Here is a 121896-nt window from a genome sequence, read left to right on the forward strand (position 1 = left end):
TTGCCATACCTGACGACTGTATATCAGTATTTGACGTCAATATGACGTTGGCTTAAGACGTTGGCTCGACGTTGGATTTTGGTTAGTTAATGCCACAACCTAAAAACAACGTCAAATGATGTTAGAATCTGACGTTGTGTGGACGTTACCATTATGACGTCTAGCCGACGTTGGGTTTTGGTTGCCATACCTGACCACTGTATATCAGTATTTGACGTCAATATGACGTTGGCTTTAGACGTTGGCTTTAGACGTTGGCTCGACGTTGGATTTTGGTTAGTTAATGCCACAACCTAAAAACAACGTCAAATGATGTTAGAATCTGACGTTGTGTGGACGTTACCATTATGACGTCTAGGCCACGTTGGGTTTTGGTTGCCATACCCGACGACTGTATATCAGTATTTGACGTCAATATGACGTTGGCTTAAGACGTTGGCTCGACGTTGGATTTTGGTTAGTTAATGCCACAACCTAAAAACAACGTCAAATGATGTTAGAATCTGAAGTTGTGTGGACGTTACCATTATGACGTCTAGGCGACGTTGGGTTTTGGTTGCCATACCCGACGACTGTATATCAGTATTTGACGTCAATATGACGTTGGCTTTAGATGTTGGCTCGACGTTGGATTTTGGTTAGTTAATGCCACAACCTAAAAACAACGTCAAATGATGTTAGAATCTGACGTTGTGTGGACGTTACCATTATGACGTCTAGACGACGTTGGGATTTGGTTGCCATACCCGACGACTGTATATCAGTATTTGACGTCAATATGACGTTGGCTTTAGACATTGGCTCGACGTTGGATTTTGGTTGCCATACCTGACGACTGTATATCAGTATTTGACGTCAATATGACGTTGGCTTAAGACGTTGGCTCGACGTTGGATTTTGGTTAGTTAATGCCACAACCTAAAAACAACGTCAAATGATGTTAGAATCTGACGTTGTGTGGACGTTACCATTATGACGTCTAGCCGACGTTGGGTTTTGGTTGCCATACCTGACCACTGTATATCAGTATTTGACGTCAATATGACGTTGGCTTTAGACGTTGGCTTTAGACGTTGGCTCGACGTTGGATTTTGGTTAGTTAATGCCACAACCTAAAAACAACGTCAAATGATGTTAGAATCTGACGTTGTGTGGACGTTACCATTATGACGTCAAGTGACGTTGGGTTTTGGTTGCCATATTCGACGACTGTATATCAGTATTTGACGTCAATATGACGTTGGCTTAAGACGTTGGGTCGACGTTGGATTTTGGTTAGTTAATGCCACAACCTAAAAACAACGTCAAATGATGTTAGAATCTGAAGTTGTGTGGACGTTACCATTATGACGTCTAGGCGACGTTGGGTTTTGGTTGCCATACCCGACGACTGTATATCAGTATTTGACGTCAATATGACGTTGGCTTTAGACGTTGGTTCGACGTTGGATTTTGGTTAGTTAATGCCACAACCTAAAAACAACGTCAAATGATGTTAGAATCTGACGTTGTGTGGACGTTACCATTATGACGTCTAGGCGACGTTGGGTTTTGGTTGCCATACCCGACGACTGTATATCAGTATTGGACGTCAATATGACGTTGGCTTAAGACGTTGGCTCGACGTTGGATTTTGGGTAGTTAATGCCACAACCTAAAAACAACGTCAAATGATGTTAGAATCTGACGTTGTGTGGACGTTACCATTATGACGTCTAGGCGACGTTGGGTTTTGGTTGCCATACCCGACGACTGTATATCAGTATTTGACGTCAATATGACGTTGGCTTTAGACGTTGGCTCGACGTTGGATTTTGGTTAGTTAATGCCACAACCTAAAAACAACGTCAAATGATGTTAGAATCTGACGTTGTGTGGACGTTACCATTATGACGTCTAGGCGACGTTGGGTTTTGGTTGCCATACCCGACGACTGTATATCAGTATTGGACGTCAATATGACGTTGGCTTAAGACGTTGGTTCGACGTTGGATTTTGGTTAGTTAATGCCACAACCTAAAAACAACGTCAAATGATGTTAGAATCTGACGTTGTGTGGACGTTACCATTATGACGTCTAGGCGACGTTGGGTTTTGGTTGCCATACCCGACGACTGTATATCAGTATTTGACGTCAATATGACGTTGGCTTTAGACGTTGGCTCGACGTTGGATTTTGGTTAGTTAATGCCACAACCTAAAAACAACGTCAAATGATGTTAGAATCTGACGTTGTGTGGAGGTTACCATTATGACGTCAGGCGACGTTGGGTTTTGGTTGCCATATTCGACGACTGTATATCAGTATTTGACGTCAATATGACGTTGGCTTTAGACGTTGGCTCGACGTTGGATTTTGGTTAGTTAATGCCACAACCTAAAAACAACGTCAAATGATGTTAGAATCTGACGTTGTGTGGACGTTACCATTATGACGTCTAGGCGACGTTGGGTTTTGGTTGCCATACCCGACGACTGTATATCAGTATTTGACGTCAATATGACGTTGGCTTTAGACGTTGGCTCGACGTTGGATTTTGGTTAGTTAATGCCACAACCTAAAAACAACGTCAAATGATGTTAGAATCTGACGTTGTGTGGACGTTACCATTATGACGTCTAGGCGACGTTGGGTTTTGGTTGCCATACCCGACGACTGTATATCAGTATTGGACGTCAATATGACGTTGGCTTAAGACGTTGGCTCGACGTTGGATTTTGGTTAGTTAATGCCACAACCTAAAAACAACGTCAAATGATGTTAGAATCTGACGTTGTGTGGCCGTTACCATTATGACGTCTAGGCGACGTTGGGTTTTGGTTGCCATACCCGACGACTGTATATCAGTATTTGACGTCAATATGACGTTGGCTTTAGACGTTGGCTCGACGTTGGATTTTGGTTAGTTAATGCCACAACCTAAAAACAACGTCAAATGATGTTAGAATCTGACGTTGTGTGGACGTTACCATTATGACGTCTAGGCGACGTTGGGTTTTGGTTGCCATACCCGACGACTGTATATCAGTATTTGACGTCAATATGACGTTGGCTTTAGACGTTGGCTCGACGTTGGATTTTGGTTAGTTAATGCCACAACCTAAAAACAACGTCAAATGATGTTAGAATCTGACGTTGTGTGGACGTTACCATTATGACGTCTAGGCGACGTTGGGTTTTGGTTGCCATACCCGACGACTGTATATCAGTATTGGACGTCAATATGACGTTGGCTTAAGACGTTGGCTCGACGTTGGATTTTGGTTAGTTAATGCCACAACCTAAAAACAACGTCAAATGATGTTAGAATCTGACGTTGTGTGGACGTTACCATTATGACGTCTAGGCGACGTTGGGTTTTGGTTGCCATACCCGACGACTGTATATCAGTATTTGACGTCAATATGACGTTGGCTTTAGACGTTGGTTCGACGTTGGATTTTGGTTAGTTAATGCCACAACCTAAAAACAACGTCAAATGATGTTAGAATCTGACGTTGTGTGGACGTTACCATTATGACGTCTAGGCGACGTTGGGTTTTGGTTGCCATACCCGACGACTGTATATCAGTATTTGACGTCAATATGACGTTGGCTTTAGACGTTGGCTCGACGTTGGATTTTGGTTACTTCCCAACACAACCTGAAAACAACTAAATATCAACGTCAATTGACGTCGGTCTTGGACGTCAAATCAACGTTGTCATTAGACGTTGGCTTGACATTGAATTTTGGTCACCTGACGTCGCGACCTAAATCCAACCTAATATTAACGTCATATGACGTTGTGTGCCTGCTGGGTTTCTTCTGCTCTACTGCTAGTACAGGTTACCTTCTAAGTACATAAGTATCTATGTTTAACCTGTTCTCCCCATCTAGCACAATGACTAAAAATAGGCTTCATGCATACCTTAAGCAATCAGGAGTGATATAATCAAGGTATAAAAATGAGGTTCCATCCAAAGTCACAAAAAATTCAGTGCTAGTAAAGCTTTGAAGCTTTTAAACTGAATTACACGTTCAGAAATGTAACAGAAATCATGAGTCATTTTATAATTTACTCAACTGATTTTTTATTTTTTTTTAAACACATTCATTTAGGAATGAATAAGCAAATAAGTTACAGTCTTAGTTGCAGCGAATTTAAACATTGTATACTGAAACCACTCTGAAATACTACAGTATCATTGTGCTGTTTTTCCACAATATAATCTCTATTTATACATGCTATCAAAAAGCCCTTATTATGTTTTGAAGGTGTCTGCTGGCCTGTATGTGTTATTTGGGCTATTCTAATTGCTTGTTTGTTTCGAGTCCTCTGTTAAATTAGGTCTCTTCCTTTATGTTTTTCACTCTGCAAGAGCAAGAGCAAGAGCATTTGATTTTTATATCAGTATGCACCCAGAATTTCGTTTCAGCATAAGTATGAAGGTAGTTAGTAGAAGCCATAAAGTGGGCAGGAAAGAAACAGCGGCAAGCCTCTACATTTTTTTTCATTCTATATCTGATTTCTGAAGCTCTTCTCTTCTGCATTTGTGGCTGGGGAGTAGAATTTCAGAGGAATTGTCAGATGCAACTGCACATGCTCATATATAAATAACACATTGTCTTTGTGGGGGGAGACAGATAAACAACCAATGTAGCCTACATGAAACACTTTAAAGTGTGTACAGAGGCAACACATCAGAGCAATTACGTCTATTTTGTGATTCCAGTAATATTATTATTTATTAGGTAGCATATCCGCTTCATAACCAATAATGATAAGAAAACTGATAGATGAGTTTGTTTCTTCGTCAGAAAAGATTTGAGGAAATTTAGCATTACATCACTTCCTTACAGATGGATCCTCTTAAGTAAATGTTGTAGTACAACTAATCAATTTCAAATGATTGCTTCTGACTAAATTGCATATCCATAATATTGCTTTCTTTAGTGAAAAAGTCATCTTGTCTGAATCAGGAGAGAAATATGCACAGATCAAGCATTGTTTATGAGCAAAAACTCTCCAAAATAGTTCTAAACAAATATGTCACTGGATTTTAATGTGGGACAGAGGACAGACCTTTTGAGAAAGCATAATTGTAATTGGATAATTGGTGCTGATATATCTATAACATGTAACTGTACATTTTTTATTAGAAAAAAGTGCTTATTTTATGTGTAATAATTTGTGGAAAAAATTGCTTTATTCATTCAAGGTACGTCTTTTTAAAAGTTCTTTCTGAACCATCTTTTAACCCTCTAAAGAAACCTGTCTTTGTCTGTATGAATGCACATTCATCTTCGTTAAAGTTGGAATTGTTCTGCTGTTTGTGGGTGGCTGCACCCTATGAACATACACTTTTAAAAGCCATCTTTCAAAAACAAAGAGCAGAGAGTATGTGTCCATGACAACGAGGACCTGAGTCTGTTCCTTGTGAAACACAAGTACAAATGGCAATGGCTGAAAAAAATAAAGTAGTGGGTAATGACTGTTTATGCTCGACAGGAAGCTGAACTAACAGTTGACTCCAGACCAAATCAATTAACAGTCTGAAAACTTCAGCCACGGGAAATGGTATATTCTTTTTCTTTACACTTTGAATTGAGGTATTTTTACGTATTAAGCATTTCTTATTCCATTGATACAATATTCTTTGTTTTACACTTTTAAGCAAAAAAGAAAAGAAAAGGAAAAAGAAAGAAACACATAAGTCAAACCCAGACACATTTTGTTAGATTTATGGGATAAGAAAAATCATCTAAATACAAGATATTCAAAAAAACAAGTCTTGAAACTTTACATTTTGGATGTTGAGGAATATTTTTTCACTCAAAGGAGACTCAAATTTAAATTTAAGAGAAATCTGGTATAAAAAAGTGAAACAAATCAACAGAGATTGGTCTACTTGCACCAAGAGCAAAACGAATATTCACTGGACAGAACAAAATGCAACGCTATCTTACGGCCAATTCATATGTATTTTACGAGGTGGCTAAATTGTAAAAATTTGTACGACCTCATTTAATTTCCTACGAATCTACCACCTTGTAAAATATGTAAAATGTTTCACAAATTATATGAATTCGTATGAGTGAGGTTTAGCCAAAGTTAAGTCATTTGCATTTTTTTGTTGAATTTACTCCGTCAGCAGCAAAGGCTTTGATAAATAATTTATGAGATTAAGTAGTACAAAAAAAAATACTTCAAATCCAATCCAAAAAAAAAAAAAGCTGTCAAACACAGATTATACTTTTTTTATAATCATAGATTATGCTTGGATATTTTCCCCTTTTTATTACATTAAAAACAGGAATAACTTTTAGGACGACTTTGGCTTGTGCCTTTATCAAATATATACATCTTTTGCTTTCATTATTGATGCTTTAAGTGATTTAATCTGTTTACATTCATATTAACCTTGGTTTCAGATTTGTCAGACTAAAGAACTGTCAGCTGTGAAATTATAGCTGAGAAAACATAAGCACTCTCTTTACTGATTCACACAAATGAACTTTATACTAGCAAACTTTTGCATTAGCCTGTAGCATTTGATGAGGACACCTCACCTTAACCTGAAACACATCAGTGCCAGAGCCTGGACCAATAAATCTCGCTGGAGTTTGAGAGTCCATCAACAAGACCACTGTCCTCCAGTGCTTCTTTTGGCTGAGAGAACCAACAGCTATATCGTGTACAAAAACTCTTGCCAAATTCAGCAAACATTGCCTTTCAGATGTAAACCTTGTTACTGGTGGTGAATCAGTTGGTGATTCACTGCTTCTCTGATTGATCATAATAGCCTAGAAGAGATTTTATTAGATTTGCCTTGAGGTAAAAATGAGTCTCCTAACAAGCAAGAACCCAACATGCTACTTAAGCATATTCAAGCAATTAGATTAATATCCATATGATGAGAAGTTGATATCTCGTAAGTATATGTCCTCGAGGTAAGATGAGGAATTTGAAATCATCCAATAGGGAAACAACAACAGTGCTTCAAGTTTTATTGCTAGTGTGTGAAGAAAACAATGAGGTGCTCAAAGCTGCTATGATGTCCCGAGGCCTTCTCTGCTGTTTGTCTTGTAGCGTAGGCTCAATGGATGATGTTTCTAATCCTTCTCAGAGCTATAGACTGCAAAATGCGCAACTGCCTGTGTGTGTGCAACAAGCAGAGCCTGAATCATCCATGTTTTAGGTCTGTGCACCCTCAAAAACTTACTGTTCAGAGTAGAAAATTAGTAAAATTTTAAATGCGAATGCTCCAAATGACACCTTTAGAGCTAACCGAGGACTGTCTTGGGTGGCATTTTTGCTTGGTCAGCATTGTAGATAGCATAGGGCCCCGAGTTCATTTGATTTCACACAATGACAGCGAGAGATGAGCATCATATTTTATTATTTCTATGGAGACAGAATGAGGAGCATATTAAAAAAATGTAAATAGGAGACTAACACACCACGACTGGAATACTGCAGGATTTATTCCCTTTTAAGAATAGATGGATGGAGAATTAATAATAAAAAATAAGCCTGATATGAGAAGTTAATATACAAGATAAATAATGATTATAATACCTTTTTAAAAATGAGACTCCTTCATGAATAAAATCGGTTAATTAATTTAGTCTGCCTCAGTGAATATATGAAAATGAGATTATGCAAGACGAATATATAGTGACTTTCTGTGGCTGCCTTTGTTTGTGTTCACTATTGTTCGTTTTTTGTACACCGTAGGTTTTATATTTCTTATCACCCTATAAATTAATACAATTTAAATAATAATAAAAAAACAATTAAACAGTACATGTAAGAAAATTCTGTCAGGATTTATAAGGAATAGTTAACCTCAAAAAAATGAAAATTTTATAGATGAGTTTCTTTCTTTATTTGAGCAGTTTTAGCTAAATGTAGCATTGCATCACTTGCTCACAGTGGATCCTCTGCAGTGAATGGGTGCCGTCAGAATGAGAGTCTAAACAGCTGATAAAAACATCACAGTGTAGCACAATTAATCAGTTAAGATCAAGACATTTTTAACTTCAAATCATTGCTTCTGACTAAATTGTCTATCCATAATATTGCTTGCTCTAGTGAAAAAGTAATCTTGTCTGAATCAGGAGAGAAATATGAACATATCAAGCAATGTTTACAAGCAAAAACAGTTCAAAGTAGTTCTAAACAAATATGTCAGTGAATTTTGATGTGGGAGGACAACAGGGGATTGACTTTTTGAGAAAGCATAGGGACTCTGTTTATTGCAAACGCACATCTTTTCAATCCACAACATGCTAACTAATGGACTGGAGTCGTGTGGATTACTTGTGGATTATTTTGATGTTTTTAGCTTCTGTTTGGACTCTCATTCTGACGGCACCCATTCACTGCAGAGGATCCATTGGTGAGCAAGTGATAAAATGCTAGATTTGTCTGAATTTGTTCTGATGAAGAAACAAACTCACCTACTTATTGGATGGCCATCTTGTATCGCAAGTTTTCATGTTTGGGTGAACTATAGTATTCCATTAATATGAGGAAATCTGTAGCAATGCACATATGTTAATAAGAAATAATGACTAATTTTCTGTCTATGAAATGTGGTCCTGCTGAGAGTAATAACACATGCACTGCGCTTACTTCATAAAGCAATAGTCCAGAAACCTGTAATGGTGACGGTATAGCACCAACGCTGGTTTACTCGTTATAAGACGTTCTCTGTGACATATGTAATAATTTGTGAAAAATTGTTTCATCCATTCAAGGTACTTCTTTTAAAAACATTAATTCTGAACCATCATTTAACAATTTTTCTGAATAAACAAAGGCTCAAAGTTACAACAAGGACACAATGGCATGTGAAGGATGCCAAAAAAAAGAAAAATGAAACAGAAATATATATTATGATGCGATTGTCATGGTTTCTATCAACACCATTAATCTTAAATTTTTGAGCTTAGTAAAATTTGCTTCTAAAATTTTCAATTAATTCAGGCTTAATGATTAACCTTTTTTAAGCCAATTACATAATGAAATGTACATAATAAAGAAGTTTTAATGATGAAGAATCAGGGTTATTACAATCACTTAAGTTAACTTTGACTATAGAACATTAAATAGAACAATAATTAACATAGTATTACATTACAATAATATTCAAGTGAGCTGTGTTTATTTACTAAATTACTGGAGTGCAGGGTACTTTCTACATGGAATTATACTCAACAAAATGCTGTATTTTGTTATAAACAAAACGTATGTTCCATATTAATGCACATGTATATGCATCATAATGATTAAATAACTATGCACATGTTTATGAGCGGAAGTGATTAATCAGAATAATAATAGAGAAAGGCATATAAAGAGAGAGAAGAAATCTGTCCGCAGGGCACAGAGATGCTCCAGCACTGCCACCAGGCTTGGCTCTCTATGAAAAGCAATTTTGCAGCAGATGATTCAGCCTCCGATAGCTGTTTACTATCTGGGCAGCAGCAAAAATCTAGAGGATAGTAAAAAAAGAAAGGGGAAGGGGGGTCCTGCTGGAGTGGCATTAAGAGAGAGGTTCTACAAAGACCCATTTTCTTATATTTGGAGCAAGCGATACTACAGACTACCAAGACTGTAATTGTGCTCTATCAGTGTTATGCCCAGGAGTAAGGCACTTAACCTGAGGTTACTGCTTTATGACTATCTCTGCAAGTCGTTTACTATAATGGTCTTTTCACACTTAAAATATTGTTAACCTAGTGCCATTCTAAACCCTGGGTACCCAGAGTTAAAAGTGACCATAACCCTGGCCTAGATTTAAAAAGACGTTAACCCAAGGTTAAGTGCAGTGTGAAAAGCCTTGAAGCCACTCTGAATGAAAAGTGTCTGCTAAATGCTGGTAAATAATTTAATCAACATGGCTGATGCATTTGAATAATGTCGTTTTGTTTTTTTGTTTTTTTTTTAAATGAATGAAATAGACAATTCTAAAAATATTAATCTCTTATGCCATCAAGATCAAAATATAGTGCTTGTTGCCCTGGCATTTACTGTCCAACGCTGATGCTTTTATTGCCTCCGTTAATCATATCCACCTATTTATTATTTTTATAGCTCCTCTATAACACTTAACATTCAGGGTCAGCCTAAAAGGAGACTATTAAAAGTCTATCAGCTGTATTTACTGTTTCTCCAAATGCTGCTTTGCACTTGCTCTTGTGGAAATATTAAAACTTTATGGCATCTTGTAAAAGATAATCAAAACAGATTTGTTCTGAAGTTGACCATGTCATAAAATTCTTTAGAAGTTGTCTGTGGGATATCACGTTTCTAAATCTGGATGACCCCAGATTCATAGTGACCCGATCCGTCCCCCTCACTGTCTCTACGAAAGGCGACATCGGTAAACAGAGGATTAATCACGCGCGGATTAAAAACTGCGCCACGCAAATTTTAGAATAAACAGACAGTTAGTGCTGGCTGATGTGGAAACAAATATAGCTATCGTTAAAGTTATATTTATTGTTCTTGTTGTGAATGAACCTTTAGAATAATTATTAAAACTTTAGTTGCAATTATCATTATAGTTATCGACCATAGTGTTAACGACCCTTCATTGTTATATCTTAAGATATGTAGATATCGTCTAAGCAAGGAGTCTCCTCTGCTGAACACACAATTTAAAAGGCATGATCCTTATGACATTTCATATATTTCATTATTTTCTGTGTCTCAACAGCATACAGGAGAAACAGACTCATTATATTTAATACAGCCACTGACTCCTACACCCTTAGATGCTCACTTGCCCTGGTCACAAATTCATTATGGCTCTTTTTTGCATTTTTATCTTTCTGCATAAATTCTTTATGAATGTTCTGCACTGGAAGGAAGTCTTTGAAAAGACTGTGTGCCAGCAAAGACCGGTTTTGGATGCAAAGGCGCCAGACAACTCCTGATATTCCCATTGCTAGTTCTGTGTGTTTGTATTCTGCACAAACTGCACTCAAACAAATGCATGCCAGCATGGTACATATGTTAGTCTGAGATACATGATGCAAATGTACATGAACAAAAGCATGGTAATTTACAAGCACTGCTCTGCAAATGCATTACAGCCACAGAAGCAGCTAACATTGTTAGATACTTTACACAAATTGCTTAATAGGCAAACAGGTACGGGCAGCGTCATTTAACATAAGCTATAGGTCTAGCGTCCCTCTACTGCATGCACACATCCCAGCCTCAAAGATTGACAATAGGCAAGAGAGTAAATCAATACAACCTCCCTCATGTCTTCATTACAGCACTGCTCTGTGTTACTCAAGGCGACAGGCTACTGAAATTTTAAATAGCCATGAACAAGGAGCAATGCAGGAGCGCTGCCAGATGGAGAGGATGTGTCGATGGTGAAGCCACCTACCCGAACGAACACACACACACTTTCTCATGCTCTGCTCCACGAAAAGTGTGTGTGTGATGCTACTAGAGGGGAGCAGAAGGATCTTTCACGTTAACGGTCAGGGAAGGAGTTGGAGTGGTTTTCTGAAGTGTGGAGTGAAATGAGGTTTTAATGGGACTAATATCCATTATTAATAGGGGAGACGTATGTAAATGTAGATTACGGATGGAAATCGCCAACTTTTTTACGAGAGCTGGGCAAAGGCTAGTCAGGCCGAGACCCTGGAGTATGCTCGCTCTCAACTCATATTGACTCTTTTTCTCTTGCAAATGAACTCTTTCCTTTCGCGTGACTGCATCCCCATTTGGTAGCTTAAAGTCACATTTACAAATCTCCCACACACTTTTTTTTTTCTTTTTCATTTTCTCTCACTTCCTTGATCATGTTTGCTACCCACTCCAATGGAAAACTGAATGTTGCCCTTTTATTGCTCAGAACACTTCTCAGTTTTACATTTTTCATAAATTCTTCGCAACTTTACACAAATATGAAAATTCTGATATTATTTACTTACCCTCATGTCTTGCCAATCTTGTCAGTAAAATTACTGACAAAGGAGGTCTTTTTTTACATCAACATTATCCAAGACAATAACCTACATAAAGACGTGAACAATGATATAAAAAATGTTTTTTGAAGGATTCACGTATCACAGAAGAAAGCAAATAGCCAAAACGTCTGCTTTGCATGTACTGTTGCATCATGAAAAATTAGAAGAAAATGGATTGTGAATCTTTTTGGTTTTGTTAAATAGGCCAACATGTCAGTACATAAAATTAAAGGGTTAGTTCAGCCCAAAATGGAAATTCTGTCATTAATTACTCACCGTCATGTTGTTCCAAACCCGTAAGACCTTTGTCCATCTTCAGAACACAAATTAAGATATTTTTGATGAAATCGGAGAGCTTTCTGACACTCCATAGACAGGAACACAACTGAAATGTTCATATCATGTGACAACAGCGGCTCAATTTTGTGACGTTACGAGAATACTTTTTTTTTGCGCAAAGAAAACAATAACAACCATTCTTCTCCTTTGATTTACGTCTTACGGGTTTGGAACGACATGAGTAATTAATGACAATTTTCATTTTGGGGTGAACTAACCCTTTAATGATCTGATTTCACATTTCTAACTAAAAATGTTGCACTAAAATGATGCCATTTTACTAAGTACAAATGACTCAAATAAATTAATATTACAAAATACTGTAATATTAAAAAGTGTACTTGACTTTATGGTGTTTTCTTCAAAAGACAAAAACTATGAATAAAACATTGAAAGTTTTGTAAACATCAATACTGCTATGATGTTCTTTCTTGTGCAGAACGCAAAATTAAATATTTTAATGCTACTTTCCATGCCATTAAAATTTGTCAGCACATCCACTGGACACGTAAAGTATGTAAATAAGAGATAAAAACCAAGGAGCTTCCCAAACACATTCTTGTGTGTGGAACTAAGCCAAGGATTCATGATCAACTGTTCAAAGGATGTAAAATTCCTTTTAAATTATTCCAGTAACAAGGACAGCACGATACCGGAAGCGTCAAGTTCAATGCGGCCCACCAGTTCAAAACAATTAATTATACAGTGGCGCAGTGGGTTGATATTGAGTCACTTACATTTTAAACACAGTATTCCACAACCCAGGCTCATTCGAAATACGTGCCTCTAAATACATTTCTGCAGTGCTGTTATTACTTAGCCTACCTTACTGCACATTTTGCAGCAGTTTCAAAGTGAAACGTCCAGTGGGTGGCGCTAAAACACGGGTTCAATACGTGATCCTGGTACGTTTTTGCTACGTTGATATAGGTTTGTTTCAGGTACGTATTGCGGTGGTTCATAATTCAAATATCCGAGGAGTGTTGCTAAAAGGTAATGCTCTATCATGTTGAAATTTGGAAATACCCCTATGATATGTGATGCTAGCCTTCAAATAAATCAGTTTTCAAATGTCGCAGAATGTTCAAATTGTTTTGAATTCATAACATAATATTCCTCATGTAAATATGTGAAAATTAGGCTTTATTAATAAAACTGCATGTGGACCTGCAAATCATACTTTGTCTGAAAAGGAAGAACAGTTGTGGGAGTTTTACTGCCTCTAGTGTTCATTTCAACTGGAAACTGCAGTGATTCGTATGTATATGTACGGTTTTTGAGTTTTGCAGAAACGTATGTAGAGGCACTTCCAATGTTGGTTTTCCAAGTTGTTTCACTCATTTTTTGTTCCACACACATGAAAATAGTTCTCAGCTTGTTTCAATGCAGCTGATTTCTCTTTCCTAAATGATTACTCAAGTTTTATCCTGAATGAATCGGTTGAATTAACGATTCAGTAACTCAAACAGTCTGCACTTGTCACCACCTATTGGTCGACTAAAATCCCCACCACCATGACACAGACTGTCAGTGATATTTAAAATCCAACACTAGGACTTTTTACTAGGAATATTTTCTGATAATATTATACTCTAATCTTAATTTGTCTCTGTGGCATTGGTAGTTTTAGCATGTTTTTCAGTGAGATCAAGTAGAAAACGCTGAGGAGACCCAAGTGAGATGCAGTCTGTTTCTCAAAAAGAAAAGTCTGAGAAGGAGAAGATTTAAGCAGAATTCTTAATTTGCTCTTCATTTCATCTCATAGCTGTCCAAGATAAGCAATTGAGATATTAAAAAGATCTCATTTGCTATTTTTATTTCCTATGAGATGCTGTCTTCTTTTTCACTCTCCCCTTTTCTACTATCCCCTTTCCGAACCTCCCAGCTCCTCTCTTCGTCAAGTGCAGATGGATGTTATCATTTCATTTCCTGCCTGCTTTCCCTTGGGGGCAGCTCAGGGAGAATCTGCTGGAAAAGACCGGGAAAGAGCCAGTGCTCAATTATTCTCAGTAAACAGGGATGATGAGCCTTAGTCCTCGTTCCCTCTGTCATTTGTTGGAGAAGGATAACAAGTCAATGATAAAGATCAGGCCCAGTCCAACAAATAAGGCTGGGACTGAGCTCTGTGCTTAACAGTCTTGCCAAAGGCCATGAGTGAAACGGACCAAAGTTATCAGTTTGCTGTCATGCAGGATCTATCTCGGACTAGTGAGTTTGAGGTCTGGCTTTACTGTAGGCAAGATGAGGTCTGGCTGCATATGAAGAGCAAAAGCCTGAGGATGATCTTAAACAGATGCTACAGCATGTAGACTGTCAGCATGGGAGGAATTGTCTTGGATTTTGGATGGACAGCCATTGGTTAGACTCTTGTGTATCATGGGCTAATGTTCTCTCTTTCTGCCCTCTATCAAGTCTTTCATGACTAATACTGTATACTTCAAGTCTTTCGGCTGCACATAAATGGAATTAACTGTACACTTAACTGTAGGGGGCTCCAAAGTCTCAAAACACGCAAAACGACATACAATTGCTTGACCCAAAAAAAGAAAATTCTGTCATCATTTGTTCCAAACCTGTATGAGTTTCTTTATTATGTTGAGTACAAAAGTAGATATTTTGAAGAATGTTGGTAACCAAACAGTTGACGGAAATCATTGGCTTCTATAGTATGGGAAAAAATTATATGGAAGTCAATGGCTTTTTTCAGCTGCTTGGTTATGACAGAATTTTCATTTTTGGTTGAATTAACTGTAAAATGCTATTGCTTCATTCCAAAAAACCTAATGCCATATGGCAGGGAAGCAGTTCTTAGGATAAACCGAGAAATGTGCTCCGCTACTAAGGAGTGTTATTTGTATGACGCATTGATTTTGCACAATAAATCATTCATCTATGACATAGGCACTAGTGAGGCAGCTTACTAGGTTTCGGAACGGAGCTCATGTCTTTGCAGATGCACTGAATGTTATTCACATCCTCCCTACACGGTAACCATCACTGCGTGCTGCCCACAGGGCATCGCAGAGGCATTGTGCAGAATACAGAAAGTCCTGTGGTCGGTCACCAAGCATGAAATACTAATCAATTTGGCATTCCGGTAGGGCCGGTAGAGTTTGGCTGTGGGAGCAGACTGCACACAGGCAACAGGTGCGAACTGACACCTGTTCTGTGTTTATGATGACAAGCCTCAGCAGGAGGGAGGGGTGAAATACTTGTATTTTCCTGTATAGCCTTCCTTTCCCTCGCTTTCTCACTTTTATCATTTCCCAGAAGGTGTGCGGATGAAAAGGAACGAGATGTGCCATGTGGCCAGTGCAGCCAAATCCATCCTGTTTTCATCTTTCAGTCACGTACACATCTTGAGTGGCTAGATTTGAGCACTTTTAGTCATTTCTAACTAAGCGTTTGGCAAAAACGGCTTGATGGCATTACACACAGGGGTTTGTGCAAACAGCAGTGCTGCAGCTCCTGTCGTGTTGTTGTGAGTGCAGTACTAGTCGTCTCACCGAACAGAACTGCAGTAGTGTAATAGATGCAGGTGTCACGCAGACCATTCTGGTGCTTTCCTCCTGCGCTCGTTCTAGCTGGAGGAGACTTAGCAGAGGGAGGAGGGGGTGGACTGAAAAATGGGGATAATTGTCCTCATGCTGCGTGGGTTCTGAATTGCGGCCATTGCTCTCCGCACAATGCCTTTCTTTTTTTTCTCCTCTTGCTTTTTTCCTTTCTTTCTGTCACGCAGCCAGTGGCACTCGACGTTGACCTGTCAGTCTGCAGAACTCTCACAATGCCGTTGGCCACAGAAGTTAATGCTAGAGCGTATGTGTGTTCATATGTGAGTGAGCGGTAAAGTGTTTTGAGTCCGGTTGGCGTGTTGTGTAAGGAATGGGGGATTTAGCAGCGTGGCCCAGTGGCCCTCACAGTCAACATTCGCACAGGGTCTAGGTTCGATAGCCTTATTGCATTTGATCTTTTGTTAAATTATTTGTAGGCACAAATGGCAGATTTTGTTTAACAGAGTCAGTGTATTAATGCAGTAGATGATACAGGCTATAAATGTCATTCAACAACCTAAATATAAAAATAACCACTGACATATTTACATGTGACTTTGTATCTATTTTTACATGATGAGACGACCAATTTGTGGTCATTAAAACATGCTTTCCATAGAATGTCACTGAAGGTCTTTCCAAAAGATCAGCACATCAATTATCAAACTTTTATTTTTATAGCTTATGTTGTACTGCATTAGTTATAAAGGGATTATGTACAGCTGGTTATACTGCAAAATAAACCTAGACAGGGAAACGAGGTCCCCATTGTGAAGCAGGTCTTGGTTTATTTTGAGATAATGACTGACTGTCTGACTGAAAATTAGCCTGCCTATTAGACAGCGACTTGTCAAATAAATAAATACATGGACATGAGAAATTGATTTGATCTTATACTTGTTAATTGTCTTAATGTTTCAAAAAATAAACTCGAGAAAAATAGTAGGTTGCTACATTTAAAACTACGATCCCAGCAAGCAACAAGACAAATGGAACAATATTAATCTGTTAGCTCATCTGCATTCCAAGTTAAGTTTTAAGATCTCTGTCATCAAGTTCTTTCATTTCTCGTACCGTTTTGTTTTCGTTTTCTTGCTATAACTGGAGACTCCTGAGCTTCTGTCTAACTATTAAAGGTGTTATACTCTATTAAAAATTATACTGTGGTTAAAAGAATATTTTTGTTTCAGTCAGATTTGGGTTTCTTCTGGTTTTATGAAGGCAAATTTAAGCCTTTTTAAAGACATTTTGAAGCCTTATGTCTCACATGGTACAAAGAGGATTGTTAATTTATGTTACACACAAACATACAAAGCAACTTATAGCTGTGAAAATAACTACTTATGAAAATAATTTTTACTTTAAAGGTACAAAACACCTTTGTACCTTATTTGCCCCTGAAGGTGTATATATACCTTAAGAACATAATTAGCCTAGAAGTCTTGTTTACTGTGAAAAGTTCACTCTTAAAAATAAAGGTGCTTAAAAGGTTCTTCACAGCGAGACCATAGAAGAACCATTCAGTCAAAGGTTCTTTATAGAACCATCTCTTTCTTACCTTTTTATAATCTGAAGAACCCATTTTTTGGGATATTGTGAAGAGAAAGTTGAGAGACGCAAGACCCAACACTCTGGATGAGCTTAAGGCCGCTATCGAAGCATCCTGGGCCTCCATAACACCTCAGCAGTGCCACAGGCTGATTGCCTCCATGCCACGCCGCATTGAAGCAGTCATTTCTGCAAAAGGATTCCCGACCAAGTATTGAGTGCATAACTGAACATAATTATTTGAAGGTTGACTTTTTTTGTATTAAAAACACTTTTCTTTTATTGGTCGGATGAAATATGCTAATTTTTTGAGATAGGAATTTTGGGTTTTCATGAGCTGTATGCCAAAATCATCAATATTAAAACAATAAAAGGCTTGAACTACTTCAGTTGTGTTGTAATGAATCTAAAATATATGAAAGTCTAATGTTTATCAGTACATTACAGAAAATAATGAACTTTATCACAATATGCTAATTTTTTGAGAAGGACCTGTATTTTTAAGAGTGTTGTACCAACGTTTTGGGTCACAAGATGGCACTAATCAGCTATAACAGCTTGCACTGATCTGAAAAGACAGACCAAAGTAGTAGAAAATAGTTGCTATAGCGGCCATTATAAAAACATTTGATTGCTCAATGATTGACCAGTGTTTGAAATCTGGGTGGCAATTGTGCTGTATTCTGTTCAGTTTATTACGTAGGTGTTACATAGGTGTTGCCAATTTTAATACATACTGATGTGTGCATAAGCTGGCATATGCATTCATTTTGTCGGTAGGCCTACACACACACACTGTAGGTCTGCACTCTGTGTTCATTTCCTGCTATTCACCTCTGCACAGCTGTTAATCATATGGGCAGGTCTAGCAAGTGTAGTCTTGTTCAGTATGTTTATTTGGCCTTAGATGTAATTTAAATAAAGCTGATTGGCTTGGCAACACCAATTCCTCTCTGTGACCTCACATTAGACTCTATAAACACACAAGAACATGTGATTTTTCCTAACAGTATATCATTCCAGCTGAGCTAATTAAGAGGTGAAATGTTATCTCAGATGTAGGCTGTTATAACTCTAATCACCATATATAACCTCAAAGATTGCACAGAGCAAGATAATCTACTGTTGGCTGTCGTCCAGTTTTGATATGGTATTCATGTCTTGACTGTGAGTCAAGTACTGCAAGAACTAGATCATGTTCATTTGAAGAGATTAAAAAATATATTCAATCCCAGCATCATATCATAAAGTACAGTCAGTGCAGTGCACTTTATTCAAAAAATATATATATGCAAATGCGTCCGATTCATCTTTAAAGTGACAGTGACCCCTACTTTGCTGTCATCCCGCATGACACGCAGTGCGGAGGGTAGAAGTGATTTGGTGAAATGCCTTTAAATGCCATACATTAAGCTGTCAGAACAGCATTGCTCCATTCCGGGGTGTTGGAAAAGAAATTCTTTCCATTTTCCGATGTCACTGCACCAGCCGATGCGAGAGTCTGATTGAAATAGAGAAACGGACACGTTGTTATGAACGTGCAGAGGAGTCAAAAACAATGGATTCTTCAGTCATCTCACTCATGGAAAAAAGAAAACACTCAGGGTCTTGACAATCCCACCGTGTGCATAGGAATCTTTATACTGGCATTAGTGTAATCAATAGTGATGAATTGGAATTTAAAAGGCGTTGCTCCTGGATATGAAACGACTGTTAAGTTTGGCCCGTTCTATTAGGTAGTTGCTTATCATTAGAAAGTGCCACTGGTAAATTGGATCCACTGGAGCCAATTAACCACTCGAAGACACTGAACGCTGCGCATCCTCATGTATTTATTGATCAGACACAATTGCTTCTCGCTTTTCAAAAACACATGTACTAAACATGTTACGTGCTTAATTACACTAAGAGTTTGTACTTGCACTGGGAAAAAAACTAGCTCTTATTTGCATCTGGGAAGCAGTTTATTATTCCAGATAGATATTTTCCATTTTAGCAGATGCTTTCATGTAGAGTGGCTTACAGTGCACTAATTGAGCACAATATGCCTGTGGGATAATCTGGGGTGAAGTGTTGGCTCAAGGGCACAATAATAATTGAGCAAGACAGTAAACTCAGTACTTCAACACTTCACTGACTGGGACTGAACATGCAACCTTTATTTTAGCTTCAATGGTTACTTTCACTAGCATGCTTGAGCACATCGTCATCAATTTTGATTATTCTATTTGATTTCCCCCATGGCACACCAGTGGGTTACAAAGACACTAAAATATATTTTAGTTGAGTTTTTACTATTAATATCCAGGTATTGTAGATCTTATTGTACAGTGTCATATGGTGCCAGTGTTGTATCACTTTACATCTAAAAAAAAATCTGTCAGTAATGTTGATTTTCGGAGTTTCCACATTAGACTCGCGTTGCCTTAGTGTCAAGTCTGGTTCAAAGAAATCGTGGGCATGAAACATAACTTGGCATGAGGCTCATGATATCCACCTAAAATAAGCTTGCAGCACTCTTATTTATTCAGTAAAGGAACACTAGGCACATTTCAGTTACATTTCAGTTGATTTTTTTCCCATTAATAATTTCAAGCATACCACTGAATACTCCAAGTCGATTTCTGTGTAACAATAAGAGAGAAAATATTTTTATTAACAAAAAATCAACACCCCTGAAGCTTTGGAGTCTCTCACGACGCACACCATGACTCCAACCACGCAGTGTTTTGGCTCCCTACTGAGGAGAAACAGTGCCCCCTGCTGTTCAACAACCTATTTTACACAACAAGGAACTAGGCCGTGCTTAGCAAAGCTTTCATCTTTTTCAGCATTTATGCAGAGCTCGTCTCACACCAGATTCCCAAGGCTGGAATAAGTGCATCAGTGTGAACTGTAATGACGTCTTAAGTCTGTACCAGTTTACTCCGTTAATGAGTTGCAAAACTATGCTAAAATGTTCCAGTAGCAGATTGCCACCACATCTCTCTTCAGTCTGATGAAAGCAGATAGCTTTAAATTGCCCTCACGTATGCTTTGAACTATATCCAGTCCAATTACAACGATAACAATATGCTGTGTGCATTTAAAACATGGTCAATGTACAGTAAAATACATCAAAAACCATTCACATCATGTGCGATGCAGTTCATATTTCTGGAATGCTCTGAAAGAGGAAAGACACTGAATTGATAAGAGCTATAAAGTGTTTTTAGACTTTTAAAAGTCTCAAGACTGTGTGGGACTCGTGAACCGTGGCAGGCAGGGAGCCCAGCAGCATCCTAACAGTGCCCCAGTTTCCCTCTGCAAGTCAAGTTATTATTATTCATGTGTTCCTCAAAATAGGAAGCCTGTGAGAGGGAAAGTCAGAGTCTGGCCTGAATAGTACGATGACACGTGGCGGAACTCCCTTGTCCATCATTAGCAAGCAGAGGATTAGGTGATGGGCGCCATCCATTTTGGGAGAGATCTGCAAGATTTTAATTACCTGTGTGAGCTCTCATCACAGTCCCGTAGACCTGAGACCAGAAAAAGACAGAGAAGAAGGGCTATTAGAGCCCCGCGTTCAACCGAAGCTAAATTACTCTTTGATTTACAACCAGATAAAATCAACTTTTCCTTTGTAGATAGTGAAGGTCATAGTAGATACACTCGTGTGCTATTAGGACACTTAATGGGGAATTCACTAAGAATGCACTGTGCCTGCTGATAGCGCTGTTTTAGCAGTTGTGGTTATGCAAATTAGTTAACAATGCAAACACGTCCACAGAATTTGTGCTAAACACAAATGCAGATCTTAAGGGTTGGTTCTAAGCACTGCTATTCTGCTATACTTCACAGATTCAGACACCTCAATTGTTTCTTTAAAATGCAAAAGTTTTGTGAATAAAATGTTATCTATAATGAACCTAATTTACATAGTAAGGAGACGTGAATTTAAAAAAAGAATATTCACTACTTTAGTGCAATTAGTGACTGCTAAACTGGTTAAATAATACAATCTTAACTGCACTGGCAAATTTGTTTAAAAGGTACAGTCTATAATGAACCTAAATGACGTAAAATTCGTTTTTTTTTTTTTTTTAATTGACTGCGCATTGCTATTTTAGCACATTTAGCTACTTGTTAAATTGGATTGCAGGTGATCGTCAAAAAGCCAAAAGTGGGCTTGTCTTAATAAATACAATTTGATGAATAAATATTCACGATTACTATAACTCGAAGATAATCGTAATGACAAACAGCGATACAAGTTGTGAATACGGTGCAGTCTAATTTACATAAAAAGAGATGTGTTTGCACATCACATGAATAATATTCTGTGCATCGTTACTGCATTTAGCTACTGGTTTAACTGAATTGTGGGTGCTCATTAAAAAACTAAAAGTGTGAATAAATGCCCAGTTGTTTCACACTTTACCAACTTTTGACAAATGTATGTTCACGATCAATACAGCACAACATTAAATGCTCCGACAAATAACTTTGCCTGTCGTGAATAAATTGCAATCTACAATGAGCCTAATTTACATATAAAGATTTAAACATTCACAGGACCGCACAATTTTATTATATTACATAAACTGGTTTGTGGGTGGTTGTGTTTTCGCCAAAAGTGACACAGCTGTTTAGCATCGCTACTTTAGCGCATTTAGCTAGAGGTTTGCCAAGAGTGGCCTCATCTAAATAAATAAAACTTTATGAATAAATAATCCTGATAAATATAATGTGACGATAATTTCAATGGCAAATAGCGATGCAAGTTGAGAACAAGGTGCAGTCTATAATGAGCCTAATTTACATTAAAAGAGGCACTTTAAAACATAACATTCACTACTTTTACATATTTAATTATTGGTTTAGTTTAGTTTAGTTTGTACTGGTTCAACTGGACTACAGGTGTTCTTTAAAAATCCAAAAGTGTGCGCTATATAAATAAAGTTTTTACAAATAATTGTTCACCCGATCAACATAGTGCAATGTTAATTACGCTGGGAAATAGCAATGCATGTTGTGAATTAGGTGTTGCCTATAATTAGCCTAATTAACACAAAAAGAGGAGTGTTTGCACTTAATATTCACTGCGTATGGCTATTTTAGTGCATTTAGATGATTATGGACTATGGGTGCACTTAAACAGCCAAAATTGTGCTCGTTTGAATAAATGGTGATTATTTCACACTTTAACATCGTTTGAAGAATTAACATTGATAACATGATCAATATAGCGCAATGTTAATAACACTACAAATAATAATGCATGTTCTAAAACATACATAAAAAGTGTGTCTGTGATTCAAATAATGACAATTTAAACATTCACATAACAGTGTAATTTTAGCGCATTTGGTTAAAGTTAGGCTACAGTGATTCACCCCCAGAGAGGAACTGAACTGTTAATCATATTGACCAACATGATATGTGTTGCAGATCACATCTTTTTAAAGAACAGTAAAGCATTCTGATGACTATTATCCATATTATGCATATTAATTGATTAAATATTTAATTAATTAATTTGCACGCTCACTTATATTTAACCTCATTGTCCTCTTTAGATTCTGAAGCAGTCTTTAGTTATTCTTTTGCATTCCTTTCACCATAATGTTATCATATGGTGAACTGTCCTCTTCCTCACTGTCCCTCTGCTTTGAAAGCAAGGCCCTCCTGGGAGGTTTAGGAACCGCGTAGTCGTCGGCAGAAGCGTTGTAAGGGTACTCATGACCACTCGGATCCATTACTGTGCCCAACAGCTTCCAAGCATGACCTTTGACCTCCTCCGGTTCATCATAGAGCGATGAAGGCACACTTGGGGCCACACCACAACCCTCTGGTTCGTCATAAATGTGCTCCACTCTTTTGTGAGAATGTGTTTTTCTGTTTGAGAAACGGGTTCTGATTGCACTTTCATCTATTATGTCATAAAGTGGTTCTGTGTTTTCTAAATTGACTTTTTTGTCATTTTCACAACTGGGTTCTACAAACATGGGTGGAGGGTTTGATGCGGACAAAATGTCTCCCATAACGTTCTTGGCAATGGTGTCAAAGGGCAGCGAGTAGTCAGAGTCCTCAGGGTTGGAGCATGTGGATCGTCTGTCTTTTGTTTCTCTCTTCTCCCCTGGACTTCCCCGATCTGGATCAGGGGCCATGGCCCGGGAATACATCTCATCCTCACTGTTGACCAAAGGACAGCTGCGGAAGTTCTTGACCTGGCTCTTTCGCGGTGGAGGCCTGGTGTCCAGGGTCAGGCTCTTGACTCCGGTAAGAAGTTTCTCTACAGGGGCTTCAAGTCTGGTTTGCTGAGGCTTCTGGGGTTGTTTGGGTCCATCTCTGATCACTCCCTCAGTCACCATACTGTAGATACCTGCATCCTCTGCCACAGCTCTCATTCGAGGTGAAGAGGGCATGGTATCTCGCTCCCCACTTGATAACTGCTTCTGAGGTAAATTGACTCTGTGTAGATTGATGGCGGCCTCTACAGATTGGAAGATACTGTTTCCTTGCTTTGTGTCGAATTCAAAGTTGCCTTCCCCCGAGTCGCATCTTCGCCCAGCCTCAAAGGAGAATGTTGCCTGTTTGTTGAGAAATTATAAATTTAATTAGTAGTTAGTAGTAAAAAGATGCGAAGACACAATTTAAATTTAATCTTCAAAAACAATGCATGTACAATACCATCCAAAAGTTTCGGGTCAGTACGATTTTTTTAAATGATTTAGAAAAATGTCTCTTATCCTCACCAAGGCTGAATTTATTTGATTGAAAACACGTTAAAACAGTAGCTAAGCCTCACCCTGTTTGTCTGCACATTTTGAAGGATCGCATCAGAAACAAGTGATGGAAATGCATAAAAACTCTTTTTCAAAAAAAATAATGGCAGATGGAAATGCATTTGCCGAATACATTCTGACGTAGCGAACATTAAAGCCATGTAACTAATCATCTGTTTCCACTGATGGTGCCTTTCCGTTTTTTTATTTACTGTTAATTACTAGGTTACCAATACCACTGTCAACTGCTCAAACAACTTAAAAGGAAATGCACCTTTTTTCTCCTTTCAGCTAGTAATAATGAGAATTAGTATTACAATTACAAAAAAAAATTCTATTTAATATATTTTAAAATGTAATTTGTGACCCTGGACCACAAAACAAGTCATAAGGGTAAATTTATGGTAAGTATTTAGGGTAAATTGATATTTATACAAGCTGAATAAGTAATCTTTCCATTTATGTATGGTTTGTTATGATAAGACAATATTTGGCCAAGATACAACTATTTGAAAATCTGGAATCTAAGAGTGCAAAAATATCAAAATACTGAAAAAATCGCCTTTAAAGTTGTCCAAATGAAGTCCTTAGCAATGCACATTACTAATCAAAAATTACGTTTTGATATATTTATTGCAGGACATTTACAAAATAACTTCATGGAACATGATCTTTACTTAATATCCTAATGATTTTTTGCATAAAAGAAAAATGTATAATTTTGACCCATAAAATGTATTGTTGGCTATTGCTACATATACCCGTGCTACTTCTGACTGGTTCTGTGGTCAAGGGTCACATTTATCTCTGTGATGGCAAAGCTGCATTACTCCAGTTTTAAATGCCACATGATCCTTTAGAAATAAATGTATATCATCAATGTTGAAAACAGGTGTAATATTTAACTTTTATGTGAAAATCATGATACGTTTTTGCACGATTCAAAAGGAACAGCATTTATTTAAGATACAAATCTTTTACAACAGTCTGAACACAATAAAAGTGCCTGCCAGGACAAAACCTGGCTGGGAGACCAGCAAACTAGCTTATGCTGGTTTAAATCCCCCCTCCCCCCACTTTTATAGAGTAAAATGTTTTCATATGTATTTATGAGTGCAAAGTCCTAACAAAATTATTTACTGCTGATACTGATAACTTTGGCATTCCTAAAGCTTTGGTAGCAACATTATTTCTGACATTTTTTTTTTTTACAAGGGAGTCTGGATATTACAATAACTAATTCAAATGACAATGTCTGTTTACAGTTCAATATCCCCATTACTCTACTGGGCATTATGAATGACAGAGAGCACACACCTCACTAGCATTAACTGAATGACTGCAGATCACTGGCAAAGCCATACCTTGTCTCTACCGAACCTGCGGAGGAAGCGATAGGGCCAGGAGTAGCGAACCTCTCCTGTCTTTGGTTCCTTCAGAAGGAGGCTATCAAAATCAGTCCGTAACAGCACTGTTCCTTTCAGGCCGCATCTCTCAGAAGCCTCTGTACGCCTCACCGTCACCTTAAAATCTTTCATTGCTGAAGATAACAGAAAGGAAAAGCTTTACATAAACAATGTGCCAAAAGTACACAACATATATCAACCACTTGACACTTTTTCAGATGAAAAATAACTTGTGGCCTTCTGAAGGCTTATGAGTGTCTTGGCGATTGTAACTTTCAAAATATTTTTAAAAACAGTAGTAAATCATATAATATTTAAAGGCTTTTCTCTGTGAATGACTATAGGCCTACTGATTCCACCCATTTCAACTCTTTTTGGAAGCAGATGGTACGTATCAGAGGTCATTCTCACATATGTACAATAATTCAAAGCAGATTTCTTTTGATGCGACATGTACGGTACGCAATATAATTGTTTTTTCACACAAGTGTACAGATTTAGCGCATGCACTGCTGAGAAACAAGCATCTTATTAGATGTTCTCGGTTAAGAAAGGTCAACACCCCATTCGTAACTGCTGAACTGCAAGGTGAACTGTGTGGCGCAGGATTCTGCTGCTGCTCCAGAGGGATTGTCTATTAAAGCGCTCACCATGCAGATGTTTTTCTGCATGAAGCAGACATGGGTGATGAAACTCTATTAATTTCCTGAGGTGAAGTGTCAGAAAGAGATTTTTCTGCACATGCCATTCAGTCCAAAAACAGTCGACCCATAACAGTGGGCTATTAATTCAGCCTCTACATAAATTTAATGCAAATGAGGATGTTTCTCAAAGTATTTAATAGCAGTAGTTAAAATTACTTTTACTATTCCTTTAAAATTAAAAAATAAACAAATAAAATAAACAATATTTGAGTGTTTAATTTTTGGACATTTCAGACATTTTCTGTGGAAATTACCATTTTTACACGAAATAGTGGACTCACAATGTTTTGTATCCAAAATACAATTAAATAAATATTAAAAGATTTATTCATACATTTAAAAATGTATGCATTTATTTTGATTTACCATAACAGTTTGATTTTGAATTATGCACAATAAAATATTGTCACTGCAATATTTAAATACAATTTTTTACTAAATATTTTATTTTTATTTCATATGTTTGTTTAGATGATTATCTAAATGTAATGCTGAATTTTTTTCATATATTTTCCACAAAAAAAATGAATGAAAAAAAATAATAATAATAAAATAAAATTGAAAGTCTTAGTCTGGAACAAGGATAAACAATAAAATCTATAAATATTGTTAAAAGCATGCAGCAAGAATTTACCAAAAACATACGCTGAAGGCATGATTTAAAAAAAAAAAAGGTTTACAAAAAAGCTGTAAGAAAAAAACTAAGAAACAAGCAGTGTTTTAATATTAGTTAGATACTATAAATATATGAATATATATATTATTTATTTTTTAGTTTAGGTTTTTCATCTAATATTAATATTTTATTTTATTTCAGCTCTATTTCAACTAACAAAAATGTCTTTAACAGTTTTAGTTTATAATAATTCATTCCTGTTACTGTATATTACTCTATTTTTGGCTTTTCATTGAATAGGACAGTAAAAACAAGAGAGGAAACAACACTGAGAAGAGAGAGGGGAAGAGGATCAGCAGAGGACCTGGAGCTGGGACTTGACCTCAGGTCGCGAGGTGCAGCTGTGCATGTCATTGCTTCAGGCCATGCATTGGCATAGTTATATATATATATATATATATATATATAGATGCCAATAATCATACTAGAAAGTGAAAGAGAGAGAGAAAGACAAAGGCTGCAATGTGGTTTGGAGGTATCGTTTTTCCGTTTGAAACGTGGCTCCTCCATGCAGCCACAGTCAGACTTCATTGAGAGGAAGTGTGTCTTTGCAGAGACAATGCTAGCTTCTGTTTGCAGCTGTCAGAACAGAAGCAACCACTCCACACCTATCAGCAAATGAAAAAATGGCACTTCCTGCAAAAGAACAAAAAAGCCACACTATATACAGACTAGTGTAAAAATGATACTCATTTCCACATTTACATCCTGTTGTCACTGAGCAACAAGTGGCAAGATTCATATGCAAGATTCTCTCTCTCTATTGCTCTACATTTTGGCAATGCACCAAATTCACAGCAACTGTTTTGTGGTTGTAACCCCCCATTTCCACTTGCTTTCCACATGACCTCATTTGCATAACACACTCTCATACGTTATCTCTTTCTCGCTCCAGGTGTGTGTTGTGTTCAGGAAGTTGTAAAATCGTAAAAGGTACATTTGATGCAAACGGTGCATTTCATGTAGACATAAGTCTGAGAGCTCTTTCACTGTAAGATGCACAACCCTGGCTCTGCCGCGTTATGTCATAAACAGAGGATTTGGCTTCCAGGAGGTCACTATCCACCGGTTACTGGTCAAGCATAAGGTTACCATCAGCCAGAGAAACCCTTATCTCTTCCAAATATAGTGTTTTAGTCACAAAATAGTCACTTAATTCATTGAGGCAAAGCTTTTACATTATTTTGAGTGCAAAGTAATTATTTGTGACACTGACTGATATTTTTTAGACAACAAATGATAGTCTTATTGGTTTGAGGACAGTATTTTTTTAAATAATTTATTCCTTTATTAAGGATACATTAAATTAATTAAAAATGACAGACATTTTTATTTTTACCGAATATTTCTATTTCAAATAAAGATTTAAAAAAAAAAATGTTTTCAAGACTGATAATACTAAGAAATGTTTCCTGAGCCGCAAATCAGCATATTCGAATGATTTCTGAAGAATCATGTGACACTGAAGACTGGAGTAATGACTGCTGAAAATAAATTAAATTAAACAAATAGTTATTTTATATTGTAATAATGTTTTACAATATTTGACTGTATTTTTGTTCAAATAAAAGCAGCCTTGGTGACCATAATAGACTTTCAAAAACATTCAAATCTTAAAATCGCAAACTTTTTTAAATGAAGTGTAATTTTATGCTGTCCAGCGATAAGTTTTGATTTTACTAAGTGGCGAATCTGGCATCAGAAATAAACTAGCGGAGTCAAGATGAGTGACCTCCTAACACTATTGTTTTTGAATCTGGCATGTGGTTTCATATACTATGTGATCTGCTGCTATTTGATGTGGTTTACAGCTTTTTAGTATCACTAATTTCGCCATAAGGTTTGATTCATTGACAAATTTTGTGTTTGTTGTGAAAACTGTGCATCCTATTGTAACTATCTGTGTGTGCTGTAAATAAGCAGTAGTTTTACAGCCTTACAGTTTCCCTCTCGCACCCTGTTACCCTGCTGTCGCTTGACAGAACAAGGCCTTGTGATATTTAAATTGAAACAGATGGATTTGAGAAACCGTCTGAATGTGAAACTCCCCCAAGCCCGACACATTCCAGAGAGGAAAGAAAGCAACAGAATGCTGAAGCTCACACAGACATATGGGCCAACTTTTTGCGGACTGAAATAAGTAAATTAGTTGTAATGAGATCGTTTAAATGGCATTTCTGAATGCGGGCAAATATAGGAACATAATCACCCATGATTAAACAGTCAGGGTTTTGTTCAAATGCCCGGTGACGTTAGACTGGCTAGGGCAGATTGCCTGGCACCTGTGCTGCATCGGTGATACTTCCACTTCTCTTGACTGTCATCTTGCTGAAAGCCACCATGTGAAACGTCCACTGAGGACTTCTATCTGTCTTTTCCATCTTTGGGGACGTGTTTTTGTTATTTTGTGTTTGCGCATTTGTTTGATAGTCTGTTCACCTCTTTTTCAATTTGCTCAATGTAAATGAACAGATGGAAGAAGAAACAAGTACCAAGACTGAAGAAAACGCAGTGTTCAATGGATTCATCCTAAACGGATTCATGCAAAAACTACTTAAACTAAAGCATTTTATAGCATTAACATTAATTCAAGGTTGAAAGGTTGAAATCATTAAAATGCTTATAATTTACATATGAAAATATCATTGCAAAGAATAATATAAAATAAAAAATAATAATAAAAAATGTTAACTTTCTATATACGTATGTATGTATACACACAGAGAGAGAATAAAATTAATATTTTTATTTAGAAGGATGCATTAATTGATTAAAACACATATAAATGTTTTTTAACATTACAAATGTTTTATCTAAATAAATGTTGTTCTTATGATCTTTGTATTCATTAAAGAATGCCGAAAAAATGCATCATGGTGTCCACAAAAAAATATTAATGAGCAAAACTGTTTTTAACATTGAAAAATAAATAAATAAATAATAGGTTAGCAGCATATACAGCATGATACACAGTGTATTGCAAAAGTATTCATACCCCTTCATTTTTATCCACGTTTTATGTTGCTGCCTGATGTTAAATTGCTTTAAATTACTATTTTCCACATCATTCTACACTCCATACACTATAATGGTAAAGATGGTAAAAAATAATAAAAAAGGTTTTAACATCTTTGCAAATTTATTAAAAATAAAAAACATAAATGATTCCATTGCATAAGTACTCGTACCCTTATCTAGGACAGTTGGAATTTAGCTCAGGAGCATTCATATTGCTTGTAGGTGTTTCTAGACTTTGAGTGACGGTAACCTGGGTCAAATTCAATTGAATGGGTATGATTTGGAAAGGAACACACTCTAGTTGAGCTCCATGATCATATATGCAGATTGGAGAAACTTACAGAAGGACAAACATCACTGCAGCACTCCACCGATCTGGGCTTTTTGGCAGTGTGGCCAAACTCAATCCTCTCCTCAGTGTATGAAGTGTAGATTGATGTGGAAAAAAGTAATTTAAAGCAGTTTAACATAAGGCAGCAACATAAAACGTGGAAAAATAAGGGGTATGAATACATTCACAAGGCATATATATGTATATATATGCCTTGCGATGAATATATGTATATACATAATATATATCATACATAATTATGAATATACTGTATGTATGATTTATTATATATACTGTATATATATATATATATATATATATATAGTGAGAGAGTGCCCTCCATAAGTATTGGAACAGTAAAGACAAAATTGCTCTGTTGGCTGTGGAGTCAAGACATTTGCAAATATGATTAAAAGATGAATATGAGACAAAAATATAGAATGTCACTGTAGTAGTGAGTGGGGCGGGGCCGAGAGCCGTGGGAGCAGAACGAGGCCGGTGGAGTGAATGATAATGAGCGACACCTGCGCCACTCTCCGGTCTCGAGTCCCACGGAGGAGCTCCAGAAGGATAAAAGGAGGAGTGATGACAGTGGAAGACGAGAGAGGACCAGGCCTGGATTTTATTTTGTGTGCGGCAGTCGTCCGTGAGGGGCTGCCGCTGTACTTTTACGTTTGTTATTTTGATTATTAAATTCTTGAATGTTTGCCGGTTCCCGCCTCCTCCTTCCCGACCTACGAACTTTGTTACAGTCACATTTTATTATTAGCCAGTTCAACACATATGTTTTACCAAATAAAAAGAACAGCACTTTTAGAGTTCATCCCACTCATTGATGTGAGCATAAGTATTGGGACAGTTGAACATAAGGCAGATATAAAAGATTAAAAGCTATTATTTAGCAGATCCCTTGCGCACAATCACAGCAGTGAGTCTGTGACCCATAGACATCACCAGACTCTTGGTCTCATCCTTTGAAATACTTTTCCCAGCCTTTAATGCAGCCAATTCCAATTGTTGCTTGTTTTGGGGAGTTTCTGCCTTTACTCTCCTCTTCAGCTGCTGAAATTCATGTTCAATCGGATTTAAATCTGGAGATTGACTTGGGCAATCTAAGACTCTCCATTTCTTTGCCCTTATAAATTCCTTGACTGAACTGGCAGGGTGTTTTGGATCATTGTCCTGATACAATATGAAGCACTTCCCAATGAATCTGGTGGCATTTTCTTGAATATTGGTAGGTAAGATGGTTTTGTACTCTTCCAAATTCATTCTGCTACTATCATCATACATTAAGTCATCAGTAAAGTTGAGAGGGCCTGTTTCAGAGGCAGCCATGCATGCCCATGCCATGACACCACCTCCACCATGCTTTACAGTTGAGGCTATATTCTTGGCATCATTGCAGTTCCCTTTTTTTCTCCACATTTTTGCTTTCCCATCACTTAGATAAAGGTTCATCTTTGTCTCATCGGTCCATAAACACAGTTCCAAAACTCTTCTGGCTCACCTTTGTGCTTTTTTGCAAACTCTAATCTTGCCTTTCTATTTTTGGTGCTGGTCAGAGGTTTGCATCTTGCTGTGTAGCATCTGTAATTCTGTGTCAAAGTCTCCTGAGGACAGTAGATTGTCAGAGCATCACCCCAGCTTTCTGGAAGTTGTTGGTGATTTTACAGACACATCTTTTAGGGTTAATTTTCACAGCTTTTATGATTTGTCTGTCATCAACTACTGTTGTTTTCTCAGCCGATCAGGTCGTTGTTGGTTGCTGGTGGTTTCCAAACTCTTGATTTCTCCATGCCCTTTGTTTTTGCTAGAGCTCTAACTGACTTCCTCTTTTCTTTTAGCATCCAAATTGCTTGCTTTTCTCTCAAAATCAGCTCCCTCGTCTTCATCCTGGTTTGTGTGTGTCATCATCGAATGCACGATTCAGAATGCAGAAGTAATGGATATAACTGATACGACACATTCCCTGCTTTTACAGTTTTTTCAATCATTTTTGCACTAATAACAGAACCAACTTAACATTAAAGTATTACTATTTCAAAATACAACTCGCACATTACATCTGAATTGAGTGTTTATTCATTTCATTGCAATGATCTAACCATCAGTTGATACAGCTGCTCATAGTGCTATGTAACTGTTGCATTACTCTTATGGAAAATTATGAACAACATTACGAAAGTGAAGCAACTGAGGACTGAGTATGTTCAGGTATGATCAGTTTCAAGATGCCTGTTGTTGGGAGAAAAGAAATCCCAAAAAATCTATATCATTGTTATCAGTATTTATTTTTCCTACAGTCTTTTTAGAGGTTGATAGAGCTGGAAGCTGATGAAAACCATTCATATTTTTGGATGAGGCAGGCCATGACATGGATGAAAGGTTGAGAGCCCAGTGGTTGAGAGGGGCCCAGAACGATGTTCGCTGGGGGCCTAACCACCCCACACTGAATGTGATTTTGAGGGGACCCAAAGCAAAATCAGTGCAATGGGCCCAGAATTCCTAGCGACGGCACTGAGAGCAATCATGGTTTCAGGCCCATCCATAGTTTATCACCTTGTATTTACCCCATATTCCCCTTTCCTTACTGTAACCCGACTGAGGAGTTTCTCTCCACATGGAGGTCGAAGGTTCACAATAGACCTCACAAACAAGTCCCTCTTCTCCAAGCCAAAGATGATATGTGCAATGATATCAAAGGAGACCGATGTCAGGCCTGTATTTGCCATACCAGAAGTTTTTTTCTATGTTTAACTAATGAAAATTAAACATTATGATGTGGATGAGAACCTGTGGCCAAACTCACAAGACAGGGTTGATAAAAACATAGAAGTGCAGTGAGGGACTGAGGGATTTTACTGTAGGCCTAAAGTAGTTTTTTCTTATTGAAAGTTTTTTGAAAAACCTGTTGTACTGATTATTTCATCAATAATTTTAACATTTTAATGATTCCAGTATCTGTACTTTTCTCAATGATGTATGAATGTGTAGAACCATAATGAAAGTTGCATCATGTGTTTTGAACAACTATATTTAATGATTGTACTAACAACTAAACAGTGAAACTATGGATATCTTGTGTGTGGGTGATCTAAAGTAATGTTCTTATGATATTTCATAATAAATTATTATTTTGAACCAATGCTTCTGCAAATGCAAGGTTTCTTCTTTAAAGATATGAATGCAACATGCAAAGTTTTGGATAGCCTGTGTTACAAATAATGACTGTTTTGAGTTTTGTGTCTAGAGTTTTGAAAAATGACATGAAGGTTCTATTATTAGTGCAAGAATGATAGTAAAAAACTGTAATGTCTGAAGAATTAATGCAACAGGAAACAGCTGATCACTTAGAAAGACCTGTGAGGCAACTTCTTAGCTGGTAAAACATCTATGAGTTGAATCACCCAATAATAAAATGTGACATTCTGTAGTTTTGTCTCATATTCATCTTTAAGAATTAATGCAACAGGAAACAGCTGATCACTTAGAAAGACCTGTGAGGCAACTTCTTAGCTGGTAAAACATCTATGAGTTGAATCACCCAATAATAAAATGTGACATTCTGTAGTTTTGTCTCATATTCATCTTTTAATCATATTTATAAATGTCTTGACTCCACAGCCAACAGAGCAATTTTGTCTTTACTGTTCCAATACTTTTGGAGGGCAATATATATATATATATATATATATATATATATATATATATATATATATACACACACACACACACACCGGTATATGCAAATGGAAATCAGTTATTTCATATTATAATATATCACAATATTAATATTTTTGATCAAATAAATAGGTGAGAATAAGAACATAAAAACTTTCAAAAACATTAAAAAATTAACTAAACTCTTGAATGTGTGTGTGTGTGTGTGTGTGTGTGTGTGTGTGTGTGTGTGTGTGTGTGTGTGTGTGTGTAACCCCAGAATCCAATGCAGAGTTATCTGTATTAACTGGACATGTTTACATACTCAAATACCTATTTTTAAAATAGGTCAGAATTTGATTGATGACATCAGATACGGTTTTGATGTACAAGAACGTCTGCATGAGAAAATATGTGTGTGGTCTGTTATGAAATACAGTATTCAATATTTCACATAATTGCAAAAGAGCCAAACTACACTCCCAAAATAATGTTCTCAAATACTGCAACATTTGATTAAATGAAATGAAATGAAAGAAACCAGTGTTACAAAGAACAGTACGCTATACCAACCATCAAGCAAACAACAACTACCCAGCATGATGAATAATGCATAATTAAGACATCACTGGACCCTTACCGGACCCCCTGCAGTTTGCCTACAGAGCAAACAGGTCTGTGGATGGTGCAGTCAACATGAGACTGCACTTCATCCTGCAGCATCTGGACAGTCCAGGGACTTATGTGAGGATCCTGTTTGTGGATTTCAGCTCCGCTTTTAACACCATTATCACAGAATCCCTTCAAAATAAACTAACCCAGCTCTTCGTCCCCACCTCTGTCTGTCAGTGGATCAACAGCTTCCTGACAGACAGACAGCAGTTAGTAAAGCTTGGTAAATTCACATCCAGCACTCGAACCATCAGCACTGGAGCTCCTCAGAGCTGCGTACTCTCCCCACTGCTCTTCTCCCTCTACACCAACGACTGCACATCTAAAGACCCCTCTGTCAAGCTCCTGAAGTTTGCAGACGACACCACACTGATCGGCCTCATCCAGGACGGTGACGAGTCTGCTTACAGACAGGAGGTTAAGGAGCTGGCTGTCTGGTGCAGTCTCAACAACCTGGAGCTTAATACGCTCAAAACTGTGGAGATGATCGTGGACTTCAGGAGAAACCCCCCTGCTCTCCCCCCACTCACCATCATGAACAGCACTGTGACTGCAGTGGAGTCATTCAGATTCCTGGGCACCACCATCTCTCAGGACCTGAAGTGGGATATTCACATTGACTCCATTGTCAGAAAGGCCCAGCAGAGGTTGTACTTTCTTCGCCAGCTGAGGAAGTTCAACCTGCCACAGGAGCTGCTGAAACAGTTCTACTCCGCCATCATCGAATCCATCCGCTGCACCTCAATAACTGTCTGGTTCAGCTCAGCTACCAAATCTGACCTCAGAAGACTACAGAGGGTAGTCTGGACTGCTGAGCGAATCATTGGTACAACCCTCCCCACTCTCCAAGAACTGTACTTATCCAGAGTGAGCAAAAGGGCTGGTAAAATCACTCTGGACCCCTCACATCCAGCACACAACCTCTTTGAACTGTTACCGTCTGGTCGACGCTACAGAGCTCTGAGCACCAGAACGACCAGACACAGGAACAGTTTCTTCCCTCAGTCAATACACCTCATGAACACTCAATAAATAAACGTGGAACACACAACTAATACATTATCCATTCACCACACTCACTTATTTTATTTTTTATTTTTCTCATTTCTAATTTGCACATACTTGACCTGTACATACATAGTTGCCTATATTATATATTATATATTGTGTTTTTTTTTTTTTTTTTGCTGCTTTGTACATTGGTTATTGGCTATTTCTTGTTATTTTATTTTATTATCTGTGTCCTGTCCTGTTACTGTCTTTCTGTTGTACTGTGGAGCTTCTGTCACTACAAAAAATTCCTTGTATGTGTAAACATACTTGGCCAATAAAGCTCATTCTGATTCTGATTCTGATACATAAAAATAAAAATAAAAACGGATGAAAAGGAAGTCGAACAGGGCACTGAACAATCTTTGAGAACAGCAGGATATTGCGCATTTACACAGATAGTGGTCAATCTGCAAACAAGGCGGACACTTGTGTGATATTTTTTTCCACCACAAGAGAACAAAGATGAGCCACAACTTTCCACTGCGTAACAGAGGAATGAAGAAGTTAGCTGTTGGTTTCCAATATTCACAGCACAAAATTAACAAGAGGTGTCAGACTAGTGAACAAGCCTATCTCAGCGAAAGCGTGTCTGCTTTGTAGAGATGGTGTACCAAACTGGTTAGTATCTACTGTACCTCTACTCCTGTCATGAGTTCTATTTTTTGTATATCTTTCACAGAAACTGGCAGTGTGACGTTCATAAGGTACTTCACCAGATCTCTGAAACCAGCTCATCCATCAGAACAGCTCCACAAGCAACTCTGCATGCATACATATTAGTGGTTTTGGAATGATTTTGTTGTAATTTTGTACACACTGTACACGTCCTCACCAGTATCTCTGCTGCAGTAGAGACTGTTGTCTGCCATCGTGACGTCATCAGATTCACCATGTAAACTGTTTCCTCTCACTGCTCCTCTCTCTGTCCAGCTCATCTACAATGAACAAAAACATACAGCAGTTTATAACACACAACACAAACTTTAAAAATGTAGTTTTGGTTTACCATGTTGATTCACTAAGCCTATAATAACCATACAGCTAAAATAAATAAATAAATCATATTATTAATAAATACATAAATAAATAAATAAATAATGGCCAAAATATGTTGGTAAATTATATTTACATATATGTTTTAAATACATTTTTTAAATACAAATTCATTAAATATATACTGTATATATTTGTTATAACAATTTGTCCTTCATTTTTTACATTCATGTCTGTAAACACATGATGTCGACAAATTTCTATATGCTTTTATGAATATATTTTATGTCTATTTGTATTTTGGTGTACAATGACAAATTAGCTCTATTTTTGCTATTGTTAACAACAACTTTAACAAAACATTTTTCTTTATTTAAATAAAGTTAAATAAAATACAAATAACAGATAAAAACGTAAACTAAACAATTTGCTCAAATTTACTAAAACTAAACAATTTACAAAAATAACTAACTAAAAAATTAAACTACAATATAAATGAACTAAAACTCTATAAATAAAAAAACTAATATGAAAGGTCAAACACATTTTCAAACTTTCAAAAGAAAACTGAAAATAGACATATAAAAGCTATTTTAAAATATTAATAATATCTACAATAGTATATAAATAATACTAAACTATATATATATATATACGTACACACACACACACATATATATACGTTTCAGCATACTAAAATAACACTGATCCACTCTGAAATGGTGATCACAGGCAACCACGGGTAAAGTACACCTCAAACCAGTAGATTCACCTACACGCATAATTTGAGATACATAGTCTTAAAACACTCACAACACAAAACGCTCACTGCAGTTACAACACAATTACAGTTACAACAGCAAAACATACTGAGCAAAATATAGTCTTTCAGTCCTCTGTCAGCAAGTGTCATTTTCAGTGGTATGTGTGATGGAAATTCTCTTTGCACTTTATTTTTTGCACCAGACAAATGGCCTTTGTTGAGGAACCACATTCTGAGCTAACAAACAATCTCCAAAACTGAGCCAAAGTGATCATATTATGTTGCACAACAGAAACTTTCTCAGGATAAAGCTGTATTCATTTCCCCCAGTGCATCACATCTAGCTCTTCCATTCCACAGCGTTCCTCATTCAACAGCCACAACACTTCTACTGTTGGCTTTCTGTAGCACCACTTCAGTTTCAAATTCTCAAAGACAGCAGCCTTTTTTAGGCAAAAGCTCAAAAGCTGGAGGAACCTGAGACATCATACGTGATCTCAACAATTTCATTGGTCTATACCAATATATTCAAATCCATAGCTGAATGATTAAATTCCATATCTGGCAAGCATCACTCTTGCTGTTTCTCATTCTAAGGTGTGGGGATTTGAACGAACCTCTAAGCCCAAGTTTTAAAGCTCTGTGTGTAACTCGTCTCACATTGTTTGTGCTGCAGACATGATTGATAGATTTCCAATCAAAGAGAAGCCAATTTCTCATCTGGCAGACAGAGCTGGGCAAAATTCTGACCGGAGATGATTTGGGGTATGAATTAAATGTGTCATGCGCCATATGATGTTGAATTGAAATTTACATTAAAATTAAGGGAAAGGGAATCTATCTATCTATCTATCTATCTATCTATCTATCTGTAGAATCTAACTACAGTATCTATGTATCTGTCTGTATATCTATCCATACATCATCTATCAATCCATCCATTCATTTATTTATCTATCTATCTGTCTGTCTCTCCATCTATAGTATCTAAATACAATATCTATCTATGCATCCATCCATCCATCCATCCATCCATCCATTTGTTAATTTTCCTATCCGGCTGTCTTTCAATCAGTCTTTCTCTCTTAATTGTTTTTTTTTTTTTCAATTCCATTTAATAATTTAATAACCGTTACATTTTAATTTAATGTCCTTACATTCAGATTTGAATTGCAGTTTTGCATTCTGTTTTCTACCTTAATTCAAATGCAGTAATTGAATTGGAGTTTTACAGGCAATCTCAATTCAATTCTGAAAGGTGCACAATTCTTGCTGGCAGGCAATATCATCTGGGAAAATTCCACAGGAGGAAACCAAGCTATATCTGGGGACCAAACCACTTGGGAACCACTCGCATTTACTTCCGAAGGTGTTAAAATGTAGTTCATGTGGATATGAAACTAAAGAGAAGAATTTAATAAAATAGTGTACGCTCTATCAAAGGAGTGAGGTCAAACCACTATAGTGCTGGAGTGTTAAAATTACAACTTATAATTAGAGAAGCTTTCATAAGGTCGACCCTTTGGGTACAGGGCCCTTTACTCAGAACATACTTCTTAGCCCAGGTAATGTCACAAAGCATTTACTTTAACCCATGGCTAGAATAGAGCAAGAGTGAAGCTCTACATGTTGCAACTGTCCACAGAGAGCTTACGTACCTCTAACATCCATTAGTCAATGTTACTTGGCAGTTACTTCCTTTATTTGAACTATAACTGTTACTCACAACACAATATATACGGTGCAATGAGATATAATGAAAACAACTTCCCTTCTTTAAAGATAGAAAAAAAAAAACACACATTCAAAGGAAACAGAAGCTATTCTTTGCACAACTAGAGCAGCATGAGAAGCTCCATGAGTCACACGAGCAAGTTTCTGATCAACTTTGAAGGGCTTTTACATCTGCTGAGATGACAAAAAACCTTGGCAAGCTGCTGCAATTTGAATCCTCACGTATGCAGAAATTTTTGCATAAGGAGCTAACAAGCTTTCAGCAAAGACAATCTCTACAGTCTTAGCTGATGGCAGAAGTAAACATAAATGTCTGTTAAACTGGCATGCAACAGGAGCTTCAAAAACCCAACTGCGGTTACAAAGCCTGGAACAAAAAACAGGACCAAACCTGGAAACTTTGATATAACCGCTATACACTTTTGCAATCAGGTGTCAAGTGAGGTTTTGCACCACAATACTCCAAAACAGAAAAAAGGCAAACACAGTGTTAAATACTGGAAAGAGACAGTCAATCGCACAATTTAAAAGCAGTGTTAAATACCGGAAAGGCGATTTCACACAGTTTCTGGATCCAGTCCTCCAGTTCAACTGTCTCAACGGCGAAAACAAATGTCTTTTCAGTTGTCTCCACCAAAAAAGGTCCACAATCCCGTGGACAGCCTTCAACATCAGCCTCCGAAACACGAATGCAGTCATTCATTTTTATCACCTGTAATAAAAAAACAACAACATAAAACTCAAAAATTGAGATTTTAAAAAATGTAAACCTTTAAAAAAGCTTTTTTTTTTTCATTTGCTTTGAAATGTTTGCCAACAAGTGGAACAACACATCAGCATTTAAATATTCTCCAAGATGTCCAGATTTGCAAATTGTGTGGGTAGTATGATGCATAAACGTTTTTGTTTTCCTTTCCACATCTAATCATTCTCCATATGCATTAATTTCAGAAGATAGCTTTTTTGTGAAAATCCTACTTTTGTACGGAAGAGGGGATTTTTGTTTGTCATATTTCATAACAGAAATGGGAACAGATTTAATGGCACTTCCTGCAAATGATTTGTACATGTCCGCCCACACATAAACCATGTGCATGACCCCCCACCAAGTTTGATTGTTCATGTACCATGGCACATCAAGGATCTACATCACTCTCCTCAGATATGCCACATCTTATTTGTTATGTTCGCAGTACATGGAAAATCTGAGCTCCACGGTTTGTTGCTCACCTTTTTGTTGTCCTGTTTGCGGTTGGCTTTCTCCAGCGTGTTTCCAGCTCCATCTTTAAACTCAAAAAACTCAAGGCGAGAGATGGAGCAGGAGCTCTCTCGGTACAGCACGGACCAGACCTTACGCCATTTCTGAAACAGAGAGAAGATAAATGGGTGAACGTGATGTAATCTGTCACACTTTTTTATTTGGGTTGTCCTCTAGGCATGCACAAAAATGAGATATAAAACTAATGGACCTTATTATATTTTAAAATTTCTAATATAAAACGACATTAGAAGAAAGCACCTAACATCTGTAAAACATACTAGAGCCATAAAATATCATCTTCGGACAAAACCTGACTCATATATTGATGGGTAGGGTGAATCACTGGGTTGTCTGATTTACATTTCAATGTAAAAAAACATATTACTCATGCACAATCCTGTTTTAAAATCTCATTTTTATGAACAATATTCATATAATCATGTTTATTTGTAAACATGCGACATGCAAAAACAGTTTCTTAAACTTACTCACATGCATCTATAAGTCACATACGATGATCGCTTCAGGTTATTTGACAAAAAGCTTGAGACATCTTACCCACAGACAAACTTTACCCCACTCTTCCCCATAGTAAAACAAAGTTTTCATAATGTCAGCGATATTACCAACAATTTTGCACTTTACTAACACTTTTGTGCTTGTCTTCGACCTTAAAATGGGAAGTGGTTAATGTAAAAATAGCCAGAGTACATCTTCCCATGATGATTTTTAAACTAAAAGTCACTAAACGGTGCAATGGGAAAATGTGTACACTTCAATAAGAAACACACATAGAATGCCAATTAAGATAATGAGAACTTATTCCATTGGCTCAAGTGCCTAAGGATGGTTGGATCATGTGAGCATCAATTGATAGCATTTAAAGTGTCCTCAGTCAGGAAATACTCGTAATAAGACGAAGAGTTTAAAGAATCTCGGTGGTACGGACATTACCTACCATTTCAGAGAAATTCATGGCCTCAAACAGCACACAGTCTATTACAGATGCAACACACGCCTTGTGGTTTTCTAAAGAGACAGCCCTGATCCTATTGCCAACATTAGCTCACTTTAATGGACTCCAGCAGCCCATAAGTCCTCTAAATTATGCCAACAGGCTATTCCACTACTGCAGTCCCATATGGTGGAACCAACAATATTATCAGTGGCATCAATCAAAATGAAGTGAAAATGGTTTTAAATGAGAATACGGACAAGTTAAAGTGGATCACGTTCATAGTTCAGGAAGTTGTTCATGACACTGCCAGTGAGCTTAATATGATTCATGAATTTCTCTCTTATTGTAATAGCTCAATAGATATGGAGTATTTGGCGACAAACGTATGGTTCAAATTAGGAAAAGTGAAGGCTGCTAATTGAAATTCATAAACCCAGCAAGCTGCACACAAATTTATAATGCAGAAGTCATTTTTCCCAATTATATTTATCTTTTTCATTCACTTGTGAGTTTAAATATCACGTCTGTCGCACTAACATGCATAAAACATACTTTTACATGCTTATAAAAACACGAACCTTCAATCTGATCCCCAGATCTCTATTGGTATTTTATATTTTAATGCAAGTGGGTAAAACTAATTGAACTAATTAAGTTCCCCACACTGTAAAAATGTTGTACTTTTAATGGCAAAAAAACTGTAAAAATGCTACGCTAAAAACCTGTTAATTATTTAACAATAAGTTATTGCATTATGATTTTAATGTTAAAATGATGGTGTTTTATATTTGTGTGCATGACACTGTGTGCACCTTCAATATTTTAATATACTTCATCTTGTGGGAAAGCTCATTGCTATCAGCTGTGATTCTACGGTACATGTGGCTTTTTTCATGACCACCTGCTTTTTTTTGGTGGTTGCCATGAAGGTTCAAAATTTTTAATACTTCAGTTGGCTGTTATTTTAACATTATATCAGTTAATGAAATAATTTTTTCTTTTTTTACTGTAAATTACTGAAAACCTAAACTGATGCTACATATTTTTTTACGGTAAAGTTGTCAGGTTTTTTTATGGTGAATTTCGGTTTGGTTTTTGGTTTTTTACAGTGCATATTAAAGAGAAAGAACTGAAGTGATACATGCTTGGAGTACTGCTCAACATCATGGGTACATTAGTGATTCCTTTCCATTAGGCCTTAATGTTTGGACTGATACCAAACAAACAAATTTGCAGACTTCTTAACTGTCAAATTAAACTAAATAAAATAAAATTATATGATCTATCTGTCTGAAATACGAACAGCTGCTCTGCAATATTACAGACAAATGCACTCTAAATTATAGGTGTTATACAGGAACTAAAGAAGGGCCAACTGTCTGGTAGTATTTTGCAACAGAACATTTTGCAATTATAGACAACATTCATCAAAAGTGTTTTTTACAGTATTCATGGATTTCACTATTTTGAGTTAATTTACGTAACGGAGCAGCTACAACCTAGTCAGGCCAAATGAGTCTTTTTAGTACAGCCTTCATTTTGTTCTATGACAGTAGTTACAGACCATTACCGTAAAAGAACACGATTGTTCTTTGATATAAGCCCCCTGGTGAGTAAAGCACGTTCTGTCTTACCTTCCCAAACCGCTGCTGTTGTATATACAGCATCCCCTTCTTTCTAATATCCTCCTCCATTTCTCTCGGTCTTTTCTCTGACCCAGCTCCTTAAGACTGTCTCATCTAATGTATCATACTGCTTCTGCTAAACCTGCTTGTGACGCAATTAGCATCTCCAAGTTCCGCAATATATACTTCCTGTATAGCCCAAAAGAGTTTACACTTCTTTGCAGAGCTTTGCAAGAGCCTCTGTAAGAGCCAAAGCCACAATTATTACTCAAGATCATGAGTTTCCTCATGTTATTTTACACGCAAATGAGAGCAAACAGCATTGAATGAATGAATGAATGAATGAATGATGCATTTATATAGTGCTTTATTGTGTATTGCTGTGCACCCAAAGCGCTTTACAATCATGAGGGGGGGTCTCTCCTCAACCACCACCAGTGTGCAGCATCCACTTGAATGATTGCATTGTATTGTACATTTAAAAACATCACAAACTGTTTAAACCCAGGAAATTAGGCAAATGATATTAATTGTACATTTTTTGCATCATTACATGAGGCCTGAGTGTTTCCATATTATTGTCTCATAATATTTTGTTGAGAATTTAATCAGTAAATTGTTAATGATTTTTTAAAAATATTAAACAAGAAGGTAATTTAAGTAACGTCACTGATTTATATTTGTCACATACGATCTATTTTAAGACCTGAGGTCTTATTTTTCAGCATCTGTGGTCAACTACAGACTTCCTGCTCTATGGTATGTCAAGTTTCCATCACACGCACACATACACAAACCAACTTACCAACCAGACAACGAGGGGTGCTTTACTGACCTGCGTCTCTCTAGCTGTTTTAGGATAGACAAAAGCTATTAATTAATCATTGTCTACACAAGTTAAGCATTGTCTTGCATATTAAATAATTGAATGATCATAATACCAGTAATAGTCTTACTGTGCAACTAGATAATGTTTGCCATGTGTATATTTATTATAATGGACATGTGCCAGAGGACAGTGCTCTCCTGTGATGAGTTTCTCAAAAGCTGCTTTAAAGCAATATAAGAAAAAAATGTGTTTATATGCATTTGTATAATACAATTTGTAAAGGCCTGTGATTTAAAGTATATTTTAATACATTTATTTAATCATCATGTAATAATGGCCCAATGCCAGTTCTATATTTGCCTCTGCCTTTTGGATTGCAGCATTAATGCAGCACAGCTGTCAGACCTATAAACAAACAAACCTCTTTTTCCAAAGGAAGTCTGCATTTAGTTGACCAGAATCAAACAAAATGCTGTCTCAAGAAAACAAAAATTTCCTCCACCATGATACAATGTTGTGGGTGTTTACCAGGGCGTTGCTACAGTGTTTTTCTGAAGTGTTTTTAAAAAACCGTACTATACAGTTATTAGGATTTTCTGGTGGTTGCTTACTAGTCCAAATGAAATTATCCCATCCTAAGTCTCTATAAAATGCATATCTCTTCGTTAATTCAAGTTTAACTCGCTTATCATTCAATGGCAAAAATAAGCCATTTCCCTCTAAAATAACAGCTCACCTCTGCTCACCACGCTCCGTAACTTGAGGTGTCATTTTTGCATATTTTATAAACAGTGAGGGAAGAAATCTATGTCGAAGTTTAATGCTTAAGGGTTCGTTTATACCTCAAATCAAAAATATGAACAGCAATAAAAAATGTTTTAAAAAAGACTACATGCTTCTAAGTAGTATCTTCTCACTGCCCTCTAGGGCCTCAAAGCAGTACTGCACGCGATCTGTCATCACACCGCACACACTTCATGAAAGATCGCTCTCTGTCTGACATACATAAATATAGATAAATATGTTTGACAGCGTATATCATCACACATTTCTGAAAAGTCTCATTTAACTAAGAACAATGAGATGGTTAAATTGTAAAAGAGTACAATGAAAATAATAAACAACTGGCAAACAAGGCAGAAAATAGAAAGAAAGAAAGAAAGAAAGAAAGAAAGAAAGAAAGAAAGAAAGAAAGAAAGAAAGAAAGAAAGAAAGAAAGACTTGTATGACATTTGTTTGTTTGCCATTAGCTATTACCCCTTCTGGTGTTGTTTTGCAACTTTCTGTTAGCACTTCAACTTATATTGCATCTAATGGAACACTTAACCTCTAATGACTGTAGAAACTGCCAGCGTTGTATTTCTGCCTCATAAGTTCATCTGACTTATTATTTGTAGTTTTACTGTTGCACATGAAATTGCTCAGTCATGAACATGAACTCTTCCTGTTGTCTTCCATGCTCATTTTATTGATTACAATAAATCCACTCAGAAGACTTTCACACAGCACATGGATCTCATTTTCTACAAAACTGGAAGGAAAACAAAAGCATGGAAGTGACTTTAAGAGTCTGGAACATCTTTTGTTTATTTAAATCAGAAAGAGGCAGCTCTTTTGGGGAGCAGAGAGGCCTTTTTTAAGTGGCTAACGTGGTTTAGCATTAGCCATTCAATGAATGCTGCGGTGACTGTGTGTCTGTGGTGACTGTGCTTGATGGAGACCAAAAAGAGAAAAATGAACCATAATCATTTTTGTTATTTTTGTTCTTCGCCTTTACCAACCAGCAATAACTAAATCTGGTAAGCTATATGAATTCATCTGCATGTTTTTTTGGTTCATGTTTCATTTCCTAAAGCTGTTTGTTTGAATTTCAAGCCTTTTATTCGGCTTCCATCTCTGTGCCAGTAATGTCTTTTCATGACACAGGATATTAGCGGATTCTTGGGCAGACAAGGGAAGCCCCTCACTGCTCTGGAAGTTCACACGATCCCTTGAATATTTCTACAGTTTTCCATAGAATTTGGGGGAAAGAAAAATAACTGGTGGCAATGAAACAGAAACCAACAACTCTCTCAAACTACTGGAAACTAGATTGTTGTCTTGGGAACTGTCATTCTGACAAAAATCACAAAGCATCACGACGTAAAGACTTAAAGGAATAGTTCACCCAAAATTGAACATTTGTTGAAAATGTACTCGTCCTCATGCCATCCAAGATGTAGATGAGTTTGTTTCTTCATCATAATAGATTTAGCGAACTTAAACATTACATCACTTACTCAACAATTAATCATGTGCAGTGAATGGGTGCCGTCAGAATGAGAGTCCAAACAGCTGATAAAAACATCACAATAATCCACATGACTCAATAGGTTAACATCTTGTGAAGTGAAAATCTGTGTTTGTAATTATCAAATCCATCATTAAGGCATCTGAGCTTTAAATTCAAATCTTGGATGGCCTGAGAGTGAGTAAACAAGAGAGTGCGTTACAAGAGGGGCCCATGGAGATCCTATACGATATTTCCTACCCATAAATTCAAAAACTTTAGCACGTCTATAGAGGTGTTTTGAGTTTTCAGAGTGTTTGGTTGTTTAAGGCAAGAGGAAACGGCTCTGTCCCAGGGAAGTGATTTAGACCTTACTTCAGACTAATTGCTTTAACAGTTGACTGCTGGGTGGAAGTCAGACAAATGGACCCTTAAACCACATGTTGTTACATTCGGTTTATTACGCACACTGTTTCCCTACATTAGTATTTTTACAGTAGAACTACTGTACAGTAGAATCCATTCGTGTAAAATACCATCAAAAGTTCTCCAATCCTCTGATTAGAGGTTTGAAACAACATAGTGTCAAAATGTGAATCTTTTACACATTTTAAATAATGTAGCATCAAAAATGTAACCTAAAATTACATACAGAGCTGTTATCATAATTATTAATTATTAGTTAAAGGCACCAGAGAACATCATGAGAGGGCAGAAGAGAGAATGGGGTTAAAAAACTGCTATCCACGGCCGTTCTGTTAAATACAGGTCTCTGTTCCACTAAAAGGTGAAATTAGAGGGTTAAGAGATGTTTACTGTATATCAATAAGTAGCCTGATGGTGTTTGTTGTATTTTCATCAAAAGAAGTCCTACCTGTATGCACATGTACCAAAGAATAGAAACCCTGTTTTTTTGTGTCCTAAGACAGGAGATCATAAAGATATATTAAAGCCAGCTGTGTGCTCAACTGCCTCATCCAGATCTGACACACACACACACACACTCAAAGGAAAGGCTGGTAAAAGAGGGATGCCACATGTGGAAACATACATAAACTCAGCGGCTGATACACATTCTGCTTTGAGTAGAAACGGATGGGTTGTGAAGAACAGAGTTTGCACAAAAGTCAAGCACAGACACCAGCAAGTTCTCAAACAACTTAGCCTTTCAGAAAAGATAAGGCTGTCAGTCTATGCATTTTAGTAGTGGGGGCTTTTCAGTGACTCTGTCTTACATTGCTATGCCAGGAAGTGAATGTCTTGAAACGATTCATTCAGAAATGAAAATTGCATACTCTATTCCTTTTGAACAAGTAATCACTTTGCAACTATTAAAAAAATCTATATAGTATGATTATGTGTAGTATGAATCTACATTTATCATGTTTTCGTTGTCATGTGACCTACCAGCATCAGTTGTTTCACTTCACTGCCATTCAAAAATCCTCTCCCATAGCCATAGAAAATACTATGAATTCCGACATACTATACTTTTCACAAATTGTTTTTCACCTACTATAGGGCTGTCGCGATTCGTCGCGACTAGTCGATTATTAAAATCGTCGACTTCATTTTGCTCGCGTCGACTAACCGGCAAAATACCGGAAGTGGCGCATTTCACGGACGAGAATCCATAAAACACATTATTAGACTATTTTCCAAGGCTGCATGATATATTAAACCCATTTAAAAATCACAATTAAGCATAATTGTGAATTCACAAACGCTATGATTTAATTAAATAATTATATACGATGCAGTTCTAACACAGTATATGCTCTTTAATTATTAACGTGTGTAGTTAAGCACGTGCGTCTCACAGCGGCTCCGTTCACAGTAGCTCTACAGAAACTGTTATCATTTACATGTGGAGCGTCTCAAACTCATCTCTGCATGTTATTGTGAGTTTGTGTTTATTATAACCTTCATCTGGGAACGTAGCGCGCGCCATTTAATCAGATTTGTAAGGTAAATCATTTATAAATCTACACAAACACAGGAGAATACATCGCGATTTCAAAATAAAAGCTCAAACACTCACTCTGAGTTTACACGGTTAGATCTCCACATATTCATTTAATTACAGTGTTATAGCATTTCTGTCCTAAAGAAATGGCCAAATATTAAAGATTAAGAGGACGTTTGAATTAAATGGTGGTTGGTCAATCGGCGCCCATGCAGGCCTTTGTTGTAATGCTAATCTATATTGTTTATAATACATTATGTATTTTAACAGTTTTGTTCAATGAAACCATATGATTTCTTGCTTTTGATACTTTGTTTGAACTAATTATTATTGCATCATTGCTATTATGTATTTTAAATCATTTTAAAAGCTATTGTTCACTTAAATCCATTTTTATTACCACAAAAAATATATATATATAATTATAGGGACCTATGAAATCCGTTTTATTTCCAAATTCAGTTTTGTTAAATTTTATTAATCAAAAAGCCTGTCTAATTAATTGAGTTTTACAGTTTTATCTGTACCAAATTCTGTTTTCCATTATTTTCTGGATTCCATTTTAATTGTTCCATTAAATTTTAATAATAAAAAGCATCTCCAATTAATTGAACTTATATATAAAAAAGTATTTTTTCAGAAATACTGCACATTTACATTTTTCACCTAAATAAATTCTGGTAAATAATATTTCTGGTAAATGCTCCTTTAAAAAGTGTTTTTTGATGATAATTATTATTATTATTATTAGACTAGAACATGTGGATGTGTTGTCATTCTTACACTATAATACTGATCTTTGATTTCAGTGATTTGGACACTTGCTTCTTGCACTCTATGTTGCACTTCACTTTTGCTTTAAAAAAGGATTTCATAGAAATTTAGATTTCATTTGGTTTAATAAAATATTTTTAAGTAAAATTGTTGATTTTTTTGCAGGAATTTAGTCGTTTAGATTAATCGAAAAATTCGTCGTTAGATTAATCGAAATAAAATTAGTCGTTAGTGGCAGCCCTACCTACTACATATATAGCTCCCTGTGACTTTATGAATGAGTCATTGAATCATTCATTCAACAGATATATTCATAAAAAAATCACAGATTCATTCAGGAAAGCCAATGATGCTTGGAGATGCACAACAATAATTTCTCTGTGGCTTTGTTTTCAAACTATTTTCATTGACGGGGCAAAAACGGGCAATGTAACTAGTATTGTTGTACAATAATGTATAAGTTACTCAATTTTAATTCTTTATTGAGATGTTGTATAAATGTTACACTTTTTATAAATAAAATTACAGCTTCTGCGATTAACTATTTGTGAAAGGGACAGTTATAGCATTTCATTTCAGTATATTCAAAATGTTATATTTGTAGCACGTAAAAAAATAAGGTTTAGATCCAAAGTGAAAAGTGTTGTTGCACAAAAAGTATTTTAATATAAAATTCTACTAATCAAAACTGCAATTATAAATCAAAACTGCAATTATAATATGAAATTATCAAAGAAAAAAATAGATGTATTTTTATGATTGTGCAGCTCACATTCAAATTTCACAGTTCTTCATGTTTTGTTATTCAACTCGTCACTCTGAAGGAGAGCATTGGTGAAACAAAAGAGACATTCAGCTCCAGTAGCTACTCGCTGTACTGAATTTCAGAGCTTCTAGCAGCTTCCAAACTACTCCACTCTCTCATTGTGTGTTTTTCATCCATTTTTAGAGGCCTGTGCCATTGGGAATTTATTTAAGCTTCTTCCTCGAGGTCTCCATGTTCGATTATCCAGATGTAGAAAAAGCTCTGGAGGGTGATGTTTTTTTACAGGCTTACTATTTTTTTTTTTTTTTTTTTACAGTCATTGCTTGAGTGTCGTCTTGCCATGTCTCAAATTTATTGGCTAAAAGTAAAAATACATCGTTTTTCTTCTTGAGGGTGTTGGGATCTGAATTTTAGTAATAATCCCTGTCATAGTCCTGTAATTGGTCATAGCTCATCATTTCATTCAAGTTTTGTTCCAAATAGGTAGACATCTCATCTGGGTAAAAAAAAAACACAGAAAAAACAGGTTTTAGTACATAAAGCTAATGGAACAGGAAATATTACTGTAGGCCATTAGCTCAGGGTATAGCGTTTACCTGGTGGCAGGACTCCTAAAATTGCTGTGGCTGAGACGTGGCCAAGCTCATTTCGAGCAACACACCTGTATGTGCCAGAATCAATCTGACTGGCCTCTTCAATCTGCAGCCAACTGGAAAGTTCATATTTCTGAGGGCCACCTCGTGACTACAGGAAAAACGGAGAAATGGAAAGGCTGAGGTGGACCCCGACACACTTTTTCCTATCTACTAAACAACAAGATTCATATATAACTTTTGTAGGTATGACAAGCTCATTAATGGATTTAACCAGGAATGCCCTGCATGTCCCAAATCTTGAAGCCATAAACACCTGCAGTAAATCATTAGACATGAATATTCCCATAAAATCTGCTGACTTTATTCACATTTTCTGCACTTACTTTGTGGACAAATACAAGGTATCTTTAGTCAAAATAGGCAAAAATTAAAATTCACTCACTCTCAGGCTATCCAAGATGTAGATGAGTTTGTTTCTTCATCACAACAGATTTGGAAAAAATGGCATTATATCACTCAACAATGGATCCCTGCAGTGCATGGGTGCCGTCAGAATGAGTCCAAACAGCTGATAAAAACATCACAATAATGCAGAAGTAATCCACACGACTTAACATTTTATAAGTTGCATGTTTGTAATAAAAAAGATCCATCAAGACGTTTTTAATTTCAAATTATTGCTTGCAGCTAAATATAAGTCCTCTATCCATAATATTGCTTTCTCCTGTGAAAAACTCATCTTGTCTAAATTAGGAGAGAAATATGCAAAACAAATAAAATCCAACAAACAAGATCCAAAACGGTTCTAAACAAATAAGTCAGTGAATTTTGATGTGGGAGGACAACAGAGGACGAGGAAGTGTTATTATGGATTATGAACTTGTATTTTGACCAAGCAACAATTCAATGCCTTAAGGTTTTGTTTCGTACAAACATGCAACTTTTTGTTTACAACACATTAATTGATGGACTGGAGTCGTATGGATTATTTGTTTATTACTGTGATGTTTTTATCAGCTGTTTGGACACTCATTCTGACGGCACCCATTCACTGCAAACGATCCATTGATATCCTTTGACTTCCATTGAAGTGATGCTAAATTTCTCCAAATCTGTTCTGTTGAAGAAACAAACGTATCTACATCCGTGAGGCCCTAATCAAGGTTATATATCACTTTACAGAGTTTCTGTTTGGAAGTACTATACCTGAACAGATATGTGGGGATCATCACCAGGTAAAATGACCTCTTTTCCATCTTTCCTCCATTCCACCAGCGCCATGGGAAATGCAAACACTTCACAGAGAAATGCTATACTGCTGCCCGTTACATTTACCAGATTATGTGGCGGCACCTTGATGATGGGGACTTACCAGAAATAGAGAGAGAGGGAAAGAAGTCATATCAGGGATCACATTCAGAAACCACTTCCTATGTTAGCCCAACTTAAAGAGCTGTTTAAAGGTCATAAATCTCCGCTTTAAAGTCACTGGGAAAATTATAGGGGCCAGGTCCAAAATTCCCAAGTGCTGGCAGCCCAGAGAGAAAAACACTCGAGATAACACTTCAAATCACTTGTGAAAGAAAATAAGAAAGAGACAAACAAAATGAACCACCAAATAAGTAAATAATGAAATAAAAATGCTGATTAAATCTCTGATTATTAAAAACAAATAAATAAATATTTGTTTTAAGATAAATGTTTTTGTTTTGAGATATGTCCATTCCATGCATAAATAATAATAATAAATATTGGTTGGAAAAACACTTGAGATACTCCATGTAAATAAATAAATACATAAAGTTTGGGGAAAACATGTTCTATTTATTAAAGAAAGAAAATAAATTGATGTATCAATAAATACTGTTTAGGAAAATACTACTAAACCATGTCTATTCCATGTATTAATGAAAGAATGACAAAAACTTAAATTCAATATGTTAAATTAGTTTGGTATTCAATGCATTCAATAAAGAAAGTAAATAAATAAAACCCTAAATAAACATATGCTGGTTGGAAAAAGCTTGTTTGTATTGTTCATACCTGTTCTGCACGGTCCGTCGCTCACATTGAGTCCAGGTTTAGAATAAGCCGCTTCTTTATATTTGCAGATATTCATGTAAGTCTGTCCGTCTGAGCCACACAGAGGTTTCTGGGACAAACACACACACTGAGCTTCTGGCTCCTCGGCGTCCGCTCCATCCGACCGGTCCAGTTTGCACTCCAGGTTCTCTCCGCACAGTCCATAATTGACGTTTCTCTGGCCGAGATCACAGGTCTGTCCCTCCAGGTTGGCGCACTGAGAGCAGCAGCCGCAGCTGTCCTGCACCAGCCCCGCTCTGCAGCCCAGCGGGAGCGGACACAGCTCCGGCACACACTCACACTCCTGCGTCCTGTTCCCCTCGTCAAACTCATCCGTGCCTTTGTAATAGTCAAAGGTGGCCAGGTCCTCGTCCATGTAGTCATCTTTGTAATTGGGGAAACCGTCTGCAGGTCTGATGCTCAGAACCAAAACGGCAGACAGAACTATGTGCATTAACATCGTGAGAGCTTATGTCTCGTGGCCAGGCTATGCATGCAATAAATGCAACTTTTTCCCAAAAGCTGCGGCTTCATCCCCGACTGTCGTTCTGCGTGTCTCTAGCCCCTCAGCTTCTGGAACCATCTGTGGCTGAAAGAAAATAAACAGCTATCCTCCCCCACTCCCGCGAACTCACCGCTTCGTCCTATTATTGGATGCCAGAGAAAAAAAAAACATTCATGGTGATTTTTTGTGGTGTATTAGAAGTTTACAAAACAATAACAATTTTTAACGAGTTTAAAAGAGTGTATTTACAGCGGGGGAATACTAACTACCACTATCAGTCCTTACTCTGATTATTGTTATGAATTGTTATATTGTTATATTTGGGTTTAGTCTTTCACATCATCAAGACAGAGGCTGAAAATGTCAGCAAGTCACTTACAGTGGAGTTACATGCGCTATACATATAATTTTATATTTTTATATTTAATTCCTTTTTATTCTGGATTCATACTGATATGCATTTCATATGTGGTTCACTAATTATGAACTACATATTTAGTTTTCTCAGTGGCTGTAAGCTGGGATATTTAATAACAATAATAATAATAATAATACAACTAGATGTTCTAAAGTATGCAGATGCTGGTAACATTAACCCGATATTAATGTAAGATCTTGAAAGTGTTAAACTGATAGCCCAGGTTGGAAACTGCAACTACAACTGTAACTACAGCATCATAAAAACACCTGTTGCTATGCATGCATACATGCTGCATTTCTCTTTTCTGTTTTTCCATATTCAGGACCGTCATTCTGAGGGGAATTCAATGCCTGCGGTTGACCAGCAACAGAACTACAAACTCCTGTCTCTGACTGAGTCTGATGGGAAAACAGTCATGATGTTTCAGAGGTCCATTGATTCCTGTGATAAAGATGATCTACCCATCACTGTGAGCCTGTTTAACCATTTTTCTTTTAACTATTGTTTACAAAGGAAAAGTAATTCAACACCAGCATGTAACCCTCCCCATTCATTGTTTGCAATTTTATTCAGAAAACAATGACAGTGCAACTATGACATTTAGGCATGGGCCAGTATGAGATTTTGACATGTGACATATGAAACCAACTTGCTAATAATAATATCAAATGCTATAAAATTGATTATTGTTATTTTAGTGTTTATGCAGAAATAGCATGAGAAGTTTTTAATTTAAATTATATTGTATAATTAAAAAATGTAAGCAAAAACAGAAAGAAAAAACTATTTCATAGCTTTGTAATAGCTGTTTTTCATTTAGCTTTGTAAAATTATGCTCCATAAAATATACTTGCACGAAACAGAAACATCAGACAGGCTAAATGAGAATGCAGATTCACTCTCTGCCAGTGGGTGGTGCTTATGGTACAATCAGAGCCATTGAGAAACACACTGGTTTGCAGTGCAAGCAGTTTTACCTTTACTGGACGTTGTTATTCTATGTAGCCTACATATGTACATATCCATGGTCAGTTCCCCTATGAGATACATATAAATATAATAATATATAATAACATAAACCCCCACCCCCAATTAAATATGTAGCATTTTCTTCCAGTATTTTGCTCATAGTGAACAGAGCTGCTCTGCCTGCTACAGTATTCTCTCCTCTTTGCATCCATCTCTTTAAAAATGTTATTGGTTTTTGAAAGCACTATGAAACCGGTAATCAGCCTATGCCTAATGGCATTGCAAAACAAAACCAGCAATGTGAAGGAATCCACAAAATGTTAGGCCCACTGGGATCAGGGCATTTCTAAGAATTCCTCTCTCGTAACAAACTGAGGAGCTCTCAGCTGCACTTCAGAAACAATCCTTAAACTGAAAACATGGACTGTCTTTTAAAACTGAAATTCTAGATCAGAAATAGTAAAAAAAAAAAATATATATATATATATATATATATATATATATATATATATATATATATATATATATATATATATATATATACACTCTCAGAAATAAAGGTACAAATGTTATCACTGGGGCGGTACCTTTTCAAAAGGTACACTTTTGTACCTATGAGGTTCTATGTACACTTTAAGTACTAATATGTTCCTTTAAGGTACCAGAATGGACTCTTTAGGTACAAACATGTACCTTTTGAAAAGGTACCGCCCCAGTGACAGCTTTTGTACCTTTATTTCTGAGAGTGTATATATATATATATATATATATATATATCATAATTTATTTTATATATCTCATTTCATGTAAATGATCAAGTAAAAGTGATTTTATTGCATGATCAGGATCTCCCCATGAAGCTGATCTATGCGTACGGACAGACTGATGATATCACGTACCACAGTAACCAAAGAGGCACGAAGGAGTTGAACCTGTTGAAGTACATGCCTCAAGTCAACCCTCCAAACAGCAGCTTTTTTGACATAACTATGGTCAATGTAAGAACCAGTTTTTCTTCCTGACATTTCATGAGCAACATTTAAAACTTGCATTTGAATATATTTTAAAATGTAATTTATTCCTGTGAATCAAAGCTGAATTTTCAGCAGCCATTTATCCAGTCTCAATGTCACTTACTGACTTCATAGCCTACTTTTACTAGTTTACAACAATTATGTTAATTATTTATCTCAGTTATGGAAAGAAAACCTTTTCGATGTGCTAGTGAGTGTACTTTCACTTTACATGTTGCTTATATTTACAATCATTTCAGTTCACTATACCAGCCAAGCAAACCCACTATCACTGCAAGATCATAAAGTCTCCGACGTTTGGTACCAAACAGCACATTTATCGCGTGAGTTTAACACACACATTATCAATCCAATGATCTGTCAGTCATCTTCATCTCTGACTTACTTTCATTATCTCCAGATTGAGCCAGTAATCGAAAACTTTGACCTTGTGCATCATCTGCTGCTGTACCGCTGCCCTCCGACTGTGACGGAGCCGCTTGAGGCGGAGTGTTATACTGGAGTGGATGGAGAGTGTATGGAGGTCGTGGCTGTGTGGGGAGTTGGTGGAGGGGTTAGTCTCACCTTTGACAGGAGTTTAAATCATTTTCATGCCAGAAATAACCAGATTTAAAGGTGCACTAAGCAATTTTTTGAAAAACGCGTTTGACCACAGTGTCGGACCGTGTCCCAAAACACAGCCAATCAGCAGTAAGGGACATCTTGTTATGATGGAGAGAAGAGAGCACTCAATTTGAGTGCACATGACAGATATTAGCAGATCGATTATAGATATAGAAATGGAAGATAAAAAAAGAGGAAAATACCGGAGGAACAAAACATTCAAAAGAAGGGTTACGATCATATGATCAAGAGGTACGACCGGCGTAAATATCGGAGCAGATTTCCAAGGGTGGAGAGAACTCAGAGAGAAGGAAAGGCTTGAATCAGACGCTGAGGTTGCATGTTTCTTCTTGATAGGTGAGTAACGTTGATTTTGCTGTGTTGTAACTTATCTGTGTTGGCTTTTGTTTAATGCTTGTGTGTCATCTTCGCTTTTTTACGCGATTGTCATTATGCCATTGTGTAGGCCACATGTGGGGTGGAGATATCAAAATAGGGGTGAGGTCCTGTTGGGGGTATGGGAGTGTTTGTTTTGGTGCTTTCAAATATCAACATCAACGTTCTTACGTTGACAGCGAATCAGTGTTCTTGCCACTAAATACAAAGATTTTGGAGACAAAAGACTAAATATAATATAAATATAAACTGAATCCGTATAAAAACAAAAATGAATGATGACGACAAGGATCAGCTTCATTTCTGTCACTGCTGAGCTGAGAGGAGAACGATTACATGAGCTCTGTCTTCTTTCCTATTGGCTGTCACTCCCGAAAGTTGCTCTTCTTTTGCATAAAGTTGAAGGATGCTGAACTTTGTCACGTCGCTGGATACGCCCCATCCGTCGCCAACGCCCGCTGTCGCCGGAAATCGCCAGCTTTCCATTGAAATGAATGGGACCATGTCGCTTTGTCGTTGCATGTCACTTGTAGTGTGAACAGGGCTTAAGTCGTCAAGAAAATGTTAACCGCTGCGACCACATTGTTAAAATCAAGAATCGGATCAATTCAGAGTGGTTTTCTGAACTGATTCACTGAAAGAGCATGATTCATTATCAGCGTTTGGGCCTATTGAAATAGTGTTTGTGTATAAATTTCAAATTACTGATTATCTTTTTAATTAAATTATATTTTTCAAGGCTTTTGAATTTCCTGAGGTGGCAGGACTTCCAATTGGAGGAAATGTTGGAGATTTTTTCTACAGGCTTGAAGTGCATTACAACAACCCCAATAAAATTGAAGGTCAGTCAGTCGACAATGGGAAATACCACCCTTTGATTAATATTTCAGATTTTGACGTGATAAAACAATTCTTTCGTCTCTGCGCAGGTCGAGTTGATAACTCAGGTCTGCGATTCCACCACACATCTGAGCTCCGTCAGCACGATGCAGCTGTTCTGATGACAGGGCTTGCAGTGGCCCCTGGGTATGCCATCCCACCCAAAGCCAAATCCTTCCCCACGTACGGAATGTGTGACACTGCTAATATTCCAAAGGTTTGTATGTACAGTATGTTTATCTACTCACATTCTCACGATCAGATTCAGCACGATCAGTTGTGTTCTGTGGTCTACAGGTTCTGGAGACGCCAAATGGTCTTCAGGTGTTCTCTGCGATGCTGCACACACACTTGGCTGGGCGGAAGGTGCGAGTCGGACACTTCAGGTAGACGTTTTTGACCAGTGACTGACCTAAAGAAGTAGATCACTTAATATAACCTGTGTGTATTTCTTTCTTCTGTGGTTCATAAACTAAACCTACTGCAATGAATTCCAGGGTTTTTTAGTAAATTCTTATTCTCTTCAGAGGGGGAGAACAAATCGATATTCTAGTTGCGGATGAAAACTATGATTTTGAATATCAGGAAGTGACAAACTTGGGTAAAACTAAGACAGTGAAGCTGGTAAGTGCTGTTAAGTTTACAGGGATTTCAAGCATAGATATCATATATATGCATGGCACAATACAAAATGACACATTTATATACTGTAATAGTCTATATTTTAGTATATCATTAAAGAAACTTTTCGGTCTTTCAGGATGACAAATTGCTGGTGGAGTGCACCTATAATACTGAAAACCGAGACAAACTCACATGGGTTGGTACATTTACATAGAGGATCATATTGTTTTTTTTTTCTTTAATGGCATGTGTATTCAAATTTCACTGATTGTCATTATTAAAAGTGGTCAGAGCCTGGTGGGTGCAAGTATGTTTTCATATGTTCTTGATATGTGTATGAGTGCTGCCTTTTTCAAGACAAGTAAAAGCTTTAAAGAAAGCATTACTGATGTATTTTATGTTGTAGAATAATTATTATTATTTTTTTTTATATAAACGTATTTCAGGCATTGAATCAAAATTGACTTCAGAACCAAAACAGATATACATAATTCATATAGAGCTCTATTTATCTACTCGTTAAAATAGAAAAGAACGATTATGGATGTGTAAAACTCCCTTTTTTGCCCACAGGGGGGGTTTTCAACTACAGAAGAGATGTGTTTGGCCTTCCTCTTCTACTATCCTGCTATGAATCTGAGCGGCTGTACAAGCTTCCCCGATTTAAAGTCTTTACAATCTGCGATGGGAGCAACAGATTTAAAGTAATCTAAATGAAAACCCTTATTTTTAATACATTTAGCTCTTAAAATGTGCTCTAATGATGACGTGTATTTTATTTGATCATTTTGCAGTTCTTGGCTAAATATAATGTTCACGAAGACGTGGAATGACACGACTATCAATGAATACCAACAAACACTGAAGAGTATCGACCAGTACATCACAGTCGTGGACTCGCTTGTAAGTGTCCACATCTCCACAATTTCTGCTTCTGTTCTGACCACAGCTGCATTTACCTGACACACTTTTCCATTTGTGTTTCCAGAACAACGCATCTTCCTATAAAGGGACACTTCCTGATCTGAAAGTCATCCCACCTGCACCCTGCATAAGTGGCTGTGTGACCAAAAGTCTTGCTGTGCTATCGCTGCTCACATGTTCGGCAGTGCAGTGCAATGGGTTTCCTTTTGAAACGCTAATACAAAATAGCACTGATGTAACTTGTTTGAATGTCTGAATCATTAAGAGACTTTTTTTCTTAAATCTATACGTGTGTGTGTGTGTATTTATATATGCATAATAAATATACACAATATACACACATATATTATGTTAACAAAATATTTTATTTTGGATGCGATTAATCGTTTGACAGCACTAGTTTGTAGTCATAAAACCCGGAAATAATAATTACCATTTTTGAGCCATGATATTCTTGCATTTGATTTATTTATTATTTATATTTATTTTACTTATTTAATATTTTTAATATGTATTACAAATTTTCATTTGAGGTTTTTGATTTATTAGTAAAATAATATCTGTGGAAAAAACCTTCACATTTTGTTCTACGACATAAATTACATATTCATAGCAAAAGGTAAATTTTTGAAACATTTTAAATAAAAACTTTTATTATTATTATTATTATTTTAAATTAATTCAAATTATTTTATATTGCATGGTATGGTTCCAAAACAGGGGAGACTGAGGTTAATTGTGACAGAAAACATTTCTCAGGGTACATTTATTTTTGACAGCTAAGCTTTCTGTAGTGTTGTGGAATGTTACCTTATTTTTGGTATTTAAATGTCTTTTTCTCCACATATTTAGCCAAAATGTGTTAATTATTTTAATAGGAAAAACTCTCTTAAACATGTCTACTCTATGTATTGAAGAAGGAAATGATAATAAATAAATAAACAAACAGTGAAAAGAAAAGAAAAATGTAGATTTTTCTGTACATATTTAGCCATTGTACTGAATATAATGCACTGCTTGAAAAGGACCTTGATCATCTTGGCTCTGTTACAGTTGATGGCACCATAAGATCCTGAGTGGCCTATAAAAGATTTCAGGGTGGGCAACTTTGGCCCTCAAGATTCACTGTCCTGCAGAGTTTAGCTCCAGCTCTAATCAAACTCTAATTTGTTGTTGTTGTTTTGGTTAGTTTTTTTTTTTTGGTTTAGAAACATTTGTGTGTTTATCCTGTAAAACAGTTTATAATAATGCAATGTTTATGATAACAGCAAGGTGACCCTCCAAGCCAGAATGTTCCTCAAACAATACATCATTGATGAAAAACATAATCATTATTGATTATGATTACGGAACACATGCGACAATGTAAGATGCTTCTGAAATCTCATTGGATTCAGAGTAATTGTGAATAGCAAAGATGCATCAGCCTCTCTCTTTCAGTTCCACACCCAGAGTTGGTCACTCTTGTTGTAGGTCCTGGACTCTTGGCACGGGTTGTGCTGAATCATGGGATATGGAACAAAGCGTGGCTGGGCGAAAACTGACAACTAATGAAATAACTTTGTGTTGTATCAAAAGAAAAGGGAGGGTAGGATGGCCAGGATGAGGATGTTTGGCTGGTACTTCTTCAGCCCTCCCAGTGCCAGCTGGTCAGCCTATTAGGACCTGACTATGAGCGTGTTCTGGACAGCGACATGTTTTGGCAGTGTTTCCGCCCCTGAGCTTGTGGTATATATTGAGCCGCTCATGCCACCCCACAGCGACTGGCACATCCCGGAGCTGGTAAGATGCATATTATTGTTTTTTTATTATTATTATTTTCATATATTTTAGCTACTAAGTATGAAATATAACAACTCAACCTTGTCAGTCATGCACTCTTATGCTTTTACAGTATTTAAATATCTACACAACTGACACTAATAATTATTGTTTGCTTCCTATTTTATTTCTAATGTTATCTCTGAACAAAGCTCATCACACCCATCCTGGTTCACTATGGCAACTGATCACCAGAACCCTGCAACCAAGCAAAAACAACCAGTTGCCAGTAGCTTCAAGGTACAAACACGTTCCCAGAGTATGTGTGGTGTGCGTTACTCCTGCTTATCTTCCTTCATACTTTCTCTCCCGTCTTTTGTTCCATAGTTGGTCATCTACGAACAGGAAAACTTTCAAGGCCGCTGTCATGAGCTGACTGGGCCCTGTAACAACATCCAGGAAGCGGACGTGGCGAAAGTGGGCTCAATACTGGTGCTGTGTGGACCGTGAGTTTGTGTGTGAGAGAAAATAGCACTTTTGCAGAGATAATATTGCATTACATTCAATAAACAATAAGTTAATATTTTATAACTTGTGTTTCAAACATAAATTGTTTAAGTTGTACGGATATTGTTTTCCTCTGCCAAGGATAACAATTCTAAAAGCAGCGACAGCTTCAGGCTTTACTTGATGTCAAGCCACACACTAAATGGATTTGAATGTGCGAGTGGGCCGGAGTTACAGCTGAAACATTCCACCCCGGGTTTTACATTCCACTACAGAAATGCATAATGGACTGTGAAAAAACATTAATATTTTCCCGCAGATTTGGGCTAATTTTATACTGTTGCTGCTGTGGTTGTTTTTCCCACGTGTTTAAGGTTTGACATACTGCATTAACTGTATTTGCATTGATTATATTATATAATACAATTTATATTCAACCAATGATAAAACTGTAGTTGATGAGGTAGTGAGGGGATTTTGTGAGGGAGTGGCACTGGCTACTCTCTCCAGGGTTGCTAGTAAATACAAAAAAAGTATTATTATGCCATGTATAGAAGCATTTTCCATCAATTCCTAACTTTTTTAAATCTGTAATATCTTGACATGTTTATTTTAGATTATAAACTGTAAAAGTTATATTTTCAAATAGTTCAAAAATAAGGATTGCCTCCCACCAAATGATTGTGTTCACTAGTTGTCAAGTCTTAAGGTGAGATGATTTCTACTAAACAATGATTTTAAAGTTCAAATTATAATGCATAATTGTGACTGTAAAATATATCTTATGGGAGGCATCTTATGGGTATGGGAGTATATATTTTATTAGCCAATTCGATTGTTAGACAGATCTGGCAACCCTGTTTCAGACACAGTGTAACAACTCCACAACACTCACATACTCTTTTCTGGAAATCTGTCAACACAGGTAAGTGGACTGATACAAACAGTGAAATATACCAGTTCTACTGAACTGTTATATCAGTATTTTTGGTCTGATTGGACTGGATAACTATTATTTAAAGAAAATGAATAAGCAAGAAAGTATGACAAAGACCTGTCCACCTTTTGTTCCAGGTGGGTGGGATATGAGCAGCCCGGCTGTAAGGGGGAACAGTATGTGTTTGAGAAGGGTGAGTATCCTCGCTGGGACACCTGGACCAACAGCAGACGCAGTGACTGCATCGTCGCCTTCCGCCCCATCAAAGTGGTAACTAACAGCTATCTCCAGAATTATAAAATGATCTAATAGAATCAGAATCAGAATGAGCTTTATTGCCAGGTATATTTACACATATTTGTTTTCGTGACGGAAGCTTCCACAGTGCAACAGAATGACAGTGACAGGACAAAAACACAGATAATAAAAGAATAAAACAGAACAAGTAAATAGGGATTAACAATATACCACTTGACAATTGTATGTACAGGTATATTGTGTGCAAATTCGAAATGTAGACTAAGTATGTGTGTTAGATAAATAAGTGTATAAATAGTGTTGTGTGTTCCACAATTATTGTCAAGTGTTCATGAGATGGATTGCCTGAGGGAAGAAAGTGTTCCTGTGCCTGGCTATTCTGGTGCGCAGTGCTCTGTAGCGTCGACCAGACGGTAACAGTTCAAAGAGGGAGTGTGCTGGGTGTGAGGGGTCCAGAGTGATTTTGCCAGCCCTTTTGCTCACTCTGGATAAGTACAGTTCTTGGAGAGTGGGGAGGGTTGCATCAATGATTCGCTCAGCAGTCCGGACTACCCTCTGTCATTTGGTCCTGTAATTTTGGGTTTCTTTGGGATGGGGATGATGGTGAGGTGTTTGAAGCATGAAGGGACTTCGCACAGCTCCAATGATCTGTTGAAGATCTGTGTGAAGATGGAGGCCTGCTGGTCAGCACAGGATTTCAGACAGGCTGGTGTAACACAATCTGGGCCTCGTGCTTTAATATATACAGTACCAGTCAAAAGTTTGGATTCATAATTAATTATGACTATTTTACATGTATGAAAATAATAGTATGGTCATCATCAAACGTATAAAATTGAATTGTGGAAGTTATATAGTGACAAAAGAAAACTAATTAATAATTTAGCTTCTTCAATGTCCTCTGGACATTCTCTTCACCATCATATCATAAAACATTTGAGTCAAGTGTGTCCAAATGTGTATATGAATTAATTTGTCCCAAATTTAGTTCTACACTTTCTATGTCCTTGCAGGACAGCCAGGAACACAAGATCGTACTATATGAGAACCCAAGCTTCGCTGGGAAGAAGATTGAGATCGTAGATGATGATGTTCCCAGCTTCCACGCTCATGGATACCAGGAGAAAGTCTCTTCAGTTCGTGTGCAGAGTGGCACGTGAGTAAAACCTCAAAAAGCGCTGACATGAGTACATGTTCTCCTGTATAGTAATTGTTTTAGTTCATTTCTTGTTGTTATCTCGGTTCCAGCTGGGTGGGCTATCAGTACCCAGGATACAGAGGCTACCAGTACTTGTTTGAGAAAGGAGAGTTTAAGGAGTGTTCTGAGTTTGGGGCCGTGCTGCCTCAGATCCAGTCTGTGAGGCGCATCCGTGACATGCAGTATCACCCAAGAGGAGCCTTCCAACCCTCCACCTAAGTTCCCAGCACTTCTCCTCAAATCCTAAAGTAGCTGAAACCCCCCATCCTTTCCTTACTCTTCACCTCTGAATGCTTATCTTTGACTCTTTCAATTGTGTCAGTGATTCCATTTGCTACTGCTGAGAAATAAATAAGTGATTTTGCGTTATGAATGCTTCTGAGCTTTTAATTGGACATTCACTGTTGGACTTTTTAGAAATCTATAGCTGATTGAGTCTATCAGTTGATCCATAATTAATATATTACATTCAGCGCACTACATTTGAAATTGACACCTGAACCTGCTTCATATCAAGATTATTCACAGTTCAAACACATTCATATTTATAACTAGGAAATCACACGGAGATCAATAATCGTTTTTACAAGAACTAATCTAATACCCGCTGTTTTTGAAAGTTTCTTATAGGTCTCATTAAAGGCTACATTTATTTGATGAAAAATATAGTAAAAACAGTAACTTGTGAAACTATTATAATTTAAAATAACTGTTTTCAGTAATAATATATTTGAGAATATAATTTATTCCTGTGATGGTAAAGCTGAATTTTCAGCAGCCATTGCACCAATCTTCAGTGTCACGTGATTCTTATTGGATCACTGCTGAATAAAAGTTTCCAACCCTCAATGTTTCAACAGTACTTTCTGATTAAAGCTGTTGTCTGCCAAAGATGGTGTTAACGGCTGAGCTCTTCCAAGTGGCTTTATAGCCTTGCATTTAAAAAATATTAAAAAGCTCTGAAAAACACACATTTGTTCAAAAAAAGAAAGAAAGGAATTAAAATATATTTATAGTAAATTTTATTACGAATTTACAGTATTGGACACTGGCATTACAACAGTGCAATAAACATCTTTACAGTCAAATTAAAAATAAAAAGGACAAATTACCCTTAACAGACTATAACAACTGTAGGCAGACAATGAAAAAAAGCTGATAATAGAAAAAAAAAAATCGTAGGACACATTACTCACATACCGTCAGCATACCAGCATCACAACATTGACATCGCGTGTGACGACACATGCGTTACAAAATTGACTACTGGTCAGAACCGCTGTTCATTAACAGGTGAAAAGTGCATGTTAGGTGGGAGTGGCACAACGGCCCAGCGGTTTTTTTTTAAATACGATAACAATGTATATGTGAACAATGTTTACAGTACTTTGACATTTCAAATTTCCCTTAGCAAACTAGTAAACAAAAGAGAAGAACTCAAGATGTGTGTAGCCAAGAGTGAGGGACACAAATAAAACGTTTTCCCTTCTGTATTAATTCATTATCTTATTAGGGAAGAAAAACGGATTTATATGCTGATTGTGCAATTTCCTATCATAATTTTTGGCCCATTGTTTAAGCAAGTAAAATATTGGGATAAAAAGAAAAACAAAGTGACTGATTGTACATGCGCAATTTTCCCAATCATATTATTATGGATTCAAATATGATGGAATGGTGAAAGCTAGACAAACTGAGGCAGCATACAGACCTTTGTATGTCTGAATGTCTCAAATCTAAACAACATAATATGAGTTATTAGAAGTGAAGACATGTGCAAACAAATGATGAACTAAATTCATTAGTGGCTCATCCAAATTCAGATTCACACGCACATCAACACACATACAAGACTCCATTTTTGATCATTAAACATTTACCATTTTCCTTTCAAACCAACATTAATACAAATATAACATTCTGTGATTAACATTTCATCATCAACTAAATACACTCTATACAGACAGCTCAGCATTGATTTGTCGACTATTAAAAGTTTAAAAATAAAATTGTGATCGTCTATGGAAATGCATGTGCAACTATAACCGTCAACTGAACAAAAACAATGAGAATATGGCAAACAAACAAAAAAAAATAGCGTGAAAGCTGTACTAATACGAACATAAAAGGGTAAAAACAAACCGACATCATACTCCAGTTATATGAAGCACTTCAGGTTACTTGTAGGTGCATGTGGTCCCACAGTTCCACTATAAAGGATGATCTCGCGCTCACTAGAGGTTAAAGTGGCTTTATGCAAAAATAATTCTCTCTCGTATGACGAAGAGCTGAAGAGAAACTCGATAACACATACATGGACATACGCTTCACACACAGATCTCTGCTTCGCCCTTTATGTCAGTCAGAAATCTTTTAGAAAGGCACCATGCACCATACACGACTCAGGCTGGAGAGGAAGGCCAGAAAAACCAACGAAATAGAATGATGTCGTAGTCATCAGCAGCAGCAGCAGAATTCCCGTCAACTCCAGGTCAAAGGTTAAGGCTTCTGTCACAAGTTACAGCTACAGATACTGCAGTTATAAGGCATCCTGAGAGGATGGGGAAAAACACATGGGGATTGTATTAGATGAGCAGGAGCATAACACCGAAGTAAGAGACTCTGTAATAATTAACAATGCAAGTAACACTTTTCCACCAATACAAGTAGTGCAACTTTTTTACGTCTTACTGAATTTTAATATAAACAAAAAAATAATGCTTTACTAACCTGGCAATATGTCATGTAAATGACTTACACTATATTTTTAAGGGATCACTGTTTAAGCAAAAACTTGATTTTCATGCATAAATTTTGGTCCATTACCTTGGTTTATTTATTTGTGTTCTGGTGGCTTATTTAATGACATTGCTATGTTTCACAGAAAACGTAAGTCATATGAGGGGCTTTCACACTGTGTAGTTCTAGGAACTCAGTTCTAGGAAATAGCCAGCATGGTGGTTCCTAGAGAAACAGTTTCCTGTTGTACTCGCACTGGCAGTCAAGTGTTACCAAGTCCACGGTTTTCATGCAGAATTTGGCTACTTTAACACTGTTGCCGGGAGTTGTTTCCTTGTCCCCGTGGGTTGAAGCGCCCCCAATAACGTGATATTTAGCCCCTGAAATGCACATTTTACCAGAGGAACCCTGCCGAAAAACGTGTATTTTACACCCCGGGACGCTATTTTTACCAGGGAACCCCCCTCAAAATGCGATTGGGCTAGTTTTGAGTAGCAACTGGGCAGGTTTTGTAGTGAAAACCTTGGCAACCCTGCTGGCAGTAGGAACTCTGAAACAGCTTACAGTAACATCTGGTTACACTTTATTTTAAAGTGTCCTTGTTACAGTGTAATTATACATTTAAGTACTCAGTAGTAATAATTAAGTACATGTACAGTACTTACTATATGGTAAGGGTTAGGATTAGGGTTTGGCTTAGGGTTAGTTGCATGTAATTATGCATAATTTATTGCTATTATAATAGTAAGTACAAGTAACGTGTAACAAGGACACCTTAAAATAAAGTGTTCCCCGACATGTTTTTGTTGTGTGTCGTGGGTTTCTTGATAACAGAGATGGAATGTGAACGCACAATTTACACAACTGAAAAAGCATGAAAATCTGACTAATTCTCCTATGACAACTTGCAGTGTTACATATCATCGAGGCTGAGAAAAGAACACAACGCTGCAGACAGCAGGTAGCTAAATGTTTTCCATGTTCATGGAGTAACTATTTTTACATGGCTTTTTAAAAATGCCGGGTAGCTTCATATGTGTTTGGCCAATCAGCGTGCACTTACGTCACTGGCAGTTCCTCTAGGACTGTTTTAAACCCTACTCTGAAGTAGGAGTTAAATTAGTTCCTCAAATGGAGTTTCTAGAGCTAAATACGTTTAGCAGGAACTTCCACCAATAATTTTAGGAACTATGAAAAGGTTACACCAGTGTGAAAGCCCCTATTGGTTTAAAACAACATGAGGGTGGGTATGATGACATTTTTCTTTTTTGACTGAACTATCCGACATGAATGTATTGGATCTAATAATCATGCCAATAATTTAAGTGGAATAAGTTTTAGCCTACATGTAGGGAATCATTTTTATTTCTCTACTTTAAAATTAAATGTTGCTGTCAAATACTCAAAGACCTTAAAGGAATCTTTATTTGATCTATTGCTTGCAATAAGAAAAAATTGTTAAAACTTATTAAAGTTTGAATTAATATATATGCTATGGCATCAAAACTGTGTTTAAAAAAAAAACCATTGCTGTTGCAATCAACTACAGAAATTGTGACAAGCCTAGTTATAATTGCACATCCAGACACCTAAGACCATTTACCTGCTCGTTCAGGCTGTACTGTCGTTTTCATACTGACTCAAACGTTTTTTAGTCTTTAGTTCTTTCAGCCACTGAGGTGAGGACTCTTCTCTGTGAGGGGATGGAGAGAGAAAAATGAACACCAGAAATACCACAGCATAATGGTCAGTACTAACAAACAAGACCATTCTGAGACTTCCTGATGCCTATTGACCTAAAAGCACTCACACATTCTCTTTGCCGCCAGCAGGAGGCAGCACACGGGCGGCTCGAGGCAAGAACGGGGATTTGGGTGAGCGTGAGAGCTGAGAGGGTGAAGGGCCATCTGTCTGATTGTCTGACTCTCCTCTCTTCTTTAGCTGAGCCTGAAATGAATGACCAAATCTCGCGTCAAACAAGCTGCAAAATGACCAGCTTCCAAACAAACTCATACTATTTTAGCCTGTAAGACCTAAAGCAAACATTGTGAGGAAGGTGTTTCTGTTCAATCGGTAAGATTTATTTATTTATTTTTCTTAATAAACATTTTATGAACTGCAGCCATGTATATCATATTTGATATGCAAATTTCTGTCTTTAGCATGATCAAAACTTCACTGAATGTCGTCTGTTTGATAGTTCATACTGTTTTATCAAGTAAACGTAATACATTTAACCTTCAGGTCATGGTAATCACCTTTTTGCTGTGAAATAAAGTAAATATAAGAATAATTGTTATATTGTTACTAAAATTTCAAGATGAACATTTACTGGACTGAAGCAACTTTGGTTTACTTGACTATTTTGTATAGTACTTTTTTTTTTAAATCATGTTAAAAGGAGAGTATTAAAAATTATACATCAGGCTTTTTGAGGAATGTTTATTTATACATTTCTTAATAATCATTGCATTATACTGCATATTATATAATCTTACTAAGACATTATTGAAAGATATGTGACAACTGATATATACATATATAACAAGCTATCCGATTTTTATAATATCTCACTTTTCATCCATATAAATATCAGCAACTGCATCAAATTGCATATTTTTTTTAAATAAAACAGATTTTTTTTTCTTCAGATACTGTTCCATTTAAAAAAATAGACTTTTCAGACTATTATTTCATATGTCAGGCTTTGCAAGGTTATGGAAATGGAAACTGGTGGAAAAAATCCCCTTACCTTGAGAGCAGATGGGTCCATGCCAGGGAAGAGCGCCACTCTCTGAGGCTGAGACATGGAGGAAGTACGGGATTCAATTCCCTTGACCTGCTCCTCAGAATCTGACTCGTTACCCTGCTTAGAAGAGTCTGTCTTCTCCTCTACAGACAAAGAACTTCAGAGTGAGTGCAGAAGACTAGATTTTATCGACTTTGCTACGGTACAAAAGACAATTATGAGGCAAAGAGGACGCGCAAACTACTCAAACTCAACCTCGTGGGATGAGATGTGCAGGTACACGCGTCTCATTGCAAAGATGTGTGTAATACCTGTTGAGTCCTTGTAGCGCCATTCATCATCTGCTCCGGTTCCCTCGGGTACTTGTGATAAGAGGGAGCTGTGACGGGCGGCTCGAGAGGGCGGGGCTCTACGAATGCTCTTCTTGTTCAGATTGACCCTGGTACGTAGTGCACTAGAGTCTAACAGTGCTGTGGGGGTCTACAGACAAAGACAGCAACATTTCAAACAAATGCCATGCAGTTTTGTGTGTTTGCATTCAAATTAGACCCTTTATAGAGTTTGTTCTCCAAAAAAATGAAAACTGTGTCATCATTTACTCCGCTTCATGTCATTTCAAACCTATATGACTATACTTTTCTTCAATGAAACACTAAAGATATTTTAAAGAATGTTGGTAATCAAACCATTTTAGTTTCCACTGACTTTCATTGTGTTTCTTGTCCATATGATGGAAGTCAATGGGAACTGAAATGGTTTGGTTACCAACATTATTCAAAATATGTTCTTTTATGCTGCACAGAAACGACATGAGGGTGACTGACAAATGATGACAATTTGCAGAATTTGCATCAACTACCCTTTTAGTGAGGCCTGAGAGATTTCTGTCAACCCACATTAAATCCATTCCACCAAAACTCTGACGCTTAAAAAAAGTTCATAAAGACATTGTAAAAGTAATCCATCTGAATTAAGTGGTTTAATCCATGACTAAAAGTCTGAATAAAATCTATTTATTTCTGTCATGACAGAAACCTCATTAAAAATATCTTCATTTTTGTTTTGAAGATGAACGAAAGTCTTGTGTGTTTGGAATGGCATGAGGTTGAAAAGACAATTTTCATTTTTATGAAAACTATCCCTATGGTTTAAGGGTAAGTGACCTCTGGGAATGGCAGATCTGTCTGCTTTTGAGGAGACGTGGTCGAGCCATCTGGTGTGTCGATGAGAAGGGGTTGTTCGGCCGTGTGGGGTGGGGTGGGCTTTCGTGGAGATGGGGTGAGGTTGTCATCAGATGAAGGTGTAGCTGGAGTGAGGCTGAGGAGGGGAAAAGGGATATTTGAACACACTTACTACAATGTTGTCTAATGTTGTCTGTATTTGTGCAGAAAATGTAGAAAGCAAAAACATGACCGTAAAACTAAGTTGCTACGAGGTTCAAACTGAGCTTTTTTACCACACCAATGTATGGCCAGTGAACTGGAAAAAAGAAGCACCTTGATTTATGCATAAATATATTAAATGTTACATATTCATGTAACTATTAAGATTTCTGATTACTCATCATGTAACTGCATTTTGCATTACTTTATTCTAATTTATTTTTGCCAGTATTTCCCTTGCATAATTTGTCACTTGCAACATGAACGAGAAGCAGCAGCACAAAAACAGACAGTTTTTGTTCTTTATATTTGTTCCCTCATATTATGCGAGGAACATTTCTCCAATGTAAAAGTAGTTTGAAGGGTGAGTGGTGACATTTTGAAAGTCATTTTGAATCAAAACATCATAACAATCTTCCGCTAAAATGTCAGACTTCTCTCTAGCGAAATATGCCAGACTCCAAGCATTTAGATCTTCCTCCATCCAATCGACAACCAATGAACAGAACCAAGTTCCCAACCTACGTTTTTTCTTTTTCAATAATCTGTTACACTCCGATGTATGGCAAAATATGGAATAAAAGATCTGTCGCTACTTCTGTTAAATCACCACTTCAATAGCAGATGGTTTATAGCCCATTGATTTTAATCTGATTTGCACACGTCATTTAGGCCTACATGAGTGTTGGTCAGACTCCCGTTCATATAATTGAGTTTAAAGCATGTATAATTTGGCAGTTCCTAATGAAGTTACCGGCCAACTATGAGTACTGAGCAGCTACATCGCCCCTTTGTAACATCCCCGATAATAGACATCACATATCCACCCATCAAAAGATCATTTCAGGGCACAGATACAACCCATCCAACCCAATGATTCACATACTGTATATCAGCTCTCGTTTCATCTGAATCCCTTTAGTCACTGCTGTAACCAAACCTCTCTGACAAGCCCGATCTGCTCTGTAATGAAGATGTATCTGCCTGTGTGTCTGTCCATGAGGTCATTATAGCATTATAGCTCTGTTACAGATGAGCCACTCAATAGATGCAATTGATCCTGGTGTTGAGTTACAAACAGTGACTGAGGACAGTTTTGAAGTGATTTGTTAGTTTGAGGACAATTGATTTATGATTTTCTATGGTTTTGGGGGCCATGTGTTCACCTGTCATCTGTGCGAAGTCCTGTCTCCCATGTGCTGTACTGACTGTCGGTCTCCTGCACCAGATTGTCTGTGTCTTTATTCTCCTCCGGTCCACTACCACACCGCTTTACCAGATCCTGCAGAGAAAAGAAAGAAAGCTACCAAATTAATATCATTTCACACAGGGATGTCTTTTTTTTTTGAGGGAGTAACAGTGGCTGATGAGTTCACGAAACAGGAAATTACCAAAAAAAAAAAAAAAAACTTAGTGGCAATTTAATTTAATTTGATTCAACTGTTTGTGTTTAGTGTCCATGGAGATAAAATAACACACCACCATTCAAAGATTTGGGGTCAGTTTAAGATTATGTTCACCAAGATAAATACTGTAATAAATACTATAAAACAGTAATATTATAAAGTAACATTTTCAATGCTTTGTAATAACGGTTTTCTATTTTAATGCATTTTATTATAATTTATTCCTGTGATGATAAAGCTGAATTTTCAGCATCATGATTCCAGTCTTCAGGGTCACATGATACTTCAGAAATTATCACAATATGTTGCTCAAGAAACACTGTTTTTATTATAATCAATGTTGATTACCTTGTGCTGTCTAACATTTTTTGTGGAAATCTTGATATATTATTTTCAGATTATTTGATGAACAGAAACTTAAAGAAGAGCATTTATTTGAAATAAATAAATAAAGCTAAAACTAGCTAATATTTCTGCATTCTATCTATTTGTTTTCTTTTTATTTATTATACAATTAACAAAAGCAAAGCTAACACTCTAACACTAGCTTGCTCTATTCTTTTTCTATTCTATGTTCTCTTTTTATTTATTATATAATTGAAAAAAAAAACCTTGCTATGTGTACTACATTAAGCTAACTGAGACTTGTTATAGCACTTGCATATCATTGCTCTTTTGTTCATTTTGATTGCTTCCATTGTCCTCATTTGTAAGTCGCCTTGGATAAAAGCATCTGCTAAATGACTGAATGTGAATGTAAATATATATATATATATATATATATATATATATATATATATATATATATATATATATATATATACATACACACACACACACACACACGCACGCAATTTTTTTAAATGTTGAATGGTAGTATATAAAACAAACTGTTTAATATTTAGTCATTTTGTTTAATAAAACAAACCAAAAAAAATATTGGAAGTGAACTTGACATGGGTTTTTCTGAATGAGCATGATGCTTCTACCTGTGGAAAGGCATGAATGAAGATGGGGAGGGAGTTAATCACCCTGCAGCACTCTAAACAACCACCAGGTGAAGCTAAATCTCCTTTTAAGGTGTGACATCACAGCACCAGAGCTGGACATTAGCCAATCACTGAGAGAAAAGATGCAATCCACCCAGCGGCGCATAAAACTATCTTGTGTGTATCACAGAACAGAACAGCAGGACTATTAACCCTGATCACATTTCAACTACAAACCCAGTCCACACCAGTTCATCATCCTTGGGATGGCGGATGAAATTTAGCTCTGTAGCTAATTCTGGGACAGTTTTTGACTGTCTATTGTCCCTGTCAAATAACAAATTAAAATAAATAAAAATAACATTAAACTGGCGTCCTGGTGTCATAACTGGGCAGCTGCTGATATTTTCAGCCAGTAATGTAATATAATATAATATATAGGCAACTATTTGCAAATAAACCAGAAGCAGAGTCACAAGAACTGTTAGTGTGACAAGAGTGAAAATGAATGACGAGGAAAACAGGAACATACTGGTGAGACTCCCATGAAAGTGCTGCAATGACCGCATAGAAATCTACTGGTTGAACTGGTGAGCACATCCATTCAACCGTGCCTCTTTTAATGAGGAGACCACAGAGGGTACAGTGTATCTAACACACACACTCAGCTGATCACAAACAGAACTGAGTGTGAGCACTGCGTATGTTACTGTCAGAGGTTTGTGCCAATCAGAACTGAACTGAAAACCCTTTGAGAAGTTCAAATCAATTCCTGAATACCAGTAATATGAATATATGAACATTTGTATAATTCAAATAAAATGTTATAATGTAGTTTAATAATCAATTTAACCAAGAATGACCTTAATATTAGTGCATATACCTGTTATTTTAATATCATTTATATACTGTTATAATATTTTGAACTATTTCTTTATTTTTATATTTTCAGTTTTAATTTTAGTTCTAGTTCTAGTCATTTTATTGTTTTTATGTGCATACTTTTATGTATATTATTAACATTAATCTTTATTTTATTTCAGCTTTATTTTTAGTAATTTTAGTACTTCAACTTGTATTTTACATTATCAAAATGTATTTTAATTTCAGTTTATTGCAAAGACAACTTTTCTAATTTTCTAAGTTTAAGTTTTTTTTTATCTACTGTTAAGCTTAAGCTTTATTTCAATGAAAAACCCTAGTATGTAACCTTACTTGTTAGTAAACGTTATTTATAAAAGCATAAGATTATATTACCAATCAATGGGTAAATTGATAATGCTACCTAACAATTAGCATTTAATATTTGCATACAGCCATACATCATATATATTCATATCAACCATGATGGTAGAACACCCAGAATGCTCTAATTTACTTTCAAAATGTAGCCAAACAAGAAGCAACAGGTTTACACCATGGACACCTTTAACAGAACAAGTGATCTGTTCTTCTTTGATTTGTTGTGGTGGACTAATGAATTTGCTCTAATGAGTGACTTTCTTTGACTCATCGTGAATTCCTCTTCCTGCCATTCGAATTCAGCATCCTGCGGGGCGTGGCTAAGTTACTTTAAATTCACATTTGTTTATGACTAGAAAATGGAACTAGCTAAAAACTGAGACAATTCTTAAACACAGTCACCAGAGCAAAATATAGAGTTTAAGAAGACGGGTATTGACCTGAGCATTAAGTCATTAGTATCAATGAGAGAGACTCTGTGTGTGTGTGTGTGTGTGTGTGTGTGTGTGTGTGTGAGAGAGAGAGTGAGTGACTGAATGAGAGGGAGAGTGTGTGTTGAGGCTGTTTGCATTAGAGAAAACAGCACAGGATGTCATTCATCAGCTCTGCCTTTCCTGTCAGGAAGAGTAACAGGCAACAGAGAGCAGTGAGAATCAGACCGGACAACATCAGAGCAGCGCTGACAAACCCCACCTGACAAACAGCTCATCTCTCTCTCTCTCTCTCTCTCTCTCTCACACACACAGCTTTCTATATCAGGACATAACATCAGTTTTTTTTTTTTTTTTTTTATAATGCTAATTATAAATATTCAAAACTCAAACCCTAGCCTATATAAAATTTAATTAAGTGTTTTATTTAATAAATAAAAGACGTTAATTCCCTTTTATCAATTCTGTGTACATTTGGCTTCACTAAACTATTTTCTATTACATTATATTAATATTATATAAAGTATTTTATATTAACAATAGCCCGCTCTGGTCTGCAAATATCAGTACCAGCACTGGCTACTGAAAAACCCATTTCGGTAGACCATTAGTCATAACCACATGCTGGGACAGACAAAAGAAACAGATGTCTGTATGTACAGCTCAATAACAAAAGAGCACACTGATTCAGTCAACTCTATGATAGTAACTGCTGGAGTCAACAGAATATGAACCTCTATTCTTACCAGAGTAACACTTAGTTGCCACCAAAATACCATAGTTACTAGAGCCCTGCACGGGCCTAAAACTTAGGCCCTAGCCCGGCCCTGGCCCGAGATGCTCAGGTCCAAGCCTGGCCCGTGTGCGGCAGCTTATCAGAATTACCGGCCCGAGTCCGACACGAGCAGGTCTTTTTTTCCTCCCAAAATGGCTCATGTTTCAGCTATTAAAATAGTTTTGTATGTAATGGCAAAGTGATTATATTTTGTTTCGTTTTTTTTATTAAGTTCATTTAGAAAAACGTTTGGAGCATTTTTTGTTCATTAAATAAATTTTTTCTTTCTTAAAGTAACAACCAAGTGGCCAGCGGCAGACCGGCAGGCTGATCATAGCTTATGTTTGATCAATTTAGCATGAACAGAACAGCAGGACTATTAACCCTGATCACATTTCAACTACAAACCCAGTCCGCACCAGTTCTGGGGGAAATCCCCCTACTATTTCCCCCAGACACATTCATGGTAATTACTTTTGCTGGGGCTTTACGGCAAGCTTTATTGCATTTATTGGAAGCAGAACTCTTCAGCTGCGCTGACGGCATGCATCATACATGCTGCTGTGGGACATTTAACACCGTCGAGCCGCTCTTGACAGTCGAGGTAGCATGGACTCGTGTTATTTCCACCAACACGGCAATTTTTTTCATCACTAATTGATGGATAAAATATAAAAATAAGGAGAAGCCTAAAACAGGCCCGAGGCCCAGCCCGCCTCTAAACTATGATGTGAAAATTGGCCCGAAGCCCGGCCCTAGAGACGTAAAAAAGTCGGGGCCCGTCAGGCCTGGGCCGAAATGCAGGGATCTAATAGTTACTTACTGTTAATACAACAAAACTGTGGTAACTAATACCAAGTCACCACTATCGTCAGTTGAAGATTAAATGACAAAATGATACTTACTTTGTTTCAAGCAGATTGAATAAAAATTGTACAGCAATTTTGGTATTTTGACTGAAACTGTGGTATATTTTGTGTAAAAGTACCATACTGAGGTAATCAAATGGTTGCTTCTATGCAAGCTAATGCCACAAACAGTATGACACATCTTCTCTTAATCTTTGTGTTAAGTTAAAAAAAACAAAAAAAAAAAAACATTGTATGTTCTGAATAACTAATCCAAATCCAAAACACAGGCTGGAATTACACTTTTTACGCTGATCACTTGACCGGAAAAGCCAAGATGAATGTCTCAAACAGCTGGTGGCTGATTAACCTAAAGCTTTTAACACGCACTGCAGCGCTAAATCATTAGCATCGGCTACAAACACAATGCATCAGCAAAATGTCTCTGTGAACCTTTGCACATCTTTGCATATATCTGCCCTCAAAGACGCTGAAATGGGTGTGTTCGGTTATAAATCCTTTCATTTCTGGCTTATCCAAACAATTTGGGTTTATTTATGGCAGGTAAATCTTCCGTGTCTCAAGCAAAGCTCGCTAATAACAGCAATGCACTTCCAATGAAGACACACCAATGATCTGCCTGCTTACCTTGGAAAGCAACTGATTTTCTGAGCCTGCCAACCACACATAAATAAACACACACACACACACACACACTTATCAGAATTACCGGCCCGACTGGGAGTGGTACTCAGAACTAACATTAGTTGTAATGGGTTAAAGGGCCACACTGACAACATAAGGGTGTAGGTCTAGACAGAACAATATCTTATTTTAAAGGGCAAAGCTCTGGATAAGAACACCCTTATCTGAACCTTACAGTGTGAAAATAACAAATACACAGCAGCACGGAGAGAGAGAGAGAGAGAGAGAGAGAACTTGAAAACCTCTCGCCATCTCACTACACAAACAGGAAGATTGTATCGGGGGAAGCAAAGAAACAATGAACGGATGGAAAGAAAAGATGAGAGGTAGAAAGAAAAGGGTAGTCGTCACTTTAACACCAACCCACTGATGATTGGCCGTTTATAGAGATGCGTTTGTGTTTCTGTTTACACTTGTGAGAGTCTCATGTCCAAATCTGAATCTCCTATTTGTGTGTCTTCAGAGTCAACAAGGGCCTTTCTTCATTTCCAATAGCGCACATACCGTACATGTTTATTGGTGCGTGTGCTCAAAGACTCATTTTCATCTCCTGGCATTCTCATAAAACATTCCCACCAAAGGTGTGGCTACATTTACCTGAGGGAACATCAAACATTAACAGTTGATATTACTGGGCTGTGAAGGAGCAGCGCAAGACATTTGGAAGACTGAATTTACATACATTAAATACAACTGCAGTAAGACAAGGCTAATCTCTGGCACTTGAGAATGAATGGCTGCTATTTAAAAAGTTGACAAATTATCCAAATAATATACACTATCAAAAAAAGTACAAAACTTTGGGGTCTTACAACTTTTAAATCGATGAACCGCATCCATCAAGGCTGCATTTATTTCATCAGAAATGCAGTAAAAAGAGTAATACTGTGAAATATTAGTTGTTGTTTTTTTTTAAATAACTGCTTTATATTTTAATATATTGTACATTATTTTATTCCTGTGATGGCAAAGCTGACTTTTCGGCATCATTCCTACAGTGTTTAATGTCACACGATCCTTCAGAAATGCTATTTTTCTGCTCAAGAAACATTTATCATCAATGCTGAAAATAGTAGTAATGCTTACTACACTGAACAAAATTATAAATGCAACACTTTTGTTTTTGCCCCCATTTTTCATGAGCTTAAATCAAAGATCTTAGACGTTTATGAACACATGAAAAATGTGTTCAGCTCATGAAAAATGAGGGCAAAAACAAAAGTGTTGCATTTATAATTTTGTTCAGTGTATTTTTGCGGTAATTGTGCTATTTTTTCAGGATTCTTCAATGGATAGAAAGTTCAAAAGAGAAACATTTATTTAAAACAGAAACCTTCTGTAAGATTATAAATGTCTACTGTCATTTTGATCAATTTATTGTGTCCTTGATGAATAAAAGTATTAATTTCTTACAATCTAACAGAACTAGAATCTTTAGAATGCTAGTGTATATTATCTATTGTATTGGTAGACACAGTATTAAAGAAAGCAGATTGATTATTGGTCTCTAGTGAGTAGTTTTAACATTTCAGTCAGTTTACTGGTGCTTTTGCTTCGAATAATATGCTTCAAGTGTTCCTAATGTACACATTTACTTTCAAACATGCACAATTCTGAGCCTGTAACCCTGAGGCATTGTTACAAAGTTCAAACTATACCAGGCAAAGTGTTCATATCTCAGCTCGTTCGTGTGTGATAATATATATAGTACGGCTGAAGAGGAAATAGAGCACTCTGTCTGTGTATATCACAGAGAGAGTGATGACGGCCGAAGGACACAGGAAACACCCCATTATGGCTAGTTAATTCTGTTACAATGATTACCTGTTTTGACTGTTTCCTGTGACATTGAACCCAAGGAGCAATGTACAGTACAGTTTTTCTTTTTGTTCAATCTTTCTGACACACAAGCTCCCAAATAGAGTGAGCGATGGAGGAAAAACCCTTGACTGACAGCAGAGTGAATGAGCATTATGAGATGTGACATGACTGAAAGTAAACTATCAGGGAGGATATAATGTAGTTGAAAACCTGCTGCATTCCCTGATTTACTCCACCTCATGGTTTTAGACAAACAGCAGCTTCTTGCTTTTAAGATCACTCTGTATTTTGTTGAACATGCAGGACAACACCGCTTTCATCTGGCTTATACATACTTTAACACCAACAGGCACTGACTTTGAGGCACAACTCTAACAACAGCACAAATACTTGATCTTTTTGGTGCAAACATGCATGTAACATGAGAACATGCTGAGAACATGCATGCAAATGTCCAAGAAGTGTATGCAAACTCTCCTTGCAATGTACTGGCAGGATTCACTATGCATGAAACAGTACCCATGCAGACGATGTCTACATTTTGTGTCAATTGTGCTGACCTAGCATTCCCTGAATGCCTTTCTGGGCTCACTGTGCATCTCAAAGCTTCTCTCATACCACTGCAAAGGTCAAGCCACCAACAAACACATACACAGTAGGAGATGGAGAGGCACCGGGTACAAAAGAAAAAAAAAATGTATACAAAATACAGGAACATGGTTTAAAAATTAGCAGTTGCTAGGGCTCTAGATGTGAAAGTTATCCAGATCAAATGACATAGGAAGTCTTGTTTCCCAACACTGTTCCTGGAGGCACACCAGTAGTACATATTTTGGATGTGTCCCTTATCTGACTCATCCATTTCAGGTCTTGCCCTGCGCACGAATATGCCTACTTCCATGCTATACATTAGGCGAAAGAGTATATGATTTGAAAACTCACAGTATTGATAAAACAGTAGGTAAAAAGTACCCGGATGACCTACTACGTCCATTGAGATTCTTAAGTGAGCATTCGATAAACAATTTACTAAGCCATTAAGCCCCAGGAAAGGGTTGGGAATGGGAGTGAATAACTACAACTGACAGTACAAGTCACATGACTATGACAACTTGACAGATATACCTAGCAGTATAATAATACTACACACATTCATAATACATATAGAATATACTTTTTAACGGTCATAAAGTTTGTTTCTCATCCACCTTAGAACATACTCAGACAGTATGTGATTTTGGATGGACCATTGGAATCTCTACTAATAAGCTGGTGGAATCAGATTGTAATGAGTGTAAATCAGACGTGTTAAATCAGGAAGAGTTTGAAAATGTGTAGCGTTTGTGTGCCTCCAGGAACAGGGATGAGAAACAATGCTACAGCCATCTAAATACCTCCAAATTCACTGCTTTTAACAAAATAAATGTGATAGTTTTGCTAAATGAAACTGTGAACATCTGTTATCGTATTGTGTTTACTGTCCATATATAATTTATAGGATGGACATGTCTCCCAACTAGCTTAGTTTTATTGGGAAACGTGGTTAGTCATTCAGACAAACCACCAGAAATTTTCAGGGTTGAAAGTCTCAGGGTTTTTTCTTGCAAGTGTCATTATAGGTCAGGGGTGCTCATTTGTGTTCTTGATATCTATTTTTCTGCAAACGTCAGTTCCAACCCTGCTCCAACAGACCTGTTTGTAATTATATTCCTGATTATCATAATTAACTGGTTCAGGTGTATTTTCTAATTAGAGTTGGAGCTAAACTTTGCATGAAGGCAGACCTCCAGGAATAGGATTGAGCAGCCCTGGTTGGATTTGTCAGGTGTGTTTGATAGGTGATGAAGTTAAACTCTGCAGGATGGTGGGTCACCAGGATCGGAGTTGCCCACCCCTGCCGTAAGGCTTGAGATAACTACAGAAGCAAGCTCAGTTTAATTTTCAGACATTGAGTTCTCAATGGGTTCTCAACTCTTGCCCACGAGATCCATTTTCCTGGAGAGTTCATCTCCAACCCTAATCAAACACACCTGAACAAGCTAATCAAGGTCTTTAAGATCACTATAAAGTTACAGGCAGGTGAGTGTGATCATGGTTGGAGCTAAACTCTGCAGGAAAATGGATCTTGCGGGCCAGAGTTGACAACCCCTACTTTAAAGGGATATTTCCCCCAAAAATGAAAATACTGTCATTAATTACTCACCCTCATTTTGTTCCAAACCTGTAAATCCTATATTCATCTTTGGAACACAAATTAAGATATTTCTGATACATTCCGAGAGCTCTCTGACCCTCCCATAGACAGCAAGGATCCTTACATGATCAAGGCTCAGAAACGTAGCAAGGAGATCGTTAAAATAATCCATGTGACATTAGGGGTTCAACCATAATTTTACAAAGCTACGAGAATACATTTACGTTCAGATCAAAGCGTAAACAGCGTAAACAGCATATCCGCGTACAGTGCTGCTGACACAGAACAGCATACGTTGTTTACGTATGTGATACTCTCCAAAATGGCACTATAGTGTGATGTGGAGGAGACGAATTGTTGGATAAAGTCGTTATTTTTGTTTTCTTTGTGCACAAAACCTATTCTCGTAGCTTCGTAAAATTATGATTGAACCACTGATGTCACATGGACTATTTTAACAATCTCCTTGCTACGTTTCTGAGCCTTGATCGTGTAAGGATCCTTGCTATCTATGGGAGGGTCAGAGAACTCTCGAATGCATCAAAAATATCTTAATTTATAAAATATCAAAGATGAATGAAGAGTGAGTAATTAATGACAGAATTTTACATTTTGGGTGAACTATCCCTTTAAGCAGATTTGTTTAAATGGAAAGTGACCACCTAGACAAAGATTGAGGGCTACATGGTGCCAGGTAAAAAAAATCTGTATGTGCACTACCCTGTATTTGTGGTGGGTCAGATGGGTGGTTTTAGAAATGCTGATTTTGGGTAAATCAAAGATAGAAATTGCATATGTTTCTCTTACAGAAGAGGGAATGCTCGGTGAAGCCAGCGAGGTGGATCGTCTGCGCAGGGACAAGCGCTGTTGGCTGCGCAGGTTGAATCTGCGGAAGGATTCACGGCTGCGACTGGCCAGGCTGCGTAGAGAGGCAGCCCTTTTAAAGCCACCTCCATCCTCTCCACCTCCTCCTGCAGATCTTTTTTCCACGCTACTAGAGACCAAGTTGAGGGCGCCTTGAAGGGAACGGCGCACATTCCCCATCCAGCCCGACACTTGCGAGTGGGCAACTGTCAACTTGTCGCCCAGATACTCCATCGCTCAGGATTTAGAGCGAGTAAATTTAATAAAGGTTTGCGTCCTCAATGTCAAGCTCTTTCAGTCAAGTTCTTTAACTTGGGACACTGGACATCCAATCAAGAGTCCCAAATGGAGGCTCTTAGGTCCATTGACGATAGTCCAATTCAAGGGAAGTGGCCTCGATTTACAAGAGAATCCAGTCCAGAGATGTCCAGTTGAAAGTGCATCTGTGTGTAAATTTCATGGTTGGGTAGCACTTTATGATATGGAGGACCTTCCTCTTTAGCCCAGTCCAGCAACTTAAGTGTTGTTCTGATACAACATGTCTCCAGAGCAAGGCTAGGACAGATTGTGCTCCACTTAGCACTTCAGTACGATACAAACTGCAAATTGCCACCAAGCAGTCGACCGTGATCTAACTTCCAACAATGCTTGTCCAAAGTTAGGGGACTATTTTCAGTGACCTCAATAGCTACATTTTCAATTGCGAGTCAGAGATTTATAGTAACATTAAGTCACTCAGGTACTCCTAATTTAAGATTACATGGACCTATTAGGCTCATACATGACTCACTGTTGATAGAGCCATCGTTCTACAATACAGTTTTCTAAGACATCATAGTAAAAGCCAGAACAGAGGACACTAGATTGTCCCAGAGATCACAGCAGTTCTGCAATGCCTCATGCTCCGTGACAAAGCAACAAAGTTATAGTTATTATGTAACCACAGAGGAACCTGCAATTACGTCCCTAAACAAAAAATAGAGTGGCGTGATGTCATGAGGCTGATTCAATATGCCTTACTTACTGACCTGAGCAACACTTTTTAAATAGTTACATCTCAATCAATCAATGCATCAATAACATGCAAATGTCATTCACATTTAATAGAGAAACAACAGCTGTGTCACTAGAGATGGTCTGAAATGAGCAGTGTACCACTCCTACATGAATGTTTGAGCGTCTTTTGAGTGGATCTGTAAGCAGAGTCACATACACAAACAAACGCTAGTCAACTCATGAATCTGTCAAACACACACTTTCCCAGTCACGTCTCAAACCTGGCTGGCAGCGTGAGCTACTTCAACACAACTGCATCTCCCAAAAAGCATCAAAACTCTCCACCTGTCAAGTCGGAAAATGTCCGTAACTCTCAGTGTAGGGTCAAACGGAAAGCTGGAGACCAATATGAGTGTTTCCTTTTTTTCACAAAAGTCCAGGGTGAAAGTCTGTTCGTAAAACATGGAAATTAAGAGCCAGAAGTATCCAGGTGGTTTCTCAGGCGCTGATTGGAAAATACAAATACTGTTTCAAGGTGGTCTTTTCCTCTGGTGTCCTTAAATGTGTCCCTGCAGGTACTGGCAGGTAGAACAGAAATGCGTCAGCTTTCCTGCCTCCGTACCCCTGTGCTACAGGACTTGTGCTCAAGGAGAAAACAGAGGGAGGAGGAAAATGAGAGCAGAGACGGAGAGGGAGGGGTAAGGGAAGCCTGTGATACGAGCATGAGAGAGAGAGAGAGAGAGAGAGAGAGAGTGAGAGGGGAAGATATATGCATTGCAGTGTTCCCTACTGTTCCAGATTTGAGAGAGCAAGAGAAGGAGAGAGAGACAGATGGAGAGAGGTGCATTGGTTATGCAATATTGTCAGCACCTCATTTTGCTGAGAGCAGAAGAATGCTTGATGAAAGAAAACAAAGGAAGAATTTGTTCAAAGAAACAAATAATTGGGACTGATATAGCACATATCTGTGCATGTTTAGAGAAAATCACTCTGGCTTGTAAGGATTTTAAAGCACATGGTACTATGAGTTAGTTTGCATTGCAAATGTACACAATCTGTCATGCAAACATCACTGATGACCAACCAAAACTTGCTGTCCTTTTTGGCCTGACGTTTATTTCCATATTCCAATTTCAATTCTGATTTTAAGTTTTTGCAATCAGCACAAATAGCAAGCGAAAAATAAATTAACATTAAAATCTTCTTAATATATTTTTGGATTCATTGATGTACTGTATGAATTAAACATAATGAGTTGAAATGGGAGGAAAAAAGGTGAAGCCTTAGCCAATGAAATGCCCACTAGTGGACTAAGAGTGAATTACACTGTATCATGTAAATGGAGAAAACAAACTTCATATTAACCTAACTGGAGACCAAATCTACATAAAAAATAATATTATTATTAATAATATAACATATACATTGAACATATACATACTATTACAGCTATCTAAATCACTGTCACAATGTTCATAGCTTTTTTAAGTCAGTTGTGTTTTTTACACACATACAGTAGGCTTCAAAAGAAACCTCATGTAAAGTCTAAGATTTCAATTAAATGTTGAATATTGTAACTATGCATGCATCTAGATCACTAATCTAACAGGAAAACTTGCATGTGAACTCCTTTAATAATAAAAGTAAAATAAAATAATAAATACAATTTAAATAAAATAATGCAAGCTCCAGTTTCGGCCTGCACAGAAGACACAGATCACTAAGATTAGATTAAGGAACAGCATGACAAGAAACTCTTATAAATGACAAAAGCCAATCAATGGTAAATTAGTTTTTGTTCCTTTTATAGAAACAGAACAATAGTTATGTGGAATCTACTTTTTTTTCATGACAATCACAACCACACATCTTATTACAAGATAATCAGAGGCAAAGATTTAAAATACAGCTGACATGAGGAAGATCTGGCTAACGTCCATGTATCGATTAAATGCATGCATTAGCCACAGTGCTGAGTGGTAAAATGACGACTATACTTTTATGAATATATCATCACTAGAATACTATCCTGTCAGCCTGGAATTCAAACGAGTCACAGTCACTGCTCATGATTCAGTCATCTGCCTGATGGTAAAACCACCTCAAGAACCAGAACCTGCTGCTTACTGCGTTTTCTATAAATACTGTTTTGATCATACAGTATATTAATTTAGACATCACTCATAGTTAGTGCTGCTTAGAAGATACATTCATCGCCAGTATAGTTTGTGATAGAGAGATCTTTACATATTCCACTAGTTTTGGAAACCTCATAATAGATCTAAAAGCCCATTAACACAGTAATCCCATTATTTTAGGACAACTAAAAGAAAGACAAATCCAAATCTTGTAATGTACTCGGAAATGCTGTCAAGCTGCAGCTGTTTCTTCTAACTAACATAGTGTAACATAAATGTCACTTTGTGCGTGGTGACGTAGGTATATTTCATTTAAAATGACATGACCCCATTTTTGGTTGCACCACTCTGTGTAATCTGTTCCTATATCCCAATTACATTTTAAAGGGTTAGTCTTTAGCCTTTAATAACAAACAACAGCACATTAAGGTTTATTGCTGGGCACATTACATCCTATTACTCTGACTACATCAAGATAACAGAGCAATTATAAAGTCCAAAGAGAACAAGTGGTCTAAATAGTGTGATGTTCCTCTTTAAACCACACATGGCCCATTCAGGAAGGGGTAACGCTGTCAACACTGATGCTACTTCCTTTACGTCAAAACTTTACTGACAATTACAGCATACACAGGTAGTGGCACAGGCTATGACATATGTGGATATTTTGGCTTTTCATATATCAAGCCATGTAACAAAACCAGTGAGAAAGAGGATTCATTTTATTTGAGCCCTGTATTATGAGTCAGTGCAAGTTGACAGGTCTCCTGACACAGCCATGACATAACTGTGTTAAAGCAAGAGATTTGCTTGCTAAATAAGATGCTCAATTAGTTTTGGGAATGAAACAAATCTAAACTCCTTAAGGGTTTAAACTCCCTTTGTTTTCACCAAAACTGGCTCATATAGTCACATGACAATCAAAGATGCTGCTGATGTGCAGATGATATAGAAGGGAACTGAATAAGAACATGAATAAGTGTATTGTGCACTGTTTGAGATTGGCTTGGGCATTTACATTAACAGAACTGGTTCATACAAATACTAAAATGATTGACAAGTGATCTAGTGCTGGGCAACAATTAATCGCGATCAATCACATTCAAAAAAGTTTTTGTTAATATATGTCTGTACTGTGTATATTTATTATGTAAATATAAAGACACATATATACAGTATATATTTTGAAAACATTTACATGTATTTCATATATTTATATTCATATAATTTATATTATATATATATATATATATATATATATATATATATATATATATATATAAATATAAATATAAATATAGCAGTCAACTTTTGAAGTGGATCAAAAAAGTTCATCAAATTTGTCCTAAGACAAGAACGCATTTTGGTTTTAGGTTTTAGGAAAACTTTGATGAAAGGTTTTGATCCACTTCTAATGTTGACTAAACATTATTTAATATATAAACATAACATATAAACATAATATACAAACATAACATTATTAAACAACAATATATACATGCATGTGTGCTTATTTATATATAGCCTACATCATAAATATACACAGTACACACGTATATTATGAACACAAAAACTTTTATTTTGGATGCGATTAATCACGACTAATCATTGCCCAGCATTAGATAAAACCAATAAAAATGCTACAGAGGTATATGTTTTGGGCTATCTGGAGAATGCACATAGCCAGTCAATGGGCAGTGCTAGCTGAATAAAATATCTATCGTTTAAAAAAACTAATTTATCTAATCTATCTATATTTAGAGTTTCTGATACTGCATGAGTACTAGGCTCATATTAGCACAATACAAGCAGAAAATACTATTGTATTCCTAATAACATAATAATAGATACTGAATGATTTTTTTCATATCGGATTCATTCAAAGATGCCTGGAGAGACAGAAAACAAAAAAAAAGTACTTTTTATGGAGAGTGAAGCATCTGTCCACCACCAAAGTTAATTAAATAAACTAACCACCTGAGTAAGTTTCAGGAAATTAAAAGAACAGAGTGAAAACAATCTGTTTAATTATCCAGACAACAGGAAGCATCAACAGAGGCCTCACCTTGGTCACATGAAGAAAATATTATTGAACAGAATAATACGCACAAATTACAGAGGAAGAAACAACTTTGCAAATCAATGTGCTATAAAATGCATCTACGCTAAAAAAATAAATAAAAAAAAATTTGGCTTCATCCAAAAGTCAAACATCAGTCAATGTACGACAAGAGATGTCACAGGACCTCCACCTAGCATTTGTTTGTACTGATCTCAGATTGTATGAAGTGTTGTGGTTGTGTAGTGATATGTGTAGTTGCATTACCATCTTGACAGTAAAATAAAGTAAGCTTACCCAAAGCCACCAACAGCAGGAAGGACAGAAGCAATTAGCCATGGTTCTATGAAGAAAATCCTTCTATTTAGCCCAAAAGAATGTCTTACAGTCTTTCACTTTTGTGAAGTTTATTTGAATGTTCATTACTTCTCTACCTCTCTCAGCATCTGTGTAAATCTTCTGAGCACACAGTGATGTAAAAATGACACTTCCTATGATGACCAACACTGAGAAACGATCAGAGTGGGAGAGCAAGAGAGAGAGAGAGAGAGAGAGTGCTTCCTCTTGAAGCCCACATGCAAACACCCACATAAGAACAATACACTCAAACGTTTAAAATAAGAAACAAACTATCGGTCCTAGAATGTTTCAAATTAAATTAAAGGTTAAGGGGATATTCTCGGCTGACAGATCAGCCCCTTTTTATAGCCACCGGCCACCGCTAACTGTGAACCATAAAAATCAACACTGTAATAACTTGATTCATACAGCAGATGGCACTATGTATGCATTCAGAGGAACTAAGGGGGAAAAGAGACTAAAACTGCCTTGTGGAATAAGTCTCCAGGTGGAAAAATGTTCCTCTTTCCTGAAAACACTTCATCATCCAGGAATTCGTATGAAATTTCAATGAATCTGTCCATCAAAAACAAGGCAGTGATTGATCTCAAGCTCTTCAACAGAATGTTTAAACTGGAGTTAATGTTGTCCATACACGTTCACAACTTTTCACACAGTTGATGAACTCATGATTAACTCATGACTATTTGATTTACACAATCTTACTCAATGCTACCTGTGTAGCCGTGCTAGAAAATGCTCTACCATTACACAGTAACTTTAAGACACTCCTTTCTGTAATCAGACTGCATTCCTGCACCACCCACTCATTCACACACAAATAAAACACAAGTTAGCTAGCCTCCATACCTGAGAAACATGCATATAAATATAAACAATTAGCTTTAAATGACCCTCAGCCTAAATAACTAGTTCAGTATGTGCTTTAACAAGCCTATTAGGTCCGTCAGATACGGTCAAACATCATTAGCCAAGCACTACATGCCAGAAAGGGTCATATGACAGCTTTTATTCACATTGTTGAGGAACTCCTCCAACATCTGGTCTCTAAACGCTGGGTGACATCATCAGAAGTCAACGAGCAATCTCTCCAACCTTGACTCTTATGTAAGATGTTTGCTGGTCCATGTGCAAAGTAGGGCTTGGCAATCTCATTTTAATTTTTTCAGCTTTTTGACAATATATGAAATATAGCTCAATAAAAGTTTTAGGTTAGGAACTGAACAAATACCACAAAGTCACAAACTTTATGATGAAGTGTGAGAAACTATGCCCTTAGTGATTTTGGCTAAGTCTCGTAAGTCTCTGATAAATTGTCATATTAGAAGAGATACTTTTTTCGTTTAATCTCTTTCATAGACTAATTTTAGTTGCATCCAACTAACAGATGGAATGCAGTACTGTTTAATCGAAATTACTGTTACTACGAAATATTTGTGAGGGTGTCATTTAATTGTGTTGATGTTTCAAGTTTGGTTTATTTCTTGAACACATGTAAAAACAACAGACGTTGACCAAAGTGCTGTATATAAAGGGTCATAAAACAAACAACAATAAGGTACTGTACATAGTAATTATACATTACACACCACACACACAAAATAAAATTTGATGTACAAACAAAACACGATCCACAAACAAAACTGACAACAAAAGCTAAACTCAGCAGTGACAAAACATGCTAAATTTGCAACTGACCAAAACTTTTCATATTCACTCACATCCCTGAGTAAATATTCAATAGAGTACCCAGCCTTAGGTTTGAGTATGCAAGCACGTGTATGAAAAAATAAACAAAAGAAAAGTTTTAACTCTGATCATGCCTCTACTTACCGAGGTCTCTCCACTTCTTTCTTTGTGTGCACTTCGACTTCTGCGAGTTCTCACGTGGGTAAGTGGACCATCAGCATCAGCAGAGCTTTCTGTGGGGGCAGATCTTCGACACATACTCCTTGAACGTTTCTACACAAACATAGAAGGGGCTACAATCAAGCTTATCTAAAGAATTCAAAGGAAACACAATGCAACACAGCTAGAGCTGGCATAATATTTGACCACTCCAAAGCACATTTTTCAATACCAATAGTTGGGTAGTTCTACAATTCAACTGACCAATGTCAATACAGTGCTAAACGCAACACACACAAAGACTATACGGTGGGAATGTGTGTGTGCAAAAATCTATGCCAGAGTGTGTTCTTCCTCACCTGTTGTACTTTGTCTCTGTGTGAGGCACGGTTCTCTCTCTGTCCCTGGGATGCCAGCTCCCAGTTTGGACTCCATCTAGGATCGGTGACAGAGAAGGTTGCAACCTGACTAGTGGGTACTGCGGTCTCTTTCTTAGCTAATGGCTTTGTGGGAGGAGGAACCAAAGCTCCACTTGACCTCACATTCAAGGGTTCTGAGGTCCAGCATCTCTCTGGGGTTAGTATAGGGGCTACAGAGGGACGAAGACATGGTTGTGCAGTCGGCACAGGAGTTTGAATTGGTCCAAAACCTGGTTGTGCAGTCAGCACAGGAGTTTGAATTGGTCCAAAACCTGGTTGTGCAGTCAGCACAGGAGTTTGAATTGGAACCATGGGTTGTGCAATAGTGGGATGCAGTACAGGAGTGAAGACTGGACACATGGAAGAGGTCGAACTGGGTGTGAAAATGTTACTTGAACCTCTATCCTCATGACGCAAGAATTGGTGCTCAAGGCTACCAGGTCTGGTGCTAACTGGTCTTCTGGATCCTTCCATGGCTGATACCCAAAGGGGCTCATCTACAGCCAACTCTGCTTTAGTATGTCCCCAAGCATTATTTGGCAGCTGAGCAACAAATGGCCAATCCGAAGTCTCAATCAAGGAGTGTGTTTGTGGCCTAGGTCTTTCTGTAGCAAATGGCAGTGAGTGAGGTTGGGTTTGATGCAGAATTTGAGGTTGCAGAGGTGGCGGGAGTTGAGTTCTTATACGTTCTGCTGGGGAGGGCTGGAAGAAAGCCTGGGACTGAGGAGGAGACTGAACTTGAGATGCTGTTTGGGGTTGGAGAACATTTGGTTGTGTGGCCTGTGGACGAGCTTGAATCGCTGAACCAACACTTCCTGACTCTAAACCTCCAAATCCAGTTGAAGAGAAGGTATCCGGTTGGGTTTGACTCCTGAATGAATCAATATCTAAGATGCCAGGTTTGTAAAGCTCATTAGGATGAAGGGAGGGCTGCTTCCATCGGGCTGTCGGGCTACTCTCATGGCTGTCTCGACCAGTCCTAAAACCAAGAGACACTGCATCCAGATCTAGCACTTTTGGCCGAAGTGGAGATGTAGGTATAGACTTCTCTTGCTCTGTCTCCATCCGATGTCGTTCTGCACCTCTCTGCCGTTCAGACAGCTTTTGTCTCTCTTCTCTGTCTTTTTTTGATCTCTGTTTCACTTGCTCTTGTTGGAGTTGCTTTTCTCGCTGTCTCTGCAACTCAAAATCAAGAAGCTTCTGTCTCTCAAGCTCCTTGATCCTCTCAAGTTCTTCCAGCTCTTTCTTTGTCTCCCTCTCCTCTGCTTTCAGTCGCTTCCATTTTTCAATCTCCAGCTCTCTCTGTTTCTGTCTTTCAAGTTCTTTCTGCATTTCAGTCTCCCTCTGTCTTTCAATCTCCTGTTGTCTCTCCAACTCTTGTTGCCTCTCAAGTTCCCTTTGCCTGTCCAGTTCTCTCTGCCTTTCCAATTGTCTCTGTCTTTCCCTCTCTTGTGCCTTCTGTTTATCCAACTCTCGTTGCCTCTCCAATTCTCGCTGTCTTTCTAACTCCTTTAGCATCTCCATCTCTTTTTGTTTTTCAAGTTCTCTCTGCTTTTGACTTTCAATTTCCCATTGTCTCTCCAACTCCAGCTGTCTCTTTCTTTCTCTCTCCATTTCCTTCTGTTTTTCCAATTCTCTAAGCCTAAGCCTCTCTTGGTCAAGCATTCTCTCTTTCTCTCGTTCAAACTCTTTCTGTCGTTGCCTCTCAAACTCTCTCTGCTGCTCTAGTTCTCTTTCTGCAGCCTTCATTCGCTCATATTCAATTTGTTTCTGTCGCTCCTTTTCTCGTTTCTGGCGTTCAAATTCCCTTTGTCTCTCCAACTCCCTCTGTTTCTCCCTCTCTTGCTCTCTCTGTCTTTCCAGCTCCCTTTGTCTCTCCAACTCCCTCTGTTTCTCCCTCTCTTGCTCTCTCTGTCTTTCCAGCTCCCTTTGTCTCTCCAACTCCCTCTGTTTCTCCCTCTCTTGCTCTCTCTGTCTTTCCAGCTCCTTTTGTCTCTCTTTCTGTATCTCAATTTCTCTCCATTTCTCCATTTCAATTTTTTGTTTCTCAATCTCCAAATCTCTCTGTTTCTTTATTTCTCGCTGTTTTTCCAATTCCTTCACCTTTTCAAACTCTGCTAGTCTTTGTCTCTCTAGTGATTCCATCTCCTCCCTGGCTGCTTTTTGCCGTTCCCTTTCTTGTAATCTGTGATCTGTTCTTGGTCCAGTGTAATTTTTCTGCAGTTCCTCTTGCAAATCTCTCTGCATTGCAGCTTCCAATGAAGGATTTCTTCTAAATGGAGCAATTGGATTCTGAGGACCCCACTGTCCTGATCTAACAGTGAAATCATCAAACGGAACCTCCTTCATCCCTCGTTTAACACTGCCTAAGATTGTTTCCTCGTCCACTCTCTCACCTTGATGCACATGCTCTTGAATCTGACCAGTCAGAGCAAAGTAAGTGGCTCTAGGTTTATTCATTTGCTCTTCGGCATCTAGCATCTTAGGCCGTTTGGGTGCTGCAACTTCCTCTCGTTCCCTCTCTCTAACTTTTTGTGCTTCTAACTGTTTCTTCCTTTCTGCTTCGCTGTCTTCCTCCTCTTCCTCCAATGCTGCTGCTGCAGCCATGTGCAATTCTGTCTGCCTCTGTATCTCTTCTTCCATCTTTCTCAACATCTCTTTCTGTTGCTCCATCAGAGATTCAGTCTCTCTCTCTGCCTCTGTGGCAGTCCATTTCTGTAATGCCCCTACTCTGAGGTAACGTGGAGTGGCTGCTTCATCCTTTAGCAGGTTACTTATCTCATAGGTAGGTCTGTCCTCTTTACCATGAGGAGCTGATCGCCGAGAACGCAGTGTGTGAGCTCTGTCCTCAAGGGAAGCAGTTGGCAAAACCTCACTAACTGCACAGTTCTCTCCAAACAAAGCCACAGTGTCAAAGACATGCTCCACATGTAAAGGGCTGGAAGGAGAAACTTGTTCTCTATAGGTTACTTTGACCAAACTACCAGGATCATCATCTTCAAGAGCTTTAAAGGTGTTATCTTGAATACGCAAAGAGTGGTTTCGCCTGGGCATGGGTTTAATTGTGCTTTCCTGCTGTGCTCTTAGGTTTTGTGAAATGTTATCCTCCATCACTTGAACATTATGCCTTTCCACCACATGTTCGAACATAGACGCCCGTACTGTTTGCACTCCGTCACTATAACAACCAGAGTTGGTAGGCAAGTCTTGAACACCCAGTGATGATGCTTTCCTGTCCTCCTGTTTGGTGAACTGCCCTTCAATCGTGGAGTAATCAAACTACAAAAATAAAATAAAAATACAATTAAGCATATTTTTACATGATTTCATTTACCATTGATTTGCTTCTTTGTCTCAGTTCTTTTTTAATGAGTAAACAAGAACCCAGAACTTGGATTGACTTTCAAACAGACAAGGTGAGCTCTGTCTACAACTATGATCCTTAAAGAAGCAGCCTTTGACAACCCCCATGTGTAATTATTGCTTTCACTAACAGGTATGGCATTTAGAGGTAACATTTTCTTTGCTCAGATATGAGCTATCATTACAGTGGGTGTCTGTGTACATTATGTGTATTACATGGCTGATTTAGAGGCAAACTTTGAAAGAGAATAGAATAGGTTTCTACTCCAAAGGGCAAATCAGCCCCAGAAAGGAGGCAATTCAGACTCATTTGAATAAACAACTGATGATCAAATCTTGAAAATTTCCTTATCTAAGTTATTATTTTACAGAGACGGGTATAAAACTATAATAAAAAGGAAAAATTACAAGATAGTGATAGATGAAAAAACTGATATGTGAAGGACTGTACTACAAAGAGGGGATGGAGACTGAGGCACGTGAAAAGGGAGAGGCGCTTGACGCGTGTGACTGAGAACAGTGAAATGAGATCTGTATGCTCTTTGTCAAAGCTCATAAAGCAGGGTGGGGCATAAAGGGGCCATAATCAAAGCGTCCTCTTCTCTCGCAAACTGACCTTTAAGACCCCCCCTCCCTTCAAAGTGTGCATGTTTCATAATCACTACATGACTAATGCTACAACTCAGGTTACATGTCTTTGGAGTGCCGCACCTTCTGTGACATCAGAAGCGCCTTTTTTAACCTCATTTGTTATTCCTCTATTCCTCTCTCTCTCTCAAAGTGAAATCTCTCTTTTTCTTTTTCATTTACATTTATTTTGAAGCTGTGACCACAGTAGGACAGTTACTGTCACAAATGTCAAAAAGGCCCTTTTCAAAATAATTTTTCTATTCATTTAACAATATATTGTTTTACTTTATCAAACAAGCGACTATCATAGAAAAAGTGTGTTAGGGTAAGAACACACAAATACAAATACTTTTTTTGAGAATAAAGAGCTACGTGTTTTCTGTATGCAGTATAAAAACTAAGTATAAAAAATATATTTCCTTATCAAAATCATTAAACCGGGACTTCTGCCACAAATATTAAGGGAATGGAAAACAAGCAATTACAGTTAGTTCACTTAATGTGTGATAGACTTATCACAATTATTGTATACTCTGGTGTCATTTGTTTTAAAAAGATATTAAAATGTTAGATTTTATGGAAAAACTAAACTTCTAAACACAAAGCCTAACTTACAGATGCTTTATTTGTGGCAGTATGATTAATGGCAGTGGTTCATATTCCCATACCTTTTTGCTGAGATCTTCTTCAACCTGCTGGGGGCCTTTGAGCTCATAGGAACTATAGCTTTCAAGCTCTGCTTCAAATCTGTAAACAAATCAGATTAGCACAATATACATAAAGAATCACTTATGCACATAATGTAAATCCTTTACTATTTATTTTGATGCACTACTAGTAATAAAATGCTTCCTTTGTACTTTCTTCTTTTTTCAGGAAGTAAAAGGGAGACATCTATTTTATCCCCACAAAAATATATTCCGACGTTGAATGTCATAATTACAGCTTCTGAAACGCATTTGTAAAAACCCAAAGGCAGTAAACTTCTGCAAAACTGTGCATATTGAAGCATTTCAATACATGTATAATATTTACATACAACATGAGGTTGATAACTGATTATACAACTAATTAGCGGACCTCAGTAATGAATGTTGAAAACCACTGGACCTTACCTTTTAGTGCGGTCAGATACTAGGGTACGTGGCTTATACTGTGACTTCTGGGGTGGTGACAGCGTAGTAGGCACTTCTTCGGTCAGTTCTTTGATTCGCTGTTTCACCCCCACCGTTCCATCAGAATCAGATACAGATAGCCCCGGTGAGCGAGGCTCAGTCCCTGGAGTATCCACACGTGCCACTGAGAAGGAGGAGGAAGAAGAGTCTAAGAGCAGACTAATGCGTCTCTTTATACTGCTACCTCCTGTATCCTCAGGTTTAGAGTCCTTCTTGTAGTCCTCATCTTTTGATTCAATCTTTTGAGTCTTTTTCTCAAGCACAGGGGACTTATTTGGCCCTTCTGCCTTTTCAGCACCCTGTTCTTTCTCTTGAGTCTTAGCTCCAACACCCTCTGGCATTTGAGGAGTGTTTTCTTTGCCGTCCTCCTTAGTAGGTCGCCGGTTTAGGGACAGCCCAATTGACTCAAACTTTGAGGTAAGGTCAGATGAAAGGGGTCGTCCTTTTGTCCAACGAGGAGCAGGTGTAGAGGTTACAACCTGAGACTCATACATAGTGGGATTTTGGAGGAACACAGCTGAAACCGGTCTGGGTCTTGAACCTTTAGATTGGGGGCGAAGAACAGTAGGAGAACACTCACCCTTGGCACCAGAATCTTCTTTACTGTCCTCATTATTCAGTCCAATCTCTGAGAGAAAGCCCAAAGATTTAGCACGAGTGATTGAAGGGCTAGGCTGTTTCTTCCGAGAAGCAAAAGGCCATTCAGCACCAGGAGTGGAGCCCTGAAAATCAGTTTTGGGTTGAGGTGGTGTGGCTCCAAAACTTGTTCTTCTCAGCACATCCCCGGTTTGGGTTGTTCTAAATTTGCTGGAATTAGTAGAGGCGATGGTAGGTGCAGGTTTAAACGGTTGTGCCACAGGTTTATTCGTTTGTCCGCTGGGCTTCGGGGATGTTTTAAAGGCAGGTGGTACACTGGGTTTACTGGCTGGCTGTGGTTTAGGTGTGCTGGGCAGGTCTGGTTTGGAGAAAACTGGTCGACTGGGTTCAGGTTTTGGTTTTGGCTGTGATCTGGGAGCAATAATGGGGCGTATAGTAGGATTTTTCTCCACAGTGAAAGGTTTTGGAGTGAGTCTAGGCTTGGGGCCTGGGACTGGTTTATTAGGCTCAGGGGAAATAATAAGTGGCCCCTGGGTGCCACTTGAACTCTCCATCAAGCTCTTGTTGCTAGAGTCCATGAGAGGGCTAAGGTGCAGAAGACTGCCAACCACACATGGCCGCCCAGCATCAACCTCAACCTGGGCAGCCATCGCACCACCTGAAACAAAAAAAAAAAGAAAAACAGAGTTAGCTAACAATCACTTAAATTAGTAATTTTTTCTGACAGAGAATAAATTGCAGATCACTAGGATTTCAGTTGGTAGAAGACTATCCTACACTGTCAGATATTCAACTGTATCTGGTGATAGATCACTTTCTAAACTCCATTTGGTCATCGCCAAATCTCTTCACTTCTCATTTGCATAAATTTAAGCTGTGTTCAACACTATTTCACTGCCAACTGACATTCGTATCAACAGGAATCACAGGCTATTATTGGAAATGATATCCAGCCGCCTGATCACAACTCAACGCTGTCCGTGCGAACCCTCCTATAAGTTGGCGGGAAAAGTCTGTAGTCAGTTGAAACCACTGACCAGTCTAAAATACAACATGCTGAGCAGAATCTCTGCACTATCATTTTACACCGCAAACAAATACAGTGTTCTCAGAAATATTGTTGTGGTGGGGTGTGTCTATATGAAGCTGAAGAAAAAAGCTCTCTAACCCTCTTCCTCTTCTCTGCTGTGGACTTTGCCTTGGCAGATACAGAGCTCACAAGAGCACATCGAACGCTTTACTGACACATCATTAATCACGCCGTGAGAGTGTGTGTGTGTACGAGTGTATGATTGGACATTACCCAGAAGGGAGGGATCAATTTGCTGAATTAAGAGTCCAGAATGAGACCGGGTCTGTGCATAAAAATCCTGCTACTACAGGCAAACACACATCAAACAAAAGAAATTCACAGGAGGATCCAAAGAGCCATATTTGCTAATGCAATACACATGTCGCTCTTGGAAGCTGTGTGCTAATACAAACACGTGTTCACGCTTAGATGGGCATGCAGACTTTTACAAAACACACACACACACGCTCACATTTTACACAGAATGCGAGCGTGATTCGCAACACATTCACATGCTTGTGTAAATGCACATGCGTTTGCCATGCTTCCCTGTGCTGTTATTAAATTGTGCTTTGTCTGCAGTTTTCCAACACCACAATAATAACTCACCTGCTTGGCTGTCAACCGTCTGCAGTGGAGCCCTGGTTTCTGTGGTAACCGCAGAGTGATGTCATATCATATGGAGAGGAGGTGGAGCCAGACTCTGTAGCAGAGAACACAGCATGGTCAGACACCGTTACTTCTGCACAATTAAGGAATCAGTGTCCTTAGTCATTTTGAAGTCTCCACACATGCACGCAAGTTGTTGATGGTACACCTTGAGACACAGCACAGACTCAAACACATATCCAAAATCTACACAATTTTTGCAACATGCAAATTAGACTTAATTAGTCTCTTTACAAACAAATAAACACACAGAAAGCAGACAAACAGATCGAAGCCTGATTTTTACCAGCACGATTGACCTACATCTATAGATTACCAAGCAAACAAAACATTTGATATGTCTCCCGTAGTGAAATCTTAGCTGTGTGGTTGCGCAAGGGGGACAGAAGTAGTGACATGGAAGGAGGGGGACGGCCAACAGATGAACAGAATGAGGGAGAACAACTGCAAAGGAAGGAAAGAGGAGGATCCTGGTCGAGAGCATGGACTGGCAGTCGCTTGTTGACAGGAAACGCCTCTGCAGCTGGAATGTTTAATATCTACAGCTTCAAAACCAGAGTGTTCAGGGAAGTCGTTTCTGGCATCCCGTGGAGATGCATTTACACACAGACATGATCTAGCCATTAACCTAGAAACTTTTTTAAGTTTCTTTTTTAAGTCACTTAAGCCACACTGCAAATCTCAAAACTTGGAAGTCTACGCAGCAAAGATTACGCCTCAAACGCTACAGGGCTGAAAGTTATATGATGTGTCTTTAAAAAAGGAATTATATATATATATATATATATATATATATCAGTGGCCATATATATCAATAACCGAATTTACTTGGGGACTGAGTTCAGAGTTGGAAATGCACTTAATTTTCACTTTGATGTACACATGCATCACATTCACAAATATGTCTATAAACATCCAAATAAGCAAAACGTAACATTCACAATGTGAATGTTACGTTTTGCTTATCACAACACATCCAGGGTAGCTAATATCAATCAAAATACGCAAGATAAATATGGTGAATTTACCATTTCATGGTCAGCTCAGCTGCAGCGTATTCATTAATTGCACAATTGTGTGTGTGTGTGTGTGTGTGTGTGTATTACGATTCATTTTACTTTGAATTACTTGCATATGTTCTCTTAATACCAGCCGGACAACTTGCTAAAAGCAGGTGTGATGGATGCACGCGCTGAACATGGAAGAATCAACATTACGTCAAGAGTCAAGACAAGAGTTAATTTGTGTTTAAAATGGTTAAACTACCTTTATTAATTAAATAATTAAATAAATGAAATTGTTTTGACGAATCTTTTTTTTATGACGTTTTTATAAAAGCTCTATTTTTTCCTCCCCCACCCCACATGTAAAGGCTAGTTAACGGTAAATGTTGCTACCTATAGCATAAATGTTAAAACATCAACAAAATGTCCAAAAGAAAGTGTGGAAGTGATATAAGAAGCTTTTTAGTGAAGCAGTCACGCACAGTAAGTTACTTTGCTTAACACGAAAACATATTATATTTAACTTCCGTGAATATAGACATACTGTCGCTAATCATGTTTTCTGGCGGCCACTGGAGCGCGCTGTGATTTAATACAAACCTGAATTAAAGGACTATGAACTAAAGTCATAACATAGAATTGTCCTGTTGCCTAAAAGTGCTTTAACTATTATTCAGCCTTCAATGATGGACAAATGCCAATATTGCTTATGATTGCAAATGTAAACATTTAGATCCTGGGTTGAACTAGTAATTTTTTCCCCAGAATCAGACAAATGTGTTTACTGACAAAGAACAAGAACAGGGAGCAGAAAATGTAGAGGTAAGAGTAAGACTAAAATACAGTATTAACATTGTAGACTACAAATACATTTTAAAAGAGGTACAGGATCTGTAGACTAATTATAGGGAAAGGAAACTACATATCCCATGACGCATATCGCGTATCTCGCCATAGTTTCACAACGAGACTTAATATTCATCTTTGAGGACGTTGAAAATTTGTTAAATAAATGAATTAGATTATGAAGAGTGACGATTTGTAGATGGTGCTTTTCCTTCAATATATACCTTACGCAATCTATTTTTCAGTTACTTTTTAAAAGTGGTGGGGACAATATCGAGCCTGGTAAAAAGTGGTGGGGACATGTCCCACCCGTAAATTACGCCTATGATATATATATATAATGAATGTAAAAAAGGTTTACTTTTTTCATTTGAACCTGTTAATAATGTGATAGAACTAAAATTTGTAATATCCTAAACACAGGCTTCATATTCTTTAGATACAATATTATTTATATTTAAATAAATATTATATTTCAATTTTATTAACTTATTTGTTTGTTCATTCATTTAGTTAGTGAAAAATATGACATATTTCTTCATACTTTTTTCCCAGAAGAAATCACTGTCATTCAATCTATATATACACTGAAATATATTAACTACTATATAAAACAAATACTTGTATGGTGATGGGCAAGCACTGGATATTTTACCAACATTAAAGATTTCAGCGCTACCATATAAGTTTTCATACAGCACTCAACTTGCAATCGGAGTTCAAAACTTTCCCACCATATTGTGGTCTCACGTTCACCAACAAATCAATACTAAAAATACATTCAGCTCCACACAGTCAAGCTCTAGGAACATAAACCAAAGGCAGTAAAAATCACTCAATCAAATCAGATTCCAGTGGAAAGTTAAACAAGAAAACCATCCTCAGGCACTGCATTAGCTGTCCATCAAAGAGCACAAATGAACAACTGTCTTTTAAGAAGAAGCTGCCAGAGTTCCTGTGAAAATCAGATCATAAAACAAGTGACTCTGCTGGATATTAAACATGCTCTTCAACTAGGAGTGGCAAAATAAACGAGTAACTGGGTTCACACAGATAATCATACTCTGTTTATTTATCAAATGGATTTTACTGTTCTTCAATACCATAAAGATTGAATGGCCTTAGGAGCCCTGTACACGGAGATAAAGAAGAAAAATTACCAGGAAACATCCTTGCAGATTATTTACAAGTATCCATTGTAACTACTCAATTACATCTATTTCGTTTGGTTTAATTTCATTTTTATTTACAGGAATGCAAAAGTGTTGGGAAGTAGATGAAAGAGAGGGGTAGCATCACCTGTACACCACCCAGGTCACTTTGTACTCCTTTCAGTTTAGATTCTCAAAGTACATGCTACTGATCAATGATCACCATGACATAAATCTGTCATCATAAATATTAAGCAATTTCTTACTGAGCTCATGTTACTAATTAAGTAAAAAGTAATTGGCAAAATTACGATCGTTCATGCTTGTGAAGAGACTCATCAGTCTTAGTCCTAAGGCAATACATTGAAACTGTGTTAAATGACCATTGTTAAAGACAACTTGACTTGAGTGTGAAGAAATGGCCAATATCAGCTGCTGCTGAATTTAACAATTTCAGGATATCGGTTTCAGTTTAACATTCAGTGTGCTGTCCAGCCTGAAATTCAAGATTCTTATGATTAAACAAGTTGCTTTTTATAACTGCATCAAAGTATTTTTAAAGAATAGTTCACCCAAAAATGAAAATTTGCTGATGATGTCATCCATAGATGAGTTTGTTTCTTCAATTGAACAGATTTGGAGAAATTTAACATTACATTACTTGCTCACCAGTGAATGAGAATCCAAAAACATCACAGCAATCCACACCACTCCAGTCCAAAATTAACATGTTGTGAAGTATTATTACGGAACTGGTATTTTGGCCAGAAGCAATGGTTTAAAGTTAAAATGCCTTAATGATGAATGTTTCTTACAAACATGCGGCTTAAACATGCTTAACTTTAACAAGACATTCACTGATGGACTAAATCGTGTGGATTATTGTGATATTTTTAATCAGCTTTTAGGGCTTTCATCTTGACGGCACCCATTCACATCCATTTGTGAGCAAGTGATGTAAATGCTACATTTCTCCAAATCTGGTTCTGATGAAGAATCAGAATCATTTACATCTTGGATGACCTGAGAGTGAGTACATTTTCAGCAAATTTTTACTTTTGTGTGAATCAAAAACCGTCTTAATTTCAGTCCATTAAAAAATAATAATATTAACAATAATAATAGTAAGAAATTCTTGAATGCAATGAAAATCAGAAACATCTTGTACTTTCACTTTAGTACGTTTAAGGTAAGATACTTTGACTTTTATTGCATAATTCTTACAAAGTATCCTTACTTTAAACTTAAGTTTAAATTTCTAAAAGCATTTACAGGCAAGTGGTTCTAGGACAACAACTACACTCTTAACCTCACCCTCTTTCCAACTTTGCAAAGAAAATCTCTGAGCTAAAGATAATTATTTAAAAACAAAACAAGCCAATGTGCCCTTAAAAATAAAAATATGTTTTACCATCTTTCAACTAACCTGGCAATGATTGCCCTGAAGCCTTTTTACGCCACTGTGTTTCCTGTCTTTTTTCAGCGTGTGTGCGCACAACTGACACTCTGGTTCAGCCAGTTTTGCAGAAGGAAAATACTTTCAATGCTCGACCTGAACAACAGCACCAATGAATGAGCAGGACTGGCAGGGCTTCAGCACACACACACACATGAAGCTCATCACCTGAATACACAGCTGACATCATTCATCGTATTTCTGTTTGTAAATAACCAGCAGAAAATCATTTAAAGCACACCTGCTAGGAAAAACTACTGGGGAAGTGGAATTCACTAAGAAATACGTGAATACCAAAAAGTTAAAGAATATATAAATATGCCGTATTTGGGTGAATTAATTAAGATTCAACTGAATTTACTTTGATTAACCGCTCAGACACATACACTAAATTTAAAATTTGTTAATGTTTTCAAAAGAAGTCTCTTATGCTCACCAATGCTGCATTTATTTCATCAAAAATATAGTACAAAGAGTAATATTGTGAAATATTTTGGAAATTTAAAATAACCCTATTTTAATATATTTTATATGTAATTTATTCCTGTGATGGCAAAGCTGAATTTTCAGCATCATTACTCCAGTCTTCAGTGTCACATGATCATGCTGATTTGATGCTCAAGAAGTTATTATTATTATTATTATCAAAAACAGTTGCGCTGCTTAATATTTTCATGGAAACTGTGACCATTTATTTAGGATTATTTTTTTAATATAAGTGTATTTGGAAAAATTTATATTTTTTATATTATATAAATGTCTTTACATTCACTTTAGATGAATTTATAGCATCACTGTTGATTAAAAGAAAAAGAAAAAAACTCTTAACAGACGCCAAACATTTGAATGGCAGTGTAGATGATACCGTCCCCTTTAAAGACCAGCTCATGTACTGTATGCAAATGTTTCAAGACAGAAGAAGCTGACTCAGAAACTTGTAAGACATGCATACAGTGTCACAATGTTACCAATAACAAAATCACAGACCACAACAAAAGATCTACAGATTGACTGACTGTAGAAAAACCTGATTAACAACTATCAGAAAAACACATCTACAGTAAAACTCAACTAATGCTTATTATGAAAATAATAATTATACTAATAATTAAAAATGATTATTTATTACAAAAATCTAGCATCAGTCCACCACATTGTACACTGTAAAAGGAAGGATATAATGTAAGCAGAAACGATTTCAAGCTTTGTAGAAATGTCCGTCCGTAAAATGGTGAAATAAAAGCACAAAGACGCTTAAAATACAATAAACGGTTGCAGCAGGAAAAACATTATTTAGGAATAAATTTGTTTATGGGCTATTATGGTGTCTTTCTAACTGTGTAAGAAGCTTTTACAATATTTGTCATAATTTTGTTGACATTACCATATTACTAATTCCATAATACTTTACTTTTCCTGAGAAAGCTTCAGTTTTGCTGCAGTAACAATACACACAGTAACTATGGTGTAAATTAAGGTTACCATGGTATATTTTGTAATGGTAAGAAATGTAAATAGCTCGCGTGTGAGTTTCTTTGTTAGCTGATTTGACTAGCCTGCTTCATTATTCCCATTAGTCTGGAGATCAACAAAAACAGCGTGACATAAAGCAGGTAAACACAAACACAAATAGAAGCGCAAGATTTCACTTTACGCACCTTTTCGTCAACTTCAAGCAGCCGTCTGTGTGTCCCACCTGTGTGTGAGCTGTTTGGGATCTGAGCTCAACCAAACCTCGCTGCTGTCTGTCGGGACAGACCGGAGCGAGCGTCCTGTTGATCGAGCTTTAACGCTCAGCTCCGCCGTCGGCGAGTCGCTCGTTATTTAGGTACTTTATCCTGTATAAATCGCACCGGGACACCATTCCTCACACCTGTACTCCCGGATAAACTTCAGTTTTCTATGAACACTGCCACAGGCTGACTCACACAAACTTGCTGAGAGAGGCGGTGTGGGATCGCATTGCACGGAAGGATGGAGGATTTGTTTTGGTACGCCAGACTGGGACAGTGTAGAGGGGGAGAGTCGAGAGAGAGTCCCTGCGCCCCCTTGTGGAGGATGATTACACAGGCCAAAACAAACTGGATTAGAGGATATATTGGTCACGTGAGACCGTGAGAGGTTATCATTTCCTGTTGTGTGGTAGAAGTACGAATGTGACAGCTCCCATAGTCAGGTAAGACAAACTATAGTAGTTTACTTTACAAGGACAAACACATTTATATACAGGTATCTTAGCAAATATGTACGTCTGATTACATTTAATAATACATTTTAATAATATAATAAAACAATTACATTTTAATAATCTTTTCTCATGCTAAAAAGAAGCACACTTATGACAAAAAAAATTAATGTTGAGATGTGGATAAACTGGGACATTGTTTGTGTGTGTGTGTGTGTGTGTGTGTGTGTGTGTGTGTGTGTGTTTATGTGGTTTATGAGGACACAAATTTGTATAATGACATGGGTATGACAGAGGTATTACAATATGAAGGTGGTTTATGAGGACACTGCCTATGTCCCCGTAATTCAAAAGGCTTAAAAAACATACTAAATGGTGTTTTTTTGAAAATCTAAAAATGCACAAAGTCTCCTGTGAGGGCTACGTTTAGGTGTAGGGTTGGTGTAGGGCAATAGCACACACTGTTTGTTCAGTATAAAAACCATTACGCCTATGGAGAGTCCCCATAAACCACAAAAAACAACATGTGTGTGTGTGTGTACAGGTTTATATATCCTGGTGGGGACTTAAACTCATGGGGACTCATGTCACGGTGGTGGGGACCTAAATGGGCACAAAAACTTATAAATCATACAGAATGAGTTTTTTTTTTTTTTTGGAGAAAGTAAAAATAGGTGTAGGGTTGGTGTAGGGCAATAGAAAATACGTTTTGTACAGTATAAAAACATTACGCCTATAGAGAGTCCCTAAAAGGATAGCTAACCAGACGTGTGTGTGTACCAACTATATTTTAAAGTTTCTGCATAATATTTGGTAGTAGCTTATCAGTGGTGACGGTCAAGTAGATGTCCATATTGCAGAAATGTACAGTAAAAATCATGCAGTTAGTTCATGATGTAATCAAACAGACAGTTAACACACATCTGAGGTCATCTGAGGGGTTGGCATAATCTCTTCTCAAGTGTTCGGTCATCTCAGATCCTCGTAAGGAAGCAACTAGAGACACAATTAGCATAGCTGCAGTTCCAACCAAGCAAAAGAGCATCCAGTGATATGTGATTCAAGTGACCATGAAACAAACCAAACAAGTGAACTGAGCACAAAGGAACTACTGGAGTGTACGTCAAAACATGTACACGTTCACACTGTTTCATTTCTCATCTATTATGAATACTTATCTGAGCATGTTTAAATATATGTTAAAGATATGGTTAGTTTAAATTAATATACTGCAAGGACTGCTCAGTTAATAGTGAGCAGCACTTTGAGATGAGAATGAAGCTTTAGCTCTGAATAAGACCAGTGATGAGGACAGAGAAAACTGTGATTATGACCGTTGCAGACCTTATAATCAGCAAATACATTTAAATTTACACAGTTTAAACACAACTTACTTTCACACAGAAAACAGATTTGAACTGTGAAAACAGTTTTACGAATAAAGACTTAATTTGTCATCTTTTGAAAGGTAAAATATTGCCTTGCTTGTAATGTTCTTCCATTTCTCATGTTATGGCAGATCTCCTTTAGGAGCTTGAGACTGCAGATGTCCCCTCACCTGACCAATCAATTTCCATGATGTTTCCATGACTTTATAAATTTCATTACATTTGGGAATGTTTGGCATTGAGAGTAAACTTATTTAAATGTTCAGTGAGAGGTTTCCCCTTGCTTTCTTCTTTAAATAATGTCAAAACTTTGAATTTTTTCAAATTAAATGTCTGTGATTTTTGCTAAATCTTTATTCTAATGCATTATGATTCTCGTGCTTGGCTGTAAGTGCACCTAAAAGTGAATTTGTTATTTTAAGAAACTTTTTTTGTGGACTTGATGTTTTACTTCCTGTTGAACCAGTTTTGCTCAGTGAGGGATTTTTTTGCATTTTCTTCTACTTCTTGCTTAACTCAGTCTAAGTCAAGTAAAACCTTTCTACTCAGAACAGAAATTTGTGCCATAAAAATCAGGTAAGACATTTTATATTGCATTGTCTATCAAATACAAATTTCTTTCATATGCAAAACATTGTGACAAATTTGAGCAGTGGTATCATTCTGTCTATGAGTGCCTGTTTAGTGCTAGTTTTTATACCTTAACTTACACCAAAGTACTTTAAATTACAGCTAGTTTTTATGTCTTAATTTTCAGTTCGTTCATTTAATCCTACAATGTCATTGCAACATATAACATTGTAATTTCAGCTGTTGTATTATATGCCTATTATATTATAAAGAACTCTATAAAAAGTTGGTTAATAAAATATGCTGTATTATTTTTTCTACCCAAACACTGGAATGAGCCTGTAATTTTTTTACAGTGTTGGGAACAAGCTATACTGTTCATTTATGGCTAGGTTATATGGAGTCAGTCAAAACATCTTTTTGATATCTTTTCAGAAACACGGTGCAGTGGTCTGAGGTTCGCTGTTCCCCCGCTGAACACCAGCCCAGCACCGGCTCAGATTTCAGCAGTGAAGCTGCACACAGAGACACGAAAACCAGCACCATTTCGGTTGATTAGCTTACTCTTCAATCAAAATAGAGTGGCCACATCCACTGGTTAAATCCACTGGCAATCTGCTTTCCATTTTAATGGATTTAACCCAACTTTTAAAAAACATTTATAGTGTTACAATCATGTTTAATCTGTTAAGAGATTCATGTTTTGTCTTTATACAGTCGTATATTAAGTAGAATCTTCATGTGTTGTTCAAAATTAGCTTAAGGTCTTATTCTGTATCTTTAAATATGAACAAGAGCCTTAAATAATCAGTAATAGGTTGCTTGGTGTTCCATGTGGTGAGTAAAAGTGAATATATTGAAAAAGCATATTTTAAAACATCATTGATGCTACCAATTTTCATAATTTGCATTCAGTAATATTTTTAACAGCAACAATCAACATTTTTCACTCATAATACAAATGAAAACCAAAGACGAGCGACAGTTAAAATGATATTTTATGTTTGGACAACTGTTTTGTATTTTGATCAGTATAAATGAATTGTTCTGTCATGCTCATTTTCACTGTACTCTGTGCCAAATTTAACATTGCAAGTGTTCATTTCAACACTTTAATAAAAGTCAATAGACAGAAATAGCTAGTATTCATGTTTCTGAATCTGAACAAACATCTTTTTTTACAAGAACTGTACATCCAGCAAGTCAAAAAATACAGAATGTAGTAATCAACATTTTCCACACAGAGAATATAAATAAAAACAAAGACAGAAGAGATTCTGTGCAGGATGGGATGAGGGAACATCTGATGATATGTGTGAGTATTCAAATGAGACACATTACTTGAGTATTAAGTGTAGGCTTAACAACGTACAACACTCTTAAAAATAAAGGTGCATCACGATACCATAGAAGAACATTTTTGTCTAAATGGTTCCATAAAGAATCTTTAACATCTGAAGAAAGGTTATTTGTGGCGAAAGAAGGTTCTTCAGATTATAAAAAGGTAAGAAACAGATGGTTCTTTAAAGAACATTTGACTGAATTGTTCTTTGTGTAACCAAAAATGGTTCTTCTGTGGTATCCCTGTGAAGAACCTTTTAAGCATCTTTATTTTTAAGAGTTTAAGAGAAAAAAGAGTGGACCAATACCAGCAGATGACATGGCAGCCCAAATCATCACTGACTGTGGAAACTTCACACTGGACTTCAAGCAACATGGATTCTTTGCCTCTCCACTCTTCCTCCAGACTCTGGGACCTTGATTTCCAAATGAAATGCAAAATTTACTTTCATCTGAAAATAGGACTTTGGGCCACTGAGCAACAGTCCAGTTCTTTTTCTCTTTAGCCCAGGTAAGATGCTTCTGACGTTGTTTCTGGTCCAGAAGTGGCTTGGTAGCCCTTTTCCTGAAGACGTCTGAGCGTGGTGACTCCTGATGCACTGACTCCAGCTTCAGTCCACTCCTTGTGAAGCTCTCCCAAGTGTTTGAATCGGCTTTGCTTGACAGTATTCTCAAGCTTGAAGTCATCCCTGTTGCTTGTGCACCTTTTTCTATCCAATTTCTTCCAGTCAACTTTGCATTTAATATGCTTTGATACAGCACTCTGTGAAGAGCCACACCTTTCAGTAATGACCCTCTGTGACTTACCCTCTTTGTGGAGGACATCAATGTTTGTCTTCTGGATCATTGCCAAGTCAGCAGTCTTTCCCATTATTGTGGTTTCAAAGAACAAGAGATACCCGGAATTTATAATGTAGGGATGGTCATTTATTGAAACTCAAATGTAAATATTATAATATTTTGAGATACTGGATTTTTGACTTTCATGAGCTGTAAGCTCTAATCATCAAAATTAAAACGAAAAAACTTTTGAAATGTTTTACTTTACATGTAATGAATCCACACATGAACCCTTTTGTTTTAGTATGAGCACAAGGGTCTGAAAGCACCTCCCTACTCTCTAAAAAAAAATGATGCGAAGAAAATTCACATGTAAAATATAAATGCGTTTTAATGTCTTTTTTAAAGACCTTAATGTTACTGGCATTTATATTATTAAAATCACATTATGTATCATGGAAAATAAGGGTTACATGAGAAGACTAATGTCACAGTAAACCATAACAGAGTCTAGTTTACATGTAATGGATGTTTTCAAGATCAGTGTGCTGGAGGACCTGAAATTGATTTAGTCATTTTTGCTTTGGCGTAACTGTTTAAAATAATCTTTTCGTTATTAACATGATTAACATATTGTTAGCATGATGCTAACATGTTTTTAACAAGAAGGTAACATGAGTAGCATGATGCTAGCAACAGTATACCTCATGATCTATGTTATATGTACTTACAAATTCATTTGGACTTTTCTGTATATAAAAAAAAACTATAGATTTCTTGTAAGATTTGTTTTGTTTGGATAATTCTAGAGACCTTCATGATTATGCAGATATATATATGTCAACAAAAAAAATATTTATTAGTAACGAGAAAATGATCTTTGGGAGGGTTTGCCTTCGCCATGCTTCCCCGAAGTAGGGGTAGGAAGTTGACAGCCTCATGTGACAGGAAGGAAGCGAATACCTTTTTTTTTCTCTTGAAATCCTTTATTTGGTTCTTTGCTTGCATGTTATTTAGACATAAAACATGGATAACATCTAGAAAAATACTTACAAAAGCAAAATGACAACTATAACCTGCGGCAACTATATAGTTGCCGGTGGGCTTAAATGGGTTCAAATTAAAGATTTGAACTAAGCATTTTCTGCTTAAAATGTACTTTTGTTGTAAGCTAATGTAATCAGGTTATTTTGGTCATATTACAGTATTATAAATATTCAAAAATAAACTAATTGGTCATTTTAAAATGTGACTTCTAATTTAAATGAATACCCGATTTTACATTTATATAGTGTGATTGAATAGATTGTTTTGTTTTGATGTTTTGCACTGTTCACACTTCCTGCTAAACCAGTATTGTCATGTAACATGAGAAGGAAGTTGTTTTTTATGGGTTTTTTTTTTCTGTGAGCATTTCCTTCTACTTGTTGTTTAATTTAGTAACACCTCTCTACTCCGAACAGCAATGGTAATTGTGCCATAAAACTCGTCAGGTAAGACATTTTCAATTCATTTTACTTACCAAATACAAAAACCTTTCATATGAAAAATATTTATATTTACATTTAGTCATTTAGTAGGCCTAGATGATTTTATCCAAAGCGACTTACAAATGCAAGCAATCAAAATCAACAAATGTGAGCACTATAGTATCATTCTGTCTATGAGAACCTGTTTAGTGACAACAATAGCTATAGTTTTATTGTTTTGACTAGCTTTTGTCAGAAATCAAAAGGTAATTAAAACGAATGAAAATGATTTAGTTTAAATGCACAACACTTTCATATATATAATCTTCCATAATTTATAAACACAGAATTCAATATGCATAGGTGTCAACTTCCACTGCTTGAATGAGATATCAATGATAGGCTCAAAAATCTCAAGCCAAGTTACATTTATTTGTATCTTTCACAATACACATATTTTCAAAACAGAAATCACCAGAGGAGCTGAATCGTAGAGCTAAACAATGTGGACATGATGGCAGACAACACTAATGTCAATGCGAAAGAAAAGCTCAGACAGAGCAAAATCACTCTTTTAGATCTTAAGTCGTACAAATAAAAGTAAACCTTTATATATTTAAGTCTTTCAACTGAACTGGTTCTTCTTCTTTTCTAGTCAGTCTTGAAAACACATCAGTGCCAGTAACAGAAGCCAGTATCTCACATGACAATGTAGTATTTCATCCTCCAAGATTTGAATGTGGTGCGTATGACACTGTAAAATGTAATGGCATTAAGTTGTTGGTGCTCTATGTGAGGAGTGAAATTCTTTCATCTGAGAAACACAATGAATGTACTGAAAAAGCATATTTAAAAACTACCAGTTACAGACCTCACAGAGCTGAAGAATGTGGACATGATGGCAAAGAACACTAAAGTTAATACGGCAGGAGAGAAAAGACAGAGCAAGGACGATCCTTATAACTGTGAGTAATACAATACCTGAAAGTAAACATGTATTTATAACAGGCAGGCATATTAGAGTGTTGTTCTGTGTGCTAAGTGAATATTTCAAGTCTTTCATCTGAGCAACAGAATGAATATGACAAAAATGCATTTTATTTTGTAATAATCAAAAATGTCCACCTATAGAATATTAATGAAATCCAGGAGTGACAATAGGAACAGTTTTTATATTTTAACCATTATAAATGAAGTTGCTCTGGTACAATTCATTTTAAAACTTAAATAATAGTAAAAAAGCAGTACATTATGTTTCTGAACAAACCTCTTCCCTGTGTAATGGACATTGTACATCTACAGATTCATAAGCTCATGCCAAATGTTATCTTTAATCAGCCCTGTGTCTCTTCTTCTTTCATAGTCAGTTCTGAAAGCAAATCAATAACAGAAGACAGTTTCTTTGCTGACCCAGAGTTTAAATGTTGGTGTCATGGTGAGTGAATGTGTCTCTTAAGTGTACCTTCATCTTTCAGTTAGCTATATACTTGATAATTATGTTAAGGCATAGGCTATGTTCAAAATGTGATGACTGAATATCTTAAGTCCTTTGTGTTACAGAAAGAATATGATGGGGTTAAAAACTTGTTTTAAAAACTTAATCACTAATTTAATTTGTATTCAGTAATATTTTTGTAATAAATTACAAATTTTCACATAGAGAAATATAGGCATGACGATACAACATTTGAAGTCCTTCATCCTTCAGTTATAGAATTATGTTGAAAAGGCTTATGTTAAAACCATATTGTCACAGTTTGGATTCAGTAATGTGTTTATAATCAACTATTTCCACACAGAGGATTTTAAACCAAACCAAAGACCAGAGAGATGCAATCCTGGATGTGATGAGACACCATCTGATAAGTGTGAGTATTCAAATGATCAAACACTTCACTTAAACTGACTATAAAGTGATCCTTATCTAATAATAAAAGCTGCCACATGATCCTGAAACTAAACCTCACAGGATTTTATGCATTAGATGAATCACTCACAACTTTAAATAAAGACAATAAGGTAATCTGAATGCTTTCCTTCACAGCATCTGAAAGGAACTCTACCAGCACCATCAATTCATTTGACTCAGGATATGATTCATTAAAACGCACACGCATTTTCTCCATCTCTGAATATGAGGAATACAACAAATAAAATCCTTTATGAACTTTGAACAAGACCAGGGCCCGTATTCATGAAGAATCTTAATGCTAAGAGTTGCTCCTAGTAACAAAATTCTAAGAAAATTCTTAGAAATGTGGGTGTTTCCGCTTGAAATTAAAGAAAAGATCCTAGTAAAGAAAAAAGTAATTCAGAAAGCATCTTAACCCTTAAAAGAGGTCTTAAGGTCCAAAATTGTTAGGAGTACGGACGAGGACTTTTAAGGGGCTTAAGAGTTTCTTTAGCAGTGGAGAAAATGGATGAAACATGAAGGAAGAAGAAATGTGTTGCACACAATGCATGACAGTGAGTTAATAAGACACTACACATTAGATCGTGCAGGGATCATGTTTGTGACCGATCTTATTAAAGACATGCTAACATCTCAGACACCACGCTGAAATGCCATAGCGCCAGAAATGGACGTAATCACTACATTAACATATTTGGCAACTGGAAAAATGCAACTATGCTGCAGTGATGATTTGGGTCTGTTACAGCACTTATTAGGCTATTTATCTGTTCATTTCCTATAAAACAAGTATGACAGCATGGTAAATAAAAAATAAAGAATATATATACATATATAGTGTGTGTGTGTGTGTGTGTGTGTGTGTGTGTGTGTGTGCACCTGGTATTCATCACGTCCTGGGGAACAAATGTCCCCACAAGGATAGTAATACCAGTAAATCTTAATCTTGTGGGGACATTTTTTGGTCCCCATGAGGAAACAAGCTTATAAATCATACAGCATAAAGTTTTTTGAAAATCTAAAAATGCAGCATGTTTCCTGTGAGGGCTAAGTTTAGGTGTAGGGTTGGTGTAGGGCAATAGCACATACAGATTGTACAGTATAAAAACCATTACGCCTATGGGATGTCCCCATAAAACATGGAAACCCAACATGTGTGTGTGTGTGTGTGTGTGAGAGAGAAAGAGAGAAAGAGCGAGAGGAAAAATTACGCATGGAATTTCAAAGTGAAGGCTTATAATATACCCTACTCTTAAAAGCGCTCTTTTATTTCCTTCTGACAACCAACCAATCACAATCTTCAAAAGACTGTGTCATTCCTAGCAACGGGGTCAGCCCTGCCTCCTCACTAAGATAAAAGTTTTTGTCTTTTCCTTGCTCAGAGTTGCTCTCAGATTGGTCCTGAATCACTCTTAAGATAAGACTCCTAGTTAGAAATTTTTAAGCTAAAATAGGAGCTCTCTGAGAGGATTCTTAGAATCTTAATGAATACGGGCGCAGCAGCACAGACATTAGCCACTGCTAAAGATTCAATGTCCACTCCAGGTGATAGTCCAAATATCTGAACGATGACCAGCCATGAATCGCTTTGTGATTCAGTCAGAATTATTTGGAAAGATCACTTACACACGGAAACATTCTGAACAGTTAGTCAAAGTACATTACCTTGATCAGATTTGTGATATGATATTCATTTATGAATATCCATGATATGACTATGAATATCCCTGAAATTATCTTTACTAATGATCAGCTAAGCATTATATAATTTTTGTGTATGTTATAAAAAAATCAGTAAAAGCAAAAACTTGTGTTGTCGTATTGTAATTTATAAATTCTACTAAAGTCAAGTCTTAGCTCTTGAAAATTATGTCATGTGATATTCATCCAGTAGACTGAAAATGAATATATTGCTATGACAAATATCTAAAAAAAGTGCATACAGGCATCTGAAGTGAAACATTGCTGGAGCGTGCAATGTAGATCATGCTGCATGTCACACACAAACACCCTTCTGTTGTAAAGCCCTTGTTTTACCTGCCGTGCTAAATATCTGTTGTAACTTGTTGATTGTTTTTTTGTTTTTTTTTTTGTTTTTTAATGTAAGTGTATACTGTATGTTTTGTCCACTGAATGCCCAAGCAATTGTCCAAGTTTGGGGATTTTGTTTTTAAAAAACATAAATGTTTTTGAACGGCTTGTGTATTTTATACAGTACTTTATAAAATTAAATGCGTTTTGTAATGCATGTTTAAATTCGTCTTGAGGTCAAAAAATAGTTTTCAGTGTAAAAGTCATTATCTTGACTATATTATTTAAAAAATAAACACTGTAAAGTAAACATGCTTGTGTGACTGACTTGAACAAGCAGAACGAGAGCTCACTGACAGCTTTGGTGTAGATTTTGTGTTTGAAATGTAGTTTCAGAGCCATAAAAGTCAAATCTACATAACACATATTTCATTGTTCAGAACAAAATGTCACGAGTTTCATAGGTTTTGTAGGGAAGTGAGTTCAGAAGTGAAGCCAGCGGGGAAATATCATCAGAAGAACAAAGTGACATACACAAATGAATGAACTGAACAGCTAAGCAAAGTTACTACAACAATTGTTCAAGCATGCCCTCTTTTAGATTTGAGAAGATTTTATATTTTGTTTGAAATTATTAAATTACAGTGTAAAACTTCCTCAAAGAAAAATAATCCATTGCGAAAACAACAACCAAGAACCAAAATGAACACTGTAACATAGAAATGTATCATTTTATAGTATTATTAACCTGCAGTTAATTGTCTTGTCTTTAAAGTGGTTACTTGTCTTTAAAGAGGCACGATAGGCTTATATAGGAGATCACAAGCATATAGAAGACTTTTTTTATTCACCTGATGCTCACTGTTTTTTGCAGTGCATTGTGGGAGGTTTGGAATTGGGTGATATCAAACTTTTAAATACAGTACAGATACTTTTTCTCGCAATTTTATTGATACGATACCAAATATTTCTTAAATGGGTATGTGATATTTCAAAATAAAATAGATAGAATAGAATTGTTTGGCACTGCATGCGTCCTGTTAGTCCAGTATTGGTCCAATGAGGGGATACACTGTCATAAGAGAAATAATTTTGTTTCTGCATTAATTTGCATTTCCTTCTAGCTTGTTGCTTGACTGAGTCAAAGCACTTCTTTTAGTAGAGTGATGTGAAACATGCAATAAAAGCCAGGTAAGACATTTTATATGACTTTATTTAACAGATACAAAATACTTCCATATGTAAATATTGTTTGAGTATATGCCATCAGTGAATACCTGTTTAACAGTAGAAACTAGCTTTGTCTTTTATAACTTGCACTGACATGAAACGTTTACAAGAAACCTTGAATGTGAGTTTGGTTTGATAAAATTACAAAATCATTGTTTGGGGAGTTAACGTCAACATCAATAAAGTTTGTAGAGTCCTAATTGTTCCCTAACTTGATATACACCCTCGAGCAAGAGACTGTACGACATTCACGTTACATGATTTGACTGATTTCTAACGTAGAGAGGGTTACAGCGCACTGCATTAAAATAAATGACCATTCATGTTTTCAATAACCGATGGCCAAACTCAAAAACCAAACTAAAATTAAAACGTCTTTGAGAGCAAGGGGGCCCCCTGGTGTTTCGGGGGCCCTACGCAGCTTGCGTATTCTGCGTATAGGGAGGATCGACTCTGTATGCACAAATTAATTATATAGAGCAGTTAATATGAATATGCAATATGAACACAAAGTACAAAAAAGCTGGATAAAGTGGAATTAAAAGTCATTAAAAACTAAATCTGAAATCTATCATTTGAAAAGATCAAGAAGGTCTTTGTTAAGAGCAACACTTGCAATTTGTGAACGGCTCATGGCACACAAGGCTAAACAAAATAATCAAAAGCGAAACAGAACACAGGATTAAAAGTACCAAAAATTACCATGACAAAAACACATTAGATATTTATATTGTTTAAAAACAGAAATCACCAAAGGAGCTGGGTCACAGGCATCCTGCTATGGCAAAAAAGAGCAGACAGAGCAAAGACTCTCTTTTAGACTGTGAGTCATACTATACATACAAGTAAACCTGTACATATTTAGGCTAATAATATCAAAATAGTCTCTTTCATCATTCTTACTGTATGTCTCTTCTTTTCTAGTCAGTGATGATGACACATTAATGTCAACAAAAGATGCCAGATTGTCAGATGACTCTGAGATTTTACATTCTGCATGTTCAACATCTGAAAGTGGTGGGTATGGCACCGTGAAATAAAATAACATTATATAAGTAATTAGTTGGTGTTATAAGTGGTTTATCTTAGTTACAGAACTGATATGCTGAAAAGGCATATTTTCAAACATTATTGGCACAATGACAAATTATTTATTTATTTTTGTCATAATCAACAGACAATATGAATGAAAACCAAAAACAGGAGAAATGCAGTGCAGGAGGGAATGAGAGAACATTCCATAAAAAGTGTGAGTATAACTTAACAACATACATTATAGACTGCCACATAATCCTGAAACAACAACAAACAACTGTGAAGGGTTTCATGCTTTTGGTTTGTTATTTGAAATTGAAAAGGGGTGAAAAAAGTTCATTGGAATGCCTTTCCTTCACAGCACATGGAAAGAGTAACTCTATCAGCTCTATCCATTCATATGACTCAGGCTATTCAGTTTTCAATGAACATGATGTTTCAGCTTCAAATACGACCAGAAGAATGGACACAAGCCAGCCTAAAACTAAACTGACCACTCCAGGTGACACCCCAAATATCTGAACTACCGGCCATGGATTGGTTCGTGATTCATTCAGACAGATCATTCCCACACAGGATCGTGCTGAACAGCTTTCAATATACAGTAACATGATACTTTGAGCCGAGGGAATCAGATTCTTGAAAAACCAGGGACATTTATAGTCCAGCAGTCAAACATTTTAAACCAGTAAACCAAAAACAAAACAAAAAACATCTTAAACCAATTAATTAATCAGCCCTTTTCTGCTGAATTAGCAGTTTTAAACCTTTAATAACACAGTGGTGAAGAGAAATCCACATGAAGAATCAAAGTTCATCTCAAGTAGTTTTGATAAATACTGATTTAAAGAGCGTGCACAAGTGTCATACACACAAATAAAAAACACCACACACAACACTAAAATAGTGCAATAAATATTAACTTTAAGATGCAGTCCGTAAGTTTTGCCTCTTTGTCGCCATCTCTGTTTGAAAACCTGGAATTGCAGCTTTTTGCGGAACTATCTTCCGTGGGGTTGTGCTCAGGCACGGCTCCAGCTCAGATGAAGCTAATGTTTAGAAGAACGGTGTGGACATTTACTGTACTTCGCAATCACAGATTATAGCCTACCTCTTAGAATATATGACCCAAATAATAATTTCCGCTGTATATTGCCATCTGAACAAATAAGTAACAAGTCTACCACATTTGTTCTGACCAACTGAGGGGAAAAAAAGCATTACCATAAATCGCGTTACCAATGGTGATTTAATCTAAAGATCGGTTAGCTCATATCACATTAAACCGTGCAAATGATTATTATTGTTATACTTTATTTTCAAATGATTAATGTTAACAACGTAAGCATTGCATGAATATGAGTATTAGCATGTAGATTTAATTTTCTGTACAGTCTAATATCTAATTGTCATACCATTGGAATTTCATATTAAGAAATTCTTTTAACCCCAAAAGCAAACTATGCTCCCTTCGAACTTTTCTTTAAAATACAAATCTTGTGTAATCCTAGGCTATCTGTAATCAGAAGCATATTTAAAACTGGAATATAATTTAATTTCATTCACATGTGTTTCATAAACCCATAATCCGCCATCAAAATGATACATTTAATTATACTAGCTGCTGTGAGAAAAGGCAATGGCCTAAATGATCCACCACCTGCAGGATCCTCACATGCGATAGCCTACTAGCCGGGACAACTTCTTTATGTTTACAGACGTGAGGTAATGACGCAGTGCCATGCTCGAGTTTCCCTGTGAAAACTACCCGTACCACTCAAATTAAAACACATTATTATAAGCTTACCGTTGTGAATCGGGCTAAAGTAAGGCAATAGTTTCGAACACTGGCTGGTTATGTACTTGCTCAAATATTGATTTTTATTATGGACTGCAGCTTTAACAACATAAATGTAACATCAGGTGTGTTTAATTGGGGTTGGAGCGACACTATGCACAGTGGCCCTCTTGGAGCAGGATTGGACGCCCCTGAATTACCGTTTTTCTCCGTATTTAGTAAGGGAACATATATGTTAACAAATTAACAGACTCTTACCGTAGCATTTTTTTTTTTGCAATCTTCTACCATTAAAATTACAATGTATGTATGAGATAATGTTGCACAATGCAGATCATATTGCATATAAAACACCCTTTTGTTTTAGTATTTACATATTTGTCCAGTAAATGATGTTGTCCAAGATGTTGTCCAAAATAAGATCTAAAAATGCACATATACATTTTTTTCTAACTAATGTTTGAAACTGTAACACTGAAGATAGTCCAGCCAGGACTGAAACGTTTGCTTTTTTGGTTGCACTGTCACTTTTTTGTTATGTGCACTTTAATTTTTGTTGTCACCTTCATGTAAATCCTCAGGAATAAACTCTTGTTCAAAGGACCTTGAACTTTGCATTTTGTTTGGTGTGTGGATTTTTTTGCCTTGATTTTTTGTATTTTTCTTCGATTGACTGAATCTACACACCCAATTACAAACATTATTTTTCCTCTGTGTAATTGGCGTAGAATTTGTATATATTTTTTGACATCTAAAAATTCAAACATTGCAAAAAAATGCACAAGATATCTCTTTAAAATATCCTTTTTAAATCACAATTACAGTAAACCTTTACTATTTATACAACTTGTTGAACCAATATTATTAGTTCTTATGAGAAATTGCAAGTTTGAATTCCAACTCATTATCCTTTCTTCTAGATTGTTGCTTGACTCAGTCTGAAAGCACCTCCCTTCTCTCTAAAAGAATGATGTGAAGAAAATGCATTACTTTGCAAATACAAAATCCACTTTCAGGTATAAAATATGCACAAGTTGTAATGTTTTTTGAAAGACAATCTCAATATTATTGGCATTTATATTATTAAAATCAAATTATTGATCATGGAAAATAAGGGTTATATGAAGAAACTGATGTCACAGTAAATCATTACAGATTCTAGTTTACATTTAATGGATGGGTTTTCAATATCAATGAGTTGGAGAAGCTGAAGTTGATCATTTGTGTTGTGGTGCAAGCATTTGCAGTGGCCAGCAGAGAGGGTTGTTTCACTTTAAATCAATATTTAAACATCTATTTTAGCTTTAAAAAAACAAACATTTGGTGCAAGATTTACTTTGAATCACTTTTCACAACAGAATGTCTGGCATCACACATGCATCGCCCCATTTACTGCCTCTCATCAGCTCAAGCAAACAACATGCACGTGGTTTCAGACTAATTAGACAATTCTGAAAGAAGATCTACCCCAAATAATAACAGTTTTCACCCATGCTAGGAAATTACAGGAGGGAGCCTCCCACTTGTTTTTCTTAAGAAATTTGAGTATACAAGGGTAAACTACATTTCGTTAACATTGAATTGAATTAAATAACCCATATAATATATTGACTTTTGTATATTTAATTTAAATTAACCAAGGTTATTGAACAGATTGTTTATTTTACATTGTGTACAATACAATGCATTAATCTTAAATAGTATATAATAATTTGACTTCTGAATTTGGTCCCACTTTATATTGAGTGGCCTTAACTACTATGTACTTACATAAAAAATAAGTGCATTGTACTTATGGGTCAACAGTGTAATTATAAATTAATTACTGATGAGGTATTTTTAAAATACAAGTACAATGTAAAAAAAAAAAAAGTATGTAGACAATAAGTGCATTGTACCAAATTATTCATTTAAATGCAAGTGCATAGTAGTTAAGTAATTTATTTTTATGCTTTTTTAAAATTATTTTTATTTATTTCAAAAATAAATGAATCCCCATTTGCATCCCCTTTTCCTTTTCTTGTGTCCCGAGATGGGGGCCTGGAAACAGAAATAATTTACAGAGCAAACTCCAATAATAATAAAAAAAACAACAAGAAAAATCTTACAGCAGTAATGTGTTAATGTGTTTTCCATGGAATTTATACAATAATATTTTCCTCCCCTTTAAGTCAACTGAACAGATTTCATTTCACTGTTATTTCTAGTGTTTCAACATTAGTGCATGTGTTTGACATAGTAATGTCATGTGTAATAGTGTGAGATATATGATTCAATAATAATAATAATAATAAAATACATTTAAGATTGAAATGAGTTTGTCCAAACATACTGTATTTCATCATCCAGAAAATTAGTGGTCCAAAACCACACTGGACCCGAAGCACATGAAGAAAAATACTATGTGAACTTCCAAACAAAGTCAAGCACTATTACGTGAGGACAGGTGGATAAACTTTAGCATAAGATAGCAGGAAAAAAATTCTTTCAGGTCAGCAGTGAAGAACAATTTAAGGTACAATCACGTTTTGTAGGGACAGTCCCAGTTTAAAAATGCACATTCATTGCCAATTAGGCACACTTTAAAACTGTATATAAATGTGGGCATTAAAAATGTTAAAATGTGCATTAAACGAAAATGAAAAGGTCTAATAATAGCCTATTTCTTATATTATTTAATATTTCCTAGTGTTGTTATATATTTCTTGTATTTCTACATGTATATAACCTACGATGATTATTTAAAAAATGCTAATTTGCTTTTGTTAAATCAACAGGATTTTAAGATTTTTTCTCATTTACTGATAAATGGGAGTTTGTGTATATGATTGTTGGACATTGTGGTCATGCTCTTGTACACATATTACACTGACCAGTCTTTAAAAGCACATGCTCTAAACATAATGATAATGATGATAAGTTTAATGGCAAATTAGGTAAAGGCAATAAATTCATTTAAATATACCAAATCAACTAAGCACATGTGAATACATTGCATTTGCAAACATCAAATTTCATTATTACTTAAAAAATACCATTAGTTTCTGCCAAAATAAATGTTATTGATACTACAGTAATACTGTAGAACAAAGTGAAAGATGTATCAGCAATATAGTGAGTGTAAAAATCTAGACAAATCCTGTAACCAGCAGGAGGGGCCCTTTCACAATGTTGGCCCATACAAAATATCATTATAGAATTTTATATAGCAATAAAAAAGACAGTATTCTTTCTTTACTTTCTATAGAGTAAGTCAGGGTCAAATAACATTTGTATTATTTTGAATACAGATGGCACAAAAACACTTGATGAATGGCTGTGGCAGTTTTAATGCTGTCATTCTGTTATTTCATCTAAAAACATTGGGGAGATTTAGTCAGTTAAAACAGTTTTTAACGTTAATGGATCTAATTTTGTGTCTCTGGAAAATTATGATTTGTGATATTGTATTATGTTGAATATCAATGAGTCCTTTTGGGTAGGATGACTTTTCATAGAAATCTATTTAGGCATGTAGGCATGGTCAAGATGATCTGCAGAAGTTCAAACCGAGCATCAGAATGACAAAAAAAGGTGATTTAAGTGACTTTGAACGTGGCATGGTTTGTTGGTGCCAGGTCTGACAATTTCAGAAACTGCTGATCTACTGGGATTTTTTATCTCTAGGGTTTATAGAGAATGGTCTGGAAAAAAGCGAGAAAATTTCCAGTAAGCAGCAGTTCTGTGGGTGAAAATGCCTTATTGATACCAGAGGTCAGAGGAGAATGGCCAGACTTGATCGAGCTGATAGAAAGGCAACAGCGAGCTCACCGAAACTGGACAATAAAAAATTGGAAAAAGGTTGCCTGATCTGATAAGTCTCGATTTCTGCTGCGACACATTTGGCATTTTTTCTTGAAGTACTTTAGCTCCTTTTGTCAAATCAATATGGACCAAAATCACTGAGGAAAGTTTCTAGCATCTTGCTGAATCTATGCCATGAAGAATTAAGGCAGTTCTTAAGACAAAAGAGGGTCCAACCCGATACTAACCAGGAGTAGTGGCTGGTGAGTGTATGTTACAATTTAGAAGTAAATGCACAGTGTTTAATGTAGGGCATCTTGCCCATCTTACCCTATAGTGGACATTCTTTTTTCCCAATGGTCATTGGTCTCAGACATTCGTTCCCTACTTCACTTGATTCAGATTCCCATACATGCTTGTACATTTATTTGTAATTAGCATATCAGTTCATATACAGTACATGTCTGAGTCATCAATGTCTGTTTTTATTAAGAATACATCCTCAGGTGTGTTCTAAATAACTTATAAGCCTGGGGATGGATGTTCTCGGGTGGAAGTGGGAAGACAGTCACAGCTGAACAAACATCATTATGTATTCTGTTACACATTTCAAGCGATCTAATCCACCACTGGATCAAATAAAGCAAATATAGCTTCTCTGATTTCAAATTAATTCACAGTTTTAAATGTCCTCTGAGCTAATTGTATGTATTGTTGATTAAATCAGTCGTTGCGCACGCTGCTTCACACACACACACACACACACTTCCTCCTCCGCCATAATTAAATCTCTGAATTCTCCCATTCTCCAGGCGTCTCTCACTGCTTGAGGTGGGCTAAAAATAATCCTGGTCATTCAAGTCTAGACTTAACTCCAACCCTCATGAGCGCACACAAGCTACACATTTTTCAAAACCGCTGTTACCATCCCTATGCGTCTAATCTATTATTGCCCATTTTTAAGTCACAGTCTCAAAAAGTGTCTCTCCCTTTAGCGCACTCTGTTACTAAGCTTACGTGATACTTAGCAACAGTCTCCAAGACAACAAATTCAGCCCTCTCCTCCTCATCTTGTTCTCTCCTTTTCTTCATTATTACAGACA

General features: G+C 36.8%; 6 protein-coding genes across 6 annotated transcripts; 3 read left to right on the forward strand and 3 right to left on the reverse strand.

Annotated features, from left to right (window-relative positions):
• Nucleotides 1–18668: 18668 nt before the first annotated feature.
• Nucleotides 18669–43225, reverse strand: dok2 (docking protein 2). The gene is made up of 7 exons (XM_079382884.1): nt 43055–43225; nt 40432–40563; nt 39746–39913; nt 36544–36646; nt 25553–25728; nt 22952–23993; nt 18669–20939 (listed from the first exon to the last, which is right to left on the reverse strand). The coding sequence occupies exons 1-6, from the start codon at nt 43112–43114 to the stop codon at nt 22995–22997; spliced, it is 1638 nt and encodes a 545-aa protein (XP_079239010.1). The 5' UTR covers nt 43115–43225; the 3' UTR covers nt 18669–20939; nt 22952–22994.
• Nucleotides 43226–49350: 6125 nt separating this feature from the next.
• Nucleotides 49351–52948, reverse strand: kazald3 (Kazal-type serine peptidase inhibitor domain 3). Its single transcript, XM_079382534.1, has 4 exons — nt 52289–52948; nt 51452–51612; nt 50246–50393; nt 49351–50145 (listed from the first exon to the last, which is right to left on the reverse strand). The coding sequence occupies exons 1-4, from the start codon at nt 52785–52787 to the stop codon at nt 50060–50062; spliced, it is 894 nt and encodes a 297-aa protein (XP_079238660.1). The 5' UTR covers nt 52788–52948; the 3' UTR covers nt 49351–50059.
• Nucleotides 52949–53405: 457 nt separating this feature from the next.
• LOC306848791 (DBH-like monooxygenase protein 2 homolog) lies at nt 53406–58466 on the forward strand (the record flags this gene model as incomplete). The annotated part of the gene is made up of 10 exons (XM_079383559.1): nt 53406–53417; nt 53576–53722; nt 55068–55220; nt 55496–55579; nt 55657–55809; nt 56995–57351; nt 57432–57520; nt 57662–57758; nt 57895–57954; nt 58332–58466. 10 exons carry the CDS (start codon nt 53406–53408, stop codon nt 58464–58466), a joined length of 1287 nt encoding a protein of 428 aa, XP_079239685.1.
• Nucleotides 58467–60660: 2194 nt separating this feature from the next.
• crybb2 (crystallin, beta B2) lies at nt 60661–63710 on the forward strand. Its single transcript, XM_079382331.1, has 5 exons — nt 60661–60743; nt 60831–60949; nt 62025–62157; nt 63159–63301; nt 63394–63710. The coding sequence occupies exons 1-5, from the start codon at nt 60681–60683 to the stop codon at nt 63560–63562; spliced, it is 627 nt and encodes a 208-aa protein (XP_079238457.1). The 5' UTR covers nt 60661–60680; the 3' UTR covers nt 63563–63710.
• Nucleotides 63711–64355: 645 nt separating this feature from the next.
• Nucleotides 64356–103284, reverse strand: LOC306847877 (uncharacterized protein). The gene is made up of 13 exons (XM_079382098.1): nt 102930–103284; nt 96755–96848; nt 94417–95731; nt 93970–94048; nt 89249–92587; nt 88875–89003; nt 71380–71495; nt 69995–70148; nt 69143–69311; nt 68835–68974; nt 67893–68029; nt 67686–67775; nt 64356–65894 (listed from the first exon to the last, which is right to left on the reverse strand). Exons 3-12 carry the CDS (start codon nt 95721–95723, stop codon nt 67694–67696), a joined length of 5652 nt encoding a protein of 1883 aa, XP_079238224.1. The 5' UTR covers nt 95724–95731; nt 96755–96848; nt 102930–103284; the 3' UTR covers nt 64356–65894; nt 67686–67693.
• A 5665-nt stretch (nt 103285–108949) lies between these two features.
• LOC306848607 (uncharacterized protein) lies at nt 108950–113254 on the forward strand. The gene is made up of 8 exons (XM_079383250.1): nt 108950–109028; nt 109113–109172; nt 109660–109746; nt 109868–109969; nt 110368–110439; nt 110804–110872; nt 111049–111789; nt 112094–113254. The coding sequence occupies exons 2-7, from the start codon at nt 109148–109150 to the stop codon at nt 111156–111158; spliced, it is 465 nt and encodes a 154-aa protein (XP_079239376.1). The 5' UTR covers nt 108950–109028; nt 109113–109147; the 3' UTR covers nt 111159–111789; nt 112094–113254.
• The last annotated feature ends 8642 nt before the right edge of the window (nt 113255–121896 follow it).

This window comes from Barbus barbus (genome assembly GCF_936440315.1).
Source record: "Barbus barbus genome assembly, chromosome: 28".
Classification (NCBI taxonomy): domain Eukaryota; kingdom Metazoa; phylum Chordata; class Actinopteri; order Cypriniformes; family Cyprinidae; genus Barbus; species Barbus barbus.

Excerpts from the sequence above, each read along its gene's own strand:
- kazald3 (XM_079382534.1), bottom strand. The coding sequence starts at position 52,787 with ATGTTAATGCACATAGTTCTGTCTGCCGTTTTGGTTCTGAGCATCAGA. Across the intron at positions 50,394-51,451 it reads ATCCCCACATATCTGTTCAG|TCACGAGGTGGCCCTCAGAA; the intron begins GTATAGTACTTC and ends TTTTTCCTGTAG. Across the intron at positions 50,146-50,245 it reads TTTAGGAGTCCTGCCACCAG|ATGAGATGTCTACCTATTTG; the intron begins GTAAACGCTATA and ends TTTTTTACCCAG.
- LOC306847877 (XM_079382098.1), bottom strand. The coding sequence starts at position 95,723 with ATGGCTGCCCAGGTTGAGGTTGATGCTGGGCGGCCATGTGTGGTTGGC. Across the intron at positions 71,496-88,874 it reads AAAGAAGTGGAGAGACCTCG|GATCTGGTAAAGCGGTGTGG; the intron begins GTAAGTAGAGGC and ends TTTTCTCTGCAG. Across the intron at positions 69,312-69,994 it reads CAGATCTGCCATTCCCAGAG|ACCCCCACAGCACTGTTAGA; the intron begins GTCACTTACCCT and ends CTTTGTCTGTAG.
- crybb2 (XM_079382331.1), top strand. The coding sequence starts at position 60,681 with ATGGCAACTGATCACCAGAACCCTGCAACCAAGCAAAAACAACCAGTT. Across the intron at positions 60,744-60,830 it reads CAGTTGCCAGTAGCTTCAAG|TTGGTCATCTACGAACAGGA; the intron begins GTACAAACACGT and ends TTTGTTCCATAG. Across the intron at positions 60,950-62,024 it reads ATACTGGTGCTGTGTGGACC|GTGGGTGGGATATGAGCAGC; the intron begins GTGAGTTTGTGT and ends CTTTTGTTCCAG.
- dok2 (XM_079382884.1), bottom strand. The coding sequence starts at position 43,114 with ATGGAGGAGGATATTAGAAAGAAGGGGATGCTGTATATACAACAGCAG. Across the intron at positions 40,564-43,054 it reads AACAGCAGCGGTTTGGGAAG|AAATGGCGTAAGGTCTGGTC; the intron begins GTAAGACAGAAC and ends TCTCTGTTTCAG. Across the intron at positions 36,647-39,745 it reads TGTGTGAAATCGCCTTTCCG|ATGAGCTGGACAGAGAGAGG; the intron begins GTATTTAACACT and ends TGTTCATTGTAG.
- LOC306848607 (XM_079383250.1), top strand. The coding sequence starts at position 109,148 with ATGCAAGCAATCAAAATCAACAAAT. Across the intron at positions 109,173-109,659 it reads AGCAATCAAAATCAACAAAT|TCAGTCTTGAAAACACATCA; the intron begins GTGAGCACTATA and ends CTTCTTTTCTAG. Across the intron at positions 109,970-110,367 it reads CAAGGACGATCCTTATAACT|TCAGTTCTGAAAGCAAATCA; the intron begins GTGAGTAATACA and ends CTTCTTTCATAG.